Below are 133,303 nucleotides of genomic sequence, written 5' to 3' on the forward strand. Positions count from 1 at the left end.
ATTATTACTTCTTATTTTGTTTCATTCAATATTTTTTCTTTATTGTTTTTGCCTATTTCATTTCTTATTTTTATTTTATTTTATTTCATTTTATTATTTTTATTTATTTAAACTTTTTAATAGTTTTATTTATTTATTTACTTATGGTTTTAGTTAGCCTTTTTATTTATTTATTTATCTTATTTTTATTCTTGCCCATATTACATTATTTGTACTATTGCATCTGTTATTATGTTATTACATGTATTAGCACCATAATTTTTTTTTTATATTTCACTATAAATCACGTCATATTTTTACTCAATGCATTAAAACGTTGTTTTAAATAAGTATTATTTCGTATTTTGAGATTCGAAAAGTCGTTCCCTAATTTACTGGGTTTCGATCTTTCTCATTTAACCAAAATGACGGAATATTCTTTTAAAATCGCAATACGAGTTTTGAATAAAATGCTTACTCTCTGAGATTCGAGGTGTTGTGCCCTAACTTACCGGATATGACATCTTGTTACCTCGAGATAAGATTTTTTTTTTTGTAAATAAAGGAAATATTCGGTATTTAGAAGTTCGAGAGATCGTGCCCTAACTCACTGGGTTTCGATCTTCCTCGTTTACCCTAAATGATCGAATATCTTTTTAAAAAAAGGTTAAAATACACGAATTTTAAATAAAATGCAAACTCATTCTCAAAAGTTTGATATGTCGTGTCCTAACTTACTGGATATGACATTTTATTACTTCGAGATGAGAAGGTCTTTAACGTTTGAGTGTTTTTACAAAAAGAGGGATCGTATTTTAAAGTCTTTCAAGTTTTCAATTTTCGACACTAAGACACTAATTAATCAACTAGGTACCAATTTTTGGGAGTTACAAGGGTACTAATCCTTCCTCGTGCGTAACCGACTCCCGAATCCATTTTTCTGAATTTTGCGGACCAAATTCGTTGTTTAAATAAATCAAATCATTTATTAAAAACAACCACTTTTACGAGGTGACCCGATCACACCTCATCAAAAAGAATTGGTGGCGACTCTCGTTTTTTCGTTTTCGTTTCCAAAATCAAGTCGACCTCGTTTTTCAAAAAAAAATGGTTTTGACAGAACCATTAACGATGATTAACTGTACATGTCAACATCATATTTACATTTTTATTTTGATCACCCAACTTTTAAATCGCTTTGGTCACTGAAAAAAATCTCTTTTTTTGAGTATTTGTCTAGATAGAAAATTAATAAATAAACTGAAAAAAGCATTAGAAACTAAAATAATGCATTAAAAATTTGTCAGTGTTTATCTCATTTTGAAAATTCTTATTGAATTTTTTAAAACATCAAATTCAAATAAAAATTTTGTTAAAATAAATTTATTCATTGATAATGTCAACCTATTTATTACTATAATATTAAAATTAATTAATTTAATCTCCTCCTAAATTTTAAATTTTCATTTTATGTTTTAAATTATCCTTTATTAAATGAACTCAAATAACTTATATTAATAATTTTATGAAACTTAAATTTCTGTGATTATATAATCTTGAATCTTCTAAGATAAATTAAAAGCAAAAAGAATCCTTAACTCATATTTAATAATTTAATTAATTGTAATGATTTTTCATTGCTTTTAGCTTAGTACGAGAGATTCAAGATCATATAATTAAAAGAAATTTAAGTTTCATAAATAATTATTAAAAATAAATTATCTGATTAGATATTAGTTTGGAAACATAAAATAAAATTCTAAATTTTAGAAGGTTTTAATTAATTTAACTAATTTCATATTATAGTAACAATTAACAAATTGACTAACACTATCAAAGGATAAGAATTTTCAACAAATTGATTTCGTAGTACAAGTGTCATTAAACCATTATTGTGGAACACGTGGGGTGGATGTTTTCGTTGGGACGAGAATGTTGTGATGGGACAGATCCTATCATTTATTCTAACTTGATAATATAGAGAAATTGAACCCTCGTGGTATAACCAACAATATCACATTCCCAATGAAAGCTTACTAGTAGCTTATTGTTTAGGGTTTTTTTTTCCCTTTTTACTTTACCACATGTCATAACTCGGATAAAATATGACACACTTAATCAAACTTAATTATTAAAATAAATAATTTAAACTTTAAAAATATAAATCAAATCTAATTCTAACTCAAAACCATTTAAACCCAAATTCATTCCAACAACTAACTTAAAATTATTTAATTTGAATCTATAATTACTTGTCTAGCAAAATCTAAATGATTTTAATATTGAATCAAACAGATGATATTCAAATTTATCTAACCAGATTAGATTTCATGTAGTCTTTATATACATGTCATGTTCGAAAATCAAAGTCAAAATGCAAAATGCAGTGCTTTCGCCATCCCGGACGCAGCCATGTAGCCAACTGTCACATTGTATCACTCACTTTCCATCCCATTCTTTCATTGTGTACCAATTCTTGTAGACTAATATAAAAGAAATATTAAATTTACTATGAGTCCCTTTGCTTTGCAAAAATTTTGGATTTAGTCCCTATAATTTGATCATTTTAATATTTATACTTTTCAAATTGGTAAATTTTAGTCCTTTTACTTTTCAAATTTTGAAATTTTATTCCTAACCCTAAACAATAATAGTTAAATTCGTTTAGTTAAATTCAACTATTAATTTTGAACTGTTCATATTCTCCAATTGGACCATTCTAAGTCTTATATTTTTGAATTTTCAAAGTTCAATCTTGACAAAAGTAATAGTCGTTAATATATGATAAATGAACTTTTAGTGAGTAATATGTGGAAATAATAAACTGACGTAATATTATAATATTATAATATATTTGACGTATCAAATTTTGAAAATAGCATATAACTTAATTAATTTAATGGCTATCATTTGATGAACATTGAAATTTTAAATTTTAAAAAGTTCAAAGGCTAAAAATGACTAAATTAAAGTGTAAGGATTAACTCCACAACTTTCATAAAATACAAGGAATAATATATAGCTGAATTTAACCAAAAAAATTCAATATGCTTGAGTCAATTTTTTCTTAGCAAGGATCAAAGAAGCTTCTGCAATTGCAAAAATCAACCATATCATAATTTCATAACAAGAACGCAGATTTATATGTCTGATCTATCTTTGTCTTATGATCCAAGATAAAGAAAGGAGATAACTTTAATTAAAACAAAAATTATGCATCTCTCCACGGTTTCCATTAACCTGCTGCTGTTAGTAATAGTACTTTCCGTGCTTAGCTCTACCAGCGAATCTCAGCAGCCTACTTATCTCTATCACGACTGTCCTAACACCACCACTTTCTCCATAAACAGCACTTACCAAGCCAATCGAGGTACCGTCTTATCTTCTCTGTCGTATAATAGCACCCGTGGAGATGGTTTCTACAACACAACCGCAGGCAGCATCCCTGACACGGTTTACAGCCTTTCCCTATGCCGCGGGGATCTTTGTCAAGCGTGTGTTACCTTTGCCACCACCGATATCTCCCAACGTTGTCCCAACCAAACAAGGGCGGTGGTTTGGTTGGACGAGTGTCTCCTACGATACTCGGATCAATACGATACTCGGATCAATACATCTTTTCCGTTGTGAATGAAGAACCTTCAGTTCTGTTGGCTAACAGTCAGAACATCACTGACCAAAACCGTTTCGACCAACAAAGTACAAGTGTTAATGAATGATACAGCAACCCAGGCCGCAAACGCAGCAACTGGCTCATCGAGCATTCATTTTTGACCCAACTCTTTTAAGTTTTTAGCCTCCAATTTGATTGAGATTTCTAATCTCCCTTGTAGACTAATACAATCCAATAATTTGACTCGGAATTTTTTTAGTCAAGTATCGATGAATTTTCTGCAATGGAGACAAGTATTGTCCTTTATACAACAACCCACATATTATAACTTGAAAAGCTGGTATCTCTTGTCCTATAACCCAAGCTAAAGCAAGGAGATGACTAACCTGGTGCTGTTAGTAATGATCCTTTCCTTGCTTTGCCCTGCAACTGAAGCTCAGGTTCCACGGCCTAGTTATCGGTACCATGTTTATCCAAACACCACCACTCTCACAGTTTTTAAATTGGATTTTTTCAACAGTTCTAATTATACTAGTTTATCAAAAGTTTACTTTTAATTTTTATGATGTGACATTATTTTGTATAAAATTATAATGCATTAAATACAAATCCAAATAAAAAGAATTAATATTTAGTTTTAATTTTTTTATGATATATCATGATCTGCATAGAATTGTACATCCTCAAAACCAAGATTTATACCTTAAAATAAAAATCAGGACTTATAAAATCGTCTTTGTTATTACATGTATAGAGAAAAACAACAGTGTTCACTTGTTACAATTCAATCACTATATATATTTTATTATTCCCCTTCTTGTTGAGCTTCAAGTTAGATCTCGTTCATTCTTAGTTGAATTTGAAAACTCAAACGGATTAATTTGAATCTAATTTAATCTAATCTAATTTTATTATTAGAAAATAACAATTGAATTTATTTATTTTAAATTGAAATTGACACAAATTAAATTGCTTTAAATAATTTGAACTAAAAAAACTCCTAAATAAGTAATTTACAATTACTAGAATCTAAAGGTAGCAAAACTCAAAATGACTCAACTTGAAAAATCAGAGAGTCAAATTCATATAACTCAAAACATAAAGTTACCTAAATTAAAGTATAAGAATTAAATTCATAATTTTTGGACTAATAGCAGAATTTACCCAAAAAAATCAATGGACTTGACTAAAATTTTTCATAGCAAAGATCAAAGAAGCTTCTGCAATGGAAGAAAAATCACCCATATATATCATAATTTCAAGACAAGAACCCAGATTTATATGATTGATCTCTCTTGACTTATGATCCAAGATAAAGAAAGGAGATTACTTTAATTAGAACAAAAATTATGCAAATCTCCACAGTTTCCATAAACCTGTTGTTGTTAGTAATAGTACTTTCCTTGCTTGGCCCTGCAATTGAAGCTCAGCAGCCTACTTATCTGTACCACTCTTGTCCAAACACCACCACTTTCACCGTAAACAGCACTTACCAAGCCAACCGCAATACCGTCTTAACATCGCTGTCGTCTAATAGCACCCGTGGTGATGGTTTCTACAACACAACCGCAGGCAGGAGCCCTGACGTGGTATACGGTCTTTTCCTTTGCCGTGGGGATCTTTCTACCAGCGTCTGCCAAGCGTGTGTCACCTTTGCCACCACCGATATTTCCCAACTTTGTCCCAACCAAACAACGGCGGTGGTTTGGTACGACCAGTGCCTCCTACGGTACTCGAATCGAAATATCTTTTCCGTTGTGGCAGAAGAACCTGCAGTTAGATTGCGTAACACGCAGAATGCAAATGGGACAGAAATCCCTTTCGACCAGCTAGTGGCTGCCACAGTTGTAATGAACATGAACGATATAACAACCCAAACGGAAAATAAACCCGCAGGTTCTAAAAAATTTGCGACAAGAGAGACCAAACTTTCAAGTTTTCAAACACTGTACACGCTCGCCCACTGTACACCGGACTTATCAGGCAGTGCTTGTAGTAGATGTCTGCAAGGAGCACTAGAAAGTCTTCCAACTGGATGGCAAGGCGGAAGAGTGTTGAGTCCTAGCTGCAACGTCAGATATGAAATTTGTTGAAAAATCAAATAAGGTAAGTGTTGAAAAGTCAAAAATGGTGGGAGGTGCAATTGGCACCCAAAGAAAAAAAAAGTTGGCAAGTTGTTTAAAGTTGAAAGGGATAATTGCAATTTTGGTCCCTAATTTTTTTAGGCCATTTGCAAGTTAGTCCCTAAACCTCAACTATAAATAGGCCTAACCATTTCTCATTTAAACCATCCCAACCAATCTTTCTCTCTTAGTTTTCTCTCTTCTCCATTTGAGAATTCTTAAAGAATTCTATTTGTTCGTAATATTTTGGAGATAGTAAAGTTATCATCCGGTGTTAGTGCAGGGGCGTAGGTATAATTCTACGAACCTCGTTAAAATTCTTGTGTTCTTTCTTGTCCTATTTTTCTTTCAATATTTGAGGTATAATAGTAGTATTTAATTGTCCTATTAAATTACGATAGAAGGAATATTCTGACTAAGGAAAGACTTGGTATTTAAGAGATCCTTGTGATCCACCTCTCTTCCCTGGGAATTGAACTTTGTGTGATTTTTTAGTACAATAATTTACACGCTTCCGACCCTATTGAAACAACAAGTGGTATCAGAGCCGAAGGTTAATCGTAGTATGCTCTGTGGTTGCAGTTTAAACTGATCTTCCACATCAGAAAAGATTTCCTTAGGTATATTGAAAGATTATGGAGAAAAAGGTCGATGTAGGAGCTTCAACATCGTCTATGTGGACAAGACCGACAATTGCAAATACAAGATTGGCCGTGGAGATCTTTGATGGCACGGGCCATTTTGGTAAGTGGCAAAGTGAGGTTCTAGATGCCCTTTTTCAGCAGGGTCTAGACATTGCCATTGATGAAGAGAAACCAGATGATGTACAGGAGAAAGATTGGAAGGCGATCAATCGGTTGGCATGTGGCACAATTCGATCATGCCTTTCTCGAGAGCAGAGGTATGCTTTTTCAAAGGAGACTTCTGCAAATAAGTTGTGGGTGGCACTTGAAGAAAAATTTTTGAAAAAAAACAGTCAAAATAAGCTCCACTTGAAGAAAAGACTGTTTCGCTTCACTTACGTCCCAAGTACCACAATGAATGATCACATCACCAAATTTAATCGTTAGTCACCGATTTGCTAAATATGGATGAGACATTCAAAGATGAAGATTTGGCTTTGATGTTGTTGGGGTCACTTCCGAGGAGTTTGAGTTCCTAGAAACTACTCTACTTCATAGCAAGAGTGATATATCTCGAGCGAAGTGCATGCGGCCTTATACTGCTTATGAACAGAGAAAGAAGGACAAACAGAAAAACTCAATCGAGATCTGAAGCTTTAGTAGTCCGAGGTCGTTCATACACTCGGAAGAAAACTCGAAGGGAGATCAAAGTCAAAATCCGGACTCGGAAAGATGAATGTGCCTTTTGTCATGAGAAAGGCCACGGAAGAAAAATTGTCCAAAGTGAAGAATAAGGGAAAAGTCTTGTAGATGCTTGTGTTGTAAAGTATGATACCGGTGACTCGAACTATCATTGGTTGCATCATCATCGTCGTTCCATTCGGATGAGTGGATATTGGATTCGGGTTGTACCTATCATATGTCCCTAACCGGAGTGGTTCTCGATTTAGTTGATCTAAATGGAGGAGTTGTTTATATGGGCAATGACAATGCTCAAAACTGTTGGGATAGGTTCAATCCAATTAAAGAATCAAGATGGATCAACCGAGTTCTAAGCGATGTTGATGCGTGCCCGGTTTGAAGAAAATCTCATCTCATTGGGAGCCTTGGAATCCAATGGTTCAGTTATTACTATGAGAGATGGGGTTTTGAAAGTGACATCTGGCGCACTTGTGATATTGAAGGGCATCGGAAAAATAACTTGTATTACTACCAAGGTAGTATGTTATTGGAGCGATCATGCAGCCTTCCGGCAACAAAGAATTGGACTCAATGCGGTTGTGGCATATGAAGTTGGGACATGCCGGTGAAAAATCCTTGCAAATTCGCAAAGCAAGGATTGTTGAAAGGTGCAAAGGCTTGCAAATTAAAATTTTGCGAGCATTGTGTTCGGGAAAGTAAAAGAGAGTGAAATTAAGACTGCTATCCATAATACAAAAGGTATTTTGGAATATGTTCACTCAGATGTATGGGGCCTTCCAAAACACTTTCGTTGGGAGGAAAACACTACTTTGTTACTTTTGTTGATGACTTTTCGAAGAGTTTGGGTGTATACCATGAAAACTAAGGATGAAGTGCTTGGAGTTTTTCTTAAATGGAAAACTATGATCGAAAACCAGACTGGCAAGAAAATCAAGCGGCTTAGGACGAACAATGGAGGGGAATATAGAAGTGATCCGTTCTTCGATGTGTGCCAAGAGTATGGTATTGTTCGACACTTCACAGTTAGGGATACACCACAACAGAATGGAGTGGCAGAGCGTATGAATCGAACATTGCTGGAGAAAGTTCGATGTATGTTGTCTAATGCTGAGTTGGGCAAGCAATTTTGGGCTGAGGCTGTGACATACGCTGGTCATCTTGTTAATCGTTTGCCATCATCTGCATTAGAAAGGAAAAACTCCTATGGAGGTATGGTCTGGAAAACCGGCCACAGATTATGATTCCTTACATGTGTTTGGATCCACTGCATATTACCATGTGAAGGAGTCAAAGTTAGATCCGAGGGCAAAGAAAGCTCTCTTTATGGGAATCACTTCTGGAGTGAAGGGATTTCGTCTTTGGTGCTTAGACACAAAGAAAATGATCTGTAGCAGAGATGTTACCTTTGATGAATATACCACATTGAAAAAGGTAGCAGATAAAGATATTCAGACGAGCGATACTCCACAGCAGGTGGAGTGTACTCCAAAACAGGTGGAGTTTGAGCAGATGGGGATTTGCCCAGTTAATAAATCTAATTCTCCAGCCATAATGGAGGAATTAGAGGTTGAAGAGGTTCTGACCCAAGAACCGTTAAGTACACCAGAACCAGTTGCAGTTGCAAGGCCACGGAGAGAAATTCGTAAACCTGCTCGATTTACTGATATGGTGGCCTACGCCCTTCCCGTTGTTGATGATAATATTCCTGTCACTTATCAAGAAGCAATGCAAAGCTTAGAAAGTGACAAATGGAAATGCGCCATGGATGAAGAAATGCAAGTGGGTATTTGCAAAGAAAGATGGATCTCCTAGCAAGAAAGATGTTCGCTACAAGGCAAGATTGGTAGCTAAATGCTACGCTCAGAAGGAGGGAATTGACTACAATGATGTATTTTCCCCTGTTGTGAAGTATTCCTCCATTAGAATTTTGTTGGCCTTGGTAGCAGAGTTGAATTTGGAGCTAGCTCAACTTGATGTTAAGACGGCTTTCTTGCATGGTGAATTAGAAGAGGAGATCTATATGACTCAGCCCGAAGGATACAAAGATGCTGGTGGTAGAAATTGGGTTTGTAAGTGAACAAATCGCTATATGGATTGAAGCAATCCCGAGGCGATGGTACAAGCGATTTGATAGCTTTATGAGAAGCGTATACACAAGAAGTAAATATGACAATTGTGTGTATTTGCAGAAGTGCATGACGGATCTTTCATTTATCTACTCTTGTATGTTGATGATATGTTAATCGCTCAAGAGCCAAAAGAGATAGATAAGTTGAAGGCTCGGTTGAATCAAGAGTTCGAAATGAAAGATCTAGGTGAGGCCAAGAAGATTCTCGGCATGGAGATAAGTAGAGATAGACGAGAAGCAAGCTTTGTTTGAATCGAAGCAATATCTGAAAAGGTATTACAATGTTTTGGTGTAAATGAAAACACAAAACATGTAAGTACCCCACTTGCTTCTCATTTGAAACTTAGTGCTCAATTTTCTTGGCGAAGAAGAAATAGAATATATGGCAAAAGTCCCATATGCTAATGCAGTTGGGAGTTTGATGTATCGATGGTGTGTCTGTGACCGACATTTCACAAGTTGTTGGAGTTGTGAGCGGTATATGCATGATCCTCGAAAAGGACATTGGCAAGTCAGAAATGGATTCTACGGTATCTTCGAAAACCGTAGATGTTGGTTTAATTTTGAACAGGATGAAGCACTTGGTTAGTTTGTAGTTGGATATGTTGATTCCGACTTTCTTGGTGATTTAGATAAACGTCGTTCAACTACGGGTATCTGTTTACTCTTGCGAAAGCCCCAGTGAGTTGGAAGTCTACCTTACGATCTCTGATGAGTGTGTCTACTATAGAGGCGAAATATATGGCGATTCTGAAAGTCATTAAGGAGGCTATTTGGCTTAATGGATTGTTGAAAGACTTGGGAGTTGTTCAAAGTCACATAAGTTTATATTGTGACGATCGAGCGCTATTCATTTAGCGAAAAATCAAGTCTATCATTCAAGAACCAAGCATATCGACGTAAGATATCACTTTGTGCGGGAAGTCTTTGAAAAAGGAAAAATTCTACTTCAGAAGATTCCGACAGCAGATAATCCCGCAGATATGATGACCAAGGTGGTAACAACAATCAAGTTTAATCATTGTTTGAACTTGATTAACATCCTGAGAATTTGAGCACCTTCAGGTGTATGGAGCTCGAGAGCGCATTTGAAGGCACTACAAAAGATAGCTTTATCGAATTTGGGGAGTTGAAGGAAATGTGTGAAGATGTGATTATCCTAATCAAATCTTCAAGGTGGAGATTGTTGAAAAATCAAATAAGGTAAGTGTTGAAAAGTCAAAAATGGTGGGAGGTGCAATTGGCACCGAAAGAAAAAAAAGTTGGCAAGTTGTTTAAAGTTGAAAGGGATAATTGCAATTTTGGTCCCTAATTTTTTTAGGCCATTTGCAAGTTAGTCCCTAAACCTCAACTATAAATAGGCCTAACCATTTCTCATTTCAACCATCCCAACCAATCTTTCTCTCTTAGTTTTCTCTCTTCTCCCATTTGAGAATTCTTAAGGAATTCTATTTGTTCGTAATATTTTGGAGATAGTAAAGTTATCATCTGGTGTTAGTGCCCGAGGACGTAGGTATAATTTACCGAACCTCGTTAAAATTCTTGTGTTCTTTCTTGTCCTATTTTTCTTTCAATATTTGAGGGTATAATAGTAGTATTTAATTGTCCTATTAAATTACGATAGAAGGAATATTCTGACTAAGGAAAGACTTGGTATTTAAGAGATCCTTGTGATCCACCTCTCTTCCTTGGGAATTGAACTTTGTGTGATTTTTTAGTACAATAATTTACACGCTTCCGACCCTATTGAAACAACAAAATTTACCCCTTCTATAATCTAACGGCAGTTTCACCTCAACCTCCTCCAGCCCCAGGTTTATCCTTACTGTTAATTGATAAATTTGATTCTTTCCTTTTTCCTTTTTTATAGTTCACGAAAAAAAGAAAACAAGATTCAGTACATTCTCTTTTCTTTTTTTCTTTTTGGTCAGTAATTTGTAAATTAATATATAGGTAAAGAACAAGCCCATGTTTTCATGAGGATTATAATGAACTGAATTGAGAATATCTAATTCTACTCTTACTTAATCAGAGGAAGAGAAACAAAACAAATCAAACCGGATTCCAGTACTTGTTGCAAGTTTATCAGCAATTTTTGGGCTGGCTGTGGTTTTTATCTCTGGTTTCTTCATTTGGAGGAGGAGAAACCGTCGAGGTACACATCGGAGTGATCTTTCTGGCAAGTATTATAGCTTCTTTTTATATTCTTATGCTGATCATATTATGATTTTATTACAGACAAAGAAAACAGCCAAGAAGTTCAATTACTTGACTTGGTAAATGAGCACTCAAGGGAAACTTTTAACGGAGAAAGTGGGGAGAGATCTCGGGAGTTTCTTCTATACAGTTGGATATTTTACATGCAGCGACAAATCACTTTTCTGATGAAAATAAGCTGGGACAGGGTGGATTTGGTCCTGTATACAAAGTAATTATATAACTTGAAACTTTTATCTGAGTTGGCTTTAGAACTGATCTATGCGAAATAAGTATGTGAATATTCCTTGCATTTGAACTTTGATATGTTATGTAAATGACTGAATTCTTCCAGGGAACATTAGCAGATGGTAAAGAAATTGCAGTTAAAAGGCTGTCAGAAACTTCCAGTCAAGGTCTTGTTGAATTCAAGAATGAAATCATGTTAATTGCTAAACTACAACATAGAAATCTTGTGAGGCTCTTAGGATGTTGCTTAGAGAAAAATGAGAAGTTGCTTGTATATGAATTCATGCCCAACAAAAGCCTGGACGTTTTCCTATTCGGTTTGATTCTTGAACCTTTAACTAATAAGAAAAAAAAAACATGAAATAATTAATGAAAATGTACTCATTTGTTTTTTTTTTCATTTTTTCCACATTTATATCAGATTCGAAATTAGCTGCTCAACTGGATTGGCAGAAACGATTCAACATTATTAAAGGAATTGCTCGAGGTATTTTATATCTACATGAAGATTCTCGTCTAAAAATTATACACAGGGACCTTAAAGCAAGTAATGTTCTACTCGATTATGAGATGAATCCGAAAATTTCTGATTTTGGTATGGCAAGAATTTTTGAAGATAAAAATGAAGCAAATACCAATAGAGTCGTTGGAACATAGTAAGTATGCATATTTTCATAACACATTCCTTTACAGTGAGAGGCTTGTGGGAATATTGTTATTTAATTATTTTCTTTGTTTATAAAATTTTCTATGATATCATCTAATTTTATTTTAATAAATTGTCTCTTTATTTCTTATGAATTAAAATAGTGGATATATGGCACCAGAATATGCTATGGAAGGACTCTTTTCTATCAAATCTGATGTTTTCAGTTTTGGTGTCCTTTTGTTGGAGATTATTAGTGGAAAAAAAGAACAATGGTTTTCATCATTTAGAGCATGGTGAAAGCTTGTTGACTTTTGTATGTTCTTTGTCCTCCCTTTTGTCCTCAAACTATAGATTAAATGTTTTAACTATTCTACTACTAATTTTAAGCTACAATTGTAGGCATGGAAATTATGGTCCAAGGGCGAAGGAATGGAGCTAATAGATCAGGTCCTTGTTCCTTCTTGTGTGGCTTTGAGGTGCTTAAATGCATTCATATTGGGCTATTATGTGTACACGAAGACCCGGCAGACAGACCAACCATGTCATCTGTGATTTTCATGTTGGCAAGTGATAGTACCATAACACTTCTTTGTCCATCTGAACCAGCATTTTCCGTTGGGCGTGCAATTGCAAAGCCAACTGAACCTATTTCAGATGATCGAGTCTTTTCGGTTAATGAGGTCACAATTTCAAATTTCTCACCTCGCTAATTTGATTGTTGTACGAACAATACTAGTTTATCAAAAAACTTTCATTTTTATTTCCCAGTTTGAATTAACAACTATGAATACTAAAGCCATGATTTTTAAGAACTTGAACTTGAACATGAAACTATATATACATATATTTGAATTTTAAATTGAGTATGAAGTTGGTGACAAATCAATTTAAGAATATTAATTTTTACTTAATTGTTTTTAATGTATCGAAGCACCTAAGAAAGTTGAAAATTATATGGATTTATACTTTCTAAAGTATATATAATTTAGCTATTCTTTGCAATTTGCATAAGGAAACAAACATATAGCAGGGAAGAGTGTGATTTTTATACTCTTGTAATGATAAAGGAGTTGCAATAATTTATTTCATTAGTTCACACTTAATCTGGAATTCAATTCCAATAAAAGAATCCAATTAACTTCCAAAGAATAGTCTTACATCTAGAAATTAAGAGTTTGGATACGTGTTACCTTGTGCAAAGTGTCGCTACTTTGTGCAAGTTTCTCATATGCTCTTAGATTAATTCAAATTATATGGAAAATTATAACTGTATTTGACAAAATTATAAAATTGTATGATGTATGTTGCCCCGACAATGAATATGACATTTTATTATTCAAACCCGACGATTGAATCAGGAAATAGACTGTTTCATTTAGTAATATCAGTAACCATGTCGATGGAACGCCTTCACTGTCCCAGACATGCTCATGTAGCCAACTGCCACATTGAATATTATTTTTGGTTCACTTCCTCCCCATCCATTCATCGGGAAACCCTAAAACAAAATATAGCAAGAATAGTTCAACATGAGTAAATTAATGTTTTTAGTCATATTGACAAAGAAATGACTGACTTGTGTAGCATCCTCGAGCATAAGCTGCTTTATCATCTTCAATTTCTGAGAACCGGTCAACAAAATACAGCCACCTTCGACAATTGAACTTTTAATTTGTAAGTGAGTTCCTTAAAGAAACTGGCAACGGAAATTTCAAGAACAACATTGTTTCTCTTCTTGTTTTCAGGTTTAACATTTACATACCTCATTACTCTCACTATTTCCTTCGACCCTTACATCCAGCGTTATTGGGCGAACTGTTGAAAAGTCAACAAAGGTAGGAAGCAACTTGTTAAAAAGGTGAAGCAAGTTGCACCGAATGTTTAAAAGTTGAATGGGATAATTGCAATTTTGGTCCCTAATTTTTTAGGCCATTTGCAAGTTAGTCCCTGAACTTCAACTATAAATAGACCTTCTCATTTTTCATTTCAACTATCCCAACCAATCTTTCTCTCTTAGTTTTCTCTCTTCTCCCATTTGAGAATTCTCAATGAATTCTATTTGTTTGTAATATTTTGGAGATAGTAAAGTTATAATCTGGTGTTAGTGCCCAAGGACGTAGGTATAATTTACTGAACCTCGTTCAAAATCTTATGTTCTTTCTTGTCCTATTTTTCTTTCAATATTTGTGGGTATAATAGTAGTATTTAATTGTGCTATTAAATTACGATAGAAGGAATATTCTGACTAAGGAAAGACTTGGTATTTAAGAGATCCTTGTGATCCACCTCTCTTCCCTGGGAATTGAACTTTGTGTGATTTTTTAGTACAATAATTTACACGCTTCCGACCCTATTGGAACAACAAGTGGTATCAAGAGCCGAAGGTTAATCGTAGTATGCTCTGTGGTTGCAGTTTAAACTGATCTTCCACATCAGAAAAGATTTCCTTAGGTATATTGAAAGATGATGGAGAAAACGGTTGGTGTAGGAGCTTCAACATCGTCCATGTGGACAAGACCGACAATTGCAAATACAAGATTGGCTGTGGAGATCTTTGATGGCACGTGCCATTTTGGTATGTGGCAAAGTGAGGTTCTAGATGCCCTTTTTCAGCAGGGTCTAGACATTGCCATTGATGAAGAGAAACCAGATGATGTACAGGAGAAAGATCGGAAGGCGATCAATCGGTTGGCATGTGGCACAATTCGATCATGCCTTTCTCGAGAGCAGAGGTATGCTTTTTCAAAGGAAACTTCTGCAAATAAGTTGTGGGTGGCACTTGAAGAAAAATTTTTGAAGAAAAACAGTCAAAATAAACTCCACTTGAAGAAAAGACTGTTTCGTTTCACTTACGTCCCAAGTACCACAATGAATGATCACATCACCAAATTTAATCAGTTAGTCACTGATTTGCTGAATATGGATGAGACATTCAAAGATGAAGATTTGGATTTGATGCTGTTGGGGTCACTTCCTGAGGAGTTTGAGTTCCTAGAAACTACTCTACTTCATGGCAGGAGTGATATATCTCTGAACGAAGTCTGTACGGCCTTATACAATTATGAACAGAGAAAGAAGGACAAACAGCAAAACTTAATCAGAGATACAGAAGCTTTAGTAGTCCGAGGTCTTTCATACACTCGGAAGAAAATTCAGAAAGGGAGATCAAAGTCAAAGTCCAAACTCGGGAAAGATGAATGTGCCTTTTGTCATGAGAAAGGTCACTGGAAGAAAAATTGTCCAAAGCTGAAGAATAAGGGAAAAGCTGCTGTAGATGCTTCTGTTGCAAAGCATGATACCAGTGACTCTGAACTATCACTGGTTGCATCATCATCGTCGTTCCATTCAGATGAGTGGATATTGGATTCGGGTTGTACCTATCATATGTCCCCTAACCGGGAGTGGTTTTCTGATTTAGTAGAACTAAATGGAGGAGTTGTTTATATGGGCAATGACAATGCCTGTAAAACTATTGGGATAGGTTCAATCCAATTAAAGAACCAAGATGGATCAACCAGAGTTCTGACTGATATTCGGTACGTGCCCAGTTTGAAGAAAAATCTCATCTCATTGGGAGCCTTGGAATCCAATGGTTCAGTTGTTACTATGAGAGATGGGATTTTGAAAGTGACATCTGACGAACTTGTGATATTGAAGGGCATCAGGAAAAATAACTTGTATTACTACCAAGGTAGTACAGTTATTGGAGCAGTCGCTGTAGCTTCCGGTAACAAAGAATTGAACTCAATATAGTTGTGGCATATGAAGTTAGGACATGCCAGCGAAAAATCCTTGCAAATTCTGGCAAAGCAAGGATTGTTGAAAGGTGCAAAGGCTTGCAAATTAAAATTTTGCGAGCATTGTGTTCTGGGAAAGCAAAAGAGAGTGAAATTCAGCACTGCTATCCATAATACAAAAGGTATTTTGGAATATGTTCACTCAGATGTGTGGGGCCTTCCAAGACACCTTCATTGGGAGGAAAACACTACTTTGTTACTTTTGTTGATGACTTTTCCAGAAGAGTTTGGGTGTATACCATGAGAACTAAGGATGAAGTACTTGGAGTTTTTCTTAAATGGAAAACTATGATCGAAAACCAGACTGGCAAGAAAATCAAGCGGCTTAGGACAGACAATGGAGGGGAATATAAAAGTGATCCGTTCTTCGATGTGTGCCAAGAGTATGGTATTGTTCGACACTTCACAGTTAGGGATACACCGCAGCAGAATGGAGTGGCAGAGCGTATGAATCGAACATTGCTGAAGAAAGTTCGATGTATGTTGTCCAATGCTGAGTTGGGCAAGCAATTTTGGGCTGAGGCTGTGACATACGCTGGCAATCTTGTTAATCATTTGCCATCATCTGCATTAGAAAGAAAAACTCCTATGGAGGTATGGTCTGGAAAACCGGCTACAGATTATGATTCCTTACATGTGTTTGGATCCACTGCATATTACCATGTGAATGAGTCAAAGTTAGATCTGAGGGCAAAGAAAGCTCTCTTTATGGGAATCACTTCTAGAGTGAAAGGATTTCTTCTTTGGTGCTTAAGCACAAAGAAAATGATCTGTAGCAGAGATGTTACATTTGATGAATCTGCCACATTGAAAAAGGTAGCAGATGAAGATATTCAAACAAGCGATACTCCACAGTAGGTAGAGTGTACTCCAAAACAGGTGGAGTTTGAGTAGATGGGGATATGCCCAGTTAATAAGTCTAATTCTCCAGCCACAATGGAGGAATTAGAGGTTGAAGAGGTTCTGACCCAAGAACCATTAAGTACACCAGAACTAGTTGCAGTTGCAAGGCCACGGAGAGAAATTCATAAACCTGCTCGATTTACTGATATGGTGGCCTACGCTCTTCCCGTTGTTGATGATGATATTCCTGTCACTTATCAAGAAGCAATGCAAAGCTTAGAAAGTAAAAAATGGAAATGCGCCATGGATGAAGAAATGCAGTCTCTCTGGAAGAATAATACTTGGGAGTTGGCGCAATTACCGAAAGGTAAAAGGGCAATCGGATGCAAGTGGGTATTCGCAAAGAAAGATGGATCTCCGAGCAAGAAAGATGTTCGCTACAAGGCAAGATTGGTAGCAAAAGGCTACGCTCAGAAGGAGGGAATTGACTACAATGATGTATTTTCCCCTGTTGTGAAGCATTCCTCCATTAGAATTTTGTTGGCCTTGGTAGCACAGTTGAATTTGGAGCTAGCTCAACTTGATGTTAAGACGGCTTTCTTGCATGGTGAGTTAGAAGAGGAGATCTATATGACTCAAATCAAGGATACATGATGCTGGTGGTAGAAATTAGGTTTGTAAGTGAACAAATCGCTATATGGATTGAAGCAATCCCGAGGCGATGGTACAAGTGATTTGATAGCTTTATGAGAAGGCGTATACACAAGAAGCAAATATGACAATTGTGTGTATTTGCGAAGTTGCATGATTGGATCTTTCATTTATCTACTCTTATTTGTTGATGATATGTTAATCGCTTCGAAGAGCCAAAAAGAGATAGATAAGCTGAAGGCTCAGTTGAATCAAGAGTTCGAGATGAAAGATCTAGGTGAGGCTAAGAAGATTCTCGGTATGGAGATAAGTAGAGATAGACAGAGAGGCAAGCTTTGTTTGAATCAGAAGCAATATTTGAAAAAGGTATTACAATGTTTTGGTGTAAATGAAAACACAAAACATGTAAGTAGTACCCCACTTGCTTCTCATTTGAAACTTAGTGCTCAATTATCTCCGAAAACTGAAGATGAAAGAGAATATATGGCGAAAGTCCCATATGCTAATGCAGTTGGGAGTTTGATGTATGTGATGGTGTGTACGAGGCCTGACATTTCACAAGATGTTGGAGTTGTGAGCAGGTATATGCATGATCCTGGAAAAGGATATTGGCAAGCTGTGAAATGGATTCTACGGTATCTTCAAAAAACAGTAGATGTTGGTTTAATTTTTAAGCAGGATGAAGCACTTGGTCAGTTTGTAGTTGGATATGTTGATTCCGACTTTGCTAGTGATTTAGATAAACGTCGTTCAACTACGGGGCATCTGTTTACTCTTGCTAAAGCCCCAGTAAGTTGGAAGTCTACCTTCATCTCTGATGTCGTGTCTACTACAAAGGCGTAATATATGGCGCTTCTGAAGTCATTAAGGAGGCTATTTGGCTTAATGGATTGTTGAAAGACTTGGGAGTTGTTCAAAGTCACATTAGTTTATATTGTGACAGTCAGAGCGCTATTCATTTAGCGAAAAATCAAGTCTATCATTTAAGAACCAAGCATATCGACGTAAGATATCACTTTGTGCGGAAAGTCTTTGAAAAAGGAAAAATTCTACTTCAGAAGATTCCGACTGCAGATAATCCCACAGATATGATGACCAATGTGGTAAAAACAATCAAGTTTAATCATTGTTTGAACTTGATTAACATCTTGAGAATTTGAGCACCTTCAGGTGTATGGCGCTCGAGAACGCATTTGTAGGTACTACAAAAGATAGCTTTATCGAATTTGGGGAGTTGAAGGAAGTGAAGATGTGATTATCCTAATCAAATCTTCAAGGTGGAGATTGTTGAAAAGTCAACAAAGGTAGGAAGCAACTTGTTAAAAAGGTGAAGTAAGTTGCACCGAATGTTGAAAAGTTGAATGGGATAATTACAATTTTGGTCCGTAATTTTTTAGGCCATTTACAAGTTAGTCCCTGAACTTCAACTATAAATAGACCTTCTCATTTTTCATTTCAACTATCCCAACCAATCTTTCTCTCTTAGTTTTCTCTCTTCTCCCATTTGAGAATTCTTAATGAATTCTATTTGTTTGTAATATTTTGGAGATAGTAAAGTTATCATCTAGTGTTAGTGCCCGAGGACGTAGGTATAATTTACCGAACCTCGTTAAAAATCTTGTATTCTTTCTTGTCCTATTTTTCTTTCAATATTTGAGGGTATAATAGTAGTATTTAATTGTGCTATTAAATTACGATAGAAGGAATATTCTGACTAAGGAAAGACTTGGTATTTAAGAGATCCTTGTGATCCACCTCTCTTCCCTGGGAATTGAACTTTGTGTGATTTTTTAGTACAATAATTTACACGCTTCTGACCCTATTAGAACAACACGAACATCATCGGCAACTACACCGCCAATAGTGCCTACGAGCGTGACCTGAATAGAATCTTCAAGGAGATCACCTCTATAACAAAATCCAATTATGGGTTTTACAGCAACAAGGTCGGCAAAGTCAACGCCATGGCACTTTGCAGAGCAGATGTTAAGCTAGATGTTTGCTCTAGTTGTTTAAACGAAACTATATCAAAGGTCAAGCTGGATTGTCCTAACAACAAAGAAGCCATCGGATGGTCTGCGGATTGCACGTTACGGTACTCAAACACAAACCTCTCTGAGATTGGAAATTGATCCTCAAACATGTCTATATAATACAGGCTCTACAGCTGATGAGTACTTTTAGCTCAGACTCGGAGAGTTGTTGAGTGACCTGCGTAGTAAAGCAGCAGCAGGGGTGCTCGCTTAAGTCGCTGCGGGTAACTCAATCACCGAAGTGCTTTGGAAAGGTTACACGCTCTAGTGCAGTTGACTCCTGATTTGTCTGAAATGTTAATGTGAAATCATGTTAACGTGAAGGATGAAAACGAGTGAAGATAGAAAATTTGTTAATTTATAATTTTTTTCTTACTTGGTAGCTTAAGCAATAGATTGAAAAAAATTTCATCTTCACTCTTTTCAATCCTTAGTACTAAATAAAGCTTAAATTACATGGAAATCTAGTAAGACTTGTAGGATGTTATTCAGGGGAAAATGGAAAGTTACTTGTATACGAATTGATGCCTAACAGAAGCCTGGACGTCATTTTGTTCGGCTTGATCCTACATCTATATCTGATTTGAAATTGGACTAGATTGAAAGAAAATATCTAATATTATTAAAGGAATTGTCCGAGGTTTTTTTATGTTAGAATTATAAACTAAAATATCTTTAAATTATATAATTTATTTATTTTAAATAAAAATATCATTTATATAATTTTCTAATCGAGTTAATGTGCAATTTACTCACCAACTTAATCAAAAAAATTATTAATAGAATTACATACTAATGTGGCTTATGTGCCTTAATGCATTCAAATTTATTTATGGTGTGTGCAAGAAGACCCATTGTGATTGTCATGTTGGCAAGTGATACTATAAAGTTTCCTGGTTCAGTTGAACAAGCATTTTCTGTTGTACATATCATTGCAATACCAATTGAGTACATTTCAAATGATGAAGTTTTTTTTTATTAACGAAGTCACAACTTCAAAATTTTCAATTGGCTGATTTCATCACTATTCTAATTTTAACAATATATATTTGAATGTAAAATTAGTATAAAGTTGATAATGAATCAATTTATGATTATTATTTTTAGTTTATGGAAAGCACTTGAATTAGTAAAGGTCAAACTCGCATTAATTTATACTCTCATTTTAATTAGTTTTGTAAATTTTTTTAATAATCTTATTATAAAATATAATTATATCTTCTTCTTTTTTACACAATACTTAGAATTATTTATAGTCCGTCCCCAACCTACAAATAGGAAGATAATACGTTTCAACGCACTCAAACCAACATCCTTCTGCATTGTTAACAATGCCCATACCAATCAAGTTAAAATTCAATCGGCAATCAACTCTGCAAATTATATCGCAATTAGCAAACATATCATACTGAAGAAGCGAACAACATGATTATTAAACATGAGTTATTTGATTTTATTTTAATTTGAAAATATAAAATAAAATTTTAAATTTTGTATACAATAATTTATTTAATTGATTTTGATGTTTTGAAATTTAAATTTTAATATTTTAAGGTAAACAAGTAGAATATGAAAAAGAAATTATATATTATTTTAATTTATACCTTTTTTTCACTTTAATCTTTATTTTTTTTACTCCGATCAAATACTTTAAAAAAATTATTTTTTTGTATAACCAAAATAAAAGCTGTTTAAAAGTTGAGTGGCTAAAATGAAAGTGTAAATATGATGTGACGCACTTAAATGACCAAAATGAAAATACAGTAAACATTGAATGACAAAACTCGACAATTTACCTCAAATCGTCTCTATTCTAACACACGTTTATATCTTGTTGGTGTTTTACTCAAATTCAAAATTTTATGTAACTTTTTTCAAAATATAAATATCGCATTTGATCATTAAAATGAATAATTTAAATTTAAATCAACACGAATCAAATTAATTTCAATTCAAAATAATTCAAACTTAACCTACTCTCAAAATCTAACTTAATATTATTTAATCTGAAGCCAAGGACTAAGTCGAATAATTTTTAGGGGTTGGATGAAATTTTAATTTTTATAGTCTATTTTATAACTTTATTAAATTAAATTTTTATAATTTTAAGAGTCCAAAGTGTAATTTTATTTTTATTAATTTAAAATTTTAAAAGCTTAAATAATAATTTTACATTTTAAATGTCTGATTATTAAAAATTTAAATGATTTAAATATTAAACCACTCAAATCCAATCCAAATATTAAAATTCAAACAGATGCTATTCAAATTTATCTAACCAGATTAGATTACATGTGTATACTATACAGTCTTGTTTACATGTCATGATGTTCAAAAATCAAAGTCAAAATGCAGAGTGCAGTGCTTTCACCATCCCGGACTAACTGCCACATCGAATATTATTTTATCTTTCACTTTCATCCCATCCATTCATTGCGTACCCAACTCTTCTTCCTTGTAGATTAATATAAATAAAATTGTAAAAATTATTGTAGACTAAATTCATAATTTTTACAATTTTATTTCATAGTAGTTAAATATGTTTTGTTAAATTCAATTATTAATCTTGTATTATGCGTAGAGTTGTAGATTTGATTCATATTCTTCAATTGAATTATTTTAAATTTTTTAAAATTTTGAAATTTCAATCTTCACCTAATTATAATCCGATCTTTTAGTGAGTAATATATAGAAATAATAAAATATTATGGTATTACATTATGACAATATGTTTGACTCAAATTTTAGAAATTGTTAACGGTTAAATTTGAAAAGTTCGAAGACTAAAAATGATTAAATTAAAGTATAAAAATTAAATTCATAATTTTCACAAAATACAAGGACTAATAGCAGAATTTACCAAAAAATTAATGAACTGGCTCAAAATTTTCGTAGCAAGGATCAAAGAAGCTTCCGCAATGGAAGAAAAATCACCAATATCATAATTTCAAGACAAGAACCCAGATTTATATGGTTGATCTCTCTTGTCTTATGATCCAAGATATAGAAAGGAGATTACTTTAATTAGAACAAAAATTATGCAAATCTCCACAGTTTCCATAAACCTGTTGCTGTTAGTAATAGTACTTTCCTTGTTTAACCCTGCAATTGAAGCTCAGCAGCCTACTTATCGGTTTCACGATTGTCCAAACGCCACCACTTTCACCGTAAACAGCACTTACCAAGCCAACCGCAATACCGTCTTATCATCGCTCTCGTCTAATAGCACCCGTGGTGATGGTTTCTACAACACAACCGCAGGCAGGAGCCCTGACATGGTATACGGTCTTTTCCTTTGCCGTGGGGATCTTTCTACCAGCGTCTGCCAAGCGTGTGTCACCTTTGCCACCACCGATATTTCCCAACTTTGTCCCAACCAAACAACGGCGGTGGTTTGGTACGACCAGTGCCTCCTACGGTACTCGAATCGAAATATCTTTTCCGTTGTGGCAGAAGAACCTGAAATTAGATTGCGTAACACTCAGAATGTGACCGATAACCAAGACCTTTTCAACCAGCAAGTCTTAGCTATGATGAACGATACAACAAACCAAGCAGCAAACACACCAGAAGGTGCCAAAAAATTTGCGACTAGAGAGGAAGATGCTAATTTTTCATCAACTTTTGAAGCACTGTATACCCTTGGTCAGTGTACACCGGACTTGATAAGCATGGATTGCAATAGATGTCTGCGAATGGTAATATCAAGACTTCCAACTGGATGGCAAGGCGCAAGAGTGTTGAATCCTAGCTGTAACGTTAGATATGAAATTTACCCGTTCTATAATCAAACAGGCGTTGCATCTCCACCTTCTCCAGCACCACCTCCTCCAGCTCCAGGAGGGAATGGCCGAAGATCATGGCCAATAATTGTTGCCATTGTTGTTCCAATTGCTGCTTCCATTTTGCTTTTATTACTGATGTGTTGGCTGTTAAAGAGAAGAGCAAAGAAGAAGTACGACACTAATGGTAACGGGCATGGTTAAATTTTTGTTCTTTTTGAGCCATACCAAATTTATTTCCTAGTCTTTCACTAAAAGAAATTGACAGTCTTTGCTATTTGGTTGGGCTGTGCAGTAGGGTATGACATAACCACCATAGACTCCTTGCAGCATGATTATGCCACAATTGAAGCTGCAACAGACAAGTTTTCAGATGCTAACAAGCTAGGTGAAGGCGGTTTTGGTGAGGTTTATAAGGTATTGTTACTTCCTCTTGATTCTGACCCGAACCAGAAAACTCGATTTCATAAACCAGATTACCCAACACAATTTGATCATAAAAAGTAAACGGAAGGATGCAAATCCATAGTAACCTGACCCGAAAAACCAAGTAATTAATCTAAATATGCATTTAATGATTGGTTATTAATTTGTATATGCTCAGGGTATCCTTTCTAACCAACAAGAAATAGCTGTTAAGAAATTATCAAGAGGTTCAGGACAAGGTGATGAGGAATTTAAAAACGAGGTCGTATTGGTAGCCAAGCTTCAACACAGAAATCTAGTCAGACTATTGGGCTTTTGCTTGGAAAGAGAAGAAAAGATACTAGTTTATGAATATGCTCCCAACAAGAGCCTTGACTATTTTGTTTTTGGTATTTTTCTCATACTTTGCAATGACCCTCTTGAGAATTTGAATTGATTTGTTAACACAATTGCTTGTTTTGTTTAGATCCTGCAAAACAAGGACAGTTGGATTGGTTGAGACGATACAAGATAATTGAAGGGATTGCACGTGGACTTCTTTATCTGCACGAGGATTCCCGGCTTAGAATCATCCACCGTGATCTCAAGGCCAGCAATATATTATTAGATGGAGACATGAACCCTAAGATTTCGGATTTCGGCATGGCAAGGATTTTCGGGGTTGATCAAACTCAAGGAACAACAAGAAGAGTTGTTGGCACCTAGTAAGTTTTATCTTTGTTCATAAGCAATGGCCTAACACCTCCATTACACTGACATTGTTACCGGTTCAACAGTGGCTATATGTCTCCGGAATATGCAATGCAGGGGCAATTTTCGGTTAAATCAGATGCATACAGTTTCGGGGTTTTAGTTCTAGAAATCGTGAGTGGCCAAAGGAACAGTGATTTCTACGAAACAGAAGGCGCTCAGGACCTCATTAGCTATGTGAGTAAAATTCTTTTGGCCTAGTTTGTTCAAATATCCTTTATTAAGAACTTATAGAACCTTTGATGAACCAAGGCATGGAAGCTATGGAAGGATGGGAGATCTCTGGAATTGTTGGACCCTGTTCTAAGAGATAATTACTCGAGAAATGAAGTCATTAGATGCATCCAGCTCGGGTTATTATGCGTTCAAGAAGATCCAGCTGACCGACCAACAATGGCCACCGTTGTTCTCTTGCTCAACAGTTACTCTGCCACACTACAAGTGCCTAAACAACCAGCATTTGTGCTTCAGAGTAGAACAGATGGAAGGATGCCAGACAAGGGTCTTGAATCTGATCAATCTACTAGTCAATCAATGCCATGGTCTAACAATGAGGTATCTATCACGGAATTATACCCTCGGTAATGTGAGTTATTAGATGCATCATCATCTTCAACCTCAAGGTAGACAGCTATCTGCCAATGTTGATTAAGCTTTTGTTCCGCCTGTTTATGAATTATTGTTGTAGTTATTTACTTCCAAAAACCTTGATATTCCGTCTTATTCTGGTTTTTTGGATTAATCCATAATAGGTGCTAAACTATTACTCGGATTTTAAATTGTTACCCTCATCTGATCTTTCTTTACAAACCCGTTACTGGGGCTAATCTATCATACTTCATTTATCGAGTAGTTGGCTCAACAAAGACAGGACTGGAATCATTTATTTAATCTAATCATTAACTTGAATATTAAATATCACTTCAGATATAATATAAAATATATTAAAAATAAATTCATCAAATTTTAACATTGATTAAAATGGGGTTAGACACTTCTATTGGATTCTATGATCATAGCAGCCCGTCTAAAGAGGTGCTCAATTTACTCCAGTGGATGATGGGTCTATAATTAAACACTTTATTCCTTCATATATAAAAAATTACACACATGGTACTCTACGAGACAAATCTAAAATAGCATTTAAGCTCAATTTTATGATTAATTTTGACAAGAAAATCCAACTCATGTGCTACTAATGTTTTAAAATTGGAAGGCAGTTAAAATCTAAACTATAAAATTAACTTTACTTTTTTCTTTTTCTTGTTATACATATCCTGAATCTTGTCAAGCTTTCACCAATAAAGATATTCCGTCAACCTTCACACTTTACCTAGAATTAAGTCCACGCTAAGCTCAACCACTCTAATATGACAATTGTCGCTCACTATTAACATGCCTTACAACCCCATCACGTCAAGTCACATAACCAATTTAACAAGACACTCACTTTGAATTATAAATCCACCGATTAAAGGAGGACATGTGGCATATAAATGTTCCCCTTCACACTCCTCAGGGTGAGGGATTCTTTCTTTTATCTCTCTTTTTTAGCCAAGTTTCATTGAAGTTTCTCACAATCTTTTCTCTCTTAACTCAATTACTTAATACTCTTTTGATCACCTTATCACATTTTTTATCAACAACTATCAAGTTAACTTTACTTTTTAAATCATGAATTTCCAAGGTTTATTAGTAAAATAAAGTTTACTTATGAAAGCTAGTGAAAAAAGCTACATGAATCAATTCATCATGAACCTGAAATGATAACTACGAATTTTATTCCTAGGACATGTTTTATGTTCTAATGTTCTTGCCTTCTGATATAAACTATGAACAAAAACAACGGTCCGCCCACCTTTTTGGAAAAAGCTTATAAATATCTGAATTTCAAATGTAGGGAAAATGCTACCCAATAATGGCTACTATTTAAAAGGCAGCCCATAGAAGTGAGATAAAAATGATTCTATGTTTCCCAACCACTAGAGAATTATCAACCAGGTGGAGTCGAGTCGTATTTGTATTCTTTTTGTATAATCTTATTTGTTTTTGGTGTTTGAGAATAATTTTGTTTGAATTGGCATTCAGATAAATATTTTCAGTAATTTTAAGATTTAAACTCAATCTAAATATCTAAAAATATATCCATTGTCATTTTTTATCACCTAAATACATAATTATTGTTGAAATCCAGTTTAATCTAAAATATGGACTTTAATTTCTATTCAAATCTATTCATATTTGTATTTAAATAAGTTTATTTTTTAATTTTGATAAAAAATGTTTGCTTTGCGTTTAATGTTACTAATTTTAGATAATTTTTATTTTATTAGTAAAATGTTAAAATAAATTTATCTTTTAATATTTATGAATATTAATTTTTGGTTTAATATAATATTTAGTACTTAAATTTGACATGTTGTCCTAATTTGGTATATAAACTTTTTGACCCAATTTGGTACCTAAGTTTTTTAGGTCTAATTTGATACTCGAACTTGACATTTTTTTCTTATATGGTACCTAAATTTTTTAGATTCAATTTAGTACCTAAATTTATAATTTTATATACAACCATACAAGTTGCCCGAAAAACTAACTGTGTTAAAAACTCATGTTATGCTTCAAAAATATCATCATTAGAAGAAATTGTGTTAACAAATTATGCATTGAGCTATACTTAACAACTTAATATTTACTAAGAAAACAAGAGTTCTAAAACCCAAAATAAAATAAATTCATTATTTTAAATTAATAAAATGAAATAAATAAATTGAACTAAAAAGTAATTGAACGTTTAAAATGTAAAAAGATATACTAAGTCATTTGCCACATATCAATTGTACATTGATTATTTTGGTACCTCATAAAAATTAACATTGTTAGTATATTGGAGTAATTTTATAACATTTAACAAGTTCAGGTACTAAATTGGACAAAAAAAATTAAGTACCAATTTAAGAAAAAGTGTCAAGTTCAAGCACCAAATTGAACAAAAAAATTTAAGTACCAAATTGAATAGAAAATAAACATGTTAAATTGACAAATTTTAACACAAACTACTAAGGACAATAATGAATGAACTAAGATTTTAAATTAAAAAATAAGAGAATTGAATTTTAACTTTTAAAATATAATGATTAAATCTCAAATTTTATCAAAGTACTAGACTAACAACACATTTTAACCTATATATATGTGCGTGTAAAACATGTCCATCCCCCATAAGCTTTTTCGTCAAATTTCGTGCGTTGATTTCTTTTCAAGCCCCAGTTTCAGACATAGATATCATATCATTAAGAGTTTCTGTTTTTTTTTTTATTGTCTTTTCATAAGAAAAAATCATGTGATGGTTTGATATTGTTATACCTTCAAACTTAGTATTCTCTTTTTTCTATTAAATCATTTCATGTTTAGTCATTATTTCAACTTTGTGTGAACCTAAGTGGCAACAATGAGATATATATCCTTTACTAATTGAAACAACAACAGACCAAAAGCCTGTCTGGTTGTCACTGCAACTGGTTTCTTTCTTTGTTTTTTTTCTTTTAGTTTTCATTTTAAAGTATGTTGAAGCTTTCTGCCATTACAGTGAATTAGACATGCGAACACACTTGTAATTTGTAAGGGAAGCTTCCTGTGGTTTTCCCTTCTTCACAGTGTAACCTGCGTCGAAGTTACCTTTTCAGGACACAGTACGATAATGTATACAAAATCAGATTAATCAACCACCCCATTTTTGTTTCACTCAAAAACATTGTTTTTGAAATAAAGCAATATTTTATTCTTAATATGTTTCTAATTCTGTTCAATTCATATTAGTGTTAAAATTCGGATAACTTTTTAAATTTAGTTTTTAAACTTGAATTTTATTAAGATATAATGACATGATATTTTGATATTATGCAATTTATCACCTAAAATTTTTAAAAGATATTTTATAATTTTAAATATTTTTATATGTTTAGATTTTATTAATATTTTAATTTTTCAAGAGACAAGTGACACGACATTATACCTTAACAAAATTCAAATTCAAGAAAAATAAAAAATATAAAAAGCCCTACCAAGTTTTAGGATTAATGTTGATAAAAAATTTCAAGGACCAAGTTAGAAAAATTGTTAATTTTAAGGATTAACTGTTGTCTTATACATTGTTTCTTAAAAACTTTACAAGTACAAATACAAATAATACATATCTAAAAGCTATAATTAAAAATTGAAAATTAAAATATATCCAAGCTTTGATCATAATAAACATGGATACAACTTACATATTATAAATTTTAAATTCAAAATAAATTTGAGATATTAAAGTTTTGGGATCTCACCTTTTCAGTTGTTACATATTCAAATCAAATGTAATTTTTTAATAATAATTGTATTAAATAATTATATATATATTATTTTTCAAGGTATCTATCGTAACAAACCCAATAATTAATTTTTCACATTCTGTAAGTTCATTAAGAAATAAATATTGATCACAAATTTTAAAGCTGCTCTATTCACAGGACGAGGATTAAACCCTAAATAACTGTTTAAGGTAGGAGATAATTAAATATAATTTTAATATTATTTAATATGTAAAGTGGTTTACTGTTTATTTATTAACAATGGGTGTTTATGAACATGAAGGAAAACATGGGATTGAGCTAATCCAAAAAGCTATAATCTACCTGTAGATTATATGTTATTATTTAACTCAAAACACTTTTTTAACATAATTTTTGTCTTTTTATCCCTTTTCCCGACAATTGCCACGCAATTTTATAAAAAATATAATAATTTTAATGGACATAAATTTTTTTTTTCTCATTACTGCCTTTACAACTTGTAAAAGCAAATATGGATAACACAAACAAGATCAACGAATGGCTATTTTACTAAATTAACCTAAAATATATTAATATTTATAAAAATAACTCACGTTTAAAAATAATCACAAAAATAACAGTAAAATTGGGTTTTGACCTGTCAATAGCTGGCACCAACTCGTATTTTGCACTCATAATTGTCAAATGATTGTGTCAGGCTTTAAAAAATTAATTTTTTTAGTTTTGGTCTATCAATAGCTGACACTAGGATATTTTTTTTAAATCGTATCATATTAATATACAAAATACGAGTTTTAAAAAAAAATTTGGGTGCTGGCCTGTCAATGGCAGACACCAAGTACAAAAAGAAAAATCAAATTTTTTATAAAACTCTTATTTTTAGAGAGTAAAAAAAAAATTCAAAAAAAAATTTGAATTTTTTTTTTACTGGGTTCCAGCCATTGATGATCAAAGACCCAAAAATTTTTTTTTAAAAAACTCGTATTTTCGGATAGCAAAAATTATTTTTAAAAAAATTCGAATTTTTTTTTTGTACTGGCCAGCACCCAAAATTTTTTTTTTAAAAATCTTGTATTTTCGGATAGCAAAATTTTTTTTTAAAAAAATTAAATTTTTTTATTGGGTGCCGGCCATTGACAGGCCAGCATTCAAAATTTTTTTTAAAAAAACTCGTATTTTCGGAGAATAAAAAAAATTTGAAAAAAAATTTGATTTTTTTTGTACTGGGTGCCAGCCATTGACAGATCAGCACTTAAATTTTTTTTTTTAAAACTCGTACTTTCGGAGAGTAAAAAAAAATTGAAAAAAATTTTGAATTTTTTTTGTACTGGGTGCCGGCAATTGACAGGCCAATACCAAAATTTTTTTTTTTAAAACTCGTATTTTCAGAGAGCAAAAAAAATTTTTAAATAAAAATTTGAAATTTTTTTTATCTTGGGTGCTGCCATTGACAAAGCCAAAGACTCAAAAATTTTTTTAAACTCGTATTTTCGAAGAGTAAAAAAAAATTTTTAAAAAATTGAATTTTTTTTTATACTTGGTGCCGGCAATTGACAGGCCAGCACAAAAAAAAAATTAAACTCGTATTTTATATACGAATATGATACGATTTTTAAAAAAAATACTCAGTGCCGCCATTGATGTGCCAAAACTAAAAAAATTAATTTTTTAAAGCCTGACACAATCATTTGGCAATCATGGGTGCAAAATACGAGTTGGTACAGGCCATTGACAGGGCAAAACCCAATTTTACTGTTCATTTTAGGTTATTTTTATGATTGTTTTTGAACCTAGATCATTTTTATAAATATCAAAATTTTTTAGGTTAATTTAATAAAACAACCTCAACGAATCCTAATTAATGGATATAAAATAAAATAATAAATAAGGTTAATATTCAATTTGTATTTAAGTTTTGTCTCAATTTAATATTCATGTTTGGTTTCGATATTTACTTTGATACTTAAATTCTTTCAATTTAATATTTGAGTTTTTATTTTATTTTGGCTAAGTGTCTAAATTTTACTTTGATGTTCAATTTAATATTTAAGTTTTTATCCTATTAAATACCTACCTTTTATTAAAATATATGTGGCAAATGTTTATATGTCGTTTGCTCTAAATACCAAATTGAACATTAAAATTAAATTTAACTATCAAAGTAAAAATTAAACAAAATTAATTTATTTTTAAATAAAATAAAAATAAAAACTAATGATGAGTGGCACAAATTATTTATAACTTTTAAGATTTTTCCTAAATTTATATGATCTTTTTATTTTTATATTTATAAATGTGTTTTTGAATTTTTTATATTTTTGAAAGAATTATAATTTCTTTTAATTTTTAAATTTTAAAATTCAAAAGTTGAAGTTTTACAAGCAATTTAAATTGATGGGTTACATGTAACTATCTTTTTCATTTTTTGTGAAGAGGATAACATATCTTTGAACTCTAGATTGGAGCAATTTTCCTTTACATTAATTTGGTAAAAATATTATAGAGGTCTTTATACTAAAAATTAACTTATATTTTATTTTTTATTTTAAAATAATTAAATTAATCCTTATATATTAGATAAAAATAAATTAATTCTTTATATTAAAAATTTCATCGTAAAATTATTGATACTAATGAATAACTTAACAGTTACCACGTATAGCTCATATTAAAATATAAAAACTAATTTTTAACTATAAATTTTTAATAAGATAACTAATTTATTTTTAATTTAATAAACATATACTAATTTATTAAAATTTTTACACCTGTATCCCCATTGAATGTGGCTATCATTGCCCTAAACCAACCCCAGAACCTTTTTGTTTAAATTTCGTGCGTTCATTTCTTTTCAACACCCAATTTCAAATATTTAATAATGAATTAACACCACATAGATGAGAGTTAAATCATTTTATTATTTTATGATTTTTTTCATGAGATAAAATCCATATAATCTTAGTCCAGTAGAACGAATTAATTTATTTTGTATTATTAAAAATAAATTAAATTAAATTAGAATAAATTTAATATTTATGATTTAAAAATATAATTTATTGTTTAATAGATTTTAATATTTGTAAAATTTTTATGATTCTATAAATGAAGTCTTTTATTTAGAATTGAACTACAATTGAAATAATAATTTTCAAGATATTTTTATATAATAAATGTTAACTCTATTATAACTTAAATTTATTTTATTTTTAATAGTATAAAGATTAAATTAATCTATTTATTAATAGACGGACTAATTTGATTTAATCCCTATAATACATGAACCTCCCAAATACTTTACCCTTGAGAATATACCTTCAAGTTTTAGCACAAGTGACCTTTATGGTACTTTTATCGTTTAGATTTTAAAAATTCAATAAGTCACTTTTAGTCACTTGTGTTTAGGAACGGAGCTAGGGGGTTGTCAGGGCACCAGCCCTAAAATAAAAATTTTTTCATTTAAGTCCGTTTATAATTTATAAAATGTTAAATTAGTAATGGTAAAATTACACTTTAAATTTCTAAAAATAATAAAAATTTAATTTAATCCTTTAAAAATTTAAAAAATATATAAGTCATTAAAATAGTAAAATTATATTTTTACTATCGTAAAAATATATAATTCAATTTCGATTTCTCAAAAAAATTTCTAACTTCCTCTTTTTATATTTAATTTTATTTGCACCATTAACTCAAAAAGGATTAAGAAATATCACATAATACACATTAAGATGAAAGATCTAATCTTCAATAATAGTTGAAATGATTATAATTATAATTATTTTAATCACCCATATGTTTAATCATATTCAATAAATTTTTATGTATTATTAATAATAATTCTTTTAATATTTACTTGTACAATGGGTGCACCATTTTTAGACACAATCTCCTTGATCCAAAGTGGGGTTTTGTTTTTTAACATTGTTAATTTTTGGATTAAAATATATGGATAGTTAGATGTATTAAAATGGTTCATCTTAATGGTAAAGTTTTTATTTTAATTTCTCTCATTTAATTTTTATATTTAATTTTATATAATTTAACCATTTATTTTTACAATCGGTTAGTTAATTTAAATAGTTAACATTTTTAATTATTTAATTAAAATAATTAAGAGCGTCAACTATTTAGACTAATAAATGATATTATAAAAGTAGATATTAAATTATGTCAAAGTAATTAAATTATATTTAGATACTAAATCCTAAATTTAAACATAGTGGATAAACTATATCTATAATCTCACTTAATAATCTATATGTAACACATTCATTTGTTATTTAATAAAAAATTTTAAAATATGTTGTAAGCTATTGTACTCTTCACATATTTGAAATTTAGTTATTGTACATTTATTTTAAGAATTTAGTCCCTCTACTTTTAAGATTTTAAATTCAAGTCCAGTTGTTAATATTGTTATATTTGTTGGTGTGACATTTTGAAATAAAATAAATACTCACTACGTCACAATATAACTAAAAAATGATGTTATACTGAACCTAAATTTAACAAAATAATTTTAACAGTGTTAATAGTTGGACTTAAATTTTGAATACTGAAAAGTAGAGAAACTAAATTCTTATATATAGACTAAATTCCAAATTAATGAAGAGTACAAGGAACTATGCCATATTTTAACCTAAAACTAATTTTTTAAAAAAATTATTAAATTTTATTTGTAAAAATATTTCAATCATTATAATTTTTAGATAAACTATACCATTAGTCACTAAATTATTGGTAAGTTTTTGTTTTGGTTACTTAATTAAAAAAAGTTACAATTTGATCACTAAACTATTCGAAAATTGTCATTTAAGTCATTGAGTTATTAAAAACTTAAAAGCAAGTTATATGGTTTTTTTTTCATAATGTCTGCACCAATCAAAAGCTATTTTTTCTCTTTTCTTCTACAACTCAATTATTTTTTATGAAACAACTTTGAACGTCGCAAATTTGCGAACCGAAATTCAATCAATTTTTCCTCTAATCTCTTACATTGACTGTTAGACCAACTTAGATCTAAGGTATGTTTTTCTACTTGTCGATTGGTACTAATCCACAGTACTAATCATCGATTGCCGTTTGAAACTCGCTGGTAGAACTTTAAAAAAAACGTTAACAACCAACAACTTAAATAAAAACTTTTAAATAACTTAAATAAAAACTTTCAAATAATTTAATAACTAAATTATAACTTTTTTAATTAAATGACCAAAATAAAAATTTATCAGTAATTTAACTACTAATAGTGTAGTTTTTTTTTTTTTGGTTGGAATGCATAATAAAGGAAAAATATACTAATGTCGGATGGTGACACTAAAACCTGCAACGTGGTATATAATAACAATTTCGTAAGGGTCTTTTTTTCAGGACAAATTTCTCTTCACGAGACCCCCAAAATGAATATTCAGAATCTGCTAAGATATGTTTCTCTTGCCCTTCCCATTTTTATCTTCTTCTTCATCACCCCCACCACCCAATACCACGCCCACCACCACCAACAACAACCCATTTTCAATGATCACACAATCCACACCTTCATCAACAAAACTCTCCAATGGAAAACTCGCCTTGTCAAATTCCAAGGCCACCAACTGAAACTATCAACCCCTACAATACTAGCAGCAATATGCTGTTTCATAGCTTCCTCTATATCAAGTGCCGGTGGTATTGGCGGTGGAGGTTTGTTTATTCCCATTCTCACAATCGTTGCTGGTTTAGACCTTAAAATTGCTTCATCTTTCTCAGCTTTTATGGTCACCGGTGGGTCAATTGCAAATGTTATGTACAATTTGCGTACCAAAACCGACAAATCAGGACGTATGAAAAAGGGTTTGGTTGATTACGACATAGCACTTTTGTCAGAGCCTTGCATGTTATTAGGTGTAAGTGTTGGGGTTGTTTGTAACCATGTCTTCCCTGAATGGTTAATCACTATCTTGTTTGCTGTTTTCCTTGTTTGGTCTACCTTTAAGACTTGTAGTAATGGTGTTGGGTATTGGAAAACAGAAACAGCTAAACATAATGAAAGTAGAAATGGGTGTGAAAAAGTGGGAAATGAGGTGACTAAAAATGGAGAGATTGAGAACTTAAGAGAACCATTGATGGGTGTAGAAGGGAAAGAAAATTCAGGGTTTCCATTGAAGAAACTTATGGTGTTAGTTATGGTCTGGTTTTCCTTCTTTATCATATATCTCATTCGTGGCAATAGCTATGGGCAGGTACCCCTTGTCTTCATTTTCATCTTTCTTTTCAACTTTTTGCATGCTTTACTTGTTTCATTTTTCATTATTACAATTGTTTGTCGTGATAAATGTTGTCAAATGTGTTCTATCTACTTAATTTCGAGTTGTAATATTGTATTTTTTAAGGGAAGGGTTCGAATTTAAACCCGAAAGGATTTTCGGATTATACTATAAAATGAATATAGAGGATACTATTTTAAACAAGTTGAAAGCAATGAAAATGGATAATAGACAAGGTTTAACAACCGGTAATGTCTCTTTCTTTTCACCAAACCCACAATTGAAGAAAATGGAGAGTGAAGTGAAAGCTACCTTACTGTGGACTTTACTCAAAGCCAGTGAAAATGAGGATCTATGATAAATGGTCCAACTCTTAGATTGTGACAGACACTAGCTATGAGATTGTGTTAATGTTAATGTCAAATATTGCACCAAAGACAAGTTTGTTTTTAATAGGGTTTAGGTTTTATATTAGAAATTTATTGTTGTATGTTATATCAAAGAATAAATTAGCCTTTTTAAAAATTTTATCTATTTTTATTCTTAAAAATTAGTCCATATACGTTAGCATGAGATACACGTTGCACACCACGTGTAATTGTCTGATTATTTTGTTTAGTCTTTGATTTAATGTACAGAAATTAATTTATTTATTTTTTAAATAAAAGAGGCAAAATAAAATTTGACTCTAATACATGACTTTCATGATACTTTTACAGATGATGATCTTGAATCCATGTGTCATTCCATGGCATGTTTCAATTATTTTATGACCATTTTGAGAAACATGATGCAGGGTATTATACCAATGAAGCCATGTGGAGTAGGGTATTGGACTCTCTCATTGTTTCAAGTTCCACTTGCCATATGTTTTACTTCTTGGATCCTTTTTAGCAAACAGCCCATTGCATGCCTTGGTCCAAATAAACAGGTGCTTTTCCAAATTATTTGTACAAAAATACCATATAAATAGAGGAAAAATTATTGAAAGCCTTTTTTTTCTCTTTTACTTGTGAAGGGGGTTAGCAAGCTTATTTTCCCATTAATGGCTTTAATGGCTGGAGCTTTGGGTGGCGTTTTTGGAATTGGTGGTGGTATGCTTATAAGCCCACTTCTTCTTCAAGTTGGGGTAACCCCTGAGGTAAAAATACCTTTACTTCCTCCTTATTGAACGATTTACGTACATACATATGTATGTATGACTTTTGTCATTTGATGCAGGTAACAGCAGCTACTTGTTCCCTCATGGTTTTCTTTTCATCCACAATGTCTGCGTTCCAATACTTATTATTGGGCATAGAGCAAACCGGTGCTGCCCTTGTATTCTCGTTCATTTGTTTCGTAGCATCGGTTCTTGGATTAGTGGTGGTGCAGAAAGCCATAAAAGAGTCCGGGAGAGCATCGCTGATCGTGTTCTCAATCGGTATAGTGATGGCCTTGAGTGCTGTATTGATGACTAGCTTCGGAGTTCTCGATGTTTGGCAAGATTATATGTCGGGGAGTTATATGGGATTCAAAATGCCTTGTTGAATTCAAATATATGAGCTTGTATATTTATATTTACGCTTTGAAATGAAAGAGTCCAATTCCTTGTATGTAAAGAAACTGCATTGTCCCACTTAAATATAAGTTATTTTGAACTTCATTTCCCATTTACATGAAATTTCAATAATCCTTTGTTTCTGTATTCATCAAATGATGAATTTTTTTTATCATACAATAATGACAAGCCAATAAAATCGGAGTTTTGTTCCGGTCCATGAAATCGACCAATCAGAAACACATTTGAAATCTAGGAATACAGATTAGCAGTAGGGAGGTTAAAGCAGAACCTCTAGAAATGAAATCTAGGAATACAGATTAGCAGTAGGGAGGTTAAAGCAGAACCTCTAGAAATGATGATACAAACCAAAGGCATATCATTACAAATCATGATAGTTACTTAATGTTATAAAAGAATCTGATAAATCATTAACTTCCGCCACAGCTCAATCGAGAATCAGTGGGCCGCAAGGTCATTTGACGACGGGGAACTCCAATTTCACAGGCATTCACTCTAGCAGCAAAGCGGAGGGAGCAAAGTGATTCTCCCACGGATGAAGGATCAGGTGACACGTTTACAAACATAAGAGTTTTCGAGTCTCCACCAAGACAAGGCTGTAATTTCAAAGGAAATCCGGTGATTCAACGAAAACGATATCATTCTACTACATGAAACAGCTCCGCAAGAGCACATTACCTGGAGAAGATATGTCAACTTGGAATTCCTAAACGGCACATGATCCTCCTTCTTCGCCAAGGCGAAAATGACATCACTCAAACACGACAAGCTTTTGTTAATTGCCTGATTTCATGGAACGAGGTTAACATAATGCACTTGAAAGAACAATTTTTGGAACAGACAAATCCTGAGGTATGTTACACACCTGAGTCTCCTTCAACCTATCTCCAGTAGCACCACTTCTTGACAGTCGCTCACTTCCAGCAAGATCAATAAGATTCAAGACTCCCTGTACTTGTTGCTCAGTGCTCTAAAAGAACAAAGAAAAGAAATGTCAGTATCACAGAGAAAGGACGGCTGCTTACCAGCATACTCAAAGAAAGGATATTTACCTCATTTATTCCCGATATTCTTAATGTGAAGACCATGTGACTTCTTGATGATTGCTCATTCATTTGCGTCCTTCCCACAGACCTGCAAAGCAGAAAAGTGTGATCCCCTTAAACATAAAAACTGTTCTATTGCATGGTCATTGAGACCAAAACTAATGAGGAATTGCATAATATCAGAGACAACTTTTTGTTCTTGCTTTTAGTTTTTTTATATTGGCACCCACACTAGAGAACTATATCATTCATAAACATTTGATAGTTAATAAGGTTAAATCATTTGTATGAATTGTTGAAACAATTTCTGGCACAATTTAACTCTAATATAACATTGTTGAAACATATTCAAAGGTATGTTTAATGCAAAACTCTAAGCGATTTTACCTGCTTTGAGCAGCCTGCCGTAAAAGTGAGGAAATCTCTGATATGCTGCTAACATCAACAATGGTCAAGTCACTGACATATGTATTACCGTTTGCATCATGTTTAATTGTGTATTGCTTTCCGGAAACTGAATTTTCAGGACGTGTTGGATCTGAGCCAGATGATCGATTATTTGATAACAGATCGCGGATGGTTTCATTGTATATTTCCAACATTGAAGCCTAAAAGATATTAGAAAGGGTGTGGTTAAAACCATGATTAACCAATATAATAAGTGGAAATCAAGATCAAAGTAAATTACCTGCATTTTGTATTTCCATCCTTGTGCTCGCAGCGCTTGACTACTTTGGAATATCTGCTCCAAAGAACGCGGTATCAACCCTTTCTGTTCTGAGGCTTCTGGCCTTCCCATCATGGTGTAAGTCTTGCCTGAACCTGTCTGTCCATAAGCAAATATACAAACCTGCCAAACAAAATAAACACCAGCAATCTATGAATCCATATTTCCTTTGTAGCAAAGGGCAAATAATGCAGATCATATAGCAATCGCAGACTAGTACTAATGATTTTTAACTTAGCTAACACCACAGCCAATGTAGAATTCAGCTTCAAAAAGAAATGCCATGTCCAAAAGAAGTCACCAAACGTAATATTCCTCGATTTTGAAACAAAACAATTCTTACCCACCATATGAACAACATTTCTAGATTAGTAAAATTTTTGCTCAAGTTTGCAAAAACAATTGAATAGAAAAATCACCTTGTATCCATCAAGGGCACTCTGTACCAACTGAGATATCTCCACAAAAACATCTTGCTGTGAAGCCTCATGATTGAAAACCTTATCAAATGTGAAAGGATACTTTTGTCCTGCCGGAGAGAAATAAAATGGTTAAGGCCTTCAATATTAAACAGAAATTGAATAACATAGAAAGAGCATCTATGTTCATACCACTTTGTATCAAGTCAACGCCACGGCCAAGAGATTCCATTGATGTAGGGTAAGAGACGATTGCATCTTCTGCTGCAGCACCATCATCCGGTAATAAAGGACGTACCCGACAAAAAACTCGAATGTTTCCTTTTAGTTCCTGCAATTAAAGATCATTTAGCTTCATTTCCAAAACTATATTCATTTCTGCAATTAAAGTAGCAAACAAGGTGATAAGGCAGTAGTACCAGAATAGTATTATGTAACTTTTTCCTCAAGTTCTCTCCATCAATCAATTTATGTTCCATATCTGCCAGCCGATCTTGTAGTTCTTTCATGATTCTTTTTTGTTCTAAATATTCCATCCTTGTTTCTGAAGCTGATAAATCGGTCATCTAAAGATAGGAAGAAAAGAACAAGCTACGACATCAAGAACTACATTCATGATATTTTTGCAAAACAAGATAAAACACAAGTATTCCTGTCTAATTTCAAGCGATTGTACCTTTAGTTTCTCATTTGCAGCAGCAAGCTGAAGCTCCAGTATTCTTATTTGCTCTCTCTGAGAAGAGCATGTGTCCTGCAAAAGTCGCCTAGCATGAGTAAAGCTTGCCAAGAAGCATTATATCACTTATGATAAACAAAATCACCCAACCTCCAAGGACTTCGATTTCATTGTTAAGTTATCTAACTCTGCTAACGATTTTCCAGTACTTTCTTTGTATTTCGTAACTTCAGCAGATAGTGCCTGCACTTGTGACACTTGTCGGTCACGATCATCCCTGACTTGTTGTAGTTCCCCTCGTAAGCATTTGACTTCATTTGCTAAAGTTTCCTTTTGATTAACAGCATCATCTTGTGAAACCTGAGAATAGTATGATCCCAAAATATATTGAACATGATATTTGTTGTCTCGTATACGTAAACCTCAGTGCAAAAGAATGCAAACAGGCGTGATCACTGCACACATGTTTATGGTAAACCACCTATCAAAGAAACTTAGTTTGCATTGCTTGAGAAGAAAAACAGAAAAGTTGCATGAAAGACCCTTATAGAATTTTTATGTCAGTTCAGAATTAGTCATCAGGAAAATCTATCTCAACTATAAGATTGAACGATAAAAGCCCAACAACACCAAACGGAGTTCTTCAAAATCCATTAATCACTTGAAATGGAATATGGAAAGGGGAAAAGCAAAAGAACTAACCTAAAAAGCTAACAAAGAAAAAAAAAGGCTGATATAAAAACTTACTCTTGACAAGGTCAATTGTTCTTGCAATGAGCTACAGTGGCCCCTCAAAGTGCTAAGATTCTCCACTATTGTCAGTTTCTCCTTTTCTACTCGTTTGAGTGACTCACGAACTGTTTCAAGGTCAGTAATCAATTTGGAATTGTACTGTTGAAGACTCAGGATATACTCTTGTAATCGCTTGTGTGTATTATCAAGCGAAGCAGCCTGCAAAATTCAACCAAATTCAGCCTGAAAAGCAACAAGATTATAATAATAGCACCAATTTTCAAAAGAAAAAGGAAAAAAAGCAAAGAGATTTATTTATTACCCTTTCATTAGCAGCTGCTACATCCTGCTGAGCTCTTTCAAGCTCTTCTGTCAGTGAAGCAACTGACTTTTCAGCAGCAACCCTAGCTTCATTTTCGCTTGTATGGCGATCAATAGCATCCTAGTTTTTTTATAAAATAAAATAAAAAATAAACGTATAAATAAAATTAAAGAAAAACAAATACCCAAGACAGATTATAAAGATTAAAATCTTACGAGCTTTTCAGACACTTCCTTGGAAAGCTTCTCCTCTAGAGATGCATTATTGTCCCTTAATTCAGAAATAATAGTATTCAATTCTTCCTCCTTGTTTTTCTTCTCCAACTCTGTAGAATCAAAAGTTAATTAACTAAATCAAGCAGTAATTCTAAATAACCCAGGGTAGCAGTACAAGTACCTGTATCAATGCATCTTTTCTCAGCAGATTCCAATGAACTCTTAAGCTTCTCAGCATCAATTACATGATTCTCATCACATTGTTGAAACCATTTCACACAAAGCTTAAGCTTTTTATTATGCTCAGCTGCGTGTTCATATTTAGCCTACAGTAAACCAAATAATCACCAACCAATATAAACAATGATAACAACAAATAAACAACAAAAGTAAAAAATTACAACATTGATTTCACCTTGAGATCGAACTTTTTCGCTTTCGGCTTCTCATTCAATATCGCTTCCACTTCTTCTTTAGTGAATTCATGATTAGAACATTCCTCGGCATTTGCAACGGCAGCGGTATTAACATCTTGACGGTTGTTAACAACGGCAAACGGCTGCCTTGTTCGCGCCGTTCCTGTGGATCCCGCTCCTCTCCCCATTGCTCCAAGCCTTCTCCGTTTATCTAATGGATTTTCATCTCCAAGCTCCTTCCTCTAAATTAATAATAAAAAAAAAGGTAGCTAATGATTAAAACAAACAAATCGAAACATTTAAATAAAGGAATCAGAAAACGAAAAAAAATAGAAATTTCATTTACAGATGAAGGACTGCGAGGAGGTCGGTTCTGAATACGGGAAGCCATAGTTGAAACTCAGTGAAAGCTGTTGCTACTATTGGTGAAGGAATCAGAGAGAAATATTAGAATCTGAGCCGTTGATGTGGGAGAAAAGATTGAAATTGAAGATCGATTTGATTTTCCTGGAGAAATTTGAAATTGGGGAACCAATTGGAACGTTAGGGTTTGAAAAAAAGGGGGAAAGATAGCGTTGTGAAATTGGGGGGGAGCCTTAGGGGATTGATTTTTGAATTGATTTGAAATTAGATCTGGCGGTCTTTTCTATGTAATAAGAAATAGACAAATAGTACATAACGGTAACTAAGTTTCTTTGGGCCCGTTTGGGTCGGATCTATTGATCTTAACCCGCTCCATCTGCGTGTTTAGTGAATGATCCATGTTGATTGGACTTCACTGATTCAAACATTGGGCCTTTAGAAGAAAAGAAAACTTACGTCAATTTTGAAGCTAACACTATTTTCGGGACCCGATTGAATCCCGAATAAAGAGTTGGATCAATTGATCTATAAATTCATTGAATTGGTTTTTCAAATCAGTTTGAACCAACATTAAATTAGTTGATTGATTTTTTTATTAATTTTTTAATAAAATTATTTAATTAAATCAGATGAACCATCTAAATTAGTTGAACTAATGACTTAATTAATTCGACCATCGATTTAATTTCTGAAAAATTTAGTTAAGAGTCAAAAGTCCTTAACAATTCAAGGACCAAAGGTAAAAAATTCTAATGCTGAAATGGGGAGCAATTTTCCCTTGAAGCAATTCAGAGCGGGAAGTCTCATAGGCAAGCAAAGTAATGTGATGCGAAAAAGCCTCGGTGACTTACTGTTGATTATATTACAAACCTATCTCATTACCGATGTTTTAAACATCGAAAAACTCAAATGAAGTAACATTATTTTTCAAGATTCCATCTCTTTAAGATAATTGATAATTCAAAAGAAGCTAGATAATCATGATTGAATTATAAATTTTTGTAAATTAAAATACAAAATTGTATCAATTGGTTTTATCTACCAATAACTATCATTGCTCTACATTAGTGAGAGGAAGAATGGTTCACAACATTAGTGAACATTCATTGAAGTCGATAGTCGAAATCTTTGTAAAGTCCACGTGTCGAAACATAAACCAGGTCATTCGAAACCCAATCCAACATGTCCAATGCCCAAAATCATCGTCCACCACATGGCTCATAACAATTGGTTTAAAGCCATATCCAACTTATCCGAAAATGGCAGATAAGGCATGTGTGTGCCCCAAACCAATCTACATCACATAAACAACGAACAAAATAATTGGACCAAACATTAAAAAAAAATATAATCCCACATTTCGATACTTACCTCATTTTTGAAAGACATTTGGGTTGCAATGGCACAAGCAATGGCATCGATGACTGGTTTACGTGGCTCTTCACAAGCTGTGTTGGAAGGTAGTCTCCAACTCAGCGGCCAAACCCGGTTGAACGTTGCTAGCACCAACAGGGTGGCTGTGGCTAGACCTGGTTTTACCGTTAGAGCTCAACAGGTCCCTGCCGAGCCTGAAACTGGACGCAGAGCTGTGCTGGGTCTTGTTGCTGCTGGTTTGGCTACTGGCTCCTTTGTTCAAGCTGTGCTTGCTGATGCACGAAGCATCAAGGTTGGCCCGCCTCCACCACCCTCCGGTGGATTGCGTAAGTCTTCTTCAATTATCCTTTCAAATCATCACTTTACTTGCTTCGATTACAGCTAGTATTTAACTCCTAAGCTAATGCTATTAGCTTAAATTGGCTATTCAGACATGATTTGTCTGATTGATATCTTCATAATACTTTGAAGATATAATTAAAATGTTTTGAAGTTTGAAATGGATTTAAAATATGGATAGTAGTGAAAAAGAGTAACTATATTATGGATACTCTTATACTAAGAGTTAGATAACATTTTGCATCTTTTACTAAAAATGGATAAGTTAAATCATATATATTAGATTAAAGAGTAAATTAAATTTTTATTAAAATTTTATTGATTTATACTATTAAAAATTAGCGTGAATAATAGAATAATCAAATAGGGACACTTGATGTGCCACATGTACAAAAACTAATTTTTAACACAAAATGGATTGAATTTTTAACAAAAGAACCAATTTACTGTTTGAGCGTAGAAAGACTAATTTACTCATTTTTTAAATAAAAAAAATAAAATGCAATTCGATTTTTAATATGGAGGCCTCCATTTACTTTTACCTGAAAAATACATTTGGTACAATTAACCCAATCATCAGCATGTGATATGGTTCAATAATTTGATAGCCAAACCATGTTCTTGGCAGCCGGAACTTTGAATTCCGATGAGCCAAGAGACCTTGATCTGGCGTACAAAGATCGGTTTTTCCTCCAACCATTGACTCCGGCACAAGCGGCTCAGAGGGCAAAGGAATCAGCCAAAGACATCCTTGGTGTCAAGACCTTGATCGACAAAAAAGCATGGCCCTATGTCATGAATGACCTTCGTCTCAAGGCTGAGTACCTCCGCTTTGACCTTAAAACTGTTATTTCTTCCAAGCCCAAAGATGAAAAGAAATCTCTCGATGAACTCACTAAAAAGCTCTTCAATACCATTGATGGAGTAAGTTTTGAAGTATACAGATTAATTTATATTATTTAACGAAATATTATAACTTACCATACTGATATGAATTTTTTTTTTCCGTGTAGCTTGACCATGCAGCCAAGATCAAGAGCACCCCTGAAGCAGAAAAGTACTATGCCGAGACTGCATCAGCTTTGAATGAAGTTATTGCCAAGCTTGGCTAAGGGAATTGTTGTATTTTAATGTAAGCATTGTTGATCGTTTGTAGAGAAACTTTCATTTTTATGCTATCCAAAGAGAACCTTTATCTATGGTCGAAATTGAAATGTCAAATTGTGATATTAATAAGGTGCGGATTTAATTTTTTGTATTTTAATTTGATCATTTTTAATTTTTAATAAATTTTAAAATTTCAACTTGACCAAAGTTCATTTAATAAACATATTATCACATATATAATATCTTGTCAATTTGCTATTTTCACTGAAAATATTGGAGTCGGAATTGAAATCTCAAAATTTGAAAAGTATAGTAATTAAAAATGATCAAATTGGAGAATAAAACAAAATTCATAACTTATGCCTAGTACAATATTAATAACAGAATTATACCTAACAGATTTAAGAGTTACTATTTGGGTCATGATTGAAATTGTAAATTTTGAAATAGTTAAGAGTTTAAAATTGAACAAATCCATAGCTTACATATAATAAATGAAATAATAGCAAATTTTGATCAAATTAAAACTTGTTGGTTTGTGCAAGCACTTTACCATCATTAAAGGTGTTCATGGTCAGGTCGGACTTAAACATGATATTGATATATTTTATGCTACTGAAACTCTGCTCAACTTGAAATATAAATCTAAAGTTTTTTTCATGTTTGCCCATATTTGTAAATGGTTAACACAGGCCCATTTTAAGCCTCTTATATTATTTCTTAATTAAAAAAACCATATTTATATCATTTTTAATTTTATATTTAATAATTAATAATTTCCATTTATTAAAATTTTATACATAGACATTTTATCATTTTTAATATTTATATCATAGTACTATATATTATTATAGATTTAGTTTTTCTGTGTTATAAATTATATAATATATATAAAAATAATTTAATATAATATATTATAAACATAGAAAATGTGCTAAGCTAGGATTAGGTCTTGAATATTTATATTTTAAGTATGTCTAATTTATTTGTTGAAGTTTATTTTTTAGACTTAATATTTTTCCTATACTTTCCAAATTTTGAATAGACTTTTAGATTTAGAAGAATAATTCGACGTATGAACACTCTATCCGTCACAATAAATTTCAAATATTTCATGAACACAAAAATAAAAACGTGAATTACATCCAAAATATGAATACAAATAAAGAATGTGAGTTGTTGGCATTTGTTACAAAGCATGGAGCAAGTAGGGAAAAGGCAAATCAGGAAGTGGTGTTTCGAGGCCATTCTCGGCCTACTGCGGTGGCTGATAAATAGTAAGCAACCGTGAAAACTCCATGGATGAAACACAGAAACCCTCCAATGGTAAACATCCGATGGTGGGATATGCCGCATGAATATCCTGACTTTGATGAGTTTGACAATGTCCCTATAATCAGCATTATCAATCCCACCACTAATATGATCCTGTAGATTAAATACACTAAATTAAAATTTATACATTAAATTACACATTAAATTAAAATTTATTTTAATTCTAATATTTATGTTAGCATAACAATAACTTTTGTTTTTGGAGAAGTTTTTTTAAAAAAAGTTAAGCTTGTAAAATAGGTTTAGATAAAAGTTAATTTGTTTAAAACAAATACAATGATTTTTTTTTATCCTTCAATTTTATAAAAAAATCATTTTAGCCCTAAAACCTTTGCCCCATAAATCTCTAATTTTGTTTCTCTATTTAATTTCTTTAACAAGTAAGTTGCACCTTAAAATTTTCAGACCAAATCAAACGAGATTCGGGTCACATAGCTCTAACACTCTCAATAGTAATGATTTCAGAATTCGAGTTTTTTCGGACCACCTACTAATGCTATACATAATATTGAAATCATATATGCACACCCCCTACCACCTATGGACACCAACAGAGACATAGCTAGAAGGGACAGGCAATAGCTTTGGTCACCCCTAATTAAGGGATAAAAATCCGTTTTAATCCCTTTTAGTTGGAGGTATTTAATGAATTGTTGGATTGGCTCCTCACACTGGTATATTAATTAGAAGACATACCATGAGATAATGAGGAAAGCCACCGCTAAATATTTGATGACAGATGCTTTGTTTGAATTTCCCTTTCTCCAAATACAGACACACCCACCAAGTAAGGTCCCAATAACATGAGCAACGCTAAGTAGTACCAATGCTGCAAAACCTAGCCTGTAAGCTTGAGAACTGGTGTTTCTACACTCAACATGCCCCGCCCCCAAATGCATAGCCTGTTTAATAAATAAAAAAAAACACATACACCATGAAAAAAAAAACAAAGGATCAATGATTATAATTCTCTTTACATTCTAAAACATACCTTGTTTTCAGCTTTTTCAGCCTCAATGCCAAGTATCCCAGCAGTAATATCCAAAGCTATGATCAATAAACAAATCAGAATACAAGCGTTTGTTGCCATTTTTTTTACTGTAATAAATATTTGCAGATATCTGTCAGTGAATGGAACCATTTATAAAGGCTATATATGGAGTATTAATGAAGAGGAAAATAAGAATAAAGTAGGGAACATGCATGCAGATTAGTAACATATACGAAAGTGATTTGGCTGTTGAGCTGCTTGTTTTTGGATTAAAAAGCTTCTTTTTAGCTCATACAATTTTTTAATTTTGGCACTTTGCTTTTTCTTTTTGAAATTCATATTCCTTCCATGGATGACAAGAAAAGTAGTTTTTTTTTTTTTTATAGAAAAAAACACATCGATCAATCAATTCTTTTATCCTTGGATTGTGTGTTGGAATCTAAAGAAAAGATGGTACCAATGCAACTTTGTGAAGCAAATGACATTCATCATAAACCTTAGTTGAAAGCCTGGAATCGAATCAAACATTCAGAAGGAAATGCCATGCATATATATTTTTTAGGTCAAATTCTAGATTCGGTCCCTTTAGTATTCTAAATTTAATGTGAGATTTAATTTTCATACTTTAATTTCACATAATTTGATTTTTTTACTTTTATAATATTATTAGTTAGTCTAAATTACTTAATCCAATAGAAAAGTTTACATGTAAACTGAATGCTTAATCATGTCTTCAAAAAATTTTACTTCATCACTTTAATCATATTACTAATTTAAACTAACTAAGTCATGTCAAATTCAAGTATATATATGATTAAATTTCAAATTTTAATATAATAGAAAGACCGGAATCATTGTTTAATTTACTTTTTAACAATTTTAAATTTCAATAAAATCTTAATAATATTGTCAAATGTTAAAGTTTTAAATCTTATGCATCGTATCTCATTTATAAAATCTCTCTTAAAAAAAAGTGAAAATTCTCATAAAGCAATCATGCCTTGCGCATAGAATAATCAAGGAGTATGCTTGGGAATTATTTGAAATTGCTTCTGAGATAATTTTTTGCTTAGGTTGACTTTTACTTAGAAGCCCATTTGAATTTTAGTTCTTAACAAAAAGGCCCAATCGACTAATACAACGTAAAATTTCTTTCTCTAACAAGAAAATTCTTTCTCCATTTCGAGGGGAAAAAATTATATATTACACATTGAACGAAAATACTTCAAAAATTACAATGGATTGTGTTTATCGAATCGAAATATATTAAAATTTTGATTTGAATGAAACTTAAAATTATTTAGAACTGATTTATGATTAAAACGATATGTATCAATTGATACCTAAATAATATTAACTATTTTGTTTGTACTTACTATATGAACAATTTGAATATGATATTGTCAAATTTATAATGTCATGTTTAACTTATTATTTTTACGTAATACTTAAAAAATCACATTATTTTAGTAAATAGATTTAATGGTTACAATTTGAGTCAATATTGAAATTTTAAAATCGTAAAATGTAGTAATTAAAATGATCAAATAAGAGAATGAGGGTTAAATCCACAACTTACATATAATATAATATTAATAGAAAACTTTGACCTAATCACTCTGAAAGCTATAATTTGTATTATGATTGAAATTTCAAAATTTTAAAAATAATGATATTAAAATTGACCAAATTCGAGTATGTTAATACAAGCTCAAATAGGTATAAATTTGGGTTGGAATCTGGACTGTGAAGGGGAAAGGCCCTGCAAGGAGGAAATAAATCATGAGTATCGGAATTGGCATTCCAATGATCTCTTTCTGATGGTGAAGTTAGTGATTAACAAGGAGGAAATGATTAAGGTTGAAGAATATGAATTGTGAGCTGATCTTAAAAGAGGTTTCAGAGGTGCTTGCCTCGAGATTGACTCATCCACCTGCTATGTTCATTTGCTCTCATTGTCTCATGTTGAGCATGTCAGGCTTTGCTCTCGCTTGGCATTCGCGATGTTAGGGTCCTTTGCTTGCATGTTGCCCATCCTTAAGAGGTTGCTTAATTTGCCCTTTTATATACCTATAAAAAAATACATCTTATAATTTTTTTAGGTCTTACAGGAACGACATAATAAAGTACACGAATTAAATTCATAATTTACGTATATTACAATAACTAATAATAAAATTTAACCATGATAACTATCAACCTCATTCAAAAAGATTTCAATTCCAATAACACAAAAATTAAAACAACCATTAAGATGGTGGTTATATCCAAAACATCAACACAAAATAAAGAATAAAATATAGGCTTTTGTTACAAAGCTGGAAGAAAGTAGGGAAAAAGGCAAATTAAGCAGTGATGCCTCGAGACCCATTTGCTTTAGCTTCTCGGCCAGCTGCGGTGGCTGATACATAGTAAGCAACGGTGAAAAGTCCATGAATGAAACATAGAATCCCTCCAATGGAAAAGAGCCGATGGTGGGTTATGCCACATGTTTTCCTCGACTTTGAGTTGTACAGTGTCCCTATGATCAGCATTGTGAATCCCACTGCTAATATTATCCTGTTTTTCATCATCAAAAATGTTTTTTAAGAAAAAATCTGCAAACTTTTGTAAATTGCAAATTTGGGTATCAAGAAGTAAGTGGCTATTCATCATCTATTAAGTGTATTGAACAATGGAGGGGACATAGACAGAATTAGTTATTCATTTAAGTTAGAAAGTTTTTTCAAAATGAATTTGGATAAGAAAAATTAAGTTTATTTAAAATATGGATTGGATTTTAATTTTAATAGTTAAGATTTGAGTTTGGCCAATTTAGTCCATTTTCAATTCTATAATATGTTTTCCTATTTTACTTATGAAGATTATATTGGACAAAGTTAAGAAAAATATTTTAAGGATCAAAATTAAATTTATAAATTTTTAGGAGTTAAAAATAATTTTACTATTATGCTAATTTATAATTTTTCAAAGGATAATAAAATCAAATTTTTCATTTACTTTTTAGACCAAGACCATTATTCCTTGTATTCACCCTTGAGTTTATACTATATAAAATAAATATATAATACTATAATATAAGTGTTAAAAAGATGTTAATTTGTTTATATTCAAAGTTGTAATAAAAAATTTGCATTGATTTTAAGTCTTTGTTACTAGCGGATTTAAGGTTGGATCATCGAATAACTCGAGAAATTTAATAAAATAAATTACAAAATGTTAAAAAAAACACATTTTCATAATTAAAAATCAAAATGTGAAGTAAATGAGTTAAATTAATTAATTAAAGATATAAACAAATTTGAAAAAATAATTAAAATCTATATTTCAAGTTGACTAACTATATAAGATATTCAAACTATAAATCTAACTTAAATTCAACTCAACCTCGCCCAATTTATGAACACTAATTCAAGACATGCATACCATGAGAAAATAAGGGAAGCCACAGCTAATTGTTTGTTAGCAGATGCTTCGTCTAAATCTCTCTTTGTCCAAATGCACACACAACCACCAAGTAAGTTCCCAGTAACATGAGCCAGACCAAGTAGTACAGATGCTGCAAGTCCTAGCTTGAAAGCTTGTAAACTTGGGTCTCTACATTCAAAAATCCACATCCTCAAATGCTTCACCTGTTTTAACCCAAAAAAGAAAAAAAACCATAAACACCATGAAAAAAAATGAATCAATAATTACAATTCTCTTTTCAAACATACCTTGTTTTCAGCTATTTCAGCTTCAATGCCAAGTACTCCAGCAGTAATGTCCAAAGCCATAATCAATAAACAAATCAAAAAACCATAGTTTCTTGCCATGTTTTTACTGTAATAAAATTGCAGATATCTGTCAGTGAATGGCACCCATTATATAAAGGGCTATATATGGTGTATTAATGAAGAGGAGAATAAGAATAAAGTAGGGAACAGGTATGGAGATTAGTAACAAATACGAAAGTGATTAAGCTGCTTGTTTTTGGGTTAAAAAGCTTCTTTTTTTTTGCTCATTCATATTTTATTCTTTCTTTTTTGAACTTGCTTTTCTTTGAAATTCATATATTCCTTCCATGGATGACAAGAAAAGTAGAATTTTTTTTTCACAAGAATGATAGAAAAAGCATTGATCGACCCATGAGATGTGTTTTCATTTTGGAATCAAAGGAAAAGATCGTAACAGTGTAACTTTGTGAAGGAAATGATACATACATCATAAACCTTAGCTGGAAGCCTGGAATCAAACTTTCGGAGGGCAATGCCATTTACTTTTTTTTGGTCAAATTCTCTAAATTTCGGGATTTAACATATTTTTGATTCTCTTATTTTGAATTCTTACTATTATTAACTGTTGATATAAGATATAATAAAGGAGGAATACAAGAAGGAAATTAAGGTGATGTACCTGTAAAAGTTAAGAGTCAGAACAAAGATAAAATGATAAACTGATTGAGAAAAATGAATATACTCAAAGTCATTATAGGGTGCTATAAGGTCTACCTCCTCTTCATAGTTTTTTAAAGTATTTATAGTAGAGGTCCCTTATCCACTAGCAAAATATATTCATATAAGCATTTAATCCCGTTAAATGTGTAATGGATCATCACAGTCACGTATCATGGAATTCTATCAATATGAGGTAGTTAAGCTTAAATAGATTTATTATTATCTTAGGAGTGCATCAACGTTAGTACAACATTCTCCTTTAAGCCCAAGTGGTAGGTCCTTTTTTAAGTGGAACATGTGGTTATGCTTGAGAATTCAATACAAAATCAATAATATCTTTTGAACTTGCTACGGGTTTTCTTGGCAAAAAAATCTAACATTAACTATTTTCGTTAAATAGTTTGTAATGTTTATGGATTGTACGTGAATAACTTGCTTAGCAAGTAAATGTTAGTCTCTATCTTTTTAGCACATGGATAAGGAACCATGCAAACTCAAAAACCTCGAGAAAGTAATCTACATTAATATATTATATTTAAATACACATGCAAAGAAGCTCGTCATGACTTAACTTTTAAAGCTCTACAAATTGACATACGATAAGAAGTAATTAAGTCATATTTTCACCAAGAGAAGGGTAAGAAAAACCCAAAACAGGAAGCCAAGACAGGCTTTTTTTTGTCGTGAAATCTTACGAGCACTTTTTCGTATAATTATTCTATGAATTATTATACATTTTTTATCGTGATTTCAAATTCAAGTATATAATTAAAATTTAAATTTTAATATAAAAATATAATTTAAGGTACTTTTTAACTATGTCAAATTTCTCATAAAGTCATTGCCAAAATAAAAAAATAAAAAAGAAGAAAAATTCTCATAAAACAAACATATAGAAATCATCTCAAAATGCTTTAGAGCTAGTTTTTTTTTTAATAGGGTTTATTTTTACTTAAAAGCCCATTTGAATTTTCTTTGTAAACAAACAAGATAAAGGCCCAAATCAACTAATACAACGTAAAATTTTCTCTCTAACAGGAAAATTCTGGCCTTATCCATTTTCGAGGGAAAATATATATTACACGTAGGACAAATATTTCGGAAAAGTACAAGTGTTCGATGAGTCTCGATCATGGAAAAAGAACATTTCTCTAGAACCAACTCAAAACTTCAGATATAGATTATTTTCATTTATCGCCATGCTTATATATTGGGAGATAAAAATAAAATCCTGGGAAATTCTCTGTTTTCCAGAAAAAAACCGTAAAAACAGAGTGAACAAAAAATGTCGCTTTATTACAGATGGAAGAATTTCGAGGAAGACGAGGATCGACCCGAAAAGCCTCGCCGGTTTGGGGTCACTGAAATGCGAGGACCCAATCATACTCTCTTGACCCAGAACGTTCTTCAGGTATTGAATTTCAATGGGTTGTTTTTAAATTTCGGAAATTTATGATTGAGCTGAATAAAAATGGTTTCTTTTTTTACCAGGATATATTTGAATCAATGGGTCAATTTGTTGATGGGTTGAAGTTTTCCGGGGGTTCTCACAGTTTAATGCCTAAATCGTTTTTGAAACAAGTGATTGATATGGCTCATCAACATAATGTTTATGTTAGTACTGGTGATTGGGCTGAACATTTGATTCGTAAAGGTCCTTCGGCTTTTAAAGATTTTGTTGAAGTAAGTTGAGTTATACCAAGATTGAAGCTTTTTTATGGTTAAAGTATTTTCCTTTTTTTGATAATGTTGTGATTTAATGTTCTTGAAGGAGTGTAAGCAAATGGGGTTTGATACAATTGAGTTGAATGTGACATCACTTGAAGTTCCTGAAGATACACTCTTGAGATATGTGAGATTGATTAAAAGTGGTGGCTTAAAAGCTAAGCCTCAGTTTGCTGTCAAGTTTAAAAAGTCTGATATACCTATTGGTGGTGATAGAGCATTTGGAGCTTATGTTCCTCCTCCTCCAAGATCTACTGGTATGGATCTCATTCCTTTTTTACCATTAAAAATTGGTCCCTATAGGTTAGAATGAGGAACACGTGGCACACTACTTGTAATTATTATTTAGTTATTCTATCAGCAACACTAGTTTATAATAGTAGAAATGGATTAAATTTTAATAGAAAGGATTAGGTTGTTCTTTGATATAATGCATAGAGATAAATTTGCCTATATTTTGAGTAAAGGGGACAAAATGCAATTTGACTCTTACTACAGGGGTCTCCATGGTACTTTTACCATTGCTATTGGTTTTTATGATTTTTTTCCAAATTTTGATGAGGGATTTGCATTTGCTTTGCTTTTATTGAATTAAGTTTCAATGGAGTTGAACCATATAGCTAATCATACTTTTTTCAGTGATTGCCATCTTTTAGACCCTTTATTTTCTTTTGTATGGATGTTCATAGCAATAATGTTCAGTTTTTGTACTGGTTAGAATGAGTGGAACCATTGAAATATGGTTTGGTTGAACCAATGTGGTCTCTGAGCTGTTTTCAAAAACCAACTATCATTGTTGCATTTGCTATAACCTGAATATATTTACAGAACTTGTTGAAGATGTTGACCTATTGATCAGGAGGGCTGAGAGATGTTTAGAAGCTGGTGCAGACATGATTATGATCGATGCAGATGATCTATGCAAACATGCTGATTCAGTACGGGCGGATGTAATTGCAAAGGTTATTGGTCGTCTAGGTCTTGAGAAGACAATGTTTGATGCTTCAAATGCTAGAGCCTCTGAATGGTTTGTCAAGCAATATGGACCAAAGGTATAATGATTATTCATTAAGTTACCCCATACCAAATTCTGATGTTTCTGATTATATATAACTGACATTCATGACTTGTTACTTTCAGGTGAACCTCTTTGTGGATCACTCTCAAGTAATGGATTTAGAGTGTCTCAGAGGATGCAACCTTGGAAAAAATCACAACTCGGTTCTTGGTTCGTCGTATTTTCTGTTCTGAACTGGTAAAGACTTATAGAGATACAACTTCCCTGCTGTAGTTTATCAAGTAAGCATTGGTATGCCTTATGTTTGTGCTGAGAGTGTGAAGTTTAATCAAGATGAAAACATTATCGACTATTATTGCAATAAATTTGAAGCATTGACAATGATTTTTTGTTTTCGTGTCGGATTCTACTGATTGTGCTTATATCTTCTCATCTTTCAGTTAAGGAAGAATCAAAAGTCCCTTGTAAGTCCAGTTCGAAAGTAGTTTCTTCTGTTATAACCCGGTAGGTTTCCGAGTTCCTTGGCTTACGAATCTCGGACAGTGCCAACACAATCTCCCTCATTGAGGGCCTTTTTCTTGAAACAGGATTTACACAATTATAAGCAAGACCACCCATAAAATTTAGTTGTTGAACATCAAATTTTCCTTCAAGTCTAGGGTCTGCAATCTCTTCCCACCCTTCATTGTCCTCTACGCCAAGAGCCACCTATTCAATGTCAAAGCCCTTCAATAAATGTTCATAATCTATACGTATAATATCAAGTAATCATAACCTAAGCAGGTCTTCAACTTACAAACTCTACGTATTCCATGAGATTCTTTTGTGCATTATTGCCACTCATTAGTTCAAATAGGAGAACCCCGAAACTGTAAACATCACTTTTCTTAGTAAAAATTGATGTAGATATGTATTCTGGGTCTACGTAACCGAAAGTTCCTTTAATATCAGATGAAGAATGCAAAGCACTCTTCTCCTGCCTTGAAATCCCAAAGTCAGCTACCTGCACAGTTGGTCTTATTAAGTCTCATTGATAGGAGAAATGGAGTATCTAGCAGAGAACTGAAAACTTACTCTAGCGTTCATGAAGTGATCCAACAAAATATTCGACGATTTGATGTCTCGGTGCACTACTGGTGGAACAGCCTGTTACGAAAACAGGCTGAGTGAGCAACTACGTATTTAAACTATAAACCGTAAACCAGATTACAGAATTTACCCCATAATGAAGATATTCCAAACCCCTTGCCACATCTAGAGCTATCTGTACCCTCAGATTCCAGGTCAAAGGCTCATGTTTTTCGTCTGCAGTTCAAACGTGATAATGCATTTTGCATCATGACAAGTACTCTTGAATTTGTTTCTTGGACAAAGTATGCATACATCTTTATGATAGATGATGTTACATGAATGGAAGTTTCAATGGTAAAAATATCATGGTGACTTTTGTACTAACAGATAGATTATAGTATGTTTCTTTTACTCAAAAGAATGAGCAAATTAATTTCTTGTACGTAAGATTAAAATATAAACCGATCATTTTTGTTAAATTTCATCAATTTTTACTGTTAAAAATTTGATGTGATTGATAAAATAATTGAACAAAATGGATGAATGAATTCTTAACAGAAAAATGTGTTTGTTTTTTAATTTAAAGTATAAAGATTAATTTATATATCCTTTAATAGAAGGAAGTAGAGTGGAATGCTATTTGTGCTTTTATCAGCTTGGATTATTCTTACTGTATAAATGGGAGGCAAGGCTTCCATTGCTCATATAAACATAAACAAGCATATGCAGCCCTCTTTCAGCACAATACCCCATCAAGTTCACGAGGTTCCTATGGTGTAATCTTCCAAGCAACAGAACCTACAAAGCAACAAAATATTGATGTGTACAAGCTTTCACCTGATTTCCAATAAAACCAATCATTGATTCGTAGGACATGGAAATTGAAACCAGAAATTTAGTTACCTCTGTAAGGAATTCCAATGCCCCTTGCTTGGAATCAGTAGCAAGCACTTTAACAGCAACTGTCTGACCAGTTGTTATTTGAGCTTTATAAACAGGACCAAATGCCCCTTCACCTATATTCGTCGTAAAATTCCATGTCGCTTTTTGTAGCTCTCTGCAAAACATCTCGTCCTAAAATAACGTTGACAAAGAAAATAAACGAAAAGAAAGTCTGAAATGCAAAAACTCTTTCATACTTGTAAGAGTATTTTGGTATGCCGCATGCGGATGCCACACTCTTCCTCCGAAGCCCTTCTAACCATTGGGGCATGTTACTCCATTCAGATGTCCTAGGGGAATCTCGACTCTGGTTAGAATCCGACAATACTGTGCTGGAATCCGATCCATTAATACGGATGGGGTGATTGTCAGCCCTTGGACAAACCTTTTCTGTATCATGAGATCGATCGAAACGTTTCTTTCGGTACATAATGTACCATGCAATAGCCATGGCCAAAATAAAACCAACTCCTACTCCAATGGTGGTGCCAAAAACTAATCCCAACTCGAAAGTTTTCATTTCTTAAAATAAAACCTGTTAAAATTTTCACTTAAATTTATTATTTAATAAGAAAAAAAGAAGAAGAAGAAAAACAAAGTTATGTTTTCTTTTTTCAGTTTTTTTTCATACCCACAAGCATGTGCGGATTAGACCAGACTGTCTGGGAAAATTACAACCATCCATATATGGCACAAGTGCACGTGCGTTGGTATTAATTAAATAACGTTAAGATTTTTTTATATAGTAATAAAGCTTCATAATCATTAAAATTAAGGGTGTGACATGTAATTAATTACTTGTTAATCCAGACGATTGCTTTAATGGATTAGTATGTTTGCCTTCAATATGGAGATTTTATGCCTATTTTGGTGGCTGATGAAATCTGGGAAAAAATGGATTACAGGCAATGGAAGGCAATCAAATATACTGGCGTAAGTCGTTTCCTTATTTAGATGATTAGGGTGGTGAAAATATGGAAATAAATGAAACTTTTGCCTAAATTACCTATTAAGTGATGATTAGTTATCGAGGGAAAAAGGTAATAATCAAGAAGTTATTTACTATTATTATGGTAGTGAAACTTGATAAATGTACGTATGGATATGTTTTTGTCGGTAAAAGTATCATAGAGACTTATAATAAAAGTAAATTGCTATGTCATTTTTACTTAAAAAAAGTTACTGATAAGTGTTGTATAGAGAACTAGAGATATGATAAAAAATACACTAAAAACCACCATAAGCTAAGCTTTCGCGCATGGGATACATGTAAGTGAATTTTATAAGTTTAAATTTGTGAGGTACTTAGGATAACATATGTGTGCTTGTTAGATACAAAGTTCATTCAACATAAGCTACGTGAGAATTTTACTCGATAGTATCACTCAAGTAAGGGCAAATGTTTCAATCGAATGGAGTGAAATAGAGTTAATTAAGTTGACGAGTTATATTTTATCATTTTAATTTAATTTTAAAAAATTAATTGAGTTGAGAAATTGCAATTTGAGTCGAATCAAGTGAAATTATTCAATTAAATTAAAAAATTTAAACCTATGAAATTAAAAGAAAATTACAATATCACTAGTTCCATGTTTGAGCATATATATTTAAAAATATTTTTATTTTTTTGTATTTTTGTTGAAACTTGAAAGGGACCAGTTTATTTATTTTTAAATTGACAAAGACCAAATGGATATTTACATCAATATATTATTTGAGTTATTCAAATTGTAAAATTAAACTCGACTCAAACTCAAAAACCAAACTACTTATTCGAGTTTGACTTGAAAATATCGAATAACTCAATTGATTAATTCAAAATTTGATAATGAAAATAGTGAAAACAATTTGGTATGTATTTGTCAAAATGAAAATGAAAAATATAAGTAAATAATCAAATTAAAGTATAATTCATTAAAATGTATTACAATAGTAAAATAAAATGCAATTAAATAAAAAAAGTTTAAAGGTTATAAAAATAAAAATAAAATACTTCTAAAAGGATTCAAACGGATAAATTTAATGCCTAACAAAAAACTTTTAAAAAGTATTTATTTTGTTATGAATATATTATTAAGTGAATGTCTATTAAGATAAGGATATGTTTTGATGTATTCTAAATTCTAATAGTCATTAAAAGTAGATCTTTTACTTTATTGATGTTTTTATACCTATAAATAAAGACTTTAGAGAATTTGTAAATATTTTGATTGATCAATAAAATACACTCTCACTTTGTTCTCCCATTCTCTATGTTCTTTGCTCACTATCTATTTATTTTAGAACAGTTTTCAACTTTTTTCATTTTTGTAAAACATTTTATTGAAAATAATGACAACATGTTTTCTTTTACCAATTTTCACGTATTTTTATTTTTATTTTATAAAATTCATTTTCAAAATTTTTAACCAAACATGTTTTTGTCTTTATTTTGATGATTTTTATGCAAATAACATACAAGTCCATTAAGTGTTGTGGACATTATATTTTCTTTTCAATATAATTGTGATTTAAATTTTGAATTTGACATCTAAATTTAGCACTTACGGCTGTTTTAGTATTTGTATTTTTTTTTAGTTCAATTTGGTCTTAAACTTGGTAATTAGGTCTATTTTGGTTCATAAACTTAGATTCTGTCTAGATTTGATGATATAACCAATGTTATTAGAACATGACCGGATTAGATAAACCAAAAACTGATTGATATAATAGTTTGAACAAATTAACTTGAAAACTGCTTGGAGTTGGTAAAAATTGAAAACCGAGACAAAAAGCGATAGTAGAACAAGTTTAGTAAATTTTTTATTTTAGAATTTTATGAAATTTTAATTGATTATTATTAGTCTAATGATTAAACCAATCGAACTAGTTAAATAAAAAATTGATGGTTTGACTTGTTTAACCACTTATCTAATTATTAAAATACTGTGTTTAACACAATCCCATAGTATTATGTCATTAAACTTTTATAATTTTCAAGTTCAGAACTAAAATATACTTAATTGTCAAGTACTACAAGTATCAAAGTACAAATACAAAAGTCAAACTTGATTATGAAATTGAGAAAACAAAAACTATATTGTCCACGACCTCGTCAAACTTAATAGTATGACACGTAATTGAATTATACACAAAGATACACATACAAATTCTTAATACACTAATTTTTATGCTATTTTAGATGTGTTTTCTTTCACAAGAATTTGTTTGATATGGATTTTAAATACTGTTTTCCACGTTTTTTTTGTAAGAAGTTGATATCGATGGATAATACTAACCCCTTTCACGTGAAGAACAATATATTGAATGACGTAATCAAAGATGTAATCATTTGGATTAAGAAATCAAGGGATATCTATTGAGAAATGATCCAAACCATGTATTTTGGTGATGTGTGGTCCATATATGTGGGTAAGTTACAACATTCATTAGCCTATAAAATCCATTAGCTTTTTTATTCTAGCTAACACAAATCATATTCCCATCCCCCCATGGAGTGTAATAAGCAAGTGCAGGTAGTAGATGATGAGCAGCAAGTTGTAAGTTGCCACTTGAAATCAGCATCCTTTGATGAGATCCAACAAAGACGATCTGCAAATTATAAGCCTAACATTTGGCAATATGATTTCTTACAATCCCTTCCAACCATATATGATGTCAGCTTCATTTCACTCCAATCATTCTCTCTCTTTCTATATATATTGTTTTTTTATAATAAAAACTTTGTAATTGCATGTTGGGTCTTTTTCAAAGCACTTTTCTCCCTTCAACTAAATTAACCCCCAAGTACATTTGCAGGGTGTGGAATATAAGTTAAGGGCTGAGAATTTGAAAGAGAATGTGAAGGACATTTTTGTGGAAGCAAAGGACCAATTAGCCAAATTGGAGCTGATTGACATTATCAGAAAACTAGGCCTTGGGGACGTTTTTGCAGAGGAAACGCATAAAGCTTTACAAACTGTAGTATCTTCCATGAAAAACAACAAAAATGGTGAAGAAGAAGAACTCTATATGACTGCTTTACGCTTCAAGCTCCTTAGGCTGCATGGCTACGACGTTTCACAAGGCATGAAATCTAATCATTATCTCTAGATTAAACTATCTTTTTACAGAATATCTAACTCTCATGAACTACACAGATGTATTCAATGCAGTCTCAATAACCAAATGCAGTGACATCAAGGGATTGCTTGAACTCTTTGAAGCTTCGTATCTAGCTTTTGAAGGAGAAACCATTTTGGATGAAGCTAAAGCTTTTTCAATGGAAGCTCTTAGGAATGTTTATCCTACACTGGATTTGAACTTAGCTAAGGAAGTTGCTCATGCTTTGGAACTTCCAATGCATTGGAGAGTACAGTGGTTTGATGTTAAATGGCGCATCACCATGTATGAAACATACAATAAAAACATAGACAAACGCTTTCTTGAATTGGCTAAACTTAACTTTAACGCAGTCCAAGCCATACTTCAGAAAGATCTAAGGGAAATTTCCAGGTGATGAACAATGGCAAACACTGTATTGTTTTCATTTTTCAATCTCATGACACATGCAAATGGAACTTACGTATGTATGTATGTATGTATTCAGGTGGTGGAGGGACCTAAGGATAATGGAGGGTTTAAACTTTACAAGGGATCGATTGGCTGAAAGTTTCTTATGCTCAGTTGGACTTACTTACGAGCCTCAATACAGTTGTTTCAGAAAATGTCTCACTAAGATTACCACCATGATATTAATCATAGATGATGTTTATGATGTTTATGGTTCCATTGAAGAGCTAGAGCAATTCACCGAGGCTGTTGACAGGTATTATATATATATATATTTGTTGAGGGGCTAACTATTTTGGGAAAAATCTTCAAATTATTTATCGTCCATTTCGCAGTTGGCTGAGCCCCTAACAATGTTAAGGTATTGTCCTCAAGTTGAGGTTTTGCCATCTTTCTTTGGTGAGAGCCTTGAAGGGTTTATGGAGGGAAAATGTCTTGATTGGTGAAGATATAACTAGCAAAACTCAGGGGGGAAGTGTCAAAATAGCACACAATAAGATAAATGTATTTTGCCCCTTCTACTAAAAAATGGGCAAATTAATATTTTTACATTAGATCAAAGAGTAAATTGATTCTTCTGTTAAAAATTCGATCTATTTCTACTGTTAACAATTGGTCCTTTGTTAGAATGATATACATGTGGCATGCCACGTGTAACTATTTAGTTATTCTGTCAACAATATTAGTTCTTAATTAACAGAAAAATATGGATGGAATTTTTAATAGAAAAGACCAAATTGCTCTTTAATCTAAGTTACAGGGACTAATTTGTCAATTTTTAGTAGAAGGGACGAAATGCAATCTAACTCATAGTACAATAGCCTCCATGATACTTTTACTTGCGCAATAATAATAATGGAAGCTACCTATGTGCAGGGGACTCAAACCACCAACCTAAAGCATATTAACTACATTAATCTCTTTGCATTCAGGTGACTTACATAACTATATTACACACTATAGGGTCACCTCTCCCCTGAGTCTTGCTAGTCATATTTCTATATCTTCACCAATCGAGGTACTCTTTTTCCGGTACACGGCTCTTGACAGAGGAGAGAAACAAAATCCTGACATAGGGACAATACTTTAAAGTTGTTGGGGGTTCGACTGTCTACCTATCAGACAACACTTTGAAAACTTGGAGAGAAACAAAATCCCGACATAAGGACAATACTTTAAAGTTGTTGGGGGATCGACTGTCTACCTATCAGACAACACTTTGAAAACTTCTCCTAAAAGAGTTAACCTTTAAACAATATTTATTTCATGTTTGTAAAGCATCTGTTGAAAAAACCGTCTTAAGCTCAGGTGGGATTCAAGCAAAACTCAGGATCTACCCGAGTGCATGAAAACATGCTTTCAAGCTCTATACGATATTACCAATGAAATTGCTTCAGACATACAAGAACTCAATGGTTGGCAAGTCCAAGCACTACTTCATATGAGGAAAGCGGTACTATGTTTACATAAATGAATACCCTTTATTGTTTAATCAATTCAAGTTTTGTATCTTACATTAGATTTTATTTTGCAGTGGACAGGATTTTGTAAAGCACTATTTGTAGAAGCAAAATGGTATAATAAAGTATATAGTCCTTCCCTTGAAGAATATTTAAGCAATGCATTAATTTCATCAGGAGCCATTGTGATTTCCATTCACTCAATGCTCTCAGTGGGGAGTACTGATGAAAAAATTATCAATCTATTGGGAAAAGATGAAGATCTTGTTTACAACATCAGCATCATAACACGACTTTACAACGATTTAGGAACTTCAATGGTATTTTTTTTTCTCATGACACTAATTCAATCATGATTTTTTTTAGTGATGCAAAAATTATTGAATGAATTGTAACAGGCGGAGAAAGAGAGAGGGGATGCACCATCATCAATCCATTGTTACATGCGAGAAATGAATGTTTCAGAGAAAGAAGCTGAAGAACATATCAAGAGCATGATCAACAACACATGGAAGAAAATAAATGGGCAATGTTTGAAGAATCAATCACATAATTTGCTCCCATGTTCTTTTGTTAAGGTTACTACTAACGTTGCACGTATGGTGCAATGTCTGTATCAGTTTGGTGATGGGTTCGGCGTTCAAGACCAAGAGACTCGAAACCATATCATTTCTCTTTTAATTGAGCCATTCAATTTGGATAATACTGCAAAGGATGAGGAAAATAAGGGAAAGAAGAAAAGTGAAGGCTACTCTAAAGTACAAATTTGAACTTTGTGATGCATGTATGTAGATGCTTCACAAGATTCCACGTGCTACACAACTTGGGTAGAAATTCGAACGTTGTTATTTGTAATAGTTTTTATGTATCAATTATGTTTACTTTACTACTTGAATTTGATGATGATAGGTGGTGGGACGCTTGATGTTGAATGGTGATGATAGGAGCTTTTTTTTTTTATAAAAAATAACCTAAATAATTTAATTAATTATTAAAATGACTCACTTTTTTAATTAAATACAAAAATAATCTGAAATTTACAGTAAAAGTTGGTGGAGTCAAATGATTTGGTGCCACCAACATGCCACGTCAGCAGGAAGCATAAAAAAAATAATTTTTTGGTGAAACTATATAGAATGGCTCCACTTGTATAAATACTAAGGAAATACTGAAATTTCTAAAAATATGGGGAGACTTAAAAAAATTAACCATTTTCTGGTGGAGCCAATTAATATGGCTCCACCAGATTCCCCAGTCTGCGATGTCAGTTTTTTTTTTTTACTTTTTTGATTTTTTTGACTTTTTTTTTTATGTTTTGTCTTTTATTTTATTTATGTTTATTTATTTATTATTATTAACTTTTAAAAATTTGAAATATTTATTTGAAATATTTTATTAGTATATATATTTTCTAAATTTTAAATATATATTTTGAAATTACTTTTTAAATTTTAAATATTATTTTAAATATTAAATATATTTTTAATAATATAAAATATTTAAATATTTTAAAATCATAATTTAAAATATTATAAAACAAATTAAATAATATTTAAAATATTATAAAACTAATAATAAATTTGAAAGTTTAAAATATTTAAATATTTTATATGATTAAAAATATATTTTAAAATTTAACAAAGTAATTTCAAAATATATATTTAAAATTTAGAAAAATATATATATTAATAAAATATTTCAAATATATATTTCAAAATTTTTAAAATTAATAATAATAAATAAAATAAATAAATAAATAAATAAACATAAAAGACAAAACATAAAAAAAAAGTCAAAAAAGTCAAAAAAGTAAAAAAAGAAAAGAAACTGACATGGCAGGTAAGGGAATCTGTGGCGCCATATTAATTGGCTCCACTAGAAAATGATTAATTTTTTTTAAGTTCCCCCATATTTTTAGAAATTTCAGTATTTTCCTGATATTTATACAAGTGGAGCCATTCTATATGGCTCCATCAAAAAATTAATTTTTTTATGCTCCCTGCTAACGTGGCATGTTGGTGGTGCCAAATCATTTGGCTCCACCAACTTTTACTGTAGATTTCATGTCATTCTTGTACTTAATTAAAAATGTGGGTCATTTTGATAATTAATTAAATTATTTAGGTTATTTTTATAGAAAAGCCTGATAATAGGTGTTGGACGGTGATGAAGTTATTGAAAAAGAGATAATAGAAGACAAAAATAAAGATATTAAAAAATCCTCATGCTGCAAATAAGCAATATATATATATATTAGAAATTAGTTAAAAGTCAAAAAATATTACATGTAAATCAATCAATGGACTAATGTGCCATATCAACATTTCGTTAATGGATTAATTGATTAATTAAAAATTATCTTAGTTAGAGTGACAAAATTGAAAATACTTTTTAAAGTGATCAAATAGAACAAATCCTATTTTAGTGTGATCATGGGTATGATTTACCCAAATATAAAAGTTTAATAATGTGACATTTTAAGATTATGCGACATTATCACTTGAAAATTAATATATATATATATAAATTTTTTATAGAATCCAAATTCGGGAACTAATATGAACAAAAAAAATTCAAGGACCAAGATGACAAAAGTTGCCAAATTTAAGAGTTGAGTTGTCAATGTATATTACAAATTTAATAGGTAAAAGTATCATGGAGGCCTTAAGAGTCAGATTGTATTTTTCCCCATTTATTAAAAAAATGAGAAAATTAGTTTATGTATGTTAGATCAAAAAGTAAATTGGTCTTTTTTGTTAAAATTCTCATCTATTTATTTGTATTGTTAAAAGCTGGTATGACTGACAGAATAATCAAACAATGACAGGTGGGGAGCCACATGTACCTCATACTGATATTCAAGGATCAATTTCTAATAATATAAATAGATGAAATTTTTAACAGAAGGACTAATTTATTCTTTGATCTAACATACATGAACTAATTTACCTATGTTTTAAGTAAAAGGGACAATATGTAATTTAACTTCTAATACAATAATTTCTATGATACTTTTACCACAATGTATAGAAGTATAAACCAAATAAGTAAATATTGTAAAAGACCATCTGCGAATATTATAAGGACTAAATTTATAAATGACAAAAAAAATTATATAGTAAATAGTGTGTAAAAGACCAATTGTGGATTGTTTACAAGACCCCATCCAAAGTAAAGACATGGCCCAAAACATTTTAGGGTTTGGTTTACCCTCAAAGATTCCATTTTTATAGTAGAAAAAGCCCAACAAGCTATTGACTTGTAATTGAAATTGCTCAAGTCAAGCCCTGGTTCGATGCCTAATAAGGGATCATATCGATCCATGAACGAAGAAGAAGAAGCGTACAACCAAAGAACACACAAACCGAGAGAGAGAAAGAGACATTATTATTAGCTTTTTGTTGTTTTGTATAGTACACAAAAACCATAGTGTGTAAGAGGCAACCCCCCTTTCTTCTTCTATAGCTTCTCCATTCTTCCTTCTTTTTTTTCCTTATTATTTCCCTGTTTCAATAAATCGGGGGTTCCTCTTTCTTTTTCTTTTTTTTTTTCCCTTTTTGATTTCCCTTTCTTATTTGTTAATACAAATTCTTTGTTCATAAATCGAGAAAGTGAAAGATTTTTGTGCTTTGGAGCGGGAAAAGAACAAAGGGAAGATGTCAAAGAAGAAAGCTTTCAGTGGCAGTACCATGACTTTAAAAGATTTTCACGGCGGTTCTATCCCTAGTGATCTTCCTTTACCTTCTGCCCCTGGCGTGTAAGTTCTCAAGATTTTAAATTACGTTTAATCTGATTCGGTTTTCTCTTCTTTCTTGTTCTTTTTGATGTGTAGTTATCAGGGTATGATCCGAAATGTTAAAATTGAGTCAGGTTTTTTTTTGTTAGATCTGAAAACCCTTGGATCTGTTGTGAAACCCTGGTTTTTTTTTTTTTTTAAATTGATATTGAATTTTATGGATACAGGACTGTTAGGCCTACCGATCGTTCAGGTTATGATAGAGCAACATCATGGGGAAACCAGGTTGGCCGACCCGATCATCGTGCCCGGCCCAACTCGTCACCTGCAACTAGGCATTTTGATGATAAATCTCCATTTCTTACTAGTTCAGTTCATATTGGTCGTTATTTTGATGAAGATGAAAGGAAGCCGTTGGATGGGGTTTCTGCCCCGCGTAGAACTATTGCCGATGAGAGTTTAGGGGTTCCTGTTAGTCAGATGGAGCTGAAGCCTGAGTCTGCTTATGCAGGGAGGGTTTCGGGTCGGTATGGGTCTGCTTCAGTGTCTTCGTCGATGGGTGGTTCAGGGAATCTGTACTCTAGTCGAGTGTCCGAGGCTGCTGCTGTTGATGTAAATTCTCAGAGTTCTGGGGGGAACCGTGTGCAGGCTGTTTCTGGTTGGTATCCTAATGCATGGGCAGCTAGGAAGGAGGCGACAGCGAGTGCTGCCGAGACTGTACAATCTGTATGGTCTGAACAAAGTGCTGTCTCGAAGTTGGCTCATGCTAGTGCTATGGAAAAGATTTCCTCAGGTAGATGGCAGTCAAAGCAATCTATTCAATATCAGAAAGATGTCGATGTTAGTAAACATTCTGAAACAGAAACCGGCTTGCACTCCCAGGTTTATGATGTGAATGCTGTGGCTGGGAGGGAACATTCTAATGTGATATCGGCAAGGCAAGTTGAAAGGGGTGTGAATGTCGAACATGGAATTAACGGTGGTAGAAAGGTGTCACCAGACTATGAGAGGAATCCTCGTCCTAACTATTTGGAAGTTAAAGAAAATAGATCAGTAATATATGGTGATGGAATTCAGTCAGCTCGATCAGATGGCAAATTTGGTGGTTCTAAGTTGCAGCCATCACCGTCAGAAGCATCTGAGCGGCCCAAGTTGAAGTTACTTCCTCGCACCAAGCCATTGGATAATCTAGAACCACCTGTTGTTGATGCTAAGCAGGTATTCATGTGATGCCATAGTATTGAAGCTTGCATTTGTTTTGTTCTCTCCTAATTCTGATAATTTTCTTGAAATAGGAGCAGCAGCAGTTGAGCGAATCTGTTCTTACTCATGCTGGAATTGGTAGTGATTCATATGGATATGTGAATACTGTGAAACCTGGTTCAGCTGGCAGTGAGAATGGGAACCAGGCAGTGGAGCGTCCTAAGCTGAATTTAAAGCCTCGATCACAGCCTGTTGAACAGTTGGAGGGTAACATTGAGAAAGAAAGGTCAGTATGTGTCTAGACTATCTTATAGATGTGAATTCCTGTTATTATATAATTGCGAGCCTTTTTGAAAATTTGAATATGTTAAGTTTGCCTTGTATTGTCATCTTTGGTAAGAGTAAATCATTGAGGTTGAGGAACAGAAATGTTGAGATATGGAAATGTCAAATATAATGCATTAGAGAACTGTGAACCATCGAGTCACATTTAATTTCTTATGAAGCAACTAAATATAAAATGAAGGTGAATGGTTTTCTTAATTTGTTTGCCATCTATTGGTCATGTTGCCATGCACAACTAATGTACCATTACTTGTATAATAGTTACATCTTGTGTATCATAACTGGTTACAAATAGAGCTTGCCTATAATTATTATTTAATGTTGAAAGGTTTATGAGTATTTATTAGTAAGTGTTACTGATGCAGAAATGTGTTGTTCGGCGGTGCTCGCCCACGAGAACTGGTGAGTGAATCTCACTTCTGTCTGCTTGTTGTATTGTTTCAATGATTTTGGTTTTTAATCATTAATATCTTTTTTCTTTTTTTTTATGTTAACATAATTTGATTTATTATTATAGCTATACTTATTATTGGTACTTTGATTTTCATAATAACAGCTAAAGTATTGTGTTTTGCTTCTCAGGTTCTGAAGGAGAGAGGGATTGATGACAGCATCCATGAGCCGGACCAACATCCTGATAGGTAGTCATTTCTTTTATTTCATACTTTTCTAGAACATTTTGCCGTCTTTAACTTGTTGGGTTTGTTGTTCACCTATTGGCTATGATTATGCGAAGGGTCGTCAAACATAATGTTTCGAGGAGTGAAAAAGTAGCAGAGCAAGCAGCTCCTCGTCCCAGTGAAAGAGTTGGGAATCCTCCTGTTGATCAGAGAGCTGGAAGAAAATCTGAGAGAAACCATGGTGTTTACAATGAAAGAGTTGATACGCAGAGGAGGAACCGGCCTAATGAAAACCGGCGGAATGACAAGGAAATTGAGAGGCAGCAGCGGCAGGAGAGGCAGCCATCACCTGAGACCTGGCGTAAGCCTGCGGAGCAGCCTAAACCAGTCTCTCCTGAAGCTGCTGGTGTTCGCTATGGAAAAGCAGCATCAGCTTTGGAGCTTGCTCAAGCCTTTTCCAAATCATTCTCAGATCAGAAAACAGATGATCGATATGCGGGGCAAAGGGGTCTTCCTGGCCGTCCTCAAATGCCCTTTTCTCGGCTGATGGGTTCAACTCCAAGGCCTCAGATAAATGGTTACTAAATTTTGGGAGGCTATTTTCTTACCGGTGACTGGATTGTGTTACCAGTAATTCCCTAATTGGTTTTAGGATGTCAGTGATTATAGTTGTGCTGTATGACCTCATCATTTCATACAGTTGATCTGTCTTTGTTTTTTTCATTTAAAACAAATTTTCAGAACAATTGGCACACCAAATCAATTGCTATGTCATCTTTATTCGCCTCAAATGATTCCCAGATTTTGCTAGTGTTCTTTCAATACTCAGTTGCCCCACCAAACTGAAATTGCTGCATTTATAATCACTCTTGAAGAACAATCATGCCAATTTTTTCAAACTGTTTTTCCAGGGTGTAAATTTGCAATATATATACAGGTGGTTGGAAGTAGAGTGGATTTCTTCCTAATTCTCTTATATTTCGATTGAGTTAATGATTGGTGGGAGGATTTTAGCTGAATGCTACATCGAAATCTGCAAAATTAAGCTTGTACTAAAAAAAAATGTCTTGTTGCTTTTGATTCCTTGCCCTCCTTTCTCACTAGCCAATCCTCTAGCCTCTACTTACAAACCTTGTCTATTATGCTCACTTGTCCATTGTCTAACCAACACCATACCAGCTTCAGCTTCTTCATACAATCAGCTTTTCTACTATTCTTTTCCTTTTGTCTTTCCATCATTCTTCATGTCCTTTATTCTCCTCGTTTGGCTCAATCCCCCAAAAGTGCACCACCCCCTTTTTGAACACAGCACCTTTCTTTCTTTTTTTTTTCTAAGCTCCATAAAGGGTACAAAACCTCTTTTATAGTCTAGTGGGTTTTTTTCATTTTTAAGTTTTGCTTATCTCAACAATGCAACACTGCTCTCTGCTGTGATCTTGAAAGTGGATGTCAATAGTGAAACTGAAAAGGTCTTCATGGTAGACAAGGTATATTGAGTTACTGTTCACCATTCAATCCTTCTATCTTTTCTTGTTTCTTGTAGGGATTCAATGATATTGACTACTCTAGTTTGTACTCAAATGTGTTGAATGTTGATATTATGTATACTCTCTTTTCATGCCTTTTTTCTGATTCATACTGGTTTTTGTAATCTATACCTTTCACCAAGGATACTGGTCCCTAACAGGACCACTCTGAAAGCTTATTGTTGACAGCAACTTCTCACCATAATTGCCTAAGAATGAAAGATTCTTTCATCCTTCTCTATAAGGTTTAATTACTAGTATTTGATTCATATATACACTTTCATTTCATTTTGTTGAGTTGGTAACCACTTGGCTTTTTGGTGTGAAGTGATGAACTAAACATCATAGTATCATGTCCTATATAATTTATTTTCAATTTATTTGTTCATGCAGAGAACTCTTGCATCTTTCCCTGGTAGTTTCAAAAAATTGTTTGGTTATTTGATGGATGAGACCAAGGACCTGAAAGTGTTATTTCATGATTTTGAGGATGAAGCTGGGGGTTTTGAGCTAGTAGCAGCAAGGTTTTGCTATAACAAGAAGTCTCTAGATTGTATCAGCTTCTGGACCTGGTCTGAACTCCTTGTAGCTTTGAAAGAATGCCAAGATTTGCTTTCTGCTTCTGATTCTTCATTAATACTCGAGAAGATTCTCGACTGTGTTGTAACAAGGCTTGCCTCTCTGGTTGTTGCTAGCCCTTGCACGTGTTCTTCAGAGAACACCAGAATATCTTGGTGGTTTGAGGATCTTCTGGTTTTGAAAATTGATTTGATTGACAAGGTAATAAGAATGTCGATAAGCCGGAACATCGATCATGCTACGATTAGTAAGTTCCTTTTATGTTATCAAAGATCAAGATTCCTTACCGCGACCCCAACTGAGAAGTGCAAAATCATGGAGGTCATGATCAATCTGCTCTCTTTGCTTGATAGGAGCTCCTTTTCTTGCAAGCTCTTATTTGGTATATTTCGAGTCGTTTCAAGCTTGAAAATTAGCTCTCACCACAAATCCATTTTGGAGAATCTTATTGGTTCACAACTTGATAGAGCAACTATAGATTTTCTACTTGTCCCATCCTCACGCAGGAAAGCTTATGTGTATGATGTGAATCTTGTTCTAAGGCTGGTGAAAGCATTTTACATTGAAGGAAGGTGTTTCTTACTCGACTCCCGGTTGAGGAAAGTCGCTAGCTTGGTTGATTCATACCTTGTGGAAGTGGCAGCAGATTCCCACCTGAGCCCTTCAAAATTTGCAGCATTAGTCTTGGTACTCCCTGATGATGCAAGAGAATCCCATGATAGGCTTTTTCAAGCCATAGACATTTATCTTGAGGTACTATTGCTATTAACTTATTAACTGTTCTGCACAAAATTTGGTCATATGCTTAGGATCAATGCTAACCTGGAAACTCGAATTTCTTAACAGGTTCATGGTGGACTATGTGAAGCAAAGAAAATGAAAATCTGCAGTGCACTTAACTATGCAAAGCTCTCAACAGATGCATTGAAACACTTGGCTAGAAACCCGAAATTTCCTTCAAGAATAGCAATACAAGTTTTCATCAACCAACAATCCAAGCTTGAAAACTTATTTGAGGACAAAACACACCTTGTTGACACCTTTAGTAGTTCGGTTTTTGCCGAGGAAAGTATTGACGAGAAGGTGAGTTCCGATCAAGTCCTTGTGTATGCGAAAAGAATCAACCTTCCCAACAAAGCTGAGCACCTTGATGTACAGCTGCAAGGGATGCAATGCACAATAACAGAACTGGAAAAGTACTGTGGGATAATGCAGACTCAAATAGGAAATATTCCAAGAACAAGATTATCAAGCCTTGGTAATAATGCTAGGTTCTTACCTAAACTATGTTCTTGAAACATGAAACATTACATGTTTGTATAGATGAAGGCAATTAATGTAAATGCAAAGATTGTTATTTTTTTGGTGAGAAATTTTTTGTAAAGAATGAACAAACCATGGAGAATGAGAATTGCATAATGAACTAATGATTTAATTTAACTATGAATAAGAGACATGGAAGGATGTATAAATTATGTGCCACTGCGAAGAAATTGTTTATTTCAACCTTGGCTTGTGTGAGCCATAAATTATGGGGTTGGACCAGCATTATTGTAAAGGCACTGCTGATATTCGATTATATAATAGATACAATCCCCAAAAACTCTGATTTTACTGATATTTTTCGGTAAAAATACACAACAGTCCCTGTACTATATCTCAGATTATATTTTGGTCGCTTTATTAAAAAAATGAGTAAACGCAAGATGAAGGAGCAAAATTTTCCCTTTGTTAAAATTGTGCCGTTAAAAGCTTATTTTGGTGTTTTATGTATAAGGCATAATAACAATTTTAGTCCTTAACCTTTACATTTTTATTCATTTTGGCCCCACTCTTTTATTTGGTGTTTAAAGGAGAGATTATTTTGCTACTTTATCTAATGTATAGGATTAATTTGCAATATGAGGTATAGTACAGGGACTACTGTACACTTTTACCAATCCAGTGTACCAAATGGTGGAAATGGAATGCTGTGCTGTGACATTAATGAAAGCCATGTTGGATATGATGTAATTATAGGTCAAATTCAGATTTTGGTCCCTCCATCTTTACTTTTATAATATCATGCCCTTTCAAGTAATTTTGGCTTTTGGCTCGATTCTTCAAGAAGCAAGGCACCTTCTTTTCTATAGAAAAGTCCTTGGACTGCAACATTATTGCTTCATCTCTCTGCAGGAGATCTAACCATAAAATCGAAAACAAAGGACCCAAAGAGAAAAACAATGATCAGAGGCCGAGATTCTAAATAAAACAGCAGAGATGTTGGAGAAGATAGGATTGAGAGGGACTCATTGGGTGATTGATGCTTCACATTGCCCAGGATGTTCTTCTCAGTTCACTTTCATCAATCGCAAGGTTTCGAGCTTTAATCCCTTCATCATTTCACTATTCTTGTCTCTTTTTTTTCTCTCTAATTCAATACCCATATATCAAAATTTGTGATTTTTATTTTCCAATTATGTGGGTCGGTTTCCAATTTTAGTATTTTAGTTTACTTCAAGAATTTCTGGGTTTGTATTGGATAATTGGATATGAGCTTCTTTAGTTGGTTAACTTATAGTTAAATTTCAACTTTGAGTTTCATTAGTATCCTACTTTAGTAAAGCAAGATGTATAATTTATTTTGTGATGATTTTACTTGTTATTGATTGTCTTTTTATTATGAATTATCAGCACCACTGCCGAAAATGTGAGGGCATTTTCTGCAATAGTTGCACTCAACGCAGAATGGTTTTACGTGGACATGGTGATTCACCTGTGCGTGTTTGTGAACCTTGTAAAAACCTAGAAGAGGCTGCTCGATTTGTGTCCCGACATGGATACAAAAGTAGAGCTGGGAGAGGTATAATTTTTGTTTTGGTTATTACATAAAATCCCCTCATTTTCACTGTGTAGTGCATTTAGTCATTGATACTACTGTCTCACTCCGTTATCACTGTTTTTTACCTCATGGTTTGCTTGTTTGTTTGCTCATGAGGATTTATCTTCAATATCAAAAGGGTTGAATTCTTTTGCACAGGTCGTTTGAAACCAGCTGTGAATGATGAGGATGGTGCTTTCAACCAGATTTTAGGGGGTGACATAAAGGAATCGTCGTCATCAGGAGTAGCTTTAAACAATGACACAACTCCTAGTGTTCAAGGGGCTACATGTTTCAATGTTCAAGAAGTTGTTGGTCATGACGGGGGAGGAGAAATGCATAAAAGTCCGTCTGTTGATCGGTGTATGCAGAATGGTATGGCGTTATCCAGTCCAGAGAAATTGCGCCAGCAAGCATTGGATGAAAAAAGGAAGTATAAAGTTCTTAAAGAAGAGGGGAAATCTGAGGAAGCTTTGAGAGCCTTTAAGAGAGGGAAGGAGCTAGAGAGACAGGCTGAGTCTTTGGAGATCCATACAAGAAAGAATGGTAAAAATAGTTTTCCATCCGACAACATGTCTGGGATCCTGAATAAAGAAGTTCCGGAGGAATATGGCAGAAAAAACAAGGTTTGTCATCCAGCCAGTAGGGATAAGGATGACCTGGCTGCTGAACTCAGGGAATTGGGATGGTCTGATATGGATTTACGTGATGATGATAAAAAGTACACAAATTTGAGTTTGGATGGTGAATTATCTTCTCTTCTTGGAGAAATTCCGGAGAAGATTAATGGTCATGGCATTGACAAGACTGAGGTTGTTGCCTTTAAGAAAAAGGCTCTTATGTTGAAGCGTGAAGGGAAGCTTGCAGAAGCGAAAGAAGAACTGAAGAGAGCCAAAATTTTAGAGAAGCAACTTGAAGGACAAGAACTATTGGCTGGCGCTGAAGATTCCGATGATGAGGCATCTGCAATAATCCGTAGTATGGACAATGATAAACAAGATGAAATTTTAATGCAGTATGAACATACGCAAAGCCTTGACTTTGATTACCTTATGGAAACTGCTGATGATCTTGGTATTGATAGTAATTTTGAAGTAACTGATCAGGATATGGAGGATCCGGAAATAGATGCTACTCTGAAATCATTAGGTTGGACTGAGGATTCTAGTCCTATCGAAGATGTTACAACACAGTCTGCTCCTGTTAAAAGGGAGGCACTACTAAATGAAATTATTTCGCTAAAGAGAGAGGCTCTTAGTCAAAAGCGGGCAGGTAATGTTGCAGAGGCAATGGCTCAGTTAAAGAAGGCTAAGTTACTTGAGAAGGACCTTGAAAGTTTCGATTCTCAGCCAGAGAATTTGACAGTTGACCAAAATATCACAGCTCCTCACACTGTTGATATATCAAAGAAGTTGGTTACATTTGTTGATAAAAATGTTAACGCTATGAAGGGTGTGGATCTGAAACCAGCATCAAAGAGTAGATTGACGATTCAGAAAGAGCTTCTAAGTTTGAAGAAGGAAGCCCTTGCTTTGAGACGGCAAGGAAGATTGGATGAAGCAGATGAAGAATTGCAGAAGGGCAGGATTTTCGAGCAGCAGCTTGAAGAAATGGAGAATACTTCCAACATGAAGGCTGCACAGGTAACTAGTAAGTGGAAGGATTTGAAACACGAGCATCCTAATGTATCAGACACTCTGCCTGTTGAAGGAGATGTTACGGAACAAGACTTGCATGATCCAACTTACCTTTCGATGCTAAGGAACTTAGGTTGGAATGACAGTGATGACGAGCTTTCGAACTCTTCCCTGAAACATTCTGAACAAAATGGTTCTAAGAAAATTATTGAATCTTCTTCTGCTCATGCCACTCCTAAAATCCCGACTAAGGCATCGAGAAGAACTAAAGACGAAATACAACAGGAGCTATTAGGCTTGAAAAGGAAAGCTCTTTTGCTGAGGCGCCAAGGAAATACTGATGAGGCAGAGGAAGTGTTGGAAACAGCAAAAGCACTAGAGGCTGAGATGGCAGAGATGGAGGCACCAAAGAAAGTGGTCGAAACAAAGTTTCCAAAAGCAAAAGGCACTATATTTGCCCATAAAGGTGCTGCAGAAGAAGAAGATGCAGAGAATATTACAGAGAATGATATGACTGATCCAGCTCTACTCTCAATGCTAAAGAATTTGGGTTGGAAGGATGAAGAAGTTGAACCTATAACTATGCAGGAAGAGTACTCTAAAACTCTTGCCAGTGAGACATTACATTCTAGCCATCCATCGAGCAGTCAACCCTCTTCAGGAGTTCGAGTTTCACCACCAAGAAATAAAGGGGAAATCCAAAGAGAACTTCTGGGCTTGAAAAGAAAGGCTCTTGCCCTTCGACGAAATGGGAAAGTTGAAGAGGCAGAGGAATTGTTGCAAAGGGAAAAGGTACTAGAAGCCGAAATGGCAGGATTGGAAGCTCCGAAATCTGAGCTTGTGGTTGAGTCATCCAAGGACAGTAAATCTGAGAACTTTGAATCATTTGCTAACCACAAGAGGCTAGGGAATTCAAAAAATGAAGTGATAGTAAAGAAAGAGCCATTTGTAGACAACCAACCGTCGGTAGAAAAATCGGATCCCGCAGGGCTAAACCCTCCATCAAACCAGTCTGCAAACATAATGGAACTTTCGACTGTTGATGACCTGACAAATTCACGGATACCTGCAAAATTGGAAGAGACAGGTCACTTTGAATCCAACTTCTCTTCTCGTGGTAGACCCGATGTTCAATTGGCTTGCCAAGATGTTATAACCAGGAATGAAGATACCACTGGAAAAACTAGAGTGCTTAATGAAGAGAAGTTAAATTTTTCTCAGAACAGCCAAGATTCACGTAGACGAGCAGTTTTGTCTCACAAGAGAAAGGCACTTGCTTTGAAGAGAGATGGAAAACTGGAAGAAGCTCGGGAAGAACTTCGACAGGCAAAGCTGTTGGAGAAGAGTATGGCAGAAGATGACACTCCTCCAAAATTCGGTTCTAATGATGTGTCAACATCTGCATCCACTGTTTGTTCTGGTGCAGCATTGAGCAAGGTACACCAGCTTTCGCTCCGAAACCACTTTCTGGTCATGATCGCTTCAAGTTGCAACAGGAATCCCTCAGTCATAAGCGGGAGGCTTTGAAGCTGCGAAGAGAAGGTCGAATGCAAGAAGCAGAAGCCGAGTTTGAATTAGCTAAGTCTCTTGAAGCTCAGTTGGAAGAGTTGGGTGGTCATGCTTCAACCAAGTCATCTAGCAATAGAGCAGAACCAGTAGATGATGTAGTTGTTGAAGATCTTCTCGATCCTCAACTTTTGTCTGCCCTTAAAGCAATTGGATTGGACGATTCTAGTGCTATGGCTCAGGGACTCAAAAGAACAGAGCTTGTAAAACCCAATGTTGCCAAAAGTGAAAATGTTAACCAAGAGAGAATCCAATTAGAAGAGCAGATTAAGGCAGAAAAGGTAAAGGCTGTAAACTTAAAAAGATCAGGCAAACAAGCTGAGGCTTTGGATGCACTTCGGAGGGCGAAAATGCTGGAGAAAAAGCTGAATTCCTTGTCCGCGTGATAACATTCCATTTTCGGTTCAGAAAATCTTCTGTGTCTGGATTGAGGTACATAATATTCGAGGTCACCGTGTGAAATAAAAGTCAAATAATTCAGATGATATATTATCAGCTCACGTGTATGCTAAGTTTTCATCATAGATGGAAAATGTTTATTTATTTGTATTTTGCAGATCATTTGTTACAAAAGAATAAACATGTTGAAGCTTTTCCTAGAGTTCTTTTCAGAACCCTCGCTATATTCATCTTCGCTGTAACATCCCCATTGAGAAAAGGGTAGTTTCACCTTCTACAACAGGAAGTGATCGAACAGTAATGACATTGCACGATCTTTAGTCTTGTGGTTGTGAGAGCCATGTCCATCTCCATGTTGATAAATACAATGTGCAGTCCTCACCAGGTTCAGTATGATTCCAAAAGCAGTCTGGGATAACGGTGATACTGCAACTCAGTGTGTATTTACCTTTTTCCATGCCTCTCTCATTAGAGTCTTAATACCCTAGTGGACCCATGCTTCTAGTTTTGTCAAATATGCCACATTCATGTGAACTGAACTCAACATAAATGAAACTTACTCAAGGCCCAAGTCGATGATCCAAGTAGAAAAATAGTTTCATATAAGAATACATGGAATGAGTAGCAACAAAAACCCGCCAACAAGACCAATTGAATCGGAAATCGATGGTTTGATCAATTCGATCACCGATTCAGTTTTTAAAGTCATGGTTGAATCCTCATTACACACTTATATGAAGAAGTTATATTGATGGGTTAATATAATATTTGTCCTTAAAATTGGTAATTGAGAAAGGGGAATGAGTTTACAAACACAAGCATTAAACTTAAACTTCACACTAATCAATTTAAAACCCATACAAATTTGAACCCTGTGTATTGGCCTGATGGTCAAGGTATTCATCGCTCTAGGTGTGACCTAGGTTCAAGTTGTGATATACGTGTTACGTTAGGGTTGTACCCATCTATTGTAATTCATAAAAAAAAAAAGGCACACAAATTTATTACTCAACTAGAAATGTAATTAATATACATACATACATATAAGAGTTCATGTATCAAATATAATATTTTATTTTCTTAAAATACTTTTATTGGTCAAATTTTGTTAGACCTTATATTTTGCATAAATTGTAGATTTAGTACATATACTTTAATTTGATCAATTTTAGTTCATGTACATTTCAAATTTTAGTCATAACCAAACAGTATTAATAAAGTTATAGAATTAGTCCATGTTATTCAACTAGATCATCATTTTTATTCCTATATTATTCAAATTTCAAAATTTCAATCTTAATACAAAACAACAATCGTTAAATACATTAACTAGTTTTTTATATGAATAATATATGGAAATAGCAAGGTAACATGGAATTAGAAATGCGATAATTTATTTGTCATATCACATTTTGAAAATAATAGAACTTAACTTAAGGATTAAATCACTTTTTGGGTTTGACTTAGCAACATTTCTCACATTGGGGCTCGAACTTTTTTTTTTTCAAGTTAGGTCTTAGCTTGGAAATTGTTCCCACATTGGGGTCTAAAATTTTTTTTATTTAAGTTAAGTCCAGAACTTGGCAATTGTTCCCATATTGGGGCCAGAACCTTTTTTTTTTAATCTAAGTTAGACTCTGAATTTGGCAGTTGTTCTCACATTAGGGCTTGAACTTTTTTTTTTAGTCCAAGTTAGTCCTTAAAAACCCAAGAGTTCTAGCCCCAATGTAAGAACAATTGTCAAATTCATGTCCTAATATGGAAACAGTTGCCAACTTTAGGTACTAACTTGGACAAAAAAAATCCAAGCCCCAATGTGGAAATAGTTGCCTAGTTCAGAGACTAATTTGAACAAAAAAAGAGTTTAGACCCCAATGTGAGAAAAATTATCAAGTTTAAACTTCAAAAAATGATTTAACCCTAACTTAATGGTTTTAATACGTGCCATTTGGTTAGACTAAAACTTCAAAATTCCAAAAATACAGAAGGTAAATATAAAAACTAAATCCATAATTTATACATAATAGAGGGACTAATAATAGAATTTAAACTACTTTTATCAAACATACTAAAACTACTAATAATAGAAATTGTTCCCGATATACAGTTTTACTATGTAACTAGTGCCGCTAATTATCTTATTGGGCTTCATGAATGTTCCAAAAATCTTGGTATGGACTGCATTAACCCTTGGAACTTTTACCACTTATTATTATTATTATTTTATGTGGTCGTCTCACGTTGTCCCTTTGCATGGGGAACATTTATAATATTTCTAAATTCATTCCTTATCTTTTTGAAATTCACGTAAGAAGAAACTTAGTGCAAAGGCAAACACAACCCCCAACACTAAAAACTACAAATACATGAATCAATTCACTAATTTTAAATTACCCATACATTTCAAAATATTCTAATCCAGCTTTTAAATTATCAATTGTATGAGTTTTAGCTTGGTTGATATTAACATTATTATTAATAGAATAGAATGTGAGTTCGAGTGCGTTCACTTACATTTATCATCTTATTTAAAGATTAATTGAGAGAGATTATGAATAATTTTAGAGATTATATAATAAAAATCAATTAAATTTTCTGTCAACTTTGTCATTAGCTTCAGCTTAAATACAAGCTTAAATTTAGTATGGAAAATATTTAATTAAATTGTAAATATATGTGTACATGTAGCATTTGTCGGGATATTACGTGTTAAAAAAGAAATAGTTTTCCTAAAATTTTAGTAACATTGTCTAATTTTTAACACATATACGCTAGATATAAATGTGTTTACAATTTAATTTACGTGTTTTAAAAATATTCCACGTCAAATCTAAATTGATATTTAATCACTAAGTAATGTGATGCTTGATTGATGTAATATTAATACTTACAAAATTTAGCTTTGGAATTGGTGTCCTCACAACCACATAGATGATTAATAATTAACTACAGTAACCTACTACATACATTGAACATTAGTAGGTACATTAATACAAATATATTTACAATTTAACCTAAGTATCATGTCATATCTAAATTGGTATATAACCACTAAACTAGTAGCTAATTCCTAATTAATGCAATATCATATTAGGTTGGTGGGGTATCTTAATTAATGCAATATTAATATTTGGAAGACATTTGGAATTTGTGTCCTTCATCACCAAATTAAAGATAAATTAGTTTTGTCACATTTGCAATATTGATCAAAAGTCATGTATCAAGTACATTGAACATTGAACATTGAACATTAGTTGGTATCTTTAATGTTGAAAATATAATTAAAGTAGATAAACTGAATTTTAGTAAGTAAATTATGTATTTTAATTATCAATATATGACAAAAGTTAAGTTTTTAAGATGGATTGTATCACATTAAAGTAATTCATGTAAATGAAGGGCATGCATATTAATCCTATGATGAGTGATGAGTTTTGTCTTACGAAAGTAGTATATAAAGAGTACTTCATCTTTCTCTCTGCTGAGTCGAGTTTTAGAGCTTTGCCACAATGCATTATTTGATTCATAAATTATAATATTTTAAAGTTTAGTTTAGGGATAGTTTAAAATTTTGAACACGCTCACAAAGTATCCCTTTTATATTCCCTAGTAGTTATTAGTATGTTAGAAATATTTCATAATTTTTTTTAGGTTTTATATATGATTGTATTTTAATTTATTACGTTTTGGTCACTAACGTTATTAATTTGTAACATTTTGGTCAGTGGCGAATCTAGAGGGGGGCTGACATAGGCCCCGGTCCCCCCTAAAATGTAAAATTATTGTAAGGCCCAAATTTTGCCCGGGGCCCAATAAAACCAAACCCAAATTAAACCTAGCCCATTACCCAGTTACAAGCCCAAACCCAATTTTGGCCACACCTAATCCCATTACACTAACCCAACCCAAACACAAAAAAAAATAATAAATAAATAAATAAAACCTTAGCCACCTACTCCACCACCCTTGTTGGCCACCCACCTTGGCCACCTAAACCACCCCAACCACTCCACTTGTTTACAAAAAATTTATTTGTAAAATTTGGCTATAAAAGCCATTCAAGACTTTGTTTTTGGGGGGTTTTTTTTTTTGTTTTTTGGAGGGTGTTTTTTTTGTTTTTTGGAGGAGGTTTGTTTTTTTGTTTTTTGGAGGAGGGTTGTTTTTTGTTTTGGAAAGGCTAGTTTTTGGAGATTAATCAAAGATCAAAGCAAAAGAGGTTTCTTTTGTCTATTCTCATCTTAATTTCTTTGTTTGTTTATTGTTTTCCTTTCAATTTTATTTTGTTTTTTTTTATACGAAAGTAAAGATAAAAGTAAGAAGCTTACCCATATTTTCATTCTTGAAAAGGTTTTTCTTTTTAGGTCCGGCCATTGATGTGGTGGTGGCGCCGATGTGACCCGTGGGGTCCATGACCGAAGCAAAGCCGGACCAACGGCCGGATTTAGAAAAGAGGGAGAAAGAGAGTGGAGAGCTTTGTTTTATTTTATTTTATTTTATCATTTTTACTATTATTTATATTATTATTATTATTATTTCTCATGTATATATTATTATTTATATTATTATATTATATATGCCCTCTCCATATTTATTTATATTATTACTATCATTATTGTTACTTCTATTATTTTTATTTCGACTACTATTTATATATATATATGTATTATTGGTTGTATTATTATTATTATTACTATCACCCTATTGTTATTACTTTACTTTTGTATTCTAATATATTATTAATATTACTCATATTTTCATTATTTTTGCTATTACTATTATTATTATATATTAATGTATATTTTTATGTATATATATATATTTATATATAGTATTGTTTTTTATTACTTTAATTTAATATTTTTATTATATTTGCTTTTTTATTTCTATATTATTATTATTATTATTATTATTATTATTATTATTATTATTATTATTATTATTATTATTATTATTATTATTATTATTATTATTGTTATTATTATTATCATTGTTTGTGTTATTTATTTATTTACGTATATATCATTTACTTAAGTTTTATTTTACTTTTCATTATATTTGATCTGTGATTATTTAGCGTGTTAGCTAATTTTTGTTATTCTCGTCTCTTATTTTATTTTATATTAATGCATCTATTATGCTCATGTATATTATCCTCTTTTTATTTTATTTCGATTTACAAATATCACTTTATGATTTCTAATTCTCTAAATCTAATTCAAGTTAAATGAGTATATTCCAAGCGGTTTATAATTATTCGTTTAAAAATTCTTTAAAAGCGGAGACGATGTTCGATGTTTAGCAATTCGGGGAATCGTGCCCTATCGTGTTGGGTTGCAATTTCTTGTTTGCCCAAAATAATCGGATGTCTCTTTAGAATTTCGTTCATGTTTTCTAAAAACCTTTTAAAACGAAGGAAATGTTCGACGTTCGGCAATTCGGGGAATCGTGCCCTATCGTGCTGGGTTGCAATTTCTCGTTTGTGCAAAATAATCGAATATCCCTTTGAAATTTCATTCACGTTTTCCAAAGCGAGACAATGTTCACGTTTAGAAATTTGAAGAACCGTGCCCTACTGTGTTGGGTTTCGATTCTCTCGTTGGACTAAATAATTGGGCATCCTTTTGCGGTTTTCAACATATAAATTTTTGAAGTCAAAATTCATCATGTTTTCGAGGGCTTAAAGGATCATGTCCTATTGTGCTGGATGTGATGTTATATTCCTCTTAGGCAAGAGAATTTTGATGACTAACTTGAGTTACTCAAATGTTATAAAAAAGGAATCACATTTCAAAAACATTTTTTAAAGCTTAGACATAAAGACAGTATTTAATCGATTTGGTACCAATTTTGGGCGTAGTGAGGGTGCTAATCCTTCCTCATGCGTAACCGACTCCCAAGCCCGTTTTCTAAAATTTTTGTAGACCAAAATTGTTGTTTTAGTAAATCATAAATGTTTTATTAAAATAACCAAATTTTGAGGTGATCCAATCATACCAAAACAAAAGATCGGTGGCGACTCCATGCATTTGTTTTTCAAAAGTCGATTACCCCTTTTTTTTAAAATTTTAAAATTTTTAAATCGAGGAATGGTTTCGACAGCTTGGCGACTCCACTGGGGAAATTTGAGAGTCGAGCCATAAAAATCAATTATTTACTGTCTTTTTGACGAAAACTGAAAATTTACTTTAAAAATTTTGTATCTTTTGGTTGCATTTGATTGTGTGATTGTTTTAGTACGGGTCTTGTAAAAAAAACACTGCATTTCATTGCATGACCACTGTGGTCACACCTTCTAAGTGGGAGTAAAAAACTACGCTTTCGTGAGGTTTTCACCTTCGCATGGGCTAGTGGATTGCTTTCGGGGTACATCCGTACCTATGATTTCGTGAGATTTTCATCTCCGCATGGTCATAGGGAAATGTATCCCCCTGAACCGAACTCGATCTATATGAGCCTATAATGGGTGAGGATTGAGGAATCTGCTGGTTCGGGTACCTTATCTCTAGAACTAAACCACATATAATAAACCTTAGGAACCATCCTTGGATGAAGCCGCATCAAGCCTTAGTACTTACCCGTATATGCGTCATAATTATCGTTTATGTGCTTGCATTCTATCGCTATTATTTGACACTAACCGGTGTTTTATTTTGTTTTGTCTTTTTTACATAACATTGCATACTAAAGGAGGCGTTAATCTGTATTCAATTACTAAGTTAGAAAATTTGACATGGAGAATGAATTTCTTAGTAAAGTCGAGGATAATGCGGCCGTTCGTGCATGGTCGAAGAGGCTGCAATCAGAGAGAGGGGATAGCTTGGTAGAAGGGTATGTATCGGAGCTGCAAGATTTCACTCGCGTCAATGTAGTACAAAACGAGCTGCAAGAGTTGAGAGACATTTGGGCTAGTTGGAATGAAGGAATCAAGCAATTGTTTTACCAAAATTATGGTGACGTATCCTACCTGCTAGACATTAGAGTGAATAAGAATTTATTCCGAGCCTTGGTGCAGTTTTGGAATTCTGCGTACAAGTGTTTCACTTTTGGGGAAGTGGATTTGGTACCTACCATGGAGGAATACACTACTTTGCTCAAGTGTCCCAAAATTCAGGTCCGAAAGACTTATGCTCGGGTTTTTAGTAGTCAGACATTCGTGAAGAAACTGATGAGCATTTCTGGGATGAGCGAGCCTTGGGTCACTAGTCGGATTCAGCAAAAAGGAGATAGTAAATGTATCCCTTAGGAGAATTTGCGAGATTTGATCTTGATACATCCAGATGAAAGAAAGAGGGTTGATATATTTGCCTTAAGCATCTACGGATTAGTGATGTTTCCTAAGGCTTTGAGGCACGTGGACGAGGCGGTCATTGACTTGTTTGATCGCCTTGAAAAGGGAATCACACCGGTGCAGACAATATTGGCAGAAACGTTCAGATCTTTGAGCTCATGTCGAAAGACAGGCAAGGGGCGATTCATTGGATGTGCACAATTATTGATGGCATGGTTCCACGGCACTTTTGGAAGGTAGACAAAGTTTCCTATCGAGTCTTCTCTGAGGGTTATTTCCTATTGAAAGAAGAAGCAGCTATACAGAGGAGAGAGGATATCTCAGAGGAGAAATGGATGGACATTCTTCAGAACCTCAAGGAGGGGGATATCGAGTGGAGAGCTTATTGGATGGTTCCTGACGGGATCATGTACCGATGTGGTAACTTCGATTGGGTGCCATTGTTAGGAATTTGGGGAGCTACCGGGTATACTCCACTATTAGCCTTGAGGCAATATAAGTCAAGGCAGTTTGTACCCACGACCTATGGGCTTGCTCAGAGTGAATTCTCATTTAAAGGTGCTCATTATAAGAAGAGAGTTCAGGAGTTATCGGATGCTTGGAAGCAAACTTGTTGGATGAAGAGGTTAGCCATCGGTTCCATAGTAACGCCTGAGTATAGCGAGTGGTTTAGGAAGAGGATTAATGATAATATTCCTAGGCCAAACTTGGATAATGCTCAGCCTATCGGGGAACAATTACAAATCGCCCCATCATAATTGGAAATTATAAGGTAAGATTTCGAGAAGAAGAGTTCGGAGCTCAGGAATAAGATTGAACAGTTAGAAGAAGAGAAGATGCATCTAAGGTTAGAAGCTGATGTTCAGAGGTCAGAGGCTGAGAAATGGAGAAAAGGAAAAACTAAGGCCGAAGAAGACCTAAACAGCTTGAAGACAGACTACAAGAAGCTGCGCCTATCTATGAGGACTGCGGGTTTAGGTAAGACTTCCGAACAATGGCACCACAAAATTCAAGAAGAAAAAACCAATACCGATCGATGGGAAAGAAAATTTCGAGAAGCTCAGGCACAAAACGAAGATTATGAGAAGAGTCTGTCGAAGAGCAGAAATGAGCGAGGTGAACTAAGGGCTAGAGTGGCAGAACTTGAGAAGTCCCTGCATCAGTACCGAAATCGCAACACCCCAATAGAGCTGAGGGCAAGCTTGAGCCAGATAGAAGAGATGAAAGGAAGGATAGGAGAGTTAAAGGCATCACTGCAGAACTGTGAGATGCGGATCCAGTTTTTCGAGGTAAACGAAGATCGTTGGAAAGAGCAGCTTCACCATGCGCAAGGCCAAGTCAGAAACAGAGATTACCTTATGGGGGAAGCCATAACCCAAATTCGGGAGGTAGCAGACTACTTGCAAACTTTAGCGGTTCAAGCAGACATACTGAGCGTGAAGTATGAGTTGGAGTCGGATCGCCGACAAGAGCTGGCCTCATTGCTTAGAAAAATTAGGACTTTAAGTGTTAGAGCGAAATTTTATTTGTAATTCGACTTTACGTAAAAGATTTTATTTTCGAGTGAAATTTTCTAAGGGCAATTGAATCAAAATTGATGCCTCCTTTACATTCATGCATTTGCATTACATCATATCATTATGCATTAAAGACCATAAGAGTTTTCTAATTAATTAATTAAAAATTATTTCAGTAACCTGGAAACTAACGAAAACCAACCAACTACGCACTCCTACGGTATAAGAAAAAAATCAATGGATAAGAGACTCGAGAAATTGGAGCAAATGCAAAAGGACATGCAAGAACAAATGCAGTCACAGATGGAAGAGCAGCTAGCCAGGATTCAGCGAGAGATGAAGGAGCAAATGATGGAGTCCCAAAAAGAAATGATGTCCCAGTTATCCAAATTGCTGTTGGGAGGAATGGATAAGGGAAAGGGCCCCATGGACCAAGTTGAGAAAACCAATGAAGATCTCCAATACCCCCCTGGCTTTACTCCGGTGCATATACCGATGAAACCTGAGATTAACTTACAAAAACCATCGGTCAGAATCATGCCCCAGCAAGTTCAGGCCGGAGCTTCAATTCCGATAAACTTCCAAGCTGGCTCAGGCTCTAACTTTGTCAACAACCCGAACTATCCGCCCGTTCTCGACTTGGATGAAGCTGCTGAAGAGGAGAAGGTAAGGATGGATTCGTAAAAACAATTGGAAGAACGTTGTAGATGGCTCGAGGAAAAATTCAAAGCCATAGAGAGCGCGGATCGTCATCAAGGGATTGATGCCAAGGATATGAGTCTGGTCCTAGATTTAGTCCTCCCCCCTAAATTCAAAATGCCTGAATTCGAGAAATACAATGGAACAAGTTGCCCTGAAGCCCACATCACCATGTTTTGCAGGCGAATGACGGGATATGTTAACAATGACCAGCTACTGATCCACTGCTTTCAAGATAGTCTGGTTGGAGCGGCGTCTAAGTGGTATAATCAACTGAGTCGAGCTAAGATTAACTCATGGAAGGACCTGGCTCAGGCCTTTATGAAGCAATCCAATCATGTGACGGACATGACCCCCGACAGAATCACTCTCCAGAATATGGAAAAAAAGTCAAATGAAAGCTTGACGGATACACAAAGATGGAGAGAGGTGGCCATCTGAGTTCAAATAGCCACTTTTAGAAAAGGAGACGACAATGCTCTTTATCAACACCTTGAAAGCCCCTTTTATCACCCATATGTTAGGAAGTGCCACAAAAAGCTTCTCCAACATAGTGATGACAGGGGAAATGATTGAGAATGCTGTGAGGAGCGGCAAAATAGAGTCGGGAGAGAGTGCCAGAAAGTCGACCCCAAGGAAAAAGAACAATGAAGTGAACAACACGAGCACATTCAACAAGGGGCAGTCTAAGTCAATTACCGTGAATCAACCCAAAACGGTGACTACCAATCAACAAAGCTCTGTAAGACAAGAATCCAATTCGAGGAAGAACACAGAAAGGCCACAATTCACCCCTATACCTATGACATATAGGGAGTTGTACCAGAACCTATTCAATGCTCATGTAGTATCCCCTTTCTACCTAGAGCCACTGCAGCCCCCGTATCCCAAATGGTATGACACAAATGCCCAATGTGAATACCACGTGGGAATTATCGGGCACTCAATCGAGAATTGCACTGCGTTCAAGAAAGTAGTCGAAAGACTCATTAAGGTGGGGGTTGTGAAATTTGATGACCCAGCCACGCCCAATGTAGCAGGAAACCCACTCCCCAATCATACTGACCAAGAAGTGAATGGGATAAGTGAAGACTTGAACAAGAAGACCAAGTATGAGGTGGCAGAAGTCAGGACCCCGTTAAGGCGGGTATGGAAGGAGATGGCCAAGAGAGGATTGATTGTGTTGGACTCGAGGGAAGAATCCAAAGAAGAGAGAAACTACTGTGAGTTTCACGACAAGGTGGGGCATGAAATCCAAGATTGCGTGGAGTTCGAGCCTAGTACAAAACATGATGAACAATAAAGAAATTGAATTCTATGAAGAGACCAAAACCCCGTAGAGGGAGATATATGTGCATCGGAGGGAGAATCGACGGCACAAAATCGAACGCCTAACTATCCCATGGTGATCATTTCGAGACCCAAAAATAATGAAGCCGGAGTACAAATGCCACCGAGGGTCATAATCCAAAGACCTACAGTTTTCCCTTACAAAGACAGCAAAAAGATCCCATGGAATTATAATTGCAGTGTGATGATGCCGGGAAAGGAGAGCCCGGTTGACGCTTCAAGAGGGGACCAAGGCAAGGGTTTCTATACACGTAGCGGGAGGCGTTATGATACGGCGAATGAGGAGGTACAGCCCATAAAAGGAAAAGCCCAGGTGGTTGAGGAAATGAAGGGAAAAGTAGCCAAACCTATTAATGAGCCAGTTAACGAAGAGGAGGCCAAGGGGTTTTTAAAATTCCTAAAGCATAGCGAATATAGCGTGGTGGAACAGCTACGTAAACAACCAGCCCGTATTTCGGTGTTGGCCTTACTTCTAAGCTCGGAAGTTTATCGTAGCGCGCTAATGAAGATCTTAAACGAGACATACGTTGCCAATGACATCTCCGTTAACAAGCTGGACCGTTTGGTGAACAACATAAGTGCTGACAATTATATCTTATTTAATGACGATGAGATACCACCCGGAGGCATGGGGTCGACTAAAGCTCTGCATATCACCACGCGCTGTAAAGGGTACACGCTGCCAGGCGTACTGATTGACAATGGGTCGACTTTAAACGTCCTGCCTTTGACCACGCTGAATAGATTACCTATAGACAGCTCTCACATGAAGGAGTGCCAGACCATCGTAAAAGTATTTGATGGCACAGAAAGAAAAGTGATGGGCAAAATCGAGGTGCCTCTTCAGATTGAGCCAAACACATGTGAGGTGGATTTCCTCGTAATGGACATCAAGCCCTCATACAATTACTTGTTGGGAAGGCCCTGGATACATTCGGCTGAGGCAGTACCTTCCTCGTTGCATCAGAAATTGAAACTAGTATCGGAAGGGAGATTGATAACGATCAAGGCTGAGGAGGATATTATTGCAACTGTGAGCAATAATGCACCCTATTTGGAGACAGATGACGAAACAATCGAATGCTCATTTCGATCTTTGGAATTTGTTAATGCGATGTTCATCGCCGAGGGAAGTGAAATTCTGGTGCCAAAATTGTCTAAAACCACGAGGATGAGCCTCCAGTTGACGATTGGAAGAGGGGCCCTACCCGGAAGGGGACTTGGGAGACATCTGCAAGGAAAGGTTGAAACGCCAATGCCAAAAGATAAGAGAGACCGTTTAGGTTTAGGATTTAAGCCGAATGCGAAACAAAGGAAAAGGGAGCTGGAAAAGAAGTAAGAAAGAAGAAAAGTTCGATTAACGGGGGAGGAAATCAAGTGGGAACCAATGACATTCCCCCATATATCGAAAACATTTGTGTCCGGGGGAATCATTCATCCCGAGAGAGACACACCAATTACGAGAGCTATAGGAGAAAGGCTGAAAAGCTTGGACATCAACGTCATATGCGAAGAGGAGACTGGAAGAGAGAATTTTTCGGGCATTTACCTCTGCACGCCTGGAAGTGTTCTGGACAACTAGACTGCGGAAGAGATTCCTGTAGTTTTTAGAACGGATTCAGAGTAATGTCCAAAACACACTTATTGCTCTAGGCCTAGGAGTAATAAGAATCTTTTGTGAAATAGGCCGATGTTTAAAAACGACATTTCAGTAAAATGCACAGTTATTATCATTTTTGGGCAAATGTTATCTCGTCATTTCAATTCCATTCATAACCATACAAATGATTACTTTCGAATTCTTTTATTCTTAAAACATTCTTTTAAATATTCTTTCATTCGTCATTCATAATCATATCACACAAATAAATGTTTCGATTCTTTTGATTCTTTGTATCTGCCTTCGTCCTCATAACAGGTCCCCAGATATTAATGATACGAGTGACACTGCTAGCGACTCAGAATTTCCTTTCGAGCAAGATGTGTGTATGGATGATTCTTAGGATTTTGAAGAGGACTAAAGCTGTAACCTATCTCCTGATTTGTTGAGGATGGTAGAACAAGACGAGAAACAAATCCTACCTCACAAAGAATCAGTCGAAATTGTGAGTTTAGGAGAAGGACAAGAGGTGAAGATCGGAACATGTATCACCGCAGAGATGAAGCGAGACCTCATTGAATTACTTTAAAAATTCAAAGATGTCTTTGCATGGTCATACCAAGAGATGCCCGGGTTAGACACTGACATCGTGGTGCACCGACTCCCCATAAAAAAAGAGTGTAAGCCTGTTCAGCAAAAACTCCGAAGAATGAGGCCCAACGTCTTGCTAAAAATAAAGGAAGAAGTTCGAAAGCAGTTCGATGCTGGATTCCTGAAGGTGGTAAAATACTCAGATTGGGTAGCCAACATCGTCCCTGTCCCTAAGAAAGATGGAAAAGTGCGAATGTGTGTGGACTACAGAGATTTGAATAAAGCCAGCCCAAAAGACAATTTCCCACTACCTCATATCGACACCCTAGTGGACAACACGGCGGGACACTCACTGTTTTCATTCATAGACGGTTTTTCGGGATATAACCAGATTAAGATGCATCCTGAAGATATGGAGAAAACCACATTTGTAACTATGTGGGGCACGTTCTGCTACAAAGTGATGCCGTTTGGACTAAAGAATGCAGGGGCAACCTATCAAAGAGCCATGGTAACCCTTTTTCACGATATGATGCATAAAGAAATCGAGGTCTGTGTTGATGACATGATAGCTAAGTCTCAAATAGAGAAGGAGCACATACAAGTCCTAGAGAAATTGTTCTTGAGGTTGAGGAAGTTTCAGCTAAAACTCAACCCCGCCAAATGTACCTTTGGAACCAAGTCTGGAAAGTTGCTCGGATTCGTGGTTAGTGAGAAAGGGATCGAGATTGATCTAGACAAAGTTAAAGCCATACAAGAGCTATCCCCGCCGCGCACTCAGAAAGAAGTTCGAGGCTTTCTAGGAAGATTAAATTACATTGCTCGATTCATTTCACAACTGACCGAGAAATGTGACCCTGTCTTTCGACTCCTCAAGAAACATAACCCAGGTGAATGGAATGAAAAATGCCAAAGGGCTTTCGACAAGGTCAAACAGTATTTATCCAACGCCCCGGTGCTGATGCCACCTAACCCCGATAAGCCGTTGATACTATATTTGGCAGTATTCAAGAACTCCATGGGATGTGTATTGGGTCAGCATGACGAGTCGGGAAGGAAAGAAAAAGCTATTTACTATCTCAGTAAAAAGTTCACGGAATGTGAGGTGGGGTACCCGTTGATAGAGAAGTTGTGTTGTGCCCTAATTTGGACAACCCGAAGACTGAGGCAGTATATGTTATATCACACCACTTGGCTTATCTCAAAATTGGACCCCTTAAAGTACATGATAGAGTCAACAGCTTTGAATAGAAGAATGGCCCAATGGCAGATTCTACTTTATGAATTCAACATAGTCTATGTGAACTAGAAAGCAGTAAAAGGAAGTGCAATAGCAGATTTTCTGGCCAGTAAAGCCTTGGAAGACTACGAGCCTGTAACATTCCGAAATAGGGCCTAAACGGAACGGTGGTTGCGAAACCACAAATTCAGGGTAAAAAAAAATATATATATATATATATATATTTTATTATTATTTTGAGGTTCATGGTATGATTACATGATTGTGTGAAAATTTCGTGATAAAATTCTATGCATAAAGTGCTTAAATTGAGGTTAGGGACTAAATCGAATAATTTGCAAAACTTGCATTCTAGAAGTTTTAGTATGAAATTATTTTGGAATATTAATTAGGAGATCTTAAATGGTAATTTGACCAATTTTAAGTTCATGGACAAAATTAGGACATGGAAGGAATTTTTGAAAGTTTAGTAAGGAGGGCATTTTGGTCATTTGGTTATTAACATTAATAAAAGGTAAAAAGATGATAAAATTGTATCATCTTCTTCAAGTTACCAGCAGAACCTTACCTCTCTCCATAGCTGGGGTTTCTTCAACTTTCAAGCTTCATAGTAAGTGATTCCAAGCCCGCTTTTAATGATCTTTACGTTTTGAAGTCCCTTAGCTCGATAAAGCTTATGCTAGCAATAATTTAAGTTAGGAATCAAATTTGGAAAAATACCCATAGGTGAAATTTGTGTGTTTTGATGTTTTATGATGGAAAATGAGGTTTTAAATTATGTTAGACAACTTGTGCTACTTGGTTTTAAGTGAAAACGAGTAAAAGGCTTAATCGGTAAAAATACCTAATAGTCATAAGTACATGTTAGTGTGTGAATTTGATGTTACCATAGAAGGGAAAATGATCAGCATGTCATAAAACATAAGAAAATAGGATGAAGTTTAATTTACGAGCCTTGGGGCAAAAGTGCAAATATGTGAAAGTTTAGGGGCAAAATGTAATTTTTCCAAAGTTTGAGTAAAGGGTTGTTTTGATAAATGTTGATATTAAATAAGCTAAATTTGCTATTATAGATCAAGAAGAGCGAAATTCGAGAGTAGATCGGGGAAAAGAAAAAGTAAAGGACTAAATTGTAAAGTTTAGTCACATTTTGTATCGAGGTAAGTTTACATAAATAAATGCAATATTCTTTTATTTTACATTATTATTGTCAATTTCAGCATTTATATATTTATGTTATGAAAATATTTAAAGTCGAATTTAAGGTGAAGTGACAGAGGAAAAGTGTTAGAAAGCCGGTTGAACCCTAGTAATGTTAGGATATTCGGGTTGACAGAGACGAACGAAATGAGCCATGTAAGTCCATATTAGAAATATGGCTTTGGAGACAGGATTGAGCCATGTAAGTCCATATTATATATGGCATTGGAGACAGAATAATTCATGTAAGTCCATGTCAAAGACATGGCATTGGCGAGATATTGATGACGAGAAGCGACCCTAGTATCCTTAGTATTCCGAGTGGTTCAACGGGTCAGGATACGAGTTAAATTACAGTGAATTAACAGCAAAGGAAAAGTAGATTATACTTATGAAAAGGAAAGGTCGGTAAGAAAGAAGGTAAGGGAATAAAGAAGAAGATAGAAATTGAGAAGTAAAGAAATTTATGATGTTAGATGATATTATGCATAATTATCCATTATGTTGAATGTTGTGATTTATTTGCTTGTAAGCTTACTAAGCCTAGTGCTTAATCTCTTTATTTTCTTCTTCTTATAGTACTTATCTAGCCACTCGGGATCGAAGGAAACGTCGGAGGCCGATCACACTATCAAAGAAATAACTCGGTATAATTAGACGTTTTGTTTTGTGTATGGCATGTATAGAAACTTAGCCACTTTTGGTATAATATGAACAATTAATAATGTGTAAATACTTGCTAGTGATTAGCTAATAAAAATGACCGATGATATGCATGTTTATTAATATGTATGATTGAATGGTGATTATCACATGAAAATTATGAAAAATGTGAAAGTAACCTAAAAACAGATTCAAGTAACAGCAATGACGTAACTTTGAAAAATCACTAAAAATTTCATAAACATAGTTTGAAGATGAATAATACATGAAATTAAATCTTATTATGTCTATTTTCTTATGAAATAAGAAAAATAGGTAAAGGTATTATATTTCATGATATATTTGAGTTTTAGTGAAACAGGTCGAGCGATTTCGGAACCCCTGTTTCAACTTTGGAAATTCACCATAAATTGTACAAAACTAATTAGAAGGTATACTTTATATGGTTATAATCCTTGTTGAGTCTAGTTTTAAGAGAAACAAACGGCTTAGTGATATGAATTTTTTTACAGGAAGAAACATGGTTCGTAGTAACAAGAGGTTAGTGCAGTCGAGTTTTGAAACAGGGGAAACTTTAACTAAGAAACTGTACTAATTGGCCAAGTCAAAAATCTATGAAAAAAATTAGTAGATAGATACATGAGTCTAGTTTTAGGAAAAATTTACGGATCTTAATTCGAGTTTCGGAACTCAAGATATGAATTTTAAGCGACTACGACGCAGAATGGCGATACATTCAAAATGCTTAAATAAACAATTTAAACCTATTTAAGGGATAGAATAAGTTTAGTAATGCCTCGTGCTCGATTCTCGCAACAGATCTCGGGTAAGGAGTGTTACATTTATTAGTATCGAGCAGGTTTAGTCGGTTCTCGAGCAGTTAGTGTGAGAAAAAGTCTAGCTATACATGCCATACTTGTATTTTGATAGTGTGACGACTCGATGATTTTTTTAAATATTTTGTTTTATAGTAATGGATCCGGATGAGCCGTGATGATGATGATGAAAGTAATGCTACTGCTTCCACGGAAGGGCGCGCCATCTGAGAATAGGCCAATAATAGTTGATCGGGAGGAGTGACTCGAGAAGCTCTCTTCCGAGCTTTGAATGATTTGTTTACCGAGTTCGTTCGCATTTAATCCGGAGTTAGACCTCCACCCCTCATGATTCTCGGGCTACCCATGTAGCTCAAGCTTCCCGATCCAGTGCAGTGGTAAGAGAAAACCACCGATTGATAGAATCAGAAACAAGGCGAAGAGTTCCGAGCAACAAAAGATGATGATGCGAAAAGAGCGAAATTTTGGTTAGAAAATACTATCGAGTCTTTGACGAATTATCTTTTACACGAGGAATGTATGAAATGTGTAGTATCACTTCTTAGAGACTCGGCCTACTACTGGTGGAAGACACTTGTATCGGTTGTACCGAAAGAGAGGGTCACTTGGGATTTCTTTCGGGAAGAATTTCGTAAAAGTACATCATCGAGGTTTATTAACCGAAGAGAAAGGAATTCTCGAATTGAAACAAGGTAATATGATGGTGACCGATTATGAGCGTGAATTTGTCGGGCTCGATAAATATGCTCAAGAATGTGTGTCCACAGAGGCTATCCGTGTAAAAGGTTTGAGGATGGGTTAAATGATGATATCCATTCGTCGTTGGGAGTCCTAGAAATAAAAAAGTTCGTTATTTTAGTTGAGAGAGCACATGTAAGGCGAGGAGCTATTAAAAAGAAAAGGCAAAGTTGAGACAGAGACACAAGATACAAAGAAGAGACAGATGAGCGGATCATTTCGGGCTACATCCAAGAGGCCCAGAGTTTTCTACGGATCTAGCTTTTCGGCGGGCAATCTAGTCGAATAGAGGTAGCATTTAAGGATCCGAAGGCTCGGACCACCTCGACTACGAGTGTAGGTAATGTCGATGAGGTAGATCGGGGTGTCCACGGTGTGGTAGACTTCATTATGGTCCTTGTCGGGCGGCGAAAATGCTTGCTATAAATATGGTACTCAGATCATTTTGTACGAGAATGTCCGAAGTGGCTAGCCGAGAGGTAACATAGAGTGCTAGATCCTAAATGCTCCTACTAGAGGCGATTACGAGGCAACCGGGAGTAGGAGCAAATGTGAGAGGTACCTCTAGAGATTCGGTTGTGAGACCAGATGTTAGAGCCCTTGCAAGGACTTATGCTATTCGTGCGCGCGAAGAGGCATCCTCCCCGATGTGATTACTGGTACATTTTCTCTACATGATATTAATGTCATTGTTCGAATTGATCCGGGTTCAACTCATTCTTATGTTTGTATGAAATTGATGCCTAGTATAAGTATGCCTATAGAATCTACAGAATTTGTGATTAAAGTATCGAATCCATTAGGCAAGCATGTATTAGCAGATAAGGTATGTAGAAATTGTCCTTTAATGATTAGAGGTTCTTGTTTTCCTACCGATCTCATGCTATTGCCATTTGATGAGTTTGATGTGATTCTTGGTATGGATTGGTTGACTACACATGATGTGATAGTGAATTGTGGAAAGAAATTCATTGAGTTGAAGTGTGAAAATGGTGAAATTCTTGGGTTAATTCGGAAGAGTCGATAGTTCATTTCTTATAATTTCGTTATGTCCGCTTCGTAAATACTTGAGAAAAGGGTATGAAGCTTATCTTGCTTTTGTGTTGAACACTAAAGATCCGAATTGAAAATTGAATCGATGCTCGTGGTATGTGAGTTTCCGATGTGTTTTGGAAGAACTACCGTGTTTGCCTCTGTTAGAGAAGTTGAGTTTGGTATTGAGTTGATTCCGGTACCACGCCCATTTCGATTGCTCCTTATAGAATGGCTCTATTGGAATTGAAAGAATTGAAAGCTCGATTCTGAGAATTAATAGATAAAGGCTTTGTAAGACCCAAGAGTTCACCATGGGGTGCACCAGTGCTATTTGTGAAAAAAAAAGACGAATCGATGAGATTATGCATAGATTATCGGCAACTTAACAAGGTAACAGTAAAGAACAAGTATCCGTTGCCTAGAATTGATGATTTGTTTGATCAATTGAAGGAGCTCTGTGTTTTCAAGATAGATTTGAGATCCGGATACTATCGATTCATGAGTTAAAGAGTCGATGTCTGAAGATCGCTTTCCGGACTAGGTATGGTCATTATGAGTTCCTTGTGATGCCATTTGGCTTGACTAATGCTCCTGCCATTTTATGGACTTAATGAACCGAATTTTTAGACCATACTTAGATAAGTTTGTAGTTGTGTTCATTGATGATATTTTGATTTATTCTCATGATGAGACCGAGCATGCGAGCATTTGAGAACGTTTACAAATTCGAGAGATAATCGGTTGTATGCCAAGTTCGAAAAAAGTGAGTTCTCGTTACGAAGTTGGTTTTCTTGGACATATTGTCTCGGTGAAGGTATTAAGGTTGATCGTGTAAGATTTCAACCATTGTTGATTGGAAGCCTCCTAGAAATGTATCGGTTAGAAGTTTTCTTGGTCTTACCGGATATTATAGACGATTTGTGGAGGGATTTTCCATGATAGCTACCCCGTTGACGAGACTGCTACGGAAGGATGTTAAGTTTGAATGGACTGAGAAGTGCCAACAAAGTTTTGACAAGTTAAAGGCATTGTTGACGGAAGCTCCTATCTTAGTACAGCCGGAACCGGGTAGAGAATTTGTGATTTACAGTGATGCATCCTTGAATGGGCTCGGTTGTGTACTCATGCAGGAAGGAAAGGTAATTGCTTATGCCTCTAGACAATTGAAGTCATATGAGAAAAATTATCCGACACATGATTTAGAGCTAATGCTATTGTATTTGCATTGAAGATTTGGAGACATTATTTGTATGGTGAAAGGTCTGGGATATTTACCGATCATAAAAGCTTGAAATACTTGATGACTCAAAAGATTTGAATTTGAGGCAAAGAAGATGGTTGGAATTGCTTAAAGATTATGAGTTAGTGATTCATTATCACCCGTAAGGCAAATGTAGTTCTTGGCGCTTTAAGCGAAACTTTTATTTACATTGCGAGCTTTGAATACCAATTTAGCCATGTCAGATGATGGTTCTATTTTAGCTGAATTTAGAGCTAAACCGGTATTTCTTGAAGAGATTTGTGAAGCTCAGAAAGATGATAATGAGTTACAAGCTAAAAGAGTTCAATGTGAGTCGGGCATAGAATCGATTTCTGGATTGGTTCTGATGGTTGTTTGATGTTTAGAGACAGAATTTGTGTACCAAAGAATGATGAGCTTATTCGGAAGATTTTACAGGAAGCACATAGTAGTTCTTTCTCTATTCATCCAGGAAGTACAAAAATGTATAATGATTTGAAGAAATTGTATTGGTGGGTAGGAATGAAAAGAGATATTTCAGAGTTTGTTTCTAGATGCTTGATTTGTCAACAGGTAAAGGCCAAACATCAGGTACCCTCAGGATTATTGCAACTGTGCTAGTTCCGAATGGAAATGGGACGGAGTTACTATGGATTTTGTGACAGATTGCGTTAACACTGAAAAAGAAAGATGCAATATGGGTTGTGATTGATAAGCTAACTAAGTCAGCTCATTTTATCCCAATCCGTATGGATTATTCACTTGACAAGTTGGCCGAGTTATACATTTCAGAGATAGTTAGACTACATGGAGTGCCATTATCGATCATTTCGAGATGAGATCCAAGATTTACTTCACGGTTCGGAAGAAGTTACAAGAGGCTTTAGGTGCGGTTGAGTTTTAGTCTGACTTTTCACCCTCGTCGGGCGATGGTCGATCGAGAGAGTTATTCGTGTACTTGAAGATATGCTTAGATGTTGTGTATTAGAATTTCAAGGTAGTTGGGAAAAATACTTACCATTGGTAGAGTTTGCCTACAATAATAGTTATCGATCAAGTTTGAAGATGGCACCTTATGAAGCTTTGTATGGACGTAAATGCCGCACACCTTTATATTGGATAGAGCTTAAAGAAAGCCAGATTTACGGGGTTGATCTAGTTAAAGAAACGGAAGAAAAAGTGAAAGTTATCAGAAATTGTTTAAAAGCAGCTTCAGACAGACAGAAGTCGTATGCAGATTTAAAAAGAAAAGAGATCGAATATCAAGTTGGTGACAAAGTTTTTTTGAAAGTATCCCCGTGGAAGAAAGTTCTCAGATTTGGCAAGAAAGGCAAACTAAGTCCACGTTTTATTGGACCGTTTGAAGTGATTGAGAGAGTCGGACCATTAGCATATCGGTTAGCTTTACCGATTGAGTTAGAGAAGATTCATAATGTATTTCATGTGTCTATGCTACGTCATTATCGTTCAGATCCGTCACATGTGATTTCTCAAACAGAGGTTGAGATTGACCGGACATGACTTACGGTGAAGAACCCAGAAAGATTCTAGCTCGAGAGGTAAAGCAATTAAGGAACAAAAGTATTGTACTTGTGAAAGTACTATGGAATAGACATGGGGTAGACGAGGCTACATGGGAACCCGAAGAGGCTATCTGAAAACAGTACCCATATCTCTTCACGGTAAGATTTTGGACGAAAATCCCTAAAGGGGGGGAGAAATGTAACATTCCGAAATAGGGCCTAAACGGAACAGTGGTTGTGAAACCACAAATTTAGGGTAAAAAAAATATATATATATATTTTATTATTATTTTGAGGTTCATGGTATGATTACATGATTGTGTGAAAATTTCGTGATAAAATTCTATGCATAAAGTGCTTAAATTGAGGTTAGGGACTAAATCGAATAATTTGCAAAACTTGCATTCTAGAAGTTTTTAGTATGAAATTATTTTGGAATATTAATTAGGAGATCTTAAATGGTAATTTGACCAATTTTAAGTTCATGGACAAAATTAGGACATGGAAGGAATTTTTGAAAGTTTAGTAAGGAGGGCATTTTGGTCATTTGGTTATTAACATTAATAAAAGGTAAAAAGATGATAAAATTGTATCATCTTCTTCAAGTTACCAGCAGAACCTTACCTCTCTCCATAGCTGGGGTTTCTTCAACTTTCAAGCTTCATAGTAAGTGATTCCAAGCCCGTTTTAATGATCTTTACGTTTTTGAAGTCCCGGTAGCTCGATAAAGCTTATGCTAGCAATAATTTAAGTTAGGAATCAAATTTGGAAAAATACCCATAGGTGAAATTTGTGTGTTTTGATGTTTTATGATGGAAAATGAGGTTTTAAATTATGTTAGACAACTTGTGCTACTTGGTTTTAAGTGAAAACAGTAAAAGGCTTAATCGGTAAAAATACCTAATAGTCATAAGTACATGTTAGTGTGTGAATTTGATGTTACCATAGAAGGAAAAATGATCAGCATGTCATAAAACATAAGAAAATAGGATGAAGTTTAATTTACGAGCCTTGGGGCAAAAGTGCAAATATGTGAAAGTTTAGGGGCAAAATGTAATTTTTCCAAAGTTTGAGTAAAGGGTTGTTTTGATAAATGTTGATATTAAATAAGCTAAATTTGCTATTATAGATCAAGAAGAGCGAAATTCGAGAGTAGATCGGGAAAAGAAAAGTAAAGGACTAAATTGTAAAGTTTAGTCACATTTTGTATCGAGGTAAGTTTACAGAAATAAATGCAATATTCTTTTATTTTACATTATTATTGTCAATTTCAGCATTTATATATTTATGTTATGAAAATATTTAAAGTCGAATTTAAGGTGAAGTGACAGAGGAAAAGTGTTAGAAAGCCGGTTGAACCCTAGTAATGTTAGGATATTCGGGTTGACAGACGAACGAAATGAGCCATGTAAGTCCATATTAGAAATATGGCTTTGGAGACAGGATTGAGCCATGTAAGTCCATATTATATATGGCATTGGAGACAGGAATAATTCATGTAAGTCCATGTCAAAGACATGGCATTGGCGAGATATTGATAGACAGAACGACCTAGTATCCTTAGTATTCCGAGTGGTTCAACGGGTCAGGATCTGAGTTAAATTACAGTGAATTAACAGCAAAGGAAAAGTAGATTATACTTATGAAAAGGAAAGGTCGGTAAGAAAGAAGGTAAGGAATAAAGAAGAAGATAGAAATTGAGAAGTAAAGAAATTTATGATGTTAGATGATATTATGCATAATTATCCATTATGTTGAATGTTGTGATTTATTTGCTTGTAAGCTTACTAAGCCTAGTGCTTAATCTCTTTATTTTCTTCTTCTTATAGTACTTATCTAGCCACTCGGGGATCGAAGGAAACGTCGGAGGCCGATCACACTATCAAAGAAATAACTCGGTATAATTAGGCGTTTTGTTTTGTGTATGGCATGTATAGAAACTTAGCCACTTTTGGTATAATATGAACAATTAATGATGTGTAAATACTTGCTAGTGATTAGCTAATAAAATGACCGATGATATGCATGTTTATTAATATGTATGATTGAATGGTGATTATCACATGAAAATTATGAAAATGTGAAAGTAACCTAAAAACAGATTCAAGTAACAGAATGACGTAACTTTGAAAAATCACTAAAATTGCATAAACATAGTTTGAAGATGAATAATATATGAAATTAAATCTTATTATGTCTATTTTCTTATGGAATAAGAAAAATAGGTAAAGGTATTATATTTCATGATATATCTTAGTTTTAGTGAAATAGGTCGAGCGATTTACGAACCCCTGTTTCAACTTTGGAAATTCACCATAAATTGTACAAAACTAATTAGAAGTATACTTTATATGGTTATAATCCTTGTTGAGTCTAGTTTTAAGAGAAATAAACGGCTTAGTGATATGAATTTTTTACAGGAAGAAACATGGTTCGTAGTAACAAGAGGTTAGTGCGATGAGTTTTGAAACAGGGAAACTTTAACTAATAAACTGTACTAATTGGCTAAGTCAAAATCTATGAAAAAATTAGTAGATAGATATATGAGTCTAGTTTCAGGAAAAATTACGGATCTTAATTTGGGTTTGAACTCAAGATATGAATTTTTAGGCGACTCTGACGCAGAATGGCGAGACATTCGAAATGCTTAAATAAATAATTTAAACCTATTTAAGGGATAGAATAAGTTTAGTAATGCCTCGTGCTCGATTCTGGCAACAGTCTCGGGTAAGGAGTGTTACAGAGCCTTTGAACTTTGACTTCCCGAATGAATACCTAATGTGTGTTGTTACCACTGAAGAAGGTGCCCTAGAAGAACTTCATTGGAAATTGAACTTCGATGGGGCGTCAAATGCTGTGGGCAATGGAATCGGGGCCGTCTTGGTATCCCCAAATGGAGATCATTATCCATTCACTAGTAAATTGGATTGTACGAATAACATGACGGAATACGAGGCATGCATCATGGGAGTCCGTGCAGCTATAGAACATAAGATTAAAGTGCTAGAGGTGTATGGAGATTCTGCGCTAGTCATTTATCAACTCAAGGGAGAATGGGAGACCAGAGACCCCAAGTTAATCAATTATCAGAAGCTGGTCCTGGAATCGGTTAAAGAGTTTGATGACATTACCTTCTACTACCTTCCACGAGACGAAAATCAGATGGCTAATGCTTTGGCTACCTTAGTCTCTATGATCAAGGTGAACAAACAAGAAGATGTCAAACCCATCCGGATGAGTATTTATGAAACTCTGGCCCACTGTTATAATATTGAAGAAGATGAAGAGAGATATGATCACCCTTGGTATCACGATATATTGCAATACAAGAAGAATCGTGAGTACCCGGACCAGGCAAGCGAGAATGACAAAAGAACGCTAAGACGATTGGCCATCGGGTATGTCTTAGATAGAGATATCCTATACAAAAGAAGAAAGGATCAAGTGCTACTAAGATGTGTAGATGCTGTAGAGGCTAAGAAAATCTTGAAAGAAGTCCATGAAGGCGTCTGTGGGACACATGCTAATGGCTTTACAATGGCCAGGCAAATTATGAGATTCGGGTACTATTGGTCCACCATGGAAGGAGACTGTGTCAATTACGCTAAGAGATGTCATAAATGTCAAATCTACGGAGACAAAATTCATGTGCCTCATTCACCGCTGCACGTCATGGTTTCTCCATGGCCATTCTCTATGTGGGGCATGGATGTGATTGGACCAATATCGCAGAAAGCTTCCAATGGGCATCGGTTCATCTTCGAGGTTATTGACTACTTCACCAAATGGGTAGAAGCCGCTTCGTATACTAGTGTGACCAAGTCGGCAGTAAGCAAGTTTCTGAAAAAGGAGATTATATGTCGATATGGAATGCCAGAGAGGATTATATCTGACAATGCATTAAACTTGAACAATAGTACGATAGCGGAAGTCTGCAATCAATTCAAGATCAGACATCACAACTCGTCACCATATCGCCCAAAGATGAATGGGGAGAAGATGACTGAAACCTGCAGAGACTGGCATGAGAAGTTGCCATTTGCCCTCTTTGCTTATCGAATGTCAGTTAGAACCTCAACTGGGGCAACCCCTTTCTCTTTGGTCTACGGAATGGAAGCGGTGTTGCCAATCAAAGTCGAAATCCCGTCTATTCGAGTGTTGTCAGAGTTAAAGTTAGAAGAAGCTGAATGGATCCAGTCTCGATATGATCAATTGAACCTAATTGAGGAAAAGAGGTTAAGAGTTATCCGTCATGGTCAGATGTACCAAAAGTGAATGATGCGGGCTTATGACAAAAAGGTTCGCCCTAGAGAATTCCACGAGGGAGACCTGGTTTTGAAAAAGATCCTTCCCATACAGAAGGACTTTCGAGGGAAATGGATGCCTAATTGGGAAGGGCCTTATGTGGTGAAGAAAGCTTTCTCTGGAGGAGCATTGATTCTAGCCGAGATGGACGGTAGAAACTTGTCCAATCCTGTAAACTCGGATTCGGTCAAGAAGTATTTCACCTGAAGAAAGGGCGGCCAGAGTGAAAACCCGCAAAGGGCGCTCTGAATTCGCAAAAAAAAAAAGAAAAAAAAAAAGAGGCAAAGGTGAAAACCCACAAAGGGCACTTTGAAACCAAAAGGGCCTTTGAGTTGAAAACCCGAAAACGAGCAGCTCAAATTTTGAATACGGGGCATATGACAGTCTTGTCCTCCCGAAATTAGCAAGACAGAAGAATGTTACACCTTGGAGCATCAACAAAAGACGCGGGATCTCCTGAACACACATTTGGTTCGAATGAGCTTTTGAGAAACTAGAATAGTGAAGCTTGTGCTGCGATATCTGGGGCACATTTTCCTCATTTTATTTTGAGCCTTACCAGATTTGTTGTCCTGTTTAATGTATTCACTTCAAGTTTTGCTCAATAAAATTCCATCTTGTCCATTATGATAATCTCTTTCGAGCATTTTTTTTGAAATTACGATTTTTGGACCTATAACATTCACATAAAAGAGGTTACGCATATTACTCTGGAAAGTTTCTAAACAATACAAGGACCTGAAGCAGGGCCACTAGGCAGAATTAACTAGACTCAAAAGTGGGAAACATTGGAGAAAGAATAGTCCAAGTTGTGATTATTTCTTTGAATCTTCTATCAAAGATAACGACTAAGCAAGAAGACACAATAGTGCATCGATGAGAACCCGGATGAACTATTAGCAACAATACCTTAAACATTTAAAAAGAAACTACTCTCATGATATTTATACATTCGTAATCATTCATTTAGTTAGGAGCATTTGGCTCATTCGAGTCATGGCATCCTAATCATTAGGCATGAACTCATATGCATTATACAGGTTAAGTCTTTCAAGGGACAATGAAGATCGATGTGCCTTTATCCCCTAAATAGTAGGGTAACATGCTAAAGCATAGTAGATCTAACCTTCCTTGAAACAGATAACAGATTTGGCGTCTCTGTAGCGGCGGAAAGCAGATCGAAGATGATTTGGCATCTCTGTAGCGGCGAAGAGTAGATCGAAGATGATTTGGCATCTCTGTAGCGGAAGAGAGCAGATCGAAGATGATTTGGCATCTCTGTAGCGACGGAGAGCAGATCGAAGATGATTTGGCATCTCTGTAGCGGCGGAGAGCAGATCGAAGATAACAGATTTGGTGTCTCTGTAGCGGCAAAGAGCAGATCGAAGATAACAGATTTAGCGTTTCTGTAGCGGCGGAGAGCAGATCGAAGATAACAGATTTGGTGTCTCTGTAGCGGCGGAGAGCAGATCGAAGATAACAGATTTGGCGTCTCTGTAGCGGCGGAGAGCAGATCAAAGATAACAGATTTGGCATCTCTGTAGCGGCGGAGAGCAGATCGAAGGTAACAGATTTGGCATCTTTGTAGCGGCGGAGAGCAGATCGAAGGTAACAAGATTTGGCGTCTCTGTAGCGGCGGAAAGCAGATCGAAGATGATTTGGCATCTCTGTAGCGGCGGAGAGAAGATCAAAGATGATTTGGCATCTCTGTAGCGGTAGAGAGCAGATCGAAGATGATTTGGCATCTCTGTAGCGGCAGAGAGCAGATCGAAGATAACAGATTTGGCGTCTCTGTAGCGGCAGAGAGTAGATCGAAGATAACAGATTTGGCATCTCTGTAGCGGCGGAGAGCAGATCGAAGATAACAGATTTGGCATCTTTGTAGCGGCGGAGAGCAGATCGAAGGTAACAAGATTTGGCGTCTCTGTAGCGGCGAAGAGCAGATCGAAGATGATTTGGCATCTCTGTAGCGGCGGAGAGCAGATCGAAGATAACAGATTTGGAGTCTCTGTAGCGGTAGAGAGCAGATTGAAGATAACAGATTTGGCATCTCTGTAGCAGCGGAGAGTAGATCGAAGGTAACAAGATTTGGCGTTTCTGTAGCGGCGGAGAGCAGATCGAAGATAACAGATTTGGCATCTCTGTAGCGGCGGAGAGCAGATCGAAGGTAACAAGATTTGGCGTCTCTGTAGCGGCGGAGAGCAGATCAAAGATAACAGATTTGGCGTCTCCGTAGTGGCGGAGAGCAGATCGAAGATAACAGATTTGGCGTCTCTGTAGCGGCAGAGAGCAGATCGAAAATAACAGATCGTTGTTCCTGAGTTTTCAAGAAGCAAGTTGAAGATAGCAAATTTGACACTCCTGAAGACATCAGAATACCTTTAGGGAAGATGAGGAGCAAGATTTTGAGGTTTAGCCAGACCGGGCAAATTTGGTCCTTTTTATAATCTTTGCTCTATTCTCGTTACACGACAATGAGCAAAGAAGGGCAGCTGTAAGGCCCAAATTTTGCCCGGGGCCCAATAAAACTAAACCCAAATTAAACCTAGCCCATTACCCAGTTACAAGCCCAAACCCAATTTTGGCCCAACCTAATCCCATTACACTAGCCCAACCCAAACACACAAAAAAAGTAAATAAATAAATAAAAAACCTTGGCCACCTACTCCACCACCCTTGTTGGCCACCCACCTTGGCCACCTAAACCACCCCAACCACTCCACTTGTTTACAAAAAATTTATTTGTAAAATTTGGCTATAAAAGCCATTCAAGACTTTGTTTTTGGGGTTTTTTTTTGTGTTTTTTGGAGGGTGTTTTTTTTGTTTTTTGGAGGAGGTTTGTTTTTTTGTTTTTTGGAGGAGGGTTGTTTTTTGTTTTGGAAAGGCTAATTTTTGGAGATTAATCAAAGATCAAAGTAAAAGAGGTTTCTTTTGTCTATTCTCATCTTAAGTTCTTTGTTTGTTTATTGTTTTCTTTTCAATTTTATTTTGTTTTTTTTTATACGAAAGTAAAGATAAAAGTAAGAAGCTTACCCATATTTTCATTACCGAAAAAGGTTTTTTTTTTTAGGTCCGGCCGCCGTGTACGGTGGCGCCGATGGAGGCCTGTGGGGGTCCATGACCGAAGCAAAGCCAGACCAACGGCCGGATTTAGAGAAGAGGGAGAAAGATAGTGGAGAGCTTTGTTTTATTTATTTATTTTTTATTATTTTTACTATTATTTATATTATTATTATTATTATTTCTCATGTATATATTATTATTTATATTATTATATTATATATGCCCTCTCCATATTTATTTATATTATTACTATCATTATTGTTACTTCTATTATTTTTTATTTCGACTACTATTTTATATATATATATGTATTATTGTTTGTATTATTCTTATTATTACTATCACCCTATTGTTATTACTTTACTTTTGTATTCTAATATATTATTAATATTACTCATATTTTCATTATTTTTGCTATTACTATTATTATATATTAATGTATATTTTTATGTATATATATATTTATATATAGTATTGTTTTTTTATTACTTTAATTTAATATTTTTATTATATTTGCTTTTTGTATTTCTATATTATTATTATTATTATTATTATTATTATTATTATTATTTTTATTTTATTTTTATCATTGTTTGTGTTATTTATTTATTTACGTATATATCATTTACTTAAGTTTTTATTTTACTTTTCATTATATTTGATCTGTGATTATTTCGCGTGTTAGCTAATTTTTGTTATTCTCGTCTCTTATTTTATTTTATATTAATGCATCTATTAACCTCATGTATATTATCCCGCTTTTTTTATTTTATTTCGATTTACAAATATCACTTTATGATTTCTAATTCTCTAAATCTAATTCAAGTTAAATGAGTATATTCCAAGCCGGTTTATAATTATTCGTTTAAAAATTCTTTAAAACGGAGACGATGTTCGATGTTTAGCAATTCGGGGAATCGTGCCCTATCGTGTTGGGTTGCAATTTCTTGTTTGCCCAAAATAATCGGATGTCTCTTTAGAATTTCGTTCATGTTTTCTAAAAACCTTTTAAAACGAAGGAAATGTTCGACGTTCGGCAATTCGGGGAATCGTGCCCTATCGTGCTGGGTTGCAATTTCTTGTTTGTGCAAAATAATCGAATATCCCTTTGAAATTTCATTCACGTTTTCCAAAGCGAGACAATGTTCAACGTTTAGAAATTCGAAGAACCGTGCCCTACCGTGTTGGGTTTTGATTCTCTCGTTGGACTAAATAATTGGGCATCCTTTTGCGGTTTTCAACATATAAATTTTTGAAGTCAAAATTCATCATGTTTTCGAGGGCTTAAAGGATCATGTCCTATCGTGCTGGATGTGATGTTATATTCCTCTTAGGCAAGAGAATTTTGATGACTAACTTGAGTTACTCAAATGTTATTAAAAAGGAATCACATTTCAAAAACATTTTTTAAAGCTTAGACATAAAGATAGTATTTAATCGATTGGGTACCAATTTTGGGCGTAGTAAGGGTGCTAATCCTTCCTCATGCGTAACCAACTCCCGAGCCCGTTTTCTAAAATTTTTGTAGACCAAAATTGTTGTTTTAGTAAATCATAAATGTTTTATTAAAATAACCAAATTTTTAGGTGATCCGATCACACCAAAACAAAAGATCGGTGGCGACTTCATGCATTTGTTTTTTAAAAGTCGATTACCCCTTTTTTTTAAAATTTTTAAATTTTTAAATCGAGGAATGGTTTCGACAATTATTATTTAAGCCCTTAAATTTTTTTAGAAAAAATTAAATTGGTAAAGGTAAAATTGTACTTTAGCCCCCCTAAAATTATAAAAATTTGATTTAATCATATAAAAATTAAAAAGATGTAGACTATAAAAAATTAAAATTTCATTCAACTTCCTCTAAAAGATTGTTCTGGCTTCGCATCTAATTTTGATCACTGTTTCGTAATTTTATGTTAGTTGTATCACAAGAATCTAATGTGGTCGGTTAAATATTAACGTGACTTCCAATAATGTTAGTACCATATAATTCAAAACATTTTTTCTTTTTATTATTGTTATTTCACTTTCTTTTTACTCGTCTCTCATCTCTCCCTCTCCCTCTTTCTTTTCTCTTTTCATTTTTTTTTCTTTTCTTTCATTTTAAATTATATGATGTTGACATGGAAATTATGTCATCATTTTTGGGCCATGCCAGATTTTCATAACACTATTAACGTCAAGTAATGATGTAATGATATAATGACTAAAATTTTATAAATTAATAACATTAGTGACCAAATAAAATGACATTATAGATAGTTTCTTTGAAAATTAATTTATCTTTTATTTTTCCAATAAATACCCAAGTTTATCCTTCCTTCAAGCACAATTAAATTCCCAAATTTTCTTTATTTTCTTTGTTATAATAAATGTCAATAATGACGATAGAATGATCACAAAGCAATAAGAGTTATCATTGAATAAAATTTAAAAGGGACAGGTCAACATACCATCACACGTTGTTTCTACAATGATGACATTAAAATATCAAGGGTTACAAAACAAAAAATATCTAACGGTTGTAAATAAAATGATTCTCACTAATGATTATCATTAAATTCAATATAAGATTAATAAGTGTTGAGTATAAGTGTTGAGGGACAACCATAAACCCCAGACATGGGCTATAAAATAGACATAAATGATATAAAAAAAATTTACTGCGATAATTTTCAGCATAGATATTGGTATAGTCGTTAACTACAGTATCAAATGAAGGAATTATATTAACGTTTTGGTTAAATTTTGTTATTAGTATAGTATTTATACTAGACGTAAGTTGTGTTTATTATTTCTATATTTTAATTTGGTCATTTTTAGTTTTAGTTTTTTTGGAATTTTAAAATTTCAGTCATAACCAAATATAAGCTGTTAAGTTAATTATGTTATGCTATTTTCAAAATCTTATCTGATAAAAAAGGAGGCAAATCAAGGGCCAAGCAAAAGCCACCCTTGAATAAAGTGGGTTTATTGCAATTTTAGATCCTCATGTTGTTTTTGTAATACAATTTAATCCTCAGATAAATTTTTAAGTTCCTTTGACAACTTATTATTTTTCTAGCCTACCAACCAAAATTTCCTAACTTCATGGTGATAAACATATTGTCATATGTGTAATGTCATGTTAACTTTCTATTTCCACATATTACTAAAAAAAACACAGTTAATGGGTTTAACGACTATTGTTTGCTTCAAGATTGGAATTTCAAAATTTTAAAAGTATAGGGACTAACAATGATTAAATTAGAGAACATTAACTAAATCTACAACTTTACAGATCATACAAAATCAATGAAAAATTTAATTAAACAAATTTGACTATTATCATTTGAATTAGAGCTAAAAGTTTAAACTTTAAATTCATAAACTTAAGCATAAGGGAAGAATTTGAACCCTTGTTTTCTTCCCAAAAAACACATCAACGTTATCCATATGTAATTAACGTTGGTGCTTCCTTAAACTGTTGCTGATATTGATATTTTCTTTTCCTTTTGAAAAATTTATCCAATCAAGTGTTTCTCGTTGTCTATTATACATACTTCCAATTCTCGTTAATTATCAAATTTATTAAGTGTTGTTATTTATGTAATGTCATGTCAATTTGTTATTTTATTTACTTACTAAAAATTTAGTTAATAGATTAAGGATTGTCATTTGTGTTGATATATATGGCTTTAGAATGATTAAATTAAAAAATATAAACTAAATCTACAACTGTAAGTATAATATAATACTAGTAATTGAATTTAAACAAACAAATTTAACTATTGTTTTTTGGGTGAGGACTAAAATTTCGAAATTAAAAAAGTATATAAATTAAAATTGATCAAATAAAAGTATAAGGATTAAATCTACAATTTTCATGAAATAGAAGAACTAAGAGACAAAGTTTAACCTTTTTCTTTTAATATTAATATCATTATAGATTTTTATCATATCTGTTTTTTTGATATAATGTCTAGAACTACTCACTGTCCTTCCCCAAACCCAAACCCTTAAATAGGAGGATAATACGTTTCAGCATACTCGACTCAATGTGCTCCTACACTGGCAACAATATCAATACTAATAAAGTTAAGTCACAATCGATAAGTTTAATTTATTTTAAAAAAAATAGTATTTATCGACTTGGGTATTTTCTTCCCCGACGAATCCACCAAAATTCTGTAATCGTTTTGAGTGTGCGCTTTTAATGAATTTGTGCTCATCTTTGAATTGATAATTAAGTGTGTACCTTAGAGCAGAATTCTCCTTTTTTAACTTTTTTCTAAAAGTAGGGATGACGATTGTAAGAATCTAAGTTCATAGATTTTATATTATTTTAAACTAGTGGATTGTGTATATTAACTTTTAATTATTTTTATAAAATTAGTTTTTATATAAAATTTTTAACTAATTTTCTCAAAAATTATTAATAAATTGAGAAGATAATGTAATTAAAAATATTTAACATAATAAGTTATATTTAATGTTATTTAATCTTAAAAATATTTAATATTAAAACAATACAAAAAGTCATCATAGTTTATATTATAATATTGTAATTAAGTAAAATTTTGAAATAAAGAGATAATTTATTTAAAATTAAATTTATATTTAATATATAAAAGGTTATAAATAAAAAATGTATGGAATAAATTTAAAAATTAAAAGACAATGAGTAAAAGAGTAATTTACTCATATTAAAAATAAGTACTTCAAATAAAGAGCATCACGTGCAAAAAACTATAGATAGTATTTAGTGCTATTTCATGTTTTGATTCTAATGGAATGTGATTCATTATAATGTGATTGTTAAGAACGTTTGGTATACAATGAAAGGTATGGATTAAATTATTAAGGATGTTGTATTATCACGTTTGGTTTACTAAATACTTTACTAAAAATATAATGATAATTTACAAAGTTACCCTTATTAAATAAAAAATATTCATGTATTTAATTTTTATAATAAAATTATTCGTAACAAATATTAGGGTTAGATATTTAATTGATAATTTTAAATTATTATTTTAATTGAAAGTAGAATTGTTTTAAACTTGTATTGCATATAATTTCTAAACATAATAATGCATATATAAAATTATGGGTATATAAAACTTGTTTTGGAATAAATTTAAAAAATACACTTGAATTCACGTTTTATTTTAGCTAAAATCTAAACATATAGGTAGGCTAACCCACAATTTATACACAGAGTAAATGGAACAAATTTACCCATATTCAACAACAAAATTAACAAGTATTTTATACAAATATAAGTGCTAAGTCAAATTTTTACATTTATTACTAGACTAATACCTAAAACAATATAAAATAGGGTTCATTTTATCTGAATATTTTTAAACTTTTCAATTTACACGGAAAAATAATTTTCCCACATTTTATCATGGAAACCACATTATCATGTTCATAGGAAAATAAATAAATTTTGATATACCAAATGTTGAAATCACTTTCCAACTAATTAAATTATTAAGAAAATGAATATTTTCCATCATACCAAATAGCTACATAATGTAAACATTACTATTTATTTCCATGTATGATATATGATAAATTATTATTTGAGTCGAGATTAAAAATTTTAAATTTTAAATTTTAAAGAATATAGAGACTAAAGTTGTTTAACTCTAAAAATATAAAGAATAAATTTTATTAAATAAAAATATAAAGATTAAATTCATAACTTTCACAAAATACAAAAAAAATTAATTTAATTTTAAAAATTAATATTTAGGTACTTGTAATTTTTTCCACAAATAATCTATGCCATTAAATTTCCATATCCACGAAAATCCTATATGCTTTGGAGTGTGTGCGTTTAATAAATTTGACATGATTTTATTTCCCCAAAAAATCCATGCCATGTAGATATTTCCATATCCACCAAAACCCTAAATGCAATTTTGTCTGTGCTTATCTTCAAATTGATGATTAAATGTGTTAAAAAGTGGGGATGACGAGTGGACCAATAAGGTTACATCTTACACTTAATTGATAAATGTGTAGTAGGAGGTTTGTCTTCCCAAACTCGGCTCTCAAAAACGTATACAAATATTATTGTTTACACAATAATAGCCTACGCTGTGGGTCACATGATACAGTTATAGATATTCCCCACCAAAACATGATGAAAACGTGGAACAAATACAAACGTGGAAAATCCTTATATTTTTATTTTTAGTAATTTAGTTTGTCTACTTTCTAAATTTTAAAATTTAAATTTAACTAATTTTATTAAATTTTGTTTTTGTGATATTTTGAAATAAAAAATATTTATTTTATAGCCATAATTTTAAAAAATAACATTGTAATTAACTTGAATTTATCAAATAATAATGATGTTAAAATCTAAAACTAAAGAGACTAAATACAAAATATAAAGACTAAATTTTAAATTTTTAAAAGTTGAAAAACTTATCACATATTTTAACTAACAAGAATTTCAAGAAAGAATTATAAAAAAAGTAAAAGAAAATATGAATATAAACCATAAAATAGACATAGTAAATTGAATTATAATTTTTTAAAAATAAAGGTATAGTTTTGTTTATTTTATTAAGATATAATGTTAAATTTAATTCTTAATATTTATATATTTTTATTAATTTAAATTTCAATCTTTTTCTTAAAAAAGAAGAAGGATAAAGATCAAATTTAATAAAAATATAAGTATTGAAGGGTAAATTTATGAGTATAAGTTTGATCAACTAATAATAACTCAGAAGTCAAGGGTTTCCGCCTACCTTCGTCGATACCGTCCTCGGCCGAAATTTACAGTGTTCAAAATTCAAGTCCCTTGCATTTCTCCTATTTCAACAAATAATCCTACAATTTCTACACAGAGTAAATGAAACAAATTTACCCATATTCAACAACAAAAATAACAAGTATTTCATACAAATATAAGTGCTAAGTCAAATTTTTTACATTTATTACTAGACTAATACCTTAAAACAATATAAAATAGAGTTCATTTTATCTGAATATTTTTTTAACTTTCTAATTTACACGGGAAAATAATTTTTTCATATTTTATCATGGGAACCACATTACCATGTTTATAGGAAAATAGATAAATTTTGATATACCAAATGTTGAAATCACTTTCCAACTAATTAAATTCTTAAAAAATAAATATTTTCCACCATACCAAATAGCTACATAATGTAAACATTACTATTTATTTCCTTTTCTGATAGAACCTTGTATAATATATATATATATATATATCCATGTATGATATATGATAAATTATTATTTAGGTTAAGATTAAAAATTTCAAATTTCAAGAGACTAAAGTTGATCAACTCTAAAAATATAAAGAATAAATTTTATTAAATAAAAATATAAAAATTAATTTATAACTTTCACAAAATACAAGATAAAATTTAACCTAGTTTTAAAAATTAATATTTACGTACTTATAATTTTTTCCACAAATAATCTATGCCATTAAATTTCCATATCCACGAAAATCCTATAACATGATTTTATTTCCCCAAATAATCCATGCCATTTAGATATTTCCATATCCACCAAAATCCTATATGCAATTTTGTCTGTGCTTATCTTGAAATTGATGATTACATGTGTTAAAAAGTGGGGATGACGAGTGGACCAATAAGGTTACATCTTACACTTAATTGATAAATGTGTAGGAGTAGATTTGTTTTCGCAAACTGGGCTCTCAAAAACGTATACAAATATTATTGTTTACACAATAATTGCCTACGCTTTGGGTCACATGATACAGTTATAGATATTCCCCACCAAAACATTATGAAAACGTGGAACAAATAAAAACGTGGAAAATTATATTTTTATTTTTAGTAATTTAGTTTTTCTACTTTCTAAATTTTAAAATTTAAATTTTGTTATTGTTATATTTTGAAATAAAAATATTTATTTTATAGCTATAATTTTAAAAATAACATTGTAATTAATTTGAATTTATCAAATAATAATAATGTTAACAATTGAATATGAATTTTAAAATATAAAAACTAAAGAGAGTAAATACAAAATATAAAGACTAAATTTTGAATTTTTAAAAGTTGAAAAACTTATCACATATTTTAACTAACAAGAATTTCAAGAAAGAATTATAAAAAAAAGGTAAAAGAAAATCTGAATATAAACTATAAAATAGACATAGTAAATTGAATTATAATTTTTAAAAATAAAGGTATAATTTTGTTTATTTTATTAGGGTATAATGTTAAATTTAATTCTTAATGTTAAATTTTGGCCCCAAAACCACTATTTTTGAACCATATTTGACTCGTAAGTATTAAAACGGGTTGTTATAGAACTAGTAAAAATTTTGGCTAAAGAAGTTAAAGAATTTCAGAATAAACGAGTACCATTGGTAAAATTCTTGTGGCATCAATAAGGTACTAAAAAGGCTACTTGGAAATGTAACAGTCCAATTTAGACCCTAATCGAAACGGTAGTTTCGAGACCACGAATCTGAGTTAGAAAAAAATATTTAAATATTATTTTTCCCATTTATTATATGTGAATTAGCATGTGTAAAAGTTTTGTATGAAAATTTGATTGTTTGTATGCTTAATTAAATAAAATGGCTTAATCGCGTAAAATGAAAACTGATAGTTTAAAGCATAAGGACTGAAATGTTAGTGGCTTTTTAATATGGACTATTTATGTTGGAAATTTACCTTTTAATTATAGCATGGACAGCTATGACCTTAGTACATATTGGTTTTGTATTAATTAACAAAGGTTAATATGGTAACTTATGAAATAATATAAAATATATCATAACATAAATAAATAAAATAAGGTTTCACATTGTTTTGTTATTACCAAAAATAAAAGAAGAAAGAAAAAAATAGCAAACTAGGTATTCGGCCATTGTTGATTCAAATTTAAGGTATGTTTTGTTTCGGTTTTTGATAATTTTTACGTTTTTGAGATCGTTGCTTCGAGTGCTACCCAACCCATGCTTGAATTTTTGATTTTGGTGAATATTTTGAGTTATGCCAACAATGAATATTTGTGTTTTGGGATGTTTGATGATAAATTATGAAAGATATGTTTTGGATTAATATGTTGTGCGTTAGAGTTTTTGATGATTTTGAATTATTAGGACTAAATTGCAAAAATAATAAATTATTTATATATTTTTATTAATTTAAATTTCAATCTTTTTCTTAAAAAAGAAGAAGGATAAATATCAAATTTAATAAAAATATAAGTATTGAAGGGTAAATTTATGAGTGTCAGTTTGATCAACTAATAATAACTCAGAAGTCAAGGGTTTCCTTCTACCTTCGTCGACACCGTCCTCGGCCGAAATTTACACAGTGTTCAAAATTCAAGTCCCTTGCATTTCTCCTATTTCAACAAATAATCCTGTAAATATAAACCCTTTTAGCATTCTTTTTTTCGTATATAAAATTCAACAAAACACTTTGATCCAAATCCAAGAACAAGTTTCCCAAATGGCTTCATTTTTTAAAGTTATCTGTACATCCCCCAGTTCCCCCATTGCCATTAACAAAACTTCACGAATCAGGAGCAATCCTCCTTCATCATTGTCCATGATCCCTAGATGTAATGCTGTTAAAGAACCCAGTTTCGTTTCTACTCCTTTACAGCACGCTTACAGATATGGGAATCCCAATATCACAGTGAGTTTGTGTTTTTTTTTTTTAAATGTTCTTTCTTTCTTCAATACGGTCCTTGTATTTCAACTGTTTAAATTCTTTACAGGATGAGTTTCTGGATGAATATGCAAGCAAATTGGAGGGGTTCAAGCGAGTACTTAAACTAGTTAGTGAAGACCCTTTACAGGGTTTGACTATGATTGATGCTATCCAACGGCTAGGAATCGATCACCATTTCCAACATGATATTGAACAGGTTCTGCAAAGACAGTTTATGTTATCTGCAAATGGTAATGGATTTAATAACAATGACCTTCATGAGGTTGCCCTTCGTTTTCGGTTGCTCAGACAAGAAGGCTACTTTGTCCCTGCAGGTGTGAAAATTTCCATCCTTGGATTGAAGTTTTTTTCCTTTTTGGTTAACAATTCAAACGTTATAATTGAATCCTAAAAAGTATTTATATTCCATCAATCAGATGTTTTTCGTCAGTTTAACTATCAGCTTGGACATTAATTATTCGATTGAATTTAACGAATACGTGGTGTGTATCTATCATATCAACAGTTTATATTTAACGCGTTATCTTCTTTTATTTTCTTTCAAATTGTTAGAATATCCAAACTGTCCTTAGGGGATGTTTCCTTCTGGGATTCGAGCTACCATTTACCATTCAAAGTAATAGTTAGTTTAACGGAGGATTCAATTTGAAGCTTGGAAACCAATTTAGAATCAAGGTCATAGTATGAGGACCTCTTGTGAAATTAATCTATTGTTTTGTTCAAGCAGGAGTGTTCAACAGGTTCAGAGACAGGGAAGGCATTTTCAGACATGAACTTTGCAGGGACATCAAAGGATTAATCGAACTATATGAAGCATCACAACTAGGCATAGATGGAGAAGATGTTCTTGATGAAGCAAGAGAATTTAGTTCCCAGTCCCTGAAAAAATGGCTAATGGCCAAAGTGGACTTTTTCTCTGATAGGGCTATAAGGAACACATTGGACCAACCTTTTCATAAAAACCTATCAAGATTCACAGCAAGAAACTTGTTAGGCACTGATTTCCAAGGCACCAATGGATGGATAAATATCCTCCAAGAACTAGCCAAAATGGATTTCAATCTAGTTCAGTCCTTACACCAGAAAGAAATTGCCCACATTTCAAAGTAAGGTTTATACTTTTTAGGTCAAATTCAGTTTTGGTCCCTCTACTAGCTCAACTTTAGGATGTACTCCGCTTATTCCTCTACTTTTATGATATCATTAATTAGAAACACCCCCTTCAGTCATGTTATCATGATGAGTACAAAAAGGAAGACTAACTAATGACATGATAAAAATAGAGGATCAAATTATGTTACATTATAAGGATTAAATTCTGAATTTAAGCAACAGAAAAACCATAACCATAACTTGACATAATCTAAAAGCTAGTTTTACATTATCCAAAAATAAACCCAACTCTAATTTTCTTTTATGTTGTTTAGTTGGTGGAAGCAGCTAGGTTTAGCCAAGGAATTGGAGTTTGCTAGGGACCAACCAATGAAATGGTACATTTGGTCCATGGCATGCCTCACTGATCCAACCTTATCAGAGCAAAGGATTGATCTCACAAAGTCCATTTCCTTAATCTATATAATAGATGATATTTTTGATGTTTATGGGACACTTGATGAACTCACTCTTTTTGTGCAAGTTGTGGAGAGGTAAATGATGCACCATACATTTAACATATCATCTAATTAATATCAACATTATTAAAATCTTAATTTAAAATTGGAAATGTATATGTATATGTATATATATATATTTTTTTCTCAACCTTTTGGAATTGTCCCTTTCATCTTAATTATTTCCTTTTCCTTTCTTGGTAATCCTTTGATTGTTTTTGTTTGATGTATATCAATCATCTTTTTTTTATGAAAATTATTGTCTTTTGGTCTCCTTTCTTTTCTTCCTTTTTCTATTTTTCATACATTCCTCTTATCAACTTAGATATTTTCAAATTTCATCTTAATTATTAAAACTGGGTCTCATCTCACATCCATATATAAAATGTTTATTTGTTACATTTAAATATCTTATTTAATACCTTTAAAACTTTAAGAATTTTGAAATTTCATATTTAAATTTTACGATATGTGAATACTATGTTTATCATTTTGATATATATATATATATATTATAATAATTATTATATTTACGCTATGATTGTATCTATAACATAAAATTACATTATTTGAGATATACACTTTAAAGTGTAATACATGATTTCAAGTTGATGAAATTATTGATTTAATTAATTGCATGTAGGTGGGATTATGCTGCAAGTGATAAGCTACCTTGTTACATGAAAATATGCTTCAAAGCTCTTGATGATATCACTAATGAAATTAGCCAAAAGGTGTACAAGGAACATGGTCGGAACCCTATCAACTCCTTAAGGAAAGCTGTATGTATATGTCAATAGAATTTTTTTTTTCATGTCTAATTTACGATCCATCATAATTATAGTTAATATTTTATATATCTGGATAGTGGAGCACCTTGTTTAGAGCATTTTTGGCAGAAGCACGATGGTTCGATTCAAAGAATGTACCAAAAGCTGATGAGTATTTGGAGAATGGGATCATTAGCTCAGGTGTACATATAGTTTTGGTTCACATCTTCTTCCTCCTTGGAATTGGCTTGACTGATCAAAATGTGGAACTTATTGACAACAATCCATCCATAATCTCATCCGCTGCTACAATCCTTCGTCTATGGGATGATTTGGGAAGTGCCAAGGTATATACATAAACTGTTAAACTTATAAAAAATTATGATTAATACAATACTAATACTTATCTTATATATTAATTGTAGGATGAGAATCAAGATGGACATGATGGGTCCTATATTGATTGCTACATGAAAGAGAATCAAGGCATTGAAGTTGAAAATGCTAGAAAACATGTTATCAACATGATTGCCAATGCATGGAAATTGCTTAACCAAGAATGCATTTTCCAAAAATCATTTTCCATGACTTTCTGCAAGGCTTCTCTAAATATTGCAAGAATGGTTCCTTTGATGTATAGCTACGACGAAAATCAATGCCTTCCAAGCTTGGATGAGTACATGAAATCACTTCTTTATCAAAGTATACCCAGGAAAACTCTTTTATGATTTTTTTTATAATTAAGTTATCTTCTATACTTATTTTAGGGTAATCTACAAAAATAGTCATTTTTGTTTGCTTCAGGTTACATTTTAATCACTTATGTTTGAAACGTTACGTTTTAGTCACTTATGTTATTATTTTGTTACGAAGTAATCACTCTACCGTTAAGTTCTGTTATTTCTCTAACGGTAATCCTACGTGACAGTCCAACTAGATTTTAGGTGCCAACTTGGATTTCTAAATAGAATGAAAATAAATTTTTAATTAAAAAATTTAATTAATTAAAATTTTTACACCTAAACCTTAACTAAAAAGAACTGTTCATCTCCCATTTTTTATTTTTCTTCCATCTCTTCTTTTTTTCAATGATTTTTTGGTTTTCCATTTTTCCCTTAAAAACCAAGAAAATGAAAAAAAAAAACTTATTTGGAATCGAAAGGAGTTTAGAAGAGAAAAAAAATTTACTTGGCCTTTCCTTTCATTTCTCTATCAAAAGAAAAATAAAAATAAAAGAGAGAATATTTGGTTGGGTGAATATTGGGTTTGCGTAAAGCTCCACCGAAACCACCATTGATGAAGAGACAGAAATTGTGCTAAAGTGAATAGCTGCGCTCTTTCTCTCTCTCTTTTGTCTTTTATTTTTTTGTTGTTTGATGAACAAAAAAACCCAAATTTTAATTTAGGGTTTTTACTAAACAATAAAAAATTCAATCTTTTGTTTTTCAATATTGAATAAAAGAGATAGAGGAATGCAAAGAGGAAATACCTAAATCCTCCATTGAATCCATCTTTATGAAGCAGTCAATTTGATTTCAACTATTTTAATCTTAAAAATAGTTTTTCCAATCAAATGAAAAAAAAAACCATTGAAAAAAAAAGAAGAGAAGGAAGAAAAGTAGAAAAGAAGAGATGAACAATTTTTTTAGTTAAGGTTTAGGTTTAAAAATTTTAATTAATTAAATTTTTTTAATTAAAAATCTATTTTCATCTTATTTAGAAATTCAAGTTGGCACCTAAAATCTAGTTGGATTGTCACGTAGGATTACCGTTAGAGAGATAATGAAACCTAATGATAGAGTGATCACTTTGTAACAAAATAATAACATAAGTGACTAAAATGTAACTTGAGGCACACAAAATTGACTATTTTTATAGATTACCCTTTATTTTATGGTACACGAAAATCTTTTTGAAGATCGTAATTGCTCCTCCTAATAATGTTACTTTTAGGATTCAAAATTCCGTTTTTAATAAATTGTTAACTATTCTTTAAGTTTTATGGACAGTTCATTTCATAGTTGAAATAAAAACATAAACCTAAATTGATTTCATCATAAAATACAATCAAACCTCTGCAAAAAGGCTAAAATGTGCCTACTTTTTGAAAATTAGGAATTTAGTTATTGTACTTGTATTTCTAAGAATTTTGTCTTTCTACTTTTCAGATTTTAAAATTTAAGTTCAATTATTAACACTGTTAAATTTTTTAATTAAATTAGTTGCTATGACATTTTAAAGTAAAAAACTGTTCATTTAGTAGCTATATAATTACAAAGAGATATTATAATTAAATTGAATTTAACAAAACAATTAGATCTGAATTTTAAAATTTAAAAAGTAAATAAATTAAATTCTTAAAAATACAAATTCAGGAATAAAATTCTTAATTTTTCAAAAAAATCAAGAACAGTAGGCATGTTTTAACCTTACAAAAATCCCACATTGAATTGCAACACAATAGCTAGGTAACATGGTATTAACTTCTGTCATGTTACATCATGAACAAACAAAGAAAATAATAGTTTTGCAAGTCAAGGAGTAGGGACCAGTTTCTACTTTATTCATGTGATTTATGTTCTTCAAGATATTCAAATTACGTAGTCTACATATTTTCAATTTCTTTAATGTTACATCATGAAAGTAACTAACGATTTTAAAAAAGGAGTTTTATAAATTTAAGGAGCATTCTCTTCAAACCCATAAATTTCTTTTTTTAGGATTTATTCTCTCTTCTTGCATCTAATTTCAAGAATTTAGTTTCTCTATATGCTTGATTTAAAAATTAAATAAGTTTATTTAGAGTTTCATTTAATATTCAAAAGAATAATATTTTTTACTTCTTGAATTTAAATTACGCATTTAAAATGACTGTTTAAATTTAACTCACAGATTGATTTAATATACTTAGTCAATCCTAAATTAATTTTATAAGAATAATTATTTGATACATTGACAGTAAAAGTTTTAACTCCATAAGCAGATTTGAGATTTTACCATATGTTTTTGAGTTGTATTTAAAATATTTTAAAATAAATAAGACATATGATAAAATCACTACCTCTGTACTAAATAATTACCTTTTATATATAATTAAAAATATGATATATTAATAATATATTGTTACAACATAAAATTAAATAAAAAATTATAAAATTTGAAATTAATTATTATTTAATTAAATAAATTATAAATTCCCACATAAGCGGGGAACTAACACTAGTAATATTCTCAAAATGTAACAAATAATGAAAAGTTTACGGGTCAAAATTGCTAACCATAAAAGTACACTATAAAGCTTGCTAAGAGCAGCACTCTGTCAAGGTTAGGCTCTATGAACATATGTATTCATGACAAGAGAAGCATCTTTGATCTGCCTTAGTGTTGAACGCTTTTTGGTTCACCTAATTTAGTTCTATTCCATCACCACTTACTTAGAAAACATTGCACCTTTTAAGAGGTCGATATCATGTGGAACATGAACTGTATAAGTGTCAAAACCCTAGGAGTAAGAGAGGACTACCTAAAAGGTCTTACGGGTCTTGACACATGTACAATTCTAGCCTTTGAGGATTGCTAGTTTGAGATTGCCTACAACCCGTATCAGAACGCTCATGGAAATTGGCATCGTCAAAATTTTGACTATGCCATTTTTTCTAGTTTTCCTTTCCACCAAAGAGCAAAATCAGGCAATCGCCTTGTCTCGAAAAAAATGGTTGATTTTTCATTTAATTTTAATTTTTTTATGAAATTACTTTTACTCCCCCAATAATTTATGATTCATCTTTGATTTCTCTAAAATAATTTTTTAACTTTGTCTCTGGACAAAACCAAGGCACTAGCGAACCTGTATGTTGACGGATCAATTAGCAAAATAAGTGCAAAAATTTCCTTAACAGATCCTCTAGGATATGAATGATAATATGACAATATTTTATATAATTTAATTGTTATAACAGATAGTATCAATTAATCAAACCATATCAATGCACGCCACTGATGTTTCTTTAAACATGATTGAAACTTGCCCCAACTGAGTTTTCTATTGAAAAAATTCAAGAGTTTGCGGCCAAGTTTGCAAGTTCTTGATCTTTCTTTCAACAAGATTTCAAATGGAAACATGGTTTAACTGTATTGGGTTTGAAAGGAAGCAGGATTAATGGTGAAATAAATGTCTCAAATAACAAGAATTTGCAATTTTAGATCATTCATCAAACAATTTTTAAATGAGGTTGGAGATTGCTCAATTTTGAAATATCTTGTTAGAGTTTGTGTAATTTAAATCCTGTCACTTGTTGAAAAAATAAATATAGCGGCAAAATAAGGGGATCTGTTAGGGCGAGAGGTCGAGGACCGTATAGAACTATATTTCTACTATTTGACTTTGATTAGAACATAATTTTTCAACTCTTAAATAGATGTAATCAAAACTCCTCTTGTATCATTCGTTTTTCAACATTAATGGATTTTCTCCTCCTTTACCCGTATTTTTCCTAAAAAAAATTTTCACATAAAATCTATATATATTTTTTTCTTATTACTTGCAATCATTTTACTGCGATTATTGATTTTAATTATACCAAATCTTTAGTAAATTGTTACTAAATCAATTCTTTCCAATAGTCAATAAGTTGCATGGTGAAAGTTCAGTGCTTGAGCTCATTTATACTCTTAATTATTGCCACCTTACCTCATGAAAGTGACAAAACGAATATTTTTACAGTAGTTTTCCCTTTTAAGAAAAAGCAAAGCACTATTTCCTATATAAAAATATCCTAAAGTTTTTATTAATTATGAAAAATAACATATTTTTCTGATTAAACTCGAAAATGCCTTGAAATTTATAGTAAAAATTAGTGGAGCTAAATAATTTGGCACCACTAACATGCCATATCAGCAAATAAGATAAAAAAAAATTATTTTTTAGTGGAGTCATGTAAAATGGCGCAACCTGTATAAATATCAAAGAAATACCACTATTTCTAAAAAATGGGGGGCTTTAAAAAAAACTTTTTTTGGTGGAACCAAATAATTTGACACCACCAATTTCCAATGCGCGCCCGTGTCTTTTTTTAATTTTAAAACCATAAATAAATTTTTTTCTTATTAGTGGTTTTTTTTTGTTTTTTGTTTTAATTTTAAAATTATGGAAAAATATTTCTTATGCATGGAGTGATTCTAAATGGCGCTACCATTTTGTACCAAGTTTTTTTTAAATGTGTTTTCTGTTTAATTTAAAATTTTTAAAAATTAATATTTTATTTGGTAGAGTCATATAGAATGGCACCACCAATGTACTGTATGTTTTTTTAATCTAAAAATTTTAAAAATGATATTTTGTTTTGGTGGAGCCATTCTTGATGCTATTATCTTGTAGTGCAACAGGAGTGACTTTCTCGATATTATTATCTTGTAGCTTAGATGCTGCAGATATAAATGATCTCACTCGTGCGGTTCAATTTGAGATTTTTTGAAACCTTCAAACATCCCGTTGACCTAGGGAATCCCAAATAATCCACTTATTGGCTGCTTAACCAATTTGAACCCGTTATCATCCTATTGTTGGAAAAATTGCATTCTATGGGAACATTGAGACATATTCTCAATAAATAAATGGGGAGAGTTGAATCATAAAATTATATACAAATATATATAAAAAATATAATTATATATATATAAAATATTGTCAAAACTTTTTTCAATGCAAATTCATTTAAATTCGTTATTATATATATATATATATATATATATATATATATAACAATTATAATTATTTTATATTTAATAACTATATATATTTTACTATTTTTATATATTTTCTTTTATTAACATTCTAAATATAAATAAATTAATATATTTTTAATATATACATTATAATATAATATATATAACTTTTATATGATAAAAATAATATATTATAAACTTAAAAATCTCTCAAATTAAATTGTTTTGAATATTACAGTTTAAATTTAATTTTTCTAAATAAAATCAATTTTTAAACTTAATATTTTTATTTTTATTTAAATCAAATCACATTATAGAATAAAACATAGACCACATATTTCATTTGTGGTACGAAACCAAAAAAATCATAAAACATTCATTGTAGCCAGCACATGCAAAACGATAGTTGGGTTAAGAGATAAAGTAGTACGTTTTAATTTTATGTGCACCACAAATTATTTCGATTTTATTTGGTTTTGGTTTTTATTATTATTTGATTGAAGAAAAATTTAAAAAGAAAAAGGCAATGATATTTTGTTTTAATTCAATTATTGTTGTGAAAAAACCAAACAAAGAGGCTTCGTGGTACAAGTGTGGAATCTTGTTGCGTATGTGAAAGCGTACTATTACTCCTGCAAAAGTAGGGCCAACATTATATAATGCTTGTTTGAATGTGTTCGAAGAACATGTGCTCCATGCAAAACCTTCATGCGTCTTCTTACATATATAATTTCCATCGTCATGGGGACACCTTACAGTAATGATTAAGATTGTTTGAATCCACACAAATTTGAGTCCAAAATTAGGTCGTAAATGTTGTAGGCCAATTTTGGCCCGTTTACAAAATACCCAGGCCCATTAAACTATTTAACTTATCCTCAAACCCAAAACCTAAAATTAACCTAGCCCAACATCCAAGCCCAATCCCAAAACCCTAAACTCCTACTTGCCTCTTCCCACTCTCCCATGCTGTCTGCCACCAGCACCACTCCCACTCTCCCATGCTGTCTGCCACCAGCACTATCACACACCCCACCGTCCATGCCCATGCCCTACAAACAAGCAAAACAGAAGCAAGAATAGAAAATAATAATAAAGTATGTAAAAATTAGGCCATATAAAAGCCACCCAAACAACAAACGAAAGAGGAGAGCATGTACAAAAAGTTTGTATCAAAAACAAAAGAAAAAAGAAAAGCTTAGAAGGTGAACTTCAATTTTTTTCCTCTGTTATCTCAATCTTTCTGTTTATCTTTGCTTTGTTTTATTTTCTTTTTCATTAACTTACTTTAAAACAAAAAAAGAATCAAAGAAGAAAAGAGTCTTACCGGATCTACCCCGTGGCCGCTCCCCTCTCCGTTCGGCACGGTGAACCGCCGGCAATGATGGGTGTTGAAACCTTAACTGAAGAAAGGAGGAAGAGATAAAAAAGGGGGGTTTGAGAGCAGTTTTTCAAAAAAAATATATAAAGGTTAAATGGTTTTAAAATAAAAATTGAAAAGTCAAAAGGAAGCGGCGCCACTAACTATGATTTGTATGTTTCTGCTTTTAGGGATATTTGTCCCCCTGGTCCCTCAACCTCTCCAGTGCGCTGCAATTTAGTGCTTTAGTTACCTTTTTCCTATGATTTTGCAATTTGGCCACCTAATTCTCTGAGGTTTTCAATTTAGCCCCGTACCAAGCACTGCGTCTTAATGATTGGGGATATTTCTGTTTTCGGTCCTCCCATGTTGCGCGCATATTGCAATCTGGTCCTCTCCTCCTTATTTTCTTTTCAAATCTGCCCCACAACTTTGTTTTTAGTTTAATTTTAGTCCTATTTTCATTTTGTTTTTCGTTTTTTTTATCTAAATATCCTTGTTATTTTCATATTATTAATATTATTTTTATTATTATTATTATTTCTTATTATTATTATTATTGTTATTATTGTACATTAGTGTATATCTTCATGTATGTATATATATATGTAGTAATGTTTCTATTACTTTATTTTAATATTTTTATTATAATGGCTTTTGTGTTTCAATATTATTATTATTATTATTATTATTAATATTATTATTATTATTATTATTTTATTATCATTAATGTTACTATATATCCTTGTTAGATGTATACATATATATATATTATTGTTTTTAATACCTTTATTTTAATATCATTTTATTATATTTACCTTTTGGTATTGTATTACATGGTTATTATTATTATATTTATTAGTGTATGCCGCTTACCCGTATATATTTTTAGTACGTATTAATAGTCAATTTTTTAATATATATTATATGAATAATTTATATATAATATTATGTATATATTTTAATATTATCATTATATATCTCTATACTATATGATTTCTAATACTATTATTTATATATATATTTTCTTAGTACCACATTATGTATATATCATGTATATATTTATTTTTACCCATATTGTATTTATTATTAATTTTAATACATTTATTTTATAATCCGTATGTATATATCTTTCTTATTTGTATTATTTGTGTATGTTGCATTATTGATTTTGTATTTATTATTTTCCTATTGCTACTTATTATATTATTATTTGGTGTATATATATCTTTTACTATTATTAGTATAAATGTATTTTCCTTGTCCATAGTATTCCTAATATTATTGTATATGTTCAATTACACTATGTGTATTTGTATCTAGTACGTATATATTTAGTAATATTGCATATATATGTCTATTAGGCATTATATTTTCATATATCATATATCATGTATATATGTCATATATTATATTTTTGCATATTATCTTATGTATATATTACCTTATATTATTATTACTAAATGTACTTTATATTTGTTTATGTTTGGTTTTATTTCCTTTTAAATATTATTATTGTTTTGCTCTTGCTCTAGTATTATGTTAATATTTTTCATTTGAAAATGTCATTGTTTGCATATTTGATTTATTTCAAATTGTTATTTCATGAATATTTTTATGTTTTAATTACTAATCGAGGTAATACACCGATTTAACGTTAAGTCGTAAATTTCATCGCTATGTTGGATGGAATTTGTCACCGTGTTAAAACAAGATATCCTTCGAAAAATCAAAATTGAAAGTTCTCGTCTTTTAAATTGGATCACGATTGGAATTTAAATTGAACTAGCATTTTTGAAAATTAAGACAACACATGTTTAAAAGATACCAATTTTGGGCGTCGCGAGGGTGCTCATACCTTCCTCGCGCGTAACTGACTCCCGAGCCCTACTTTTTCTCTGATTTTAACGTAGACCTAAACTCGGCCTTCTTTTTTTTTTAAAAAAAAAATAAATTTATTAGGTGTCCGATCATACCTATAAAAAGGATCGGTAGCAACTCCCCTCTTTATTTCTGTTTTTCAGTTTATGTTTCAAAAAAATCAAACTTCAGTTTTTAAGTTCTCAATAAATTGTCACAATTAGCGACCCCAAACCAAATTTTTTTTTACGTCGCTACAGTAAAGGTGAAAAAAATCTACAAAAAGGAAAGAAGATAAGCTTTGGGGCATTAGAGTTGGCACTCTAATGGCTCTCCCATATTTAAGTCAACCTTTTTGTTTAAGGAGAAGAGGAAGAGGTAAAAAATTAATGGTGAACGTAGCAAAGATCCCCTAAACGCCTTATTTTCATACCTCTAACGTGATAATTTTCTTAATCTTAGGGTTGAGGCGTCTCAAGTTTGATTCATTCTTTATGTTTTCATTGTAATCGTGTTTAAAGTCTTTTCATTTTCCTGCTATTAGTTGTTTATGGCTCCTTTTTACCTTTTTACCTTTTTAAGTCTCTTTGTTATTGGATTTTATGAGTATGACATAACATAAAGACAAAGTATTAATACATGATATATCCATTTCACTTGTAAAAATTTTGTTAAGAGTGTGATAGTTTTTTTTTCAAATCAAAATTGAGAGTTAAAAAGAAGAGTTGTGGAAATTTATATTGAAAAGGTTGGAAATGTAGAAACTTTATATTGAAAGGTTGGAAATGATTTGTAATTTTGTAGGACCAAAACACAAATTCTACGATTTTATTAATTTCAGGTTAAAATGATTTCAAAAGTATTTCAATAGTTGAATTAGTGAATGTTTAGCAAAAATTACAAATTTTATATTAATTTTACTATGATATATAAAACTTAAATTTTTTTATTCAAAGCCTATTTTCACCTATAATCCCTTTCTATCCTTAAATTAAAAAATTTTTACATCTATCTATACATTAAATTTAAATCCATATGTATTACTCTGCATGATTTAATAATTTTGTTTCAACATTAATTTAAACTATTAGTAAGTTTATGTTTTGATCAATTAATTTTAAAAAGTTACAAAATGGTCATTGAATTTTTTGAAAGTTTTCATTTAAGTCATCAAGTTGTTAAAATCATTGTAGTATGACATTCTTTATTCGTACTGTCTGCACTTATCAAAAGCTCTCCTTCCCCATTCCTTCTACAACTCCATTTTTTTTCATGAAATAAGAATATCACAAATTTGTGAATCAAAATCCAAACAGTTTTCTTCTCCAATATATGACATTGACCATCAGATCGACTTGGATCTAAGGTATGTTCTTTTACTTGTCGTTGGGTATTAATCCATGATACTAATTATTGAATCATTACTTAAAGCTCACTAGCCGAACTTTAAAAAAGGTTAGATTTTGCTATCAATCTCTGTACTTTGCAAAAATTGTGGACTTAGTCCCTATACTTTATTTGATCAATTTTAGTCCCTAGAATTTTCGAATTGGTAAATTTTAGTCCTTGTACTTTTTAAAATTTGAAATTTTAGTCCTAGCCCAAACAGTAGCAATTAAACTTGTTTGATTAAATTCAATTATTAGTCCTATACTATGTGTACGGTTGTAGATTTAACCCATTTCCTCTAAGTGGATTATTCTAAGTCCCTATACTTTTCAAAATTTGAAATTGTAATCCTAGCACAAATGGCAGTTGATAATCCATTAATTGAGTTTTTAGTGAGTAATATGTGGAAACAATAAGCTTACATGACATTACAATATGATAATATGTTTGGCACATTAGATTTTGGAAATAGAAGAACTTTACTTAATGAATTTAACCATTATTGTTTTTGTGAGGATTGAAATTCTAAAATTTTAAAAGTATAGGGACTAAAAATGACCAAATCAAAGTATAGGGATTAAATCCAAATTTTTTAATAAATACAGGGACTAATAGCAGAGTTTAACCAAAAAAAACTTAACAGCCAATTACTTAAATAGAAACTTTCGAATATATAATTCAATGACCATTTTATAACATTTTAAAATTGAATAATCAAAACGTAAACTTACTAATAATTTAATGACGTTGAGTGAAGTGTACCTTTCATTTTAACGTAAAAAGTGAATAAAAAATGTTATCATAAAATTCCAATACATGTATTATCTTAGTAAAGTAATCACTCCACCCGCCCAAATAGTTATTTATAACTTCTAGTAAACATTTCGATTCAAGCCACCATAATCTCAATTGTAAAACATATTTTCATTCCAAAACTTTATAATAATATTAGTGAAAATTAAATAAGAGTTTCGACATTCGAATGTTGAACAACATTATTATTATAATCATATTTGTGTTACGAATTCATAAAGTTATTTGTTAAACCTATCCAATGTTAAGCTCGTACTAGATTGAAGATTGTCTACTATGAGGCCCAAACCACATATAAAAGAACAAACATAGGGCTAATACCATCAAATGTCCCAAATTATAATCAAGATTTTAAATTCCTCATATCATAAACTTTAAAACATTCTAATTCAATTCTTACAGTATTAATATTGTATCAATTAGGTCCTTTCGTTAACTTAGTTGTCAACTTAAATATTAAAATATCAATTCGGATATTTTCTAAAGTATATTTGAAACACAATAATCAAATTGTAATGTACTTACCATGTAGATAAATTTATCATGTTAAAAAAGAAGAAGAGCAAAATCAATAAGACTTAAAATGATTTTTTTATCGATTTTAAAATCAAATTTTAAGTTCAATTTATTTTGATCACTTGTGTTTCGAGTTAACATTGACACTAATTGAATCATTTAGTAAGGTAATTTAATTTCTATCAATTTTGAAATCGAGTAATTAAAGACAATTACTCACTACGTTAATGTCTTCTATCAATATTATATAATTTTGATTAGTATGTAATAATTTAACCCTTGATATATACATATTTTATTAATTTAGTCTTGAGTATAAAAAATTCAACAAATTCAACCTCAATATTTACACGTTTACGTAATTTATTAAATCAAGACCAAATTGATAGAATGTGTAAACTTTGAGGACTAAATTTACTATTATACCAATAAATTTTTATACAATTCATGAAAATCATTAAGGTGTGATTAATTGTTCTTATTTGCCCTTTTTCGAAATTGATCAGGATTAAATTACTCCAATTTCTTTTTAGAGTAACCAATTCACTCAATCTCATTGAGAGAAACTGAAGAAATCTTTTGACCTTTTCTTTCAATTGACTTCGAATGAAGTAGTTTTAAATGACCATAAGCATGGGGTACAACAGCAATATATACAACACCAGGCAACTGTAAGGCCCAAATTCTGCCCGGGCCCAATAACCAAAAAATCAAAATTAAAAACAAATAAATAATACCAAATATAAAGTCCAAGTCCCAAGTTACAAACCCAATTACATAACCTAGACCCAATAACTAAAACCCCATGGCCCAATGACTGACCCAATACCCGAAATGAGCCCAAATGGTCCAGAAATTTTAGAAACCCTAGGGTTCTTTCCCATACGCCGCAACCAGCTAAGCCTCAGCACCTCCGTACGCTCCAGTCTCCAGCAACCACGCCTACACAGCCCCGTACGCCTCACGCCAAGGGCCAGCGCACGCCCGTACTCTACCTGCAAGAAGGACAATCCACACAGCAGCAAACACGAACAAAATAGCAGAACAGCAAATGAAAATGGGATTTTTAATTTATTTTCCTTTTTTCTTTTTTTTTTCCTTCGGCTATAAAGCCATAGTTCTTAGTCTATGTAAAATGTTACGAACACATATTCAGACGTTGAAAGAGAATACAAAAGGCTCAATACGCAATACAAAAAGGCGATTAAAATCCTAAAAGGTGATTTCTTCTCGAGTTTCTTCTGAGTTCTCCGACCAATCGTTTCCTTTTAGCCATTCGCTTTTGTTTTTTTTTTTTAAAAAAAAGGGAAATCAAACCAAAAAGAAGAGGAGACCTTACCTCGAAAGCACGCCGCAGGATCCCTTCCTCTTCGCTGGAATCGAACTGTCGAGGGGGTCTTAAGGCTAAAAAGGGACTCCAAGGCTCGGATGGTTTAGTCCCCTGTCATGGTGATAGATCGAAGCCTAAAGGGCCTCTTGGGATTCGACTGATAAACAAAGAAAAGGGGGGCTAGGGTTTGGGCAGTGGTTTAGCTGTTTGAAGGCTATACTTAGCCTTATAAGGAAAGCAGAAAACGACGTCGTTTAAGCCAAATACAATGGCTTGAAAAGCGACGTCGTTTGAGGTAATAATCGACCCGCTCCGTTTTGCTGCCCCGAGGACCCGCGCGTTTTCGCGGTGAGGGTTATTTATCGGCTTGGTCCTTTCCCTTTCGCCCCATTTCCAAATCAGTTAATATTCGCATTTTTTTCTTTTAAATTTTACCCATAATCTGTGTGCGTTTGTATTTTGGTCCGCATGGGTACTGCGTTTTGGGAGCCTGGAATATTTCCATATTGAGCCCTGCGCATTTACGCGCATCGCATATTGGTCCTTTCTCTTATTGTTTTTTTTTTAAGTTATCCCTTTGGTTTTGGATTGTTTCTAATTAAACCCTCTTAGTTCATAGCCCTTTGTGTTCTTAATTAATTATTTTTAATTTCTAAACAACTTTGAGTAATTGTTATTTCATCATTGTAAGCTTTTTTGCGATGTTAACATCACGTTTTATACATTTTAAATGTTTATTTCCTTTGTATTATTATACATATACGTATGTATTATAATAAAGTTAATATATTTTATACACATAATGGCTTTGACTCTATCTATGTATTTTAATATTTCTTATTCAAATATGCTTTGTATATATGTTTTACATGGGATTCAAGTTATTTTATATCCATTTATATTAGCACATGTATTCGATTCACACACATTACTAAACCCATATATATATTATTATCTCTACGTTATCTTACATATATTTACTTTTAAATTTATACGTATATATATTAATACACTTTTTACTTAAATAGTTTTTTTATCTAAAACACTTTCGCTTTGTGATATATCATGTACTTTCTCTATGTATATCTGAAATAATTTTGGAAACTTCATTTTTTTGTAATTATAAAATTATTATTATTTTTGAATATTCCTTTATATTATATGGCTTTTATGTTTCATATATAGCCCATCATTTTAAATGTTTTGATATAAGAACACATGTATATTTTTAGACTAACTTAAAACTTATATTATTATTAATCTCATGATTTCTTTTACAATAAATTTGTATGTACATATTTGTAAATCTATTTTGTGTATTACGTCTCATCACGTATTTTATTATCCTTTCACGTTATATATTATTTAAGTCATCATGTGCTTTGTCAATTTTCAAATGAACTCGTTTTTAAAACATTTTATGTATGATTTAATTCAAAATTGTATTCTATAATATCTATTTTAATAATTATATTCTTATTTTCTATACAAGTTTTCAATTTATACATTATGTGTTATGAAAATATTCATTCTACGATACATATATTTAATGATTGTGTGTGTCTATTAAGCTTGACATTATTTTACAATAATCTTATACCGTGTTGCTTCTTCGAATCGCATTCTATTTTATATCTCTAATAATTTTATTATGTCATGTATGCCGTCGTTGCATTTTGTTCATTATTGCCATGATTAATTGTTCTCCTTGCATAATTGAGGTTGAGTCATATTTTCAAGCTAATTATATTTAATTGCTCATTTTCTTGTTTGATCGATATTCTCATTCATCAAGTATGGTATCTCATATGCGCCTATTATCCCATCTCATCGTTTTCATTTGGTTTTTCGAAATGTGGTTTTATAAAATCCAATTTCTACGATTAATGTCATCTTATTTCAAATCGAATTAATATGTTTTTAAGTATTCATCCAAAAATTCTTCAAAACGAAGACGAAATTTGATGTTCGGCAATTCGCGGAATCGTGCCCTAACGTGTTGGGTTGCAATTTCGTATTTGCTCAAAATAATCGAATTTCCCTTCGAAATTTCATTCATATTTTTAAAATCCCTTAAATGAAGATGAGATTTGATGTTTGGCAATTCGCGGAATTGTGCCCAAACGTGTTGGGTTGCAATCTCGCATTTGTTCAAAATAATCGAATATCATTTTAAAATTTTGCTCGTGTCTTTTAAAATCTCTAAAACGAAGGCGATATGTGATATTTGGCAATTCGCAGGATCGTGCCCTAACGTGTTGGGTAGCAATTTCCCGATTGTTTAAAATAATCAAATATCCCTTCAAAATTTCACTCAGCTCTTTTAAAAATCCTTTAAAACAAAGGCAATACTCGGTGTTTGACGATTCGGGAATCATGCTCTATCGTGCTGGGTTGTGATTTCTCGTTTAGTCAAAACAATCGAATATTCCTTTAGGTTTTCACTCGCTTTTAGAAAACATTCTTAAAAACGAAGACGATGTTCAATGTTTGGCGATTTGAGAATCGTGCCCTATCGTGCTGGGTTGCGCTTTTTCATTTGTCCAAAATAATCAAATATCTCCTCGGAATTTCACACGTATTTTATAAGGTAAGGCAATGGTCAATGTTTGGAAATTCGAGGAATCGTACCCTCTTGTGCTGGACTTTCGATTTTTTCGTTGGACTAAATAGTTGAGCATCCTTTTGTGATTTTCAAATTATAAATTTTTAGGCGTCGAAACAAAAAGATTTTTGACAATCAACTCGGGTTATTCAACATTTATTAAAAATAGCCACATTCCAAAAACATTTTTTAGACATAAGGACAGTATTTAATTGATTTGGTACCAATTTTGGGCGTAGTGAGGGTGCCAATCCTTCCTCATGCGTAACCGACTCCCGAGCCTGTTTTCTAAAATTTTCATAGACAAGAGTTGTTGTTTT

At 32.9% G+C, this 133,303-nt stretch overlaps 14 protein-coding genes, 1 long non-coding RNA gene and 1 pseudogene across 18 annotated transcripts; 11 read left to right on the forward strand and 5 right to left on the reverse strand.

Annotated features, from left to right (window-relative positions):
- The first annotated feature begins 4,752 nt into the window (after positions 1 to 4,752).
- Positions 4,753 to 13,074, forward strand: LOC108451360 (cysteine-rich receptor-like protein kinase 10; annotated as a pseudogene).
- A 9,383-nt stretch (positions 13,075 to 22,457) lies between these two features.
- Positions 22,458 to 25,323, forward strand: LOC108450318 (cysteine-rich receptor-like protein kinase 10). The gene is made up of 6 exons (XM_017747881.2): positions 22,458 to 23,555; positions 23,664 to 23,785; positions 23,973 to 24,183; positions 24,261 to 24,498; positions 24,571 to 24,721; positions 24,797 to 25,323. The coding sequence occupies exons 1-6, from the start codon at positions 22,625 to 22,627 to the stop codon at positions 25,127 to 25,129; spliced, it is 1,986 nt and encodes a 661-aa protein (XP_017603370.1). The 5' UTR covers positions 22,458 to 22,624; the 3' UTR covers positions 25,130 to 25,323.
- Positions 25,324 to 34,155: 8,832 nt separating this feature from the next.
- LOC108453677 (sulfite exporter TauE/SafE family protein 5-like) lies at positions 34,156 to 36,786 on the forward strand. The gene is made up of 4 exons (XM_017751929.2): positions 34,156 to 35,099; positions 35,920 to 36,054; positions 36,142 to 36,264; positions 36,345 to 36,786. Exons 1-4 carry the CDS (start codon positions 34,179 to 34,181, stop codon positions 36,651 to 36,653), a joined length of 1,488 nt encoding a protein of 495 aa, XP_017607418.2. The 5' UTR covers positions 34,156 to 34,178; the 3' UTR covers positions 36,654 to 36,786.
- On the reverse strand, positions 36,787 to 41,878 carry LOC108453676 (kinesin-like protein KIN-14C). Its single transcript, XM_017751928.2, has 17 exons — positions 41,584 to 41,878; positions 41,237 to 41,479; positions 41,003 to 41,147; positions 40,822 to 40,931; positions 40,607 to 40,726; positions 40,300 to 40,503; positions 39,703 to 39,912; positions 39,553 to 39,627; positions 39,296 to 39,442; positions 39,069 to 39,207; positions 38,877 to 38,986; positions 38,419 to 38,580; positions 38,118 to 38,338; positions 37,737 to 37,818; positions 37,550 to 37,654; positions 37,363 to 37,467; positions 36,787 to 37,280 (listed from the first exon to the last, which is right to left on the reverse strand). Exons 1-17 carry the CDS (start codon positions 41,626 to 41,628, stop codon positions 37,095 to 37,097), a joined length of 2,409 nt encoding a protein of 802 aa, XP_017607417.1. The 5' UTR covers positions 41,629 to 41,878; the 3' UTR covers positions 36,787 to 37,094.
- Positions 41,879 to 42,901: 1,023 nt separating this feature from the next.
- LOC108452072 (oxygen-evolving enhancer protein 3, chloroplastic) lies at positions 42,902 to 44,549 on the forward strand. Its single transcript, XM_017749810.2, has 3 exons — positions 42,902 to 43,300; positions 43,942 to 44,237; positions 44,327 to 44,549. Exons 1-3 carry the CDS (start codon positions 43,000 to 43,002, stop codon positions 44,423 to 44,425), a joined length of 696 nt encoding a protein of 231 aa, XP_017605299.1. The 5' UTR covers positions 42,902 to 42,999; the 3' UTR covers positions 44,426 to 44,549.
- A 981-nt stretch (positions 44,550 to 45,530) lies between these two features.
- LOC108452698 (protein DESIGUAL 2-like) lies at positions 45,531 to 46,888 on the reverse strand. Its single transcript, XM_017750497.2, has 3 exons — positions 46,747 to 46,888; positions 46,452 to 46,657; positions 45,531 to 45,848 (listed from the first exon to the last, which is right to left on the reverse strand). The coding sequence occupies exons 1-3, from the start codon at positions 46,843 to 46,845 to the stop codon at positions 45,644 to 45,646; spliced, it is 510 nt and encodes a 169-aa protein (XP_017605986.1). The 5' UTR covers positions 46,846 to 46,888; the 3' UTR covers positions 45,531 to 45,643.
- A 2,036-nt stretch (positions 46,889 to 48,924) lies between these two features.
- On the reverse strand, positions 48,925 to 50,602 carry LOC108452630 (protein DESIGUAL 2-like). The gene is made up of 3 exons (XM_017750432.2): positions 50,463 to 50,602; positions 50,173 to 50,378; positions 48,925 to 49,305 (listed from the first exon to the last, which is right to left on the reverse strand). Exons 1-3 carry the CDS (start codon positions 50,559 to 50,561, stop codon positions 49,092 to 49,094), a joined length of 519 nt encoding a protein of 172 aa, XP_017605921.1. The 5' UTR covers positions 50,562 to 50,602; the 3' UTR covers positions 48,925 to 49,091.
- Positions 50,603 to 52,293: 1,691 nt separating this feature from the next.
- Positions 52,294 to 54,309, forward strand: LOC108450005 (protein HEAT-STRESS-ASSOCIATED 32). Its single transcript, XM_017747418.2, has 5 exons — positions 52,294 to 52,593; positions 52,674 to 52,865; positions 52,954 to 53,164; positions 53,736 to 53,959; positions 54,048 to 54,309. Exons 1-5 carry the CDS (start codon positions 52,468 to 52,470, stop codon positions 54,156 to 54,158), a joined length of 864 nt encoding a protein of 287 aa, XP_017602907.1. The 5' UTR covers positions 52,294 to 52,467; the 3' UTR covers positions 54,159 to 54,309.
- Positions 54,104 to 56,472, reverse strand: LOC108451361 (calcium/calmodulin-regulated receptor-like kinase 1). Its single transcript, XM_017749056.2, has 7 exons — positions 56,136 to 56,472; positions 55,900 to 56,053; positions 55,668 to 55,794; positions 55,145 to 55,230; positions 55,000 to 55,071; positions 54,722 to 54,928; positions 54,104 to 54,633 (listed from the first exon to the last, which is right to left on the reverse strand). The coding sequence occupies exons 1-7, from the start codon at positions 56,456 to 56,458 to the stop codon at positions 54,355 to 54,357; spliced, it is 1,248 nt and encodes a 415-aa protein (XP_017604545.1). The 5' UTR covers positions 56,459 to 56,472; the 3' UTR covers positions 54,104 to 54,354.
- A 2,937-nt stretch (positions 56,473 to 59,409) lies between these two features.
- On the forward strand, positions 59,410 to 62,867 carry LOC108451362 (alpha-farnesene synthase-like). Its single transcript, XM_017749057.2, has 7 exons — positions 59,410 to 59,594; positions 59,737 to 60,004; positions 60,078 to 60,432; positions 60,527 to 60,745; positions 61,798 to 61,942; positions 62,024 to 62,269; positions 62,348 to 62,867. Exons 1-7 carry the CDS (start codon positions 59,430 to 59,432, stop codon positions 62,717 to 62,719), a joined length of 1,770 nt encoding a protein of 589 aa, XP_017604546.1. The 5' UTR covers positions 59,410 to 59,429; the 3' UTR covers positions 62,720 to 62,867.
- Positions 62,868 to 65,216: 2,349 nt separating this feature from the next.
- LOC108452863 (uncharacterized) lies at positions 65,217 to 68,644 on the forward strand. Of its 2 annotated transcripts, none has more exons than XM_017750642.2 (6): positions 65,217 to 65,706; positions 65,913 to 66,903; positions 66,987 to 67,174; positions 67,599 to 67,635; positions 67,816 to 67,874; positions 67,970 to 68,644. In XM_017750642.2, the coding sequence occupies exons 1-6, from the start codon at positions 65,606 to 65,608 to the stop codon at positions 68,436 to 68,438; spliced, it is 1,845 nt and encodes a 614-aa protein (XP_017606131.1). In that variant the 5' UTR covers positions 65,217 to 65,605; the 3' UTR covers positions 68,439 to 68,644. The 2 variants fall into 2 exon arrangements, with proteins under 2 accessions (XP_017606131.1, XP_017606129.1); XM_017750640.2 differs by having other exon boundaries at positions 65,218 to 65,706; positions 66,981 to 67,174.
- Positions 68,645 to 68,786: 142 nt separating this feature from the next.
- LOC108452864 (BTB/POZ domain-containing protein At3g22104-like) lies at positions 68,787 to 71,408 on the forward strand. 2 transcript variants are annotated; one of them, XM_017750643.2, is made up of 3 exons: positions 68,787 to 69,340; positions 69,773 to 70,711; positions 70,805 to 71,408. In XM_017750643.2, exons 1-3 carry the CDS (start codon positions 69,329 to 69,331, stop codon positions 71,252 to 71,254), a joined length of 1,401 nt encoding a protein of 466 aa, XP_017606132.1. In that variant the 5' UTR covers positions 68,787 to 69,328; the 3' UTR covers positions 71,255 to 71,408. The 2 variants fall into 2 exon arrangements, with proteins under 2 accessions (XP_017606132.1, XP_052876468.1); XM_053020508.1 differs by having other exon boundaries at positions 69,869 to 70,711.
- Positions 71,409 to 72,012: 604 nt separating this feature from the next.
- LOC108452862 (uncharacterized) lies at positions 72,013 to 76,635 on the forward strand. The gene is given in 4 exon segments (XM_053020507.1): positions 72,013 to 72,313; positions 72,632 to 72,800; positions 72,978 to 75,881; positions 75,884 to 76,635. Coding segments are annotated over 4 exon segments (3,693 nt in total). The 5' UTR covers positions 72,013 to 72,217; the 3' UTR covers positions 76,408 to 76,635.
- Positions 76,636 to 87,326: 10,691 nt separating this feature from the next.
- On the forward strand, positions 87,327 to 88,613 carry LOC128281789 (uncharacterized). The gene has a single exon (XM_053019908.1). It carries the CDS (start codon positions 87,327 to 87,329, stop codon positions 88,611 to 88,613), a length of 1,287 nt encoding a protein of 428 aa, XP_052875868.1.
- Positions 88,614 to 114,113: 25,500 nt separating this feature from the next.
- LOC108452092 ((3S,6E)-nerolidol synthase 1) lies at positions 114,114 to 118,262 on the forward strand. 2 transcript variants are annotated; one of them, XM_053020135.1, is made up of 7 exons: positions 114,114 to 114,210; positions 115,053 to 115,320; positions 115,734 to 116,112; positions 116,434 to 116,652; positions 117,260 to 117,398; positions 117,485 to 117,733; positions 117,812 to 118,262. In XM_053020135.1, the coding sequence occupies exons 2-7, from the start codon at positions 115,143 to 115,145 to the stop codon at positions 118,112 to 118,114; spliced, it is 1,467 nt and encodes a 488-aa protein (XP_052876095.1). In that variant the 5' UTR covers positions 114,114 to 114,210; positions 115,053 to 115,142; the 3' UTR covers positions 118,115 to 118,262. The 2 variants fall into 2 exon arrangements, with proteins under 2 accessions (XP_052876095.1, XP_017605326.1); XM_017749837.2 differs by lacking the exon at positions 114,114 to 114,210 and adding an exon at positions 114,524 to 114,970.
- A 5,540-nt stretch (positions 118,263 to 123,802) lies between these two features.
- LOC128282400 (uncharacterized) lies at positions 123,803 to 124,675 on the reverse strand. The gene is made up of 2 exons (XR_008272667.1): positions 124,438 to 124,675; positions 123,803 to 124,162 (listed from the first exon to the last, which is right to left on the reverse strand). It is a non-coding gene; the product is annotated as an uncharacterized LOC128282400 (long non-coding RNA).
- Positions 124,676 to 133,303: the final 8,628 nt, after the last annotated feature.

Source organism: Gossypium arboreum, chromosome 10 (assembly GCF_025698485.1).
Source record: "Gossypium arboreum isolate Shixiya-1 chromosome 10, ASM2569848v2, whole genome shotgun sequence".
Lineage (NCBI taxonomy): Eukaryota > Viridiplantae > Streptophyta > Magnoliopsida > Malvales > Malvaceae > Gossypium > Gossypium arboreum.

Excerpts from the sequence above, each read along its gene's own strand:
- LOC108453676 (XM_017751928.2), bottom strand. The coding sequence starts at position 41,628 with ATGGCTTCCCGTATTCAGAACCGACCTCCTCGCAGTCCTTCATCT. Across the intron at positions 40,504-40,606 it reads TAGCAGCTGCTAATGAAAGG|GCTGCTTCGCTTGATAATAC; the intron begins GTAATAAATAAA and ends TGAATTTTGCAG. Across the intron at positions 38,339-38,418 it reads GATGGAAATACAAAATGCAG|GCTTCAATGTTGGAAATATA; the intron begins GTAATTTACTTT and ends AATATCTTTTAG.
- LOC108450005 (XM_017747418.2), top strand. The coding sequence starts at position 52,468 with ATGTCGCTTTATTACAGATGGAAGAATTTCGAGGAAGACGAGGATCGA. Across the intron at positions 53,165-53,735 it reads TCCTCCTCCAAGATCTACTG|AACTTGTTGAAGATGTTGAC; the intron begins GTATGGATCTCA and ends ATATATTTACAG. Across the intron at positions 53,960-54,047 it reads TCAAGCAATATGGACCAAAG|GTGAACCTCTTTGTGGATCA; the intron begins GTATAATGATTA and ends TGTTACTTTCAG.
- LOC108453677 (XM_017751929.2), top strand. The coding sequence starts at position 34,179 with ATGTCGGATGGTGACACTAAAACCTGCAACGTGGTATATAATAACAAT. Across the intron at positions 35,100-35,919 it reads GTGGCAATAGCTATGGGCAG|GGTATTATACCAATGAAGCC; the intron begins GTACCCCTTGTC and ends AACATGATGCAG. Across the intron at positions 36,265-36,344 it reads AAGTTGGGGTAACCCCTGAG|GTAACAGCAGCTACTTGTTC; the intron begins GTAAAAATACCT and ends CATTTGATGCAG.
- LOC108452698 (XM_017750497.2), bottom strand. The coding sequence starts at position 46,845 with ATGGCAACAAACGCTTGTATTCTGATTTGTTTATTGATCATAGCTTTG. Across the intron at positions 46,658-46,746 it reads CTGAAAAAGCTGAAAACAAG|GCTATGCATTTGGGGGCGGG; the intron begins GTATGTTTTAGA and ends TTTATTAAACAG. Across the intron at positions 45,849-46,451 it reads GCTTTCCTCATTATCTCATG|GATCATATTAGTGGTGGGAT; the intron begins GTATGTCTTCTA and ends TTTAATCTACAG.
- LOC108451362 (XM_017749057.2), top strand. The coding sequence starts at position 59,430 with ATGGAGTGTAATAAGCAAGTGCAGGTAGTAGATGATGAGCAGCAAGTT. Across the intron at positions 60,746-61,797 it reads TTCACCGAGGCTGTTGACAG|GTGGGATTCAAGCAAAACTC; the intron begins GTATTATATATA and ends TCTTAAGCTCAG. Across the intron at positions 62,270-62,347 it reads ACGATTTAGGAACTTCAATG|GCGGAGAAAGAGAGAGGGGA; the intron begins GTATTTTTTTTT and ends GAATTGTAACAG.
- LOC108451361 (XM_017749056.2), bottom strand. The coding sequence starts at position 56,458 with ATGAAAACTTTCGAGTTGGGATTAGTTTTTGGCACCACCATTGGAGTA. Across the intron at positions 56,054-56,135 it reads ATACCAAAATACTCTTACAA|AGAGCTACAAAAAGCGACAT; the intron begins GTATGAAAGAGT and ends GATGTTTTGCAG. Across the intron at positions 55,231-55,667 it reads CCTTGCCTCCCATTTATACA|ACGAAAAACATGAGCCTTTG; the intron begins GTAAGAATAATC and ends TTTGAACTGCAG.
- LOC108450318 (XM_017747881.2), top strand. The coding sequence starts at position 22,625 with ATGCAAATCTCCACAGTTTCCATAAACCTGTTGCTGTTAGTAATAGTA. Across the intron at positions 23,786-23,972 it reads GTTTTGGTGAGGTTTATAAG|GGTATCCTTTCTAACCAACA; the intron begins GTATTGTTACTT and ends GTATATGCTCAG. Across the intron at positions 24,184-24,260 it reads CCTTGACTATTTTGTTTTTG|ATCCTGCAAAACAAGGACAG; the intron begins GTATTTTTCTCA and ends TGTTTTGTTTAG.
- LOC108452072 (XM_017749810.2), top strand. The coding sequence starts at position 43,000 with ATGGCACAAGCAATGGCATCGATGACTGGTTTACGTGGCTCTTCACAA. Across the intron at positions 43,301-43,941 it reads ACCACCCTCCGGTGGATTGC|CCGGAACTTTGAATTCCGAT; the intron begins GTAAGTCTTCTT and ends TGTTCTTGGCAG. Across the intron at positions 44,238-44,326 it reads TCTTCAATACCATTGATGGA|CTTGACCATGCAGCCAAGAT; the intron begins GTAAGTTTTGAA and ends TTTTCCGTGTAG.
- LOC128281789 (XM_053019908.1), top strand. The coding sequence starts at position 87,327 with ATGGTGATCATTTCGAGACCCAAAAATAATGAAGCCGGAGTACAAATG.
- LOC108452630 (XM_017750432.2), bottom strand. The coding sequence starts at position 50,561 with ATGGCAAGAAACTATGGTTTTTTGATTTGTTTATTGATTATGGCTTTG. Across the intron at positions 50,379-50,462 it reads CTGAAATAGCTGAAAACAAG|GTGAAGCATTTGAGGATGTG; the intron begins GTATGTTTGAAA and ends GGGTTAAAACAG. Across the intron at positions 49,306-50,172 it reads GCTTCCCTTATTTTCTCATG|GATAATATTAGCAGTGGGAT; the intron begins GTATGCATGTCT and ends GATGAAAAACAG.
- LOC108452864 (XM_017750643.2), top strand. Across the intron at positions 70,712-70,804 it reads CCATAGACATTTATCTTGAG|GTTCATGGTGGACTATGTGA; the intron begins GTACTATTGCTA and ends ATTTCTTAACAG.
- LOC108452863 (XM_017750640.2), top strand. The coding sequence starts at position 65,606 with ATGTCAAAGAAGAAAGCTTTCAGTGGCAGTACCATGACTTTAAAAGAT. Across the intron at positions 65,707-65,912 it reads TTACCTTCTGCCCCTGGCGT|GACTGTTAGGCCTACCGATC; the intron begins GTAAGTTCTCAA and ends TTATGGATACAG. Across the intron at positions 66,904-66,980 it reads CTGTTGTTGATGCTAAGCAG|GAGCAGCAGCAGTTGAGCGA; the intron begins GTATTCATGTGA and ends TTCTTGAAATAG.
- LOC108452092 (XM_017749837.2), top strand. The coding sequence starts at position 114,782 with ATGGCTTCATTTTTTAAAGTTATCTGTACATCCCCCAGTTCCCCCATT. Across the intron at positions 116,653-117,259 it reads TTTGTGCAAGTTGTGGAGAG|GTGGGATTATGCTGCAAGTG; the intron begins GTAAATGATGCA and ends AATTGCATGTAG. Across the intron at positions 117,734-117,811 it reads ATGATTTGGGAAGTGCCAAG|GATGAGAATCAAGATGGACA; the intron begins GTATATACATAA and ends TATTAATTGTAG.